This window comes from Balaenoptera physalus (assembly GCF_965194825.1).
Source record: "Balaenoptera physalus genome assembly, chromosome: 16".
NCBI lineage: Eukaryota > Metazoa > Chordata > Mammalia > Artiodactyla > Balaenopteridae > Balaenoptera > Balaenoptera physalus.
This window is the reverse complement of record NC_138898.1, coordinates 71,740,039-71,861,008: the sequence shown is the minus strand read 5'-3', so window position 1 is coordinate 71,861,008 and position 120,970 is coordinate 71,740,039. Positions and strand designations below refer to the sequence as shown.

Here is a 120,970-nt window from a genome sequence, read left to right as displayed (position 1 = left end):
CATTCATCTTCTAGGACACTTTTTTCTCCAAGAGGCACACATGCTTCTAACAAAAGTTAGCATCATTATCTAGCGTAAGAAACATTCTTTTATTAATCAGATTTTTTAAGGCTCAAGAGACATGCACAGATTATCTATGATGATGGGGACTTATTGAAAGCACACAAGACAACTATCACAGGAGAGTTCTTGATGGAATCTCTTTCTCCTGCCTACATGGAATCCATTCCACTTTCTACTGGCAACAGAGCCTAGGTTTTCCTTTGGAAAATCCTCATCCCCTACCTTATGGCCATGTGATTCTGGTAGGAACCCCCCCTTGAACACCAATCATAACATATTCTCTCTGGCCATCATTGGTTCAGGAAGGGCACGCTTCCCAGGCCAGCTGATAAAAACCTTCCCTTAAGGAGAATTTAACCAGCATTTTTGCCAACATGTGAAAAGTCTTCTCAACCTCCTAGCTATGTCAGAAGGGTTTTCACTGCCCTATATCCAACCCACTAGGCCTTTGTCAATTCCACATTTTATCATGCATCATCTAAAACACTCCACTTCTAGTACTTATTTGTAATCCAAGTAGAGCTCTGTATTTTGCAAGTATCTGAAACAAACAACTCTGAACTAGTTCAGGTTTTAAAATGGAACAAATTATCTCATGTACTGAGGAGTCTGGTTTCAGCTTAGCACAAACCTGGATTCAAAAGATGTCACCAGGACTTGTTTTCTCTGCCTTTAAGTCTTGACTCTACTTTCTCAGTGTTCATGCCATTCTCTGTCCAGTGCAATCATAAGATGGCTGCATTAGCTCCAGCCCCTAAATGTACAAAACTGAGTCCAGCAGGACTGGTGGCTCCAGCATAGATTGTACGATTAGTTCTGAATGATCCTAAGCAGGCTTTATTACCTTGCTTGAAGCATGTCCTAACCTCTAACTGAAAGCTGTGATTAAAATAAAGAATGTGCTGGTTGGCTTAGGTTTGGATCACAGGCTTAGGTTTGGAATCACCTTTACCCAAAACACATGATCTGAGAGTGAGAAAAGGGTCGTTTCCCCCAAAGCAAAATCCAAGTGAATTCTGGGTTGCAAAACAGCTAATCTTCCATAATTTCCCCAATTTTGCCTTCTTTGGCACTTGCAATTGATAGTTGTCTCAGTGAAACACTGTCTTCTCTTGGCTTCTATGTTGTATCAATTTATCTAAAATTTATTTCTGCTTTTTGAAACTTTTTATAATGTAGAGTCTGTAGAGACTCTGGGTTTTAGAGGATCAAGGTTCAGGGACTCAGGAAGCCAGTCATGAGAAATATCAATACCAGGAAATCTTAAATCTTCTGGAGAGTCAGAGGAGATCTAAAGGGGTTTAAAAGGTTTGGTTAAACTGACAATAGGGCTTAGGCCTCAGTGGCACAGGATTGGCTAAGTGTGGGAACCCAGTGGTAATAAGTAAGCTTGTTCCCAAGTATGGCTCTTTCCAGGATTCCTGTGGCTCTAGAATAATGTCCTTCTGTTCTTGTGGATGTTAACTTGATGTTACAAGGATGAGATCAAGACTCTCTCTTCATGCATGCTCACTAACCAGTTTTGGGAACCTACTGTCTTTGATCACTGAGGAACAGGGAACAGGATCCTTAGGTTCACTTGTGTGAATTTCATGATTTTTCTGATGCTTCTTCTCTTGCAGGAAGGTCGCTTTAGATGATCAGCACCGTGGACAGCAGCCATGGACGCCGTTGTGGGCTCTCCCATTTCGCGGGAGGTCTCTAATGGTATGTTCCTCTCCCACAAAATGCCACTTGCAGATTTGAGATGGATACTGCAAGAAGGATGAAATAGTGAAAGTGACCTCCCCCAGCCAGGTTGTTCAATCAGCACAGATGACAGATAAGAGATGTCACACTCAGATTGCCTTTAGAACTAAAAATGTACAGTCGATTCCTGATATTTACTCTTGCAGTAGTTATGTTCTATGAAGTCACACAAATACCGAATTAGCAAATACTGAACCATTTCTCTTAGGAGAAATAGAGAGGTAGTTTCCTGCGAGCCTCTGGTCACAACGTATTCATCAACTGATAAATACATAACTTTTAGAATGTGTGTTTTGGTTTAAAAATACCTTACTGTTGGTTCATCAGCATTGAATGACCAATGGCATTATGACTCATGCACTAACGAAGCTTATCTAATGCACATATTTTCTCTGAAAGGCACATCACAGCCTTCTTGTGCATGGGAACACTGGACAGCACATAAGCACTACAATTGAGGGCCATTTTAAACAGCAAAATCACCAACAAAAGGCAAAAAATGTGAGAGAATGGCACTAAATAGGCTGTAAAAATATAGCATGAGAGCTCAAACAAAAAGGCAGAGAAGACGGACATCCCAGCTCAAGAAGAGAGAGAGAAAATTTGCTCCTCCTCTTCCTTTTCCTTCTATTTGGAAAGATTAGATGATGCCTGCCTACACTAGTGAGGATGATCTTCTTTACTCAGTAGTGTTTCAAATGCTAATCTCTCAGAAACCTTCACAGAAGCACTCAGAAATAACGTTTTACCAGCTATGTGGGCATCCCTTAGCCCAGTCAACTTGACATGTAAAATTAACAGGATACAAAAGGTACTCAGAAGTTATAGAACCCAAATCCCATATGGCCCTCCATGACTTAATTTGCTCTTCGTTTTCTGTGTGTTAGGGTGGAAGGTTAGGTTATTGATTTGATATCTTTCTTCTTTTTTAATATAGGTATTTAAGGCTATAAATTTCCTTCTAAGAACTGCTTGAGCTACATCCCATAAATTTTGTGATGTTGTGTCTTCATTTTCACTCATGTCAAAGTATTTTCTAATTTCCCTGTGGTTTCTTGTTTGACCATTGGTTATTTAGAAGTATCTTGTTTCATTTCCACATATTTGTGAATTTCCCACATTTCTTTCTGTTACTGATTTCTAATTTCACTCAATTGTGGTCGGAGAACATATGATGTATGATTTCAATCCTTTTAAATTTATTGAGGCCTGCTTTATGGCCTACCATACAGTCGGTCCTGGAGCCCTACATGATTTAGTACCATTAAACCAGTTACCACACTAACCTCATATCCTACTACTTGCCCATCATTTACTCACCTCCACACTGGCCTCATCGCTGTTTCTCAAACAACCCAGGAATGTTTTTTGGTTTTTTAAAAAATATTTATTTATTTATTTGGCTGTGCTGATCTTCGTTGTGGCATGCGGGATCTAGTCCCCTGACCAGGGATCAAAATCGGTCTCCCTGCATTGGGAGCATGGAGTCTTAACCACTGGACCACCAGGGAAGTCCCAACCCAGGCTTTCGGGCTACCCTCTGCCTGGAACTCCCTTCTGCCTAATTTTGCCTAGCTCAAGATCTCCTCCAGATCCTTTCTCAAAAGTCACCTTTCCAACAAGTCTTTCATGACCACTCTATTTAAATTAGGTTTGTTCCCCCTAACTGAATTCAAGATACCTAATAGAAGCTTTCAAATTTTGTTTTACAAAACTCTAGACCATGATGTTAATGGTGGCCCCCTGGAGTTGTAAAGGACACAACTGATTAAGATTTCATTCTGCTCCAAGTATTAGAAGCCCTGATTAACAGTGGCTTAAACAATGAGTCTAGAGAACGCAACTAAAGCAGTGCTCAGATGGAAATTTATAACTCGAATGCACATATTTTAAAAGAATATTTCTTGGCAAGGATGCAGAGAAACTGGATCTCTCATACATTGCTGGTGGGAATGTAAACTGGTACTCTGGAAAACAGTTTGGCCGTTCCTTATAAGACCAAACCAGAAAAAAACCCAAACCGAACCAAAACAAAACAAAACAAAAAACGAAAGACGCACTTACTATAAAACTTAGCAATCATATCACATCCTTGGGTATTTTCCCCAGAGACATGAAAACTTATGTTCAGACGAATATCTTTATGTGAATGTTCATAACAGCTTTATTTGTAATAGTCAAAAACTGGGAATAACTCAGAAGTTCTTCAGTAACTGAATGGTTAAACAAACTGATACATTCATGCAGTGGAATACCACTCAGCAATGAAAAGAATGAATGTGGATAAATGTAACAACATGGATGGATCTCAAGGGCATTATGTAAAGTGCTAATAGCTAATTTCAAAAAGTCATACTCTAGAGGACTCCATTTATATAACTTCTCAAATTGACAAAACTATGGAGATGGAGAACAGATTGATGGTTGCTAAGGGACAGGGATGAGGATAAGAGAGGGTGAGTGGGAATATAGAGGGGCAGCAGGAGGGAGTTGCTTTGTGGTGATAGACCAATTCTGTGTCTTGACTGTAGTGTGGTCACATAAATCTATCCATGGGACTAAACTGCACAGAATTCCCTCCTCTCACATATACAAATGAGTACATTTGAAACTGGTGAAAACTAAATTATTGTAGTCATTCAACAATGTTGTACTAATGTCAGTTTCCTGGCTTTGATATTGCACATCAGTTATATAAGACATCATCGTAGGTAGAAGTTGGCTGAAGGGTTCAAGGAACTCTATGTACTAGTTTTGCAACTCCTGGTGAGTCTTGTATTATTATTTCAAAATAAAAAGTTAAACAAATTTTAAAGAATATTTGAAAATCGACCCTCTAAGCTGCCATCTCAAGAAGCTAGAACAAGAACAGCAAAATAAAACCCAAAGAAAGTAGAAGGAAGGAAATGATAAGAGCAGATAACAACAAAGTAATACAGATAAGTTAATTATATATTCTTGATCTCTGGTAGTGTAAGTCCTCATTCTTCAAGATTATGTTGGTTATTCTAGGTCTTTTGCATGTTCTTATAAAGTTTAGAATTAGCTTGTCAGATTCTACCAAAAAAGCTTGCTGTGATTTTGATAGGGAATGTATTGAATCTATAGGCCAATTTTATGAGAATTGGCATTACAATATTGTCTTGACAATACTGAGTCTTCTAACCATGAATATGGTATATCCTTTCACTTGTTTGGGTTTGCTTAATTTCTTTCAGCAATATTTCATAGTTTTTAGTGTAGAGGTCTTATGTTTCTTGTCAGATTTATTCCCAGATATTTGATGGGCTTTGGCATTGTCATAAATGATTTCATTTTTAATTTCATTTTCTGCTTGCGTTACCAGCTGCTAGAAGTTAATGCAGCTGCTCAAGGATGTCAAGGTCCAGTCTCCTGTTTTCTTTTGCTCCACTGTCCTTCGCATCTCAGGGTCACAAGCTGACCTCTTCATCCCTTGGTCTGGAATATCTTTCCAGGAGGAAGAAGCAAGTGACAAGAAGCAATTTCCTCCCTTCTACTTTCTTTGGGTTTTATTTTGCTGTTCTTGTTCTAGCTTCTTGAGATGGCAGCTAAGAGGGTCGATTTTCAAATATTCTTTAAAATTTGACAAGGTGGAAGGGTGGAAGGTGGAAGGGTTAGGACCTTGACTGAGAAAGAAAAACTTTCCAAGAAATCTCTACAGAGATGTCAGGCACTAGAACTCTGTCTAGCTACTCCTAGGTGCAGGGGAGGTAAAAATGGAATTTTTAAACTGGGTTCATTGCCGCCCCAAACAAAAATCAGAGTTCTATTGTTAAATCATAAGGGGAGAATAGATATTAGGTGGGCAACTAGCACTGACAGCCACAGTGCAGAAAAGGATTTAGCACCTTCATAGCACCATGTACCCTTACCAACCTCTCAATATGGCTAAGGGACAGTTTTTATTTAATTCAGTGTTTCGTGTTATTTGACTTATGTAAATATTACTCCATACTGATCTGTGTCATGTACTCTGACTAATTTCCTCCCTTGGCCATCTGTTGTGTTTTCCTTGGAGTTATGGCTTCTTGGTTTTGTTTGCTTAGTTTTCTATGTCACTGTCTCTAATTCTTTCTAAACTCTCCCACAGAATTGCAAAATTTCACTTGAAAAAATTTTTTTATGTAGTCAGACACATCAAGTTTCCCTTTTTTCCACATCTTTCCTGGAGTCTTCTGTAATCTTGCTCCTTCTGAACTGGTTGTTCACTAGCATTCTAGAATTTTCTTTAGCCTCTCCTTGTGTTGGGTTTTCTGTTGGTCTTAATGGTTTAACCCCTCATATTTGTTGACTATATTTTCCAATAGCCCTGACAAAAAAGTCATGGGAAGTATATTTTCTGAGGCATTACCTTTGTTCCATCATCACACTTGATTCAAGTATAGTTTGTCTGGGAATAGAATTATAGATTAGAAATAATCCCTTATTATTTTGAAGGCATTACTTCATTGTGTTTAGCTTCTCATTTTGCTTTTGAAAGTCTGATGAGATTCTGATTTCCACTTTTTTCCCTTTTTCTTTTTTTTTTCTTTTTGTGACTGTGTCCTACTTTTTCACTATGAAAGTTTTTATGGTATTTTTGCTCTTGGGATTCTAAATTTCCCAATTACATGCCTTGGTGGGGATCTTTTTCAAATACAATGTGCTGTATACTTTTAATCCAGACGCTCATGTTCTTCAGTCCTGGACATTTTCTTCTATTATTGCCTGCTGGAAATTACTGCTCTCTTTGTAGAATTACTGTCAGTTGAGTATTGAACTTCAATGAATTAATTCTCATTATCTTTTCTTTACTCTTTCCCATCTGTTTTCTTTTTAATTCTGTTACCGAATGCAAGTTTGTGTGCCCAACTCACAGTGAGGCCAAACAATACCGAAACGTCAGAGTTTGGAGCAGAGAAAGGTTTATTGCAGGGCCATGCAAGGAGAATGGGTGGCTCGTGCCCCCCAAAACACCCAACTCCCCAAAGGGTTTCAGCAAGCATTTTAAAGGACAGGTGAAGGAGGCGCATCCCAGGGTCTGTGATCAGCTCATGCACAATTCTCTGATGGTGAGATAACAGGGTGGTGTCACAGGGGTTAACATTATCAGTCCTTAGACTCCAGGAGGCTATGTGTTCATGGTCATCAAGCAGTTAACATCTTCCATTTAGTGGGGGTTTTAGGATCTGTAAAACGACTCTGGAAATGTGCATCAGATACTATTATCTAGGTACTTCAGAGAGGAGCTAAAGTAGAGGATATGAGGAGGGGTCTGTCCCAGGAAGGCCCCATAGGGTCTTGCTTGGTTACAATTCTACTTTCTAGGAGATTTCTGCAACTTTATCTTCCAACTCGTTTGTTCAATTTTAAATTTCTTCTATCAAAACTTTAATTCCCAAAAGTCATTTATATTTTTATTTTTTAAAAATCATATTATTGTTTTACAGATGCAATATCTTTTCTTATCTCTTTGAACATGTTAAGTACAATTTTTAAAAGCTTTTCTTTAGCTCTCTGCTTTGTCTCAATTTCCTCCAAAGGAAGGAAAATGTCTTACTTAAATGTCTGATGATCCTGAGCTATTTATCTTTAACAGTGAGTATTAAAAAGCTGTGGATATGAGGTGTGACTTTTCTTTTTTTTTTTAATTAGGGTAGAGTTGCTTTACAATGTTGTGTTAGTTTCTGCTGTACAGCGAAGTGAATCAGCTATATGTATACATATATCCCCTTGTTTTTGGATTTCCTTCCCATTAGGTCACCACAGAGCACTGAGTAGAGTTCCCTGTGCTATACAGCAGGTTCTCATTAGTTATCAATTTTATACGTAGTATTGTATATATGTCAATCCCAATCTCCCAATTCATCCCACCCCCCCTTTCCCCCCTTGGTGTCCATACGTTTGTTCTCTACACTGTGTCTCTATTTCTGCTTTGCAAATAGGTTCATCTGTACCATTTTTCTAGATTCCACATATATGCGTTAATATACGATATTTGTTTTTCTCTTTCTGACTTACTTCACTAGGTGTGACTTTTCAACTCAGAGGGCTTCAATGTTCAGAAGGAATCCAGCCATTTGTGTCAGACTCCCAAATGTCACTGTGTGCAGACCTTTTTCAGAGCCCCTTTTCTCTAGAAAAGAATGCCAATTTCCTGCCGATGGTCCTCTGTACCAGTCTGGGACCAAATGGCAAAAGTGGTTTGGGTCAGGGATGGTTTCGTGATCTTTAGGTGGTAGTCTCTTACTTGGTTCCCTACTTTTCAGAATAGTTCCTCTTGCCTGTCCTTTACTAGGCCTTTAAATTTGGAAACTCTCCGAAGTTGGAAACTCTCTAGTTTAATGTGTTTGTCGAATATACTTCATGTTGGATGTTGGAGCTAGAAGCATCTTTGCCTTGGATGTGTGTGATAAGTGAGGGTACCTAAGTGTCTAAATATATAGACTTTCAACCAGGCTCCCTATTTGAAGCCCCATGCTTTACCCCATCTTTTACTGTATCTGATGCTTCTAATTCCTGACTGTATTAGTTTGCTAGGGCTGGGATAAAAAACTACCACAGATTGGAGGGCTTGAACAACAGACTTTTATTTTCTCACATTTCTGGATGCTGGAAGTCTGAGATCAAGGTGTTGGCAGTGTTGTTTTCTTCTGAGGCCTCTCTCCTTGGCTTGTAGATGGCTGTTTTCTCTCTGTGTCTTCACATGGTCTTCCCTTTGTGTGTGTCTCTGTCCTAATCTCCTCTTCTTACAAGGATATCAGCTGTATTGGACTAGGGCCCACCCTAATGACCTCATTTTAACTTAATTACCTTTTTAAAGATCCTATCTCCAAATACAGTCACATTCTGAAGTACTGGGGTTAGGACTTCACCATAGGAATTTGAGGGGAGGGGCAGGATACAACTCAACCCATAACACTGAGCTTTTAGAGATTCAACAACTTAGTTTGCTTGTTGTTTTCTTCCTCTCTGCGACTATTTGATATTCATATTTCTCAGTTCTGGTAATATCTTTACGTAATTTCCAGCTTTTGAAACAGTCTTGACATCTCTCTGTTGGATTACCTGTTATTAACTTGACAGCCTTACCTCTCTTTTATAGTTCCCTCTGTGTCACAGGGAAGAAGCCTAGAAGTACATTTCCAAGAATCTCTTTCTTAGTGTTTGCTAATGAGAGGTACCCACAAAGAATTCAGAAGATAAAAGAGAAATTGTTATTCTCTGGCAGCTATTGTGGGCAGATGGGTGAGCAGACAGTAAACTTGAAGTTCTCAGTATCTTCCAGTCAACGACTATAAATCACTCCTTTTAATTCTACCGTTAGCTGGGAAGACCATAGGTTCTCCCAGAGCTACTGAGCAGGGCTGGGATTAGGGTGAGGTGAGCAGGGTAGGGTCGTGCAAATGCACGATCAGACTGTTTTCTGTTTAAAAATTTTAAATTAAAATTTTTTTTAATTAAAAAATTCTGTTTTAAAATTCTGACATTTTTTTCACCATGGGGTTTTTTTTTTGCATTGTTTGCTTTTTAAAAAATATTGTATTAAAATATTCTTTATTTTGATAAGTGAGTTGTGATGGTTAATTTTAAGTGTCAACTTGACTGGGCTAAGAGATGCCCAGATAGCTGGTAAAACATGGTTTCTAGGTGCGTCTGTGAGGGTGTTTCTGGAGGAGATTGGCATTTGAGTGAGTAGACTGAGTACAGAAGATCGCCCTCACAAGTGCAGCTGGGCATCACCCACTCCACTGCGGACCCGAATAGAACAAAAAGGCGGAGGAAGGGTAAATTTGATTTTTTTGCTTGAGCTGGGCCATTCATCTTCTCCTGCCCTTGGACATCATCACCCTGCTTCTTGGGCCTTCAGACTCAGACTGGGAGTTACCCCATTGGCCCCATTCTCAGGTCTTCGGAGTCAGAATGAACTATACCACCAGCCTTCCTGGTTCTCTGGCTCACAGACAGCAGATTGCAGGACTTCTCAGCCTTCACAACCATGTGAGGCAAGTCCTGTAATACGTATATACATATCTACTCTGTTAGTTCTGTTTCTCTGGAGACCCCCTAGCACATGAGTGTTTTGGTATCCTCTTAAAGTCTGTATCGAAGGTGACTGCCTCACTAGTCTCACCCTATACCTGGCCCTGCCCTTGGTATGCACAGAGCTGCCAGATTGCTCCTGATATTCGCTCGCTTTGGTGCTGCAGGGTGAGACTGGTGAAAGTGGCTTGCCTGCCCTGCGTTCCCCAGCTTTACATTGGTGGGCTAAGCCCTACATTTCCCCTTCCTAATCAAAACACACAGAGTGGCTTCTGTTCTGATAGAACTTTGGTTTACACAATCTTTCATTGACTGTATTCTCCTTTCTTAATCTCTCTTTTGTAGATTTATATCTTTTTTATTCTTTTATTCTCTCTCTCTCTCTCTCTCTCTCACACACACACACACACACCCTACCTATTGGATCTGTTTCTCTGTAGAACCCTGACTAACACGAAGCGTAAGTGTTAGTTGATATCACTTGATATCAACATGACTTATCTCGAGTGATGTCAGCCTTCATCATCACTTGGTTTAGGTAGTCTCTGCTCCATCACAAATTTACTACTTCCCCCTTCCCACACTTTGTTCTTTGGAAGCAAGTCATGAAGTCTAGCCCACACTCAAGGGGTAAATGTATTTAAAAATAAAACCTCTTATCATTGCAGCAAGTAGAAAATCAGTGTTGCTATAAATAGAGGGTGAATGTAAAAATGAATAGAGGAAAACAAAACAATGTAATTAAAATCTATCTAGATACTTGTTCAGTTATCCAATCATAACAAATTACCCCACAACTTAATGGGTTAAAACTACACAACAATTTATTTTGCCTGTGAATCTGCAGTCTGGGCAGGGCTTGTCAGGGAAGGCTTGTCCTTGCTCCATGGGCATCATTGGGGTGGATTGACTGAAGACTGGGGGACCCTCTTCCAAGACTACTCACTTGCATGGCTGGCAAGTTGGTGCTGGTTGTCAACTGGAGCTCAGTCAGGGCCCAGGGCCCAGAGCTTCAGGCTTGATCCCTTTCCATGTGACCCTCTCAGTGTGGCTTGGGCTTCCTCACAGCATGGTGGCTGGGTTCCCAGGGTGAACATTCTGAGAGAGAGACAAATGGAAGGTATATACCTTTTATGATATGGCCTCAGAAGTCACATAGTTTCACTTTTGCTGAATTCTATTAGTCAAGGCAGTCACAGAAGCTCACCAGGTTTCAAAAGGGAGGGGATATAGATTCTACTCTTGATGGGGAGTAGCAAGGTCCTCAAAGAGCATGTGGAATAAGAACTACAAACTACGCCATTACTGCTGCCTGCTGAAGGTTCTGAACTTGTTTTAAAAAGGAGAGAAAGAAAGAGATTAGCAAGTGGTGGAGAGGTTTACAAAACATACTAGCACCACACTGAGACTTTTCCTTTCAAAAGGAAATGAATGACAGGAACATACTTTGCTTATAATGTATGTATGAGTCTATATAGCTACCCTCAACTTGCGCTTCCTTGACATATGAAGCCTTTTCATGTCCTGTGTCATTACATATGTGATTTTCTCTTCTTAAATTTCCTTTACTCCTTTCTTTGCCTAGAAAACTTATTTTCTTTCTTCCAAACCCAGCTTCACTCTGTGAGGCAAGAACAGCATCTTGTTTATTCTAGCCCTTATTTAACCCTTGCATTATAATTTCTCTGAGAGCCATTCGGCTTCCCAACTTCACTCACTACATTTTGAATTCCTAAAACATAGGAACCACATGTTATTTGTAATTGTAAGTTTTTGGCCATTTTATCTCTGCCTATAACACCTCATCTCCATACTATATTTCCTATCCGGTCAACTCCTATTCATCCTTAAAAACCCAGATTGACTAACACTTTCTAAATGCAGTGTTCACTATCTCCTCCCAATTGAGTTATTAACTTCCTCTCTGTACTGTCACAGGATTTCATTTGTATTTCTATGGCAATGTCCAGGTGTTACAGTGTAATTCATTGGATGGTATGTCAGTCTTTGAGGGCAGGGACTAGGTTAAATCATCTTTGCTTTAGACCAATTCCCCAGAACCAGACCCCAAGATGAGAACTCATGTGTAAGTGGTTTTTAAGGAAGAGCTCTTACAAGAAACTCATAAGGGGTGAGGGGAGCAGATAATGGAAAAGGAAGCTGTCAAGCAAAGATGGAATTTGGAGCAGGGTCTTGGAAAGGGAACTTTCATCCTAATCCTGCAGGGAGCTCTTGACTGTAAGTTATGCCTCAAAATTTGTGATGATGAAGGCGGAGAAGCTGGCTTCCATACTCTCGCACGCAACTGTCGCTGGCCAAGGGCCACCCCAGGAGACACAAGCCCCCAGCACTTCCACTCTCTGCGTGTGCAGATGAGGCAGTGCCAGTAGCCCAAAGACAGCTGTCAGAAGAGAGTCACAGGTGCAGCGATTCAAAGCAAAGCACACAGCTGGAGGACTGGCACACAGAAAGGGTAAAGGATCCCATGCGTCTGGGTAGGGCACCAACAGTGTTGGCCACAATCCTGGAGCTTAGTGAATGTCCTTGCAAAGAAGAAAGGACTGGGGGTGAGGGGAGGCCGTTGCCATATCTTGCCGAAGATATCATTATATCTTCCTAATGATAAGAGAGTCACAAATGGAAGAATATATTTAACTCACTTCCATGGTTCTCAGCCAAAAAAAGGAAATAGAATCTTAAGGTAATCCTTGTAAGACTGTGCTAGCAAATTGGAAAACATGTGTGATTTTCTAGCAAAATAACATGACTGAAATTAATTCAAGAGAAGAAAGTTTAGACAGACCAATATTAAAAAAATTTTTTATTGAAGTATATTTGATTTACTATGTTGTGTTAATTACCACTGTACAGCAAAGTCATTCAGATATATATATATATATATATATATATATATTCTTTTTTAAAATATTCTTTTACGTAATGGTTTATCATAGGACATGGAAAATAGTTCCCTGTGCTATACAGCAGGACCTTGTTGTTTATCCATTCTGTATATAAAGCTTACATCTGCTAATCCCAACCTCCACTCCATCCCTCTCCCAACCCCCTCCCCCTTGGCAACCACAAGTCTGTTCTCTATGTCCGTGATTCTGTTTCTGTTCCATAGATAGGTTCATTTGTGTCATATTTTAGATTCCACATGTAAGTGATATCATATGGTACTTGTCTTTCTCTTTCTGACTTACTTCACTTAGTATGATAATCTCTAGTTGTACCCATGTTGCTGCAAATGGCATTATTTCATTCTTTTTAATGGCTGAATAGTACCCCACTATATATATGTACCATATTTTCTTTATCCATTCATCTAGACAGACCAATATTAATGGATGGAAATTACAAACTATTTCAAAGAACTCCCTGCCCTACCAGATCCAGAGAGTAAATGGGAGAATTCTTACAACCTTTGAAAACACATTATTTAAATTGTTCCAGAGCCTGAGGAAAATAGGGACGCTTTTAAAAAGCATAATGTCCCTTATGTCTCCTGGGGTGGCCCTTGCTTTTAAAAATCTGGTAAAGCTGAAATCTGACGAGGATAGCGTGCACACACACAAAGACTGCAAGCTGGCTTTCTTATGAAAATAGATTTAAAATTCTATGTGAAATGGTAGCAAGTAGATAAAGCAATACATTTAACGCTATCAACAAGACACATCACATGAGTAGGCTGCAGTGGACATTTGTCATTTTTGGCTGCCCAGCTTTGAGTAGTCTTCCTTTTGGAAGGAATCTCAAGATGAATGGGAGGCAGCTCTTTCTCCCACTATGTGGTCTTCTTCCTAATTCCCAGCAGCTAGTAATCAGATCTAGGATTTAGCCCAACCAAATGGATGCTTTCACTTTGGGCTTAGAATTTTGAAGGTATGATAGCAAAAGTTCAAGACAACCAGAAATTATTCAAGATTATTCACATCTGGTATAGCAGAACCAAGGGTCCAGAAGTATGGCTGCCAGTGTTCAATGGTGGTGCCAGCTTTGGTGGCAGCAGTGTGTCTAGCTTCACCAGTGGTGCCAACAATGACATGTAAGATGTTTAAGGCAGCATTTTCTGGTGCAGGGTCCTGACTATGTACTGTCTTCCTTGGTTTCCCAAGTCTGATTCGGAAGCTCTTCTGACAGTTCTGTGAGCTGTTTGATATCCATCCTTCTAAAAAACTCCCTTTCTGTTTAAGTTAGCCGAAAGTAGTTTATATTGTTTGCTACCAAGAACTTGTGATGGGTATACAGGTCAAAGGATATAAAAGCATATGCTCATTTCTGTTGGTGCCCAGAGGCATTTGATAAGATTCAAGATCCATTTCTGATAATAACACTTTCTGAAGTAGAAATAAATGGATACTACTTTAATGCAATAAATAATATATATCTCAAACCAAAAGTAAGCACCATGCTTAATGGTGAAGCATAATGTCAGGAACAATGCAGGCTTTCCCACTCTCACTGCTATTACTTAACAGAGTTCTAGAAGGGTAATTAGACAAGAGAAAGGAAAAAATGAGGTACAAATATTTTAAAGGAAGAGGCCAGGTTACTATTTCATGCATTGATACTAATTCCTGAAAAACCCAAGAGAATTAACAGAAAATTATGAGAAACAACTAAAGTACATCAAGGTGGTTGGTTACAAAAATAATTTTGTCCTAGAGATAAACAACAGAAAATATAATGGCACAAAAATATCCCATTCATAATAGCAAAAAACAGTAACAAACTTATTAATGTTACACAAACCTATGGAAGGAAACTGTAGTACTCTGAGGGACATGGAGAGCCGTTGTCTAATTTTTAAAAGATATACTTTATTCTCAGGTAAGAAGATAAATATTATGATCATGTCAATTTTTCTTAAAGTAATCTATATAAGTAATCCCCCCAATAATTAAATTCATCTGAGAGAATAAGTGAACAGCCAATAAAATACTAGGAGGTATTGCCCTACCAAACATTTCAATATATTCTATATCTATATTATCATGGAATATAAAGACACATCAATAAGAAGAGAATTTTTAAAAACCCTAAATGTATGTGGAGTTTAATATGTGATAAAAAGTGGTATTTTGAAGCAGTGGAAAAAGGTTAGGTTAGAAAAAAAAAAGGTGTTGGGACAATTGGCTAGCCATGTGAGTGGGGAAAAAGGCAAGATCCTTACCTCATTTCCTTCACAAAAATAAATTCCAGATGGAACCAACATTAACAGTAAGAAAAAGAAAAAAAATAGAAACCATAACAGCACTAAATGAAAACACAGATGAGTATTCTTTTTTTTAATATATATAAATATACTTATTTAATTTTTGGCTGAGTTGGGTCTTCGTTGCTGCGCGTGGGCTTTCTCTATTTGCGGCGAGCGGGGGCTACTCTTTGCTGCGGTGCACGGGCTTCTCATTGTGGTGGCTTCTCTTGTTGCAGAGCACAGGCTCTAGGTGCGCAGGCTTCAGTAGTTGTGGCACGTGGGCTCAGTAGTTGTGGCTCACAGGCTTAGTTGCTCTGCGGTGTGTGGGATCTTCCTGGACCAGGGCTCGAACCCGTGTCCCCTGCATTGGCAGGCAGATTCTTAACCACTGCGCCACCAGGGAAGCCCAGATGAGTATTCTTATGATCTTGGAGTTCCTAAGCATGTTAAAGAAAAAAAAAATTTTTATAGAAAAAAATGATCAATCTGACTATATAAAATAATTTAAATTCTCTATTTGATATAAAAACACTGCAAATATGGTGAAAGGCAAATAACCAAATGAAATTGCATAGACCAAGGAATAACTCATATACAAAGTACTTTTATTGATCAATATTTATGAAAGGAACACACCAAAGAAAAAATAGGCAAATGATGTGTACAGGTAAATCACAGCAGCAAAAATACGAACTGCTAACTAAAAGGCATTACTAGTCATTTTCTTGATTGCAAACAACGGAAACTGACACTGGTTAGTTTCAGCAATAAAGAAATGTATAGGAAGCCTATTAGGTTAGCTCGCAGAATAAACAGAGCTGGAGAAACAGGCTTGGACAGAAACGCAGGTAGGCAGACACCAGTAAGAACTTGGCACTAGAGCAGCCAGCTGGACACTCACTGCCACCATCACTGGCACCGCCACCACTGGACCTTCTGCTGAATATAGAGCCACTAGATTCACTAATTATCTCCAACTAAGCTTGTATCTATACATCCAGAGCCAAGGTCCAGGTGGGAGCATCTGACTGGTCTTTCTTAGGTGATCTTCCTGGGCTCTAGCTTCCAGGGGTGGGAAGGCAAATACTTTCTCCCAATCCCCTGCTCAGTTTTCATAATGGAGTTTGAGTTGTCCTGCCTAATTTGGTATCCTCTTCAAAAAGGAAGTCTGTTTAGATGTTGGGTGGTAGAAGACCAGAACACGTTGTCCAACTTCACTCCTACAGATAAAAGTACATTAATACGCCATCTTTTTTTAATTGAATTTGCCAATGTGAAAAAGACTGAAAAACTCAGTACTGTCTAGGGTTTGGGTAATGTGCACACCCCATTCATTGTTGACAGGATAAAACCTTTCTGGAGGTGAGCTTGACACAATAGGTGTCAAAATATGAAATCTGCATACCCTTTGGCCCAAGGTGTCAGCTTAAGGAGATAGTTGCAGGGATGGACCAAATTTAGATCACGATACTACTCACTGCACTGTTGTTTCTAATTTGTGTTTCCCTAGTTTGGGGGTAAGGGGTGGGTATAGAGAGTGGAAGATTTACTATAGAATGTTGTTTGGGTGGGTCTTAAAGAATGACCATCTGAGTGCTCCAACTAGGAATTCTTTTCCAAGCCTGTTCTGGTCAAGTTGGGATAGGATGGCTTTGGGCCCCTATGGGGACCAATAAGCCTGGACTGGAATGGTAAAAGGGGCCAGATTTGGAAGGGGGTTCATATGTCTCATTAAGGAGTTCAGATGTTGTTTAGATATACTGCTGCCAAATAATCAATATGCTATACAATGGCTACCTTACTAATTATCCAATAATGGGTAAGAGGAGCCTCTGTTGGGTTGAAGTCTATACCTTAGGGCAAGTGACAGATTGTAAGCTGACTTCCAATATGGTAAAATTAGTGTCATGACTGAGAGGTGGCAAGAGAGCCTGCAGAAGGGACACCTCCTGGAGCAGGTGACACCTCAGGTAAGACTCTAAGGATGGGGAGCGCTTGGGTAAATGAAGAGGCCCAGGGAAAGGTGTTTGGGATAGAGAATACATCTTGAGCAAAGGCCCATGGGTCTGGATCAAATTGCCTGAGGGTGTGGGGGAAGAACAAGACATTCCATAATGCTGGCCTAGAAGCAGTGATTGGAGGACACTCCCACGTGAGTAACGTCAGAGAGAACCGTATTTTACTGGACTCTGGTGACCAAGGAAACCAGCCTCCAATTACTGCTGAACTATAGCAACTACATTTTGGATTTCAGATACATACTGGTGGGAAAAGGTGGGAGTGACAACTAGGTGGTACTGGGCTAGGGGAGGGGGCAATGTTCCAAGGGGTGTGGTGAACCATAGCTTGCCCCCCCTGTGTGGTGGTGCTAAGGAGGTGCTAAGGTGCCCTAATTTCTTCAAAGCACATGGTAGCCACGGGATTCTGAGTGGCTGGCTCAGACAAGCAAGGAAAATGGAAAGGAGGGCCCAGGCAATGTGGTCATATTTTGCCTAAGGCTCCAGTATAAAGAAGAGGAGCAGGGTGGTAAATTTCCACTGGTCTTTGACCACTCTCAGTTTTATAAATTAAAAAAAAAGAACTCTTGTAAGTACCTACTGCCTGCCAGGCATGCATGTAAAGAAGGAATGATGTTCTGGAAAGCAGCTGTCAGGACAGTCACGTGGACAAGGTGCATTGGTGGAGAAGGCCAAGGATTGTTTGCAGCAGCTAAAAGAAAACCCCATCTCAACCAATTCCAGATCGGTCTTGGGTTTGAATTCCCCAGTTCTAATTAAAGTGACTCAATGTCTCAGTTTGGGTTCCCCTTAGATCAGAGCCTGAGACAAAGACCTGGGTGCAGATAGTCTGTTTGGGAGGTGATCCCGGAAGCAGGACTGAGGGAGTAGGAAGAGTGAGACAGGGAAGTAAAGAAATCCAGAAAAGTGTGCATTATTGAACTGGTTACTATGGAGGGCAACTGGGGCTCAATCTTGCTGGAGACTCTGTGAAGAACTCTGTTGGATGCACCCCACGGCTGTCCATCCAAAGGATGGGAGGCTGGGACGTTTTTCCACCGGCTGATATTTCCCACTGGTTGAAGGTTGCCCCTGCTTCGGGGAGGGGGCTTATTAATTCCACACCACCTAGTGAGTTCCCTGGCGTTAGGGAGAACCCTCAAGCAGAAAAGCAAAGACACAGCAGGCTTTTGAAGTGGCGGGGGTGTGGGGGTGTGGTGGGTGGCCGTCACACGGCAATGACTTACACAGTTTATAGCTGAGGCTGAAATTGGAGATAGGCTCAGGGCATAAGACGTGAGGGATGAAAAGCTGTTGCTATGCTCAGTTTCCTTCTAAAACAGTTTATTCATTCAACCGAACATTTATTAGAACCATGGTCAGTGCTGGGCATCTATGGTCAGCAAAAGAGAGCTAGTCTCTGCCTTAAGAGCTGACAGTCTTTTGCGGATTTTGAGCAAGTGTGATTGGTGCTATGGACATGAGTCCAAAATGGAGAAGTGCGAAAATAAATAAATAAATAAATAAAGGCAGCATAGGGAAGCAAAGCTTGGGGGCTAACTCCCTAGTTAGACTGAAATCTACAGAGAGAGACCACAGCCCCAAGACCCTTCCCATATACTAGAAACAAGCAAGCAAGCAAACAAACAAACTTTCAGCATAATGGCTGAATATTGTGATAAAATGTTGTCACACTGCTTGAAATTTCACCAAAAGCTCTTCCTTTTTTTGTCCCTTCCTCCGCCACAATTTCATATTTGAAAAAATTTAAACACGTCTGCAAGGTGATTTGCGGACTAGTGCAAAGAATCCACTGGGTGTCAGCATAAGAGTCCTGCCTACTACGGGGTCGGAGGTCAGAGGCAAAAGCCATTTACTTTGAAATACGGTGTAAGGTGGGATTTATGTTTTGAAAAGAGGAAAGGCTCTCCTTTCCCTGATTTCTCCGTTCTGCAGTAACCAGGACTCAGGCGAAGGGTTAGCAAAGAAGAGAATCTACAGAGAGGAGGTCATAAACCAGTGGATTTGGCAGCACAAAGATGTACTTTTTTGGGGTTTTTTGCACTATTTTTTTTCTTTTTTAATTGAACCAACATTTAAAAATAGGATTTCTACCTTCTCTTAAAGAATCAGATGATCTGAGCCCTCATTTCTTTCTTTCTTTTTTTTTTTTAAAACCACTGGTATTTCTTCACAACTTTTTTTTTTTTTTTAAACTTTGGGTTTATTTATTTATTTATTTATGGCTGCGTTGGGTCTTCGTTTCTGTGCGAGGGCTTTCTCTAGTTGCGGCAAGTGGGGGCCACTCTTCATTGCGGTGCGCGGGCCTCTCACTATCGCGGCCTCTCTTGTTGCGGAGCACAGGCTCCAGACGCGCAGGCTCAGTAGTTGTGGCTCACGGGCCCGGTTGCTCCGCGGCATGTGGGATCTTCCCAGACCAGGGCTCGAGCCCGTGTCCCCTGCATTGGCAGGCAGATTCTCAACCACTGCGCCACCAGGGAAGCCCTGAGCCCTCATTTCTGCATGGGAACAATTGGCTGGAGCTGAGTGGCAGCCACCCCCTTTAGAAGGATGTTGATTTGCAATTTGCCAGAGTCCCTGCCATTCCTTATATCCTCCGCAACACTAAGTCAAGTCACTTAAAGTAATAATAGTATGATTGAAACACCAGAATTCTTCATGCGCTGATAGGACCACCTGATATTTGTGGGTCTGTGACCTTTTGTTTAGAAGGCAAGTCTAGGGGCTTTGAAACATACTTGGGTTTGAAATGGGTAAGAGTCTACCAATCTCAAAGGAATTGAATGGAAGACTGAAGGAGAGATTGCATGCTTAGCACAATGCTTGTAACGGCAGCTATTATCAGCATCCACTAACAAGAGAGCACGCAATAACCCTGTTAGTTTCACACTTCGTCGTATTCCCAGCGTCTAGGACCGTGCTTGGCACTAACAGTAACTGTTGAATGAATGAGTGAATGATGGTAGAGCTCAGGGGGGTCTGAAAAGAAAGGTATTCTGATAATATAGTTTCACCGCGACCCCAAAGTGCCGCCTGGAAGACAAGCCTGGCCAAAACGTGCCAGGCTCTGCGATGGCGTTCGAGTGGGCAAGCCGACCGTCGGGGTCCCTCGGGAGCCTGGCGGGGCTGGCTTGCCTAGGATCGGTCAGGGCCATGTCCATCACCTCTTCCAGAGTATGGTAAGGGGGCGTCCTGATTCCTGCACTTTCCCAAGGCCTCCACCATCAGATCAGTCAAGACGGAGTCCCACCCCGGGGCGTCCACCACCCAGCGCTAGCCCAGCGCTAGCCCAGTACTAGCCCAGTACTAGCCCAGCGCTAGCCCAGCGCTACCCCGCGGCGCCTGGACCTTGCCCACACTAGACATGGCCTCCCTCGGGCTTCATAGAGCAGTACCGCGCCCGGAGCCGCCAGTCACTGCGTCTGGCTGGGGAGGCGGCTCCGTTCCCGGAGTCAAAATGGCGGCCGCGGCGGCTTCAGCGCGGGGCGGGGGCGCTGGGAGGCGAGTCACGTGAGCGGCCCAGCTGGGCGGATCTCGCGCGCTCCCGCCCGCCCCGCCGGCCGCGGCTCGCCTGCTAGGTCCGCCGCGCTCTGAGGTGTGTGGGGCGTCGAGCCCCCAATCCCGGTGAGGCGCGGCGCGGCGGGATGCGGCGGCGGCCGTGGCGGGGACGCGGGCCGGGCGGGCGGACGCGGTGATGAGCGTCGGCGGCCACCGCCATGTCCAAGGTAACGGCGCCCGGGCCCGGGCCGCCGGCGGCGGCAGCGGGCGGGAAGGAGAAGCGCTCCTTCAGCAAGCGGCTGTTCCGGAGCGGCCGCGCGGGCGGCGGCGGCGGCGCTGGGGGCCCCGGGCCGGCCGCGCCCTCCTCGCCCTCGTCGGCGCGCTCGGTGGGTAGCTTCATGAGCCGCGTCCTCAAGACGCTGTCCACGCTCTCGCACCTTAGCTCCGAGGGCGCCGCCCCGGACCGCGGCGGCCTCCGCAGCTGCTTCCCGCCCGGGCCCACGGCCGCGCCCACGCCGCCGCCGTGCCCGCCGCCGCCCGCCTCGCCCGCCTCGCCCGCGCCGCCCGCCTGCGCCGCGGAGCCGGTGCCCGGGGTGGCGGGGCTCCGAAACCACGGCAACACGTGCTTCATGAACGCCACGCTTCAGTGCCTCAGCAACACCGAGCTCTTCGCCGAGTACCTGGCGCTCGGCCAGTACCGGGCGGGGCGGCCCGAGCCCTCGCCTGACCCCGAGCAGCCCGCGGGGCGCGGCGCGCAGGGCCAGGGTGAGGTCACCGAGCAGCTGGCGCACCTGGTGCGGGCCCTCTGGACCCTGGAGTACACCCCGCAGCACAGCCGCGACTTCAAGGTGAGCCCCTGGGGCACCCGCCTGCCCAGAGCTTCCTTCCCCGCTTCCGTCGCGGCCGGAGGACTGATGCTCTGGTTGCCTCAGGAAAGAGGAGCGGGCCGCGAGTCCGGGCAGATGGCGCTGATGGCGAGGGACAGTCATTCACTCATTCATGCATCGCGTATTTGTAAGGGCTTGCTACGTGGCGGGCTCTTTGATGGGCACAGGGGAGGGATGGGACAATGGGCAAGACCGTCTGCCATCCTGGAACTTATATTCTTCGGGTGGGAGTGTTGAGCTTGGGTTCAAATCCTTGTTCTGCCACTTACTAGCGGTGTGACCTCGGGCAGGTTACTCTACCTCTCTGTGCTACAATTTCCTCATCTGGTACCTACCTCATAGGTGGTTGTGAGCTGCTAACAAGTTGATATGTTGGGTTGAGCCCAATGAAGTTACTCACTGCTGACCGTTCTGACTTACAGATTGGCACATTTATAGGGTTCAACCTGGTATGAAAAATGCTTCCATTGTGTGCAGTGCTATGAGTATTTGCTGCCATTATTATTTTTAGTATTAAAAACTTTAACAAGTTAAAGAGGTAGTACCAGACAGTGGTTTGAAGGAAGTAAAACCTGGTGATATGACCGATGTGCTGGCAGGGTACGTTACATGGGTTAGGGTGACTTCTCGGAGGAGGTGATATTCTGAGACTTGAATAACCACGGGGAGGGCCAGCCTTGAGGAGCTCAGGGGAAAGCGGTTCCCAGGTGTAAGCGAAGTGTGGACACCTGGAGACGGGAAAGAGCCTGGTGTACTTGACCCGCAACGTAGCTCCGGGTTGGGCAAACTCTTTCTGTAAAGGGCTGCATAGCAAATGTTTTAGGCTCTGCTGGTCAAGAGGCAAACTCGAGGATATTATGTAGATACTTATATAACAAGAGAAGACACATTTCTACACATTTTTTTATTGCCTAAAATAAAAATGTTATAATAATTGAGTACAATATTTTGTAATACAGGTCTACTAATGAGAAGCGTGGGACTTTTTTTGGAGAGTACAACGTTTAACTTAATTGGAGTTCAAAATTAATGTTCCCTTTTGTCAAACTGATTACAAGTATTCATCTCTCCAAATCGTTCTTAGCTCACAGGCCGTACAGAAACAGGCAGTGGGCTAGCTGTGGCCTTGGGTCCTTGTTGTGAGTACGTGAGAGCTGAGAGCGGAGTGTGAGTGGTGGGCTGGGGCCAGGTGGTGTAGGATCATTTAGGCTGTAGTACTAAGGAAATGAGCTCTTACTCTAAGCAAAAGGGGAAGATGATTTGGGATTGTATAAGGGATACTTCTGGGTGGGAAATGGATATAAATAGAACTAAATAGAATGAAGTCACACAATAAGAAAGTTAATTCCTTTTCTGTTCTCTCTCTGTCCTGATCATGCCCAAGAGAAAGACTTGGAAGAGAAAAGCTGAGACTTCAGCTTGGTGGTTAGCTTGTCTTTAACACCTCTTGCTCACTCCCCCACCTTTTTTTTTTTTTAATAGAGAATAAGCTTCAAGTTTAGAGATCTGAATAGGCAACAGTAGCTAGAATTTAATAAGGTCATGTCTTCATTGGATTTGTCTTTACATTTGTCTTCTTTTTTTAAATAAATTTATTTACTTATTTTTGGCTGCGTTGGGTCTTCGTTGCTGCGTGCGGGCTTTCTCTAGTTGCGGCGAGCGGGGGCTACTCTTCGTTGCGGTGCGCGGGCTTCTCTTGTGGAGCACAGGCTCTAGTTGCACGGGCTTCAGTAGTTGTGGCACGCAGGCTCAGTAGTTATGGCTCGCGGGTTCTAGAACGCAGGCTCAGTAGTTGTGGCGCATGGGCTTAGTTGCCCCGCAGCATGTGGGATCTTCCCGGACCAGGGCTCGAACCCTTTGCATTGGCAGGCAGATTCTTAACCACTGTGCCACCAGGGAAGCCCTGTCTTCTATTTATGGCAAATGGTACTGGCATTCCATTGGTGCTATGAAGTTTCTTTCTAACATACACTTATTTAAGTATGAGTAAATGATTTGATTAAAATATAAATTGGTCAGCTATCTGCGGGCATCAGCTTGGTTGAGGACCTACTGTCTTGCTGAGGAACAACACTGCCAAGGTCTACTCCTCCCATTTTAATACATTTTACTTACATGTTTTTTATATTTATTTATGTTCTACCTTGTTTTACTCAAAAAGAAAAAAATGGTTGTTGTTTGATCTTGGAAATTTGAATGGAAATACTTGACTGGGATAGGGACTGGAAAAAAAGAGATTCATGTCAGAGATCTCAAAATAAGAAAGTAGGAGGGAATGGCAGCCAACCAGCTACTATCGGTCTTTTTCTTTTTGCCTATACATGCCTGCAAGTAGCCACAGCAGTTGCAGACTTTTCAAGGTCACAGCCTAGTGTTTTAAGTTTGGTTTTCCATTCTTTTCCAAAATGTGAAAATCAATTTCTACAGCATTTTTGTATGTGAACATTTCCATTGCTTTTTAAGAGATTGTGTTTACTTTTTTATCCATTAAAAAGCTGTAACAGAATTGGGTCAATAATTCTAGAAAAACATGCTTTGGCAAAGTTGAACAGATTCTTAGAGGCCTTGTTTTTTTCTTCTGAATTTTATTTTATTTATTTTTTTATACAGCAGGTTCTTATTAGTTATCCATTTTATACATATTAGTGTATACATGTCAATCCCAATCTCCCAGTTCATCACACCACCACCCCTACCCTGAGGCCTTGTTTTTAAAAAATGTAATCTTCTGAACGGTTAGTAGATTTCACTTTGCATTCATTCATTCACCTCCCTCTGTTGAAGGTTTATTCAGTCAGTTAGGAATGCATTCAGCACCAGAAAGAAGAAGCCCTAATGATGGTGCCTTAAGCAATAAAGATGTTGAATTAGCTCACCTGTAAGAAGTCTGGAGGTAGGTGGTTCTAGGGTGGTGCAGTGGCTTTATGGGCCCAACTAGGACCCAGACCATTTCTGTGTTTCCATTCTGTTGTCCTTAGCTATCAGTGGCCTTTTGTCCTTAATGTTTGTCACCTCAGGGTTTTCTACCCAGTCAAGGCAGGAAGTCATTAGGGAAATAAAAATTCTTCCAGAAGCCCCCTCAACAGGCTTCTGCTGACATCTCATTAACTATAATCATGTCGCTTGACCACCCTGGCTGCCATGGAGGCAGAAAGGTGTGGTATTTGGGTTTTCCTGCCTTCATAGAAAAGATGAGTAAAGGAGGGGATTGCCTTGTAGGCAGCCCACCAAAGTGCTTCGCCTACCATGTGCCAGGCACTCTCACGTGGGGAAGACACTGCACCTGCCTGTGAAGCATAAAGGAAGTTGAAGCACCAAGCAAGAGGATGCTGGCACACCAGTCACCACGCCCCCCTCACCTGTTGGTGGCACACATTGATATTTGAGGCAGATACTCTTCTCTTGAGCTCACATTCAGCCTCAGAATCCTGTTGAATTCTGGGCTCCGGGCAGCCTCTACCAGTTGGCAGAGGAGATAAAACCAATTTGCCATCTTGAGATGATTTGCCTTGAGGTCTCGAAAAGCACTTAGTATGTCTTTGCATGTACTTTTAGCGTCCTAAAACTTCTTTAAGTTACTAACAATTTTGTTTGTAAGATTTTCAATTAGGATTCTAACCACATTGATTTCAGCTTTAGGAGCTTGCCAGGTAAATGGATTTTTGGTTTTGGATGAGCTAGATGGTTGTTATGGTTGGATTTTCATTTTCCAGAATGAAAGAAGTTGACTGGTCCAATCTTGGTAAGCTTTAAGAAACGTCTCTAGCTGCCGCTTATATCTTTTTCTCTTTTTGTGCAGTCATTTTTCTCCTGCTGTTAGAGTAGTTGTCAACCAGGGCACTTTTGCCTCGCCTACTCCCTCACTTCTGGGGACATTTGGTGATGTCTGGAGACACATACTTGGGTGTCACACCTGGGGTGGGGTGCTACTGGCGACTAGTGGGGAGACTCCAGGTTTGGGGCTAAGTGTCATACAACATGCGGGACAGTATCCCTCAAAAAGGATTATCCAGCCCCAAATGTCAGTAGTGCTGAGGTTAAGAAACTGTTGGAGGAATGTTTTGAACTTCCTTAGTGCAAGTTTTCCTTACTTTCCCAGCCTTTAATGGTTATCTTGTTACTTTTTCTTCTCTGGGTTTGCTGCAGCACTAGAGTAAAGGTTGGACTTTACTGGCAGGATCCTGGGATCACTGTCTTAGTAAAACTATGACAGTAAGTAAATCATTTTGAAACCTGAATGCTCAGTATGCTGTTTTCAGAGGAAATAAGCTTATTGTCCGAACTTTAATAGGATGCTAGCTTGGGTGCTCCAGGTTCGTACAGATGCTTTCGGATTTCTGGTGCTCAGTGCCCTTTTGCAGTAAGTGAAAGAAGGAAGGTCATCTTTCAAGTAACAAAGATAGGTTTTATAGCAGCAGTTTTCAAACTGTGCTTCCAAAGAACAACTAGAACAGAGTGATCTACTGATAAAAGAAATGTGGGGACTCCTTTCAAATTTGCAGGAAAACAAAAATTAATTGATGAATCAAATTTTCTCTCCCACATTTTTTTCCTTGAACTTTGGTGCCTGGTGGTGCTTATTTATTAGTGAGAGTTCTTGGGTTACAAAGGGAGTATATGTGTGTAAATGAGTAGTGGCAGACAAGCTAGCAGTCAGGGGCTTCCACTGGCTCAGTTTCACACCTGACTTTGTCATGGACTCATGCTGGGGAGCTCTGATTGTATGCTGCAGACCTATGATAAAAGTTTTCCTCGTTTGTATGAAGCTGATAAGTACGTTGATATTTCACAGTGGTTCCCAAGAAGTGATCTGATTTTAGGGTGTCCCTCAAATTAATTTGAAAAATAGGAAAAAAAAATGAAATTGTGTCGGTCACATTCAGATTTGTGATGGTATTAGATAGAAAGTATGTCTCCTCCTGGTCTGTTCTCTTGTCTGTCAAATGCTGTCACTTCTGTTTTAGTGAAGTTCCACATCTTTGAAGGAGAAGGGCGGTGAGAGAATCATCAAATTTTAGACTTGGAAGGAGACTTGGGTGAGATGTGAGTGGTCCTCAGCCTTTCTGGATGAGGAAACTGAGGTTCACCTGCTGGCTAGAGGCTGAGGGAGCAGAACCAGCGTTCTGACCATCCCCCGAGATGCCGATGCACACACTGAGCCCTGGTTCTGAGGTCGTCTTATCAGCACAACCACTGAAGCGGCAGGTCTCAACATAAAACATAAACAGCGACGGTGGATGTGCTGAAACATGTAGCATTTTTTTCCTCTAAGTTTGCGGTGCTAAATCGTAGTGAAAATAAGGGTCAGCTGCAGCTAGCTTTATATATGTGCTATTGCTCCTGAGACTTAGGCACTTTTGGAAGACTTCCTTAAAAAATTATCCTTTCAGACCATTTAAATGCATACATAAACACATCTTTTACATTGATGGCCTTATACTCTCCATAGAGTTCTGTAACTTGCTTTCCCTTATGCCCCTATACTGGACTTGAGAATATATCACGGGTAGCCATAGCTTTCATTGTTTTTTGTTAATACATCCAAGTCCACCTCATTCTTTTAAACAGTTGTGTAGAAGCCCACTGATGGGTGTTTTGGTTGTATAAAATTTTTAACCATTATAGCCAATCCTTCAACATATATCAAGTCTCCTTTTCTAAGGAGTGGGTCTTAGCTGTGGCGTTGCTGAGTCAGAGGGAACGTGCATTTACACTGTTGATGCCAGACTGCCCAGCAAAAGCCTGTGTTAGGACAAGACTCTGACCCTTCCATGCTGCATGCTAGGGCCTCGCCGCTGACATGTGCTTCCTCTTTCAAGTGACTGCCCTATTCTTCAGTTTTCAAACTTATTTTCTTTCACGTAGGTCAGTTTTGTTCCTCTAGGTATGCCTATTCTCCACTCTTCTTAAATGTGTATGTTTCTCTTTCCAGACATGTCCGCCTGATATGTGCAGCTTCTTATCAGGTGGTAAAGGGGACTCATGAGAAAGTGCAAGAAAAGCATTGAAGAGGACTAGTTGGGGAATAAAAATACACAGGACAATTATGGACTCTCATGTTTGCTGACTTAAACCACATTTACTGAGCAATTATTGTGTATAAAGGGACTAGTTTAGGGGAGGGGGTTGGGAATAGAGGATTAAGTATGACGATTATAGGACAAAGTTCTTGCCCTCAAGAGAACTTACCAGTTTTATAGGGAAATTAAAAAAAAATTGTATTGACTGGGAAAGTTCAGTGGGAGTTCAGAGAAGGGTGAAATCGTTGTGAGCTGAAGTGTAAGTAGAAGATTCATTCATTCATTGTTGGCAGTTAAGCTTCTACAAATTTATGAATTTATGGAGCTCCTAACTCCATGCCACGTGCTGTGCTAGTCATTGGGTATATGGGGGTAAACCAAACGGTATGGTAATGTAAAAAAATGGTGCCAGGTCCCGTGATCAGTTCCTTCTTGGAACTTTTATTGTTACAGGGGAGGCAGATGTTAACAAACACACACTGGTAAATGTGAAATTTAAAATTATTAGAGCTAAGAAGGAAAAGATAAGGTGTATGAGAGAGAATGATGGGTGTGGCCAGGCAGGAGTGATAAAATGTATTCAAAAAGCTCTGCAGGGGGCAGGACTGGGGGTCCATTTGAAAGTCTGACAGGCCTTTTTCATGGCTTAGAGAGCTAGGAGGGGTGTGGGATAGATCAGGCTGGAAAAGGAGGTCAGGTAGGCAGAGGTGGGTCCTGTAGGACCCCCTTGTAGACCAAGATTAGGGGTTTAGATTTGATTCTGAGAGCAGTGGGGAGCTGTTGCAGGTTTTAAGCAGAGCTCTGGCATGATCTCCTTGAAATGTGAAGTGACCATTCTGAGTCTGAATAGTGACTATAGACTGGAAGCAGGGAGGCCAGTTCGGAGGTTTTGCGAAGGTGGTGGATGGTATGGAGAAGCGGATAGATTTGATATACATCTGGAGGTAGACTCGACAGGACTGGCTAAAGGATTGATTCTGGGGAAGGCACTGAGGCAGAGGGGAGCAGCCAGAATAACGCCCTGGTGTTTGTTTTGAGCAAGAGAGCGATTACTGGTGCTGTGCACTTACTTGAGGAGCAGCAGTTCTGGGGGATGGGGAGTTCAGTTTCACATGTATTAAATAGGACACTCAGGAGATATCTGGTTGGCAGCTGGATAAGGGAATCTGGAGTTCAGAAGATTGGGACTGGCTAGAGATAAAGATATGGGACTCCTTGGTCTATAGGTGGTATTTAAAACTGTGACATATTGCTTGGAATGGGATTTGAAGATAACTAAGGCTTGGATAGTTACGGGAAAGAGAGATGCCATTCCATATTGTTGGGGAAATATTCTGAGCAAAGGCACAGCCATGGCACATTGTCTAGGGTCAGAGAGGCCACTGGGCTGTCTGCTGTGTGGAATTGATTTGCAGAAGTTTTTTTCAGCCTTGGCACTGTTGACATACCTGGCATTATTGGCTAGATGCGTCTTTGCTGTGGGGGGCTGACCTGGTGTATTAGGGTATCGAGCAGGGTCCCTGTCCTCTGCCCACTGGGTGCTGGTAGTGCTCCCCTGCACCCACCCCAGTCATGATAATCAAAACTGTCTCCAGACGTTGCCACACGTCCCCTGGGGGGCAAAATTGCCCCTGGTTGAGAACCACTGATTTGGAGAGAAGGGCAAATAAATGTAGATGGCTGAGGAGATGAGAGGGGACAGATTATGGGTGCCCTTGAAAGTCTGTCATAACAATTTAGCCTTGAGGCTGCAATCAGTAGTGATTCAATTGAGGCTTCTTGAGCTGTGCAGACTCTGATTTGATGAAAAAAGATGTTTTAGAAAAATGGTTCTGATGGTGAGCAAAAATGAATCAGATGGAGGAGAAAGTAAGTGCGTGGAAAGGGCAATCACAGGTGTGACATGAGGAAAATGGGGAGGAAAGGGTGAATCCAAGAGACATTTTGGAGGACATCGTGACATCATTAAAGAGACTTCAAGAGATGGAGAGGTAAAGGAAACACCGAGGTTTCAGACCTGGGTGATGGAGAAAATAAGGGGATATCTGACAGAGGTGGAGCAGTCCAAAAAGGGCACTAAGGGCAGAGAAAATCATGAATATAATTTGAACATGTGGGGTTGGGGGTCATAGGATATCTAAGGAGAGTCTTAATAGTTGGAAATCTGGTGCGATTTAGAACTAGCTGTGTAGACTTGGATTCAGCTGCATAGAGGTGATAATTGAAGCCAGGAGCATTGGGTGTGTAGTCAGAAGCCCAAGGCCAAGCCCTTGGGGGAAACTAAAAATAAGAGGATAGGAGGAGGGAGGGACTTGTTGGACTTGTTAAAGGGGCAGAGAGATAGGCGGAAAACCAGGAAAGCAGAGTCAGGAAACCTGGCTCTTTTAGGTTGACTTCCTGCTCTTAGCCCTGAGTACAGTGTAGAGCTTCAGAAACGTCAGTTTATACCCAGTAAGAGGGGCTTCTGTGGTGGTGCAGTGGTTAAGAATCTGCCTGCCAATGCAGGGGACACGGGTTCGAGCCCTGGTCTGGGAAGATCCCACATGCTGTGGAGCAACTAAGCCCGTTCGCCACAACTACTGAGCCTGCGCTCTAGAGCCCGCGAGCCACAACTACTGAAGCCCTCGCGCCTAGAGCCCATGCTCCGCGACAAGAGAAGCCACTGCAATGAGAAGCCCGCGCACCGCAACGAAGAGTGGCCCCCTCGCTGCAACTAGAGAAGGCCCGCTCACAGCAACGAAGACCCAACGCAGTCAAAAATAAAATAAATAAATAGATAAATAAATTTTAAAAGAATGCTATATACCCATTAAGAATCAAATTCAGGTTGATATATTGTAGTCATGATTCGTTAAGTCTACAGATTTATCGAGCACATTTTTGTGCTGGTCCTGTATTGGGAGGCACTGAGCTGTGCCAGGATGAGTGAGATGGTCCGTGCCCTTAAGGAATGCAGGGTCTAGAAGGGAAGTCAGGGGTTAAGAAACAATTGCAGAAGGGTAGGATGAGTGCTGTGACAGAGGTATGTATAGAAGTGCCGTGTAGACCCAAGGGAGGGAAGGGAGGGTTGGGGGGGACTGGAGAGATGATACCTTGGCTGTGTCTGGAAGGATTTGGTCGGAATCCTCTAGGTGGATAAGGGGAGAGGTGGGAAAGGCCTTTCCAGGGCAGAAAACCCATCAAGTGCAAAGGCTTAGAACCTCAAACAACTTGGCTTATTCAGAAAATTTCAAGGTCTGGTGGGGTTGGAGCAGAAGGGTAGGGTGGTGGATGGATTGGGGAGGAGGTCAGTGGTGATGCTTTGGGCAAGGTTAGATCTCTGCCTTTGTTCTTTGTGCCATGTCAGAGAATAGCATCTTGTGAGGGCAGCCACCAAGGAATTTCAGACAGGCTTGTGGTATCATTGTCTTTTTCTTTTATTACTTTTCAAAGAATGATCACTCAGAGGCCAGGGACATTGAGGATGGGGAGGTGATGATGAGGGAGGGCAGGGGCAGAACTGGGGGGTTCAGGGAGAGCAGAATATATCTTAGCCTCTTTGAGCCTGGTTACATTTGGGAAACTGAGGCAGCATAAAACTTTTCAGAGGTGCTAAATTCCACTTTAGGCATGTTGTATTTGAGGTCCCATGATAACTCATGGAGGAAAATATTCAGTAGTGTAGGCTAGAGTTTTGGCTAGAGATTTTTATTTGTCATTAAACTCCCCTTCTGAGTTTTTAAAAATATCTTTCAAACCAGCAACATAAACTAGCACTAAATCTGTTATTTTGATTTGATCTAGTTTGGTTCTTTACACATTTGCAGGGGCAGAGCTTCAACTTGAACTCAGGGCAGTGTGATGATAACATTTATGCTCTCACTGTACTGAACACATTGCCTTGAAGTGCCATCAGTTTACATTTTTGTACTTGTCCACATACATATATATTTAACATAGTTGCTATTATCCTGGCCAGGCCATTTTGTATTATAATTTTTTTTCATGCAACTTATAAAACATTTTTCCATGTTTCTAAATAGTACTCATAATACTGTTTAATGTTTAATGATACATATGGTATCATATTGCTAAGTGATAATTTAATCATCCACTCCTCTTTTATTGGGCAGTTTCCGCCATACTCTTTTTTATTATAATGAACATGAATCATGTGTATAGCTTTTTGTTTTGTCATGTTATTTATTTAGGATAAATTTCCAAACATGTTCTCAGAGCATCAGAAGCTTATGGACATCTTTTTGACTTCTTATTACAGAAATTACAATGCTGCTAGTTTGATCATAAACTTCACCCAGCCCAATGAATGGTGCATGTTGGATGCTCACAAACCATTTTTGGAATGAGTTGGATTTTTATAATTTAAATTTGTTATTGTCAGTTTATATTCATTCTTTTCTCATTTGTCTATTGTCATTTTTTCCAGTTTTTTGTTGTGGTAAAATACACATAACATAAAATTTACCCTTTTAGTTACTTTTAAGTACAGCTCAGTGGCATTAAGTACATTCACTGTTGTGCAACCATCAAGCACTGTCCATTTCCAGAACTTTTTCATCATCCCAAACAGGAACTCTGTATGCATTAAGCAATCACTCCCATCTAGTCCCTGGTAACCTGTGTTCTATTTTCTGTCTCTATGAATTTGCCTATTCTAGGTATCCCATATAAGTAGAATTACACAGTACAGTACACAAAATCCTTTTGTGTCTGGTTTATGTCATTTAGAATAATGTTTTCAGTATTCATCTGTGTTGTAGTATGTTGCAGAATTTCATTTCTTTTTATGGCGGAATAATATTCCTTTATACTTATGTACTACATTCTGTTTATCCATTCATCTGTTGATGGACAACTGTGTTGTTTCTGCTTTTTGGCTATTGTGAATAATGATGCTATGAACATAGGCATTCAAGTATCTATGTGTGTCCCTGTTTTTAATTCTTTAGGGTCATGTAGTAATTCTGTGTTTAACTTTTTGAGAAACTGTCAAACTTTTCCACAGTGGCTGCACCATTGTACATTCCCACCAGCAATGCATGAGGGTTCCAATTTCTCCACATCCTTGCCAGCACTTGTTATTTTCCATTTTTGTTTTCAAATAATAGCCATCCTAGCGTGTGTGAAGTGTTATCTCATTGTGGTTTTGATTTGCATTTCTCTAATGACTAATGATCATTAGTCATTAATGACTTAACTGATGACTTGGACTATCTTTTCAAGTGCTTATTGCCTATTTGTATATCTTCTTTGGAGAAATGTCTATCCAAATACTTTCCTCATTTTTGAATTGGATTTTTTTGTTGTTGTTGATGCTGAGTTGTAGAAGTTCTTTATATATTCTGGATATTAATCCTTTATCAGATATATGATTAGCAAGTATTTTCTCCCATTCCGTGGGTTGTTGTTTCACTCTCTTGATAACTGTGATGAAGTCCGATTTGTCTATTTTTCTTCTTCTGCTGTCTGTGCTTTTGGTAACATATCCAAGAAATCATTGCCAAATTTAATGTCATGAAGTTTTCCGTCTTTGTTTTTTACTAAAAATTTTATAGTTTTAGCTCTTATATATAGGTCTTTAATCCATTTTGAGTTAACTTTTGTATTGATATATGGTGTAAGGTAAGGTTACAACTTCATTCTTTTGCATGTGGATATTTAGTTTTCTCAGCACTGTTGTTGAAAAGACTACTGTTCTTTCTTTGTTGAATGGTTTTGGTGCCCCTGTCAAAAATCAATTGACTGTATATGTGAGGGTTTATTTCTGGGTTCTTTATTCTATTCCATTGATCTATATGCCTGTCTTTGTTTCAGCACCACACTGTTTTGATTACTGTAGCTGTGTAGTAAGTTTTGAAATCAGAAGTTTGAGTCCTTCAAATTTGTTCTTCTTTTTCAAGATTGTTTTGTCTTTAGAGTCCCTGGAGATTCGATATGAATTTCAGAATAGGCTTTTCTTTCTGCAGAAAATGGGATTTTTATAGGGATTGCACTGAAATCTGTAGATTGTTTTGGGTAGAATTGTCATTGTAACAATATTGTCTTCCAGTCCATGAACATGGAATATCTTTTTTAATATTTATGTTGTCTTTAATTTCCTTCACTTAAGTTTTGTAGTTTTCAATGTACAGGTTTTTCACCTCCTTTGTTAAATGATTATTCCTAAGTATTTTATTCTTTTTGGTGTTGTTATACATGGAACTGTTTTCTTAATTTCCTTTTTGGATTGTTCATTGCTAGTGTATAGAAATGGAACTGGTTTTTGTGTGTTGATATTGTATCCTGCACTTTGCTGAATTCATCTATTAGCTCTAACAGTTTTTTTTTTTTGGTGAGTCCTCAGAGTTTTCTACATATAAGATCATATTATCTGCAAACAGAGATAATTTTACATCTTCCTTTCCAGTTAGGATACCTTTTTTTTTTTTTAGATAAAGCATAGTCAGTAACAATGTTGTGTTAGTTTCTGGTGTACAGCAAAGTGATTCAGTTATATATATTCATATATATATTCTTTTCCATTATAGTTTATTAAAAGATACTGAATATAATTCTCTGTGCTATACAGAAGGACCTTGTTGTTTATCTATTTTATATATAGTAGTTTGTATTTGCTAACCCCAAACTCTTAATTTATTCCCCCCACCCTTCCCCTTTCTTGCCTAGTTCTGGCTAGAAATTCCAATACTCTGTTGAATAGAAGTGGTGAAAATGGGCATCCTTGTCTTGTTTCTTCATCTTAGGGGAAAAGCTTTCAGTGTTTCACCATTGAGTATGACGTTAGCTGTGGGCTTTTCAGATATGGCCTTTATCATATTGAGGAAGTTTTCTTCTTTTCCTAGTTTGTTGAGTGTCTTTATCATGAAAGAATGATGAATTTTGTCACGTGCTTTTTCTGAATTAATTGAGATGATCGTGTGGTAGTTTTCTTTCATTCTATTAATGTAGCATATTACATTGATTGATTTTCATATGTTGAACCCCTTTTCATTCCAGAAGTAAATCCTACTTGGTCATGGTGTCTCTTGGGATTTTGAGGGTTCTTTTATTTTTAAAAAAACTTTATAATAGCTCTTTATAGAGTGTAGATGTAAGGTAACACCTTCATTAAGCCTTGATGCATTTGATATAGATACTTCTCTCAGTCTCTTGCTCTTTTAGTTTTGTTAACTTTTATGTATTACAGAAGGTTTTAATGTTTTTGAACCTGTACCTTTCCCATATTTTTTTTGTTACGTATAGCTGAAAAGTTAGGCTTTCATATAGGATAATTTTTCTCTTTTATTTTTTGTTAGTTTTTTCTTTTATGTTCTAAAATATTTCTCTTTCCAATAGTTTGGAGTTTGGTTTAGTATAGTGCAAGTGTAAAGTGGGGATTTATTTTAAGGTTTGAGATTTCCCATCTTGTATAGTACACTGAGTGGTTGAGAACCTGGACTGGGGAGCCAGACAGCCTGTGTTCCAATCCTAGCTGCAGCACTTATTAGCTATGGGTCCTTGGGCACGTAATTCTCTGGGCTTAGTTTCCTCATTTGTAAAATGGGGATAAGACTATATCTACCTCATTTGGTTGTTTTAAAAAGAAGAGAAAAACTTGGCTAAGGGCCTGGCATACCATCAGTGCTAAGTGAGTGTTAACTGGTATTGTTACCCCAGCCTTGTTATCACCCTGCTTATTTGTAAAAGTCTTCTCCATATTTAGAATTTTATGTTCTATTTCTGAATTTTGTGTTCTGTTTCATCAGTACTTTTATTGGTACCACATGGCATTGTTGTTTCCTGTTCTTTTCATGCTATTCTTTTTTCCCCCCCACTGTGAAACATTTATTTTTCTTCTGCAATATTAGGCATGATTAAAACCAGTGCAGAAAAGTACTCAGTACATTGGGTAAGAGATGAGCTATCTTGTTGTTCTTTTAAAGTTCTCCAGACAAATTTTAAAATCATTTTGTCAGGTTTCAAAAACCAATCCTATGTGAATTTTAGTGTTAAATATCTACATTAGTTTGGGACAGATAACCATCTTTGCTGAATGTCTGCCTGTCACTGATAAAATTCATAACTTTAAACAAACCATAAACTAATCATAATGTTACAGTAAGAAAACCTGGTTGACTGATAAGTGAGGAAGAAAATTGAAAGAGTTATTAAAAGAACTGCCTGTTTCCCCAAAAGATTACAGAATTGGATGGATTTATTCGTACATTCTTTCAAGGATCAGATAATCCCCACGTTGTATGACTGTCAAAAGTGTAGAAAAATTTCCTCTCCGAGGCAAAAGGATTCTGTTTCCTAAACCTGTTCATGTCTGTCTCCTCCACTCCACTGTGAGGCCCTCGAGGGCAGTGAGTCTCTTATTCAGCATTGTTTTGTTGGAGGTGCACAATGTATTGGTCCATCTGAACTGAAGATGCCACAAGCAAGGAAGGACAGCTTGCAGCCCAGCCTCAGTTGTAAATGTAGCTGTGCTGATGATGGGCCGCTTCTCTTGTACACATGGGTCAGACCTCACCTGAGGACTGTGATCACGCTTAGGCTTTAAGCCTCGCAGGAGGAGGAGGGAAACTGGACACGGGGGTGGCGTGCCTCAGTAACAGAAGTGTTTGAGCAAGTTGTCTGAAAATGGAATGAGATGCCTCACCTGAGTATTTTTATCATTGGACAAGTTTACGCAGAGCCCTGGGTAGTATTGTAAAGGAGAGTTACACACCTCATAATAGATCGGACTGGATTCAGTTTATTTCTTTCCCTGTCCTTGTCTCCTGCTCCTTTCCTCTGACTTTTGAACATGTAAAAAATGTATATTCGAAGCAGAGTTGACAGTGTTTGGCAGCTTTACGTGAAGGGTGGATAAGATGAGGAGGTGAAAATAACTTCGATGTTTTGAAACAGGGTGTCTTGGGATGATGTTCTTCAAGACTGGAAGCACAGAATGGAAAACGATTCTGGAGGTGAGTGGATAAGTTCAGTTTTAGAGAGGTCACATAGTATTTGAACATAAGAGCCCTAGGAAAACTTGTTTGTTGTTATTATATTTGTTGAGTGTCTCTCATATGTCAGGCAGGCGCTGTGTAAAGTGAATCGTTTTAAGTTTTTGGCGAGCCATGTAGAAATGTGCCGATCTGGTCAAAATGTGGAAATCTCTCTTAAATTGATACAGATGTAGTAATAAAGATGCTTGTGCTGAGTTACAGATGCTTATCCTGAATTAGTTGTTTTACCTCTTCCTTTGTGTGGCTTGAAGTTTTTAGTTTGACTCTGCCACTTTTGTTTTGTTATTAGTGTGTGGTTTGGTGGATTTTTCCTGTCCCCATCTATACACTTGTCACAGTGAGGGGCTGCTAAATAGGGCAGTGTTCTCTGTTTGTGTAGTTCCCCACAGCTGTTTCCTATAGTGAAGACTCAGGAAAACAATGACCTCATGGTTTCCACAAAAAAAGCCTTTTATATATAGTCATGGAAAAGAAATCATTCAAAACTGAGTAATTTAAAATTCTGTCCTCTGCAGCTTTTTCCTTCAAAAATACTCTTGTTTGCTCTGTTAATTGGCTGTTCCTCAAATGACCTTTTGTGTTTAACAAACAACATTTTTGCAGTGGAGCACGTCGGGATATCTTGTCTTTCATTTGATTGTGATCTTTCTCTATTTAGAAATCATTGTTTTCTGCCACGGAGTGTGGCAGTTCCTAGAGGAATTGGCCAGTCACCCAACATCTGTTGCTTCTTCCCTCCAGTTGTTGAGCGTGGATGGTAGCAAACAGTGTGTCCACAAACAAACAGTTCACGCTTTAGAAGATTGCATAGGACTGGTCAGGAAATGCCTTTGTTGCGTCTACTGTCAGGAACCTTTGTAAGCTCATCACCAGCTTAGTAAATTCTTTTTCTTTTCTTTTTTTTTTTTTAATTCTTTTTTTTTTTTTTAAATTCTTTGACTTTAACTCTTGGTCTTCTCATCTTTAAGAGCAAGGCAGAGCTGTCTGATTCTCAACGAGATTTAAGAAATAATAATAATCATAATGAAAATACCATTTATTTGTGTGGAGCCAGATCATTTATTTATTTTTAACCTTCTTTTTAAAAAATTTATTTATTTGGCTGCGTCGGGTCTTAGTTGTGGCATGTGGGATCTTTTGTTGCGGTGAGCGGGATTCTCTCTAGTTGGGGCATACAGGCTCTAGAGTGTGCAGGCTTAGTTGCCCCGTGGCATGTGGGATCTTAGTTCCCTGACCAGGGGTTGAACCTGCGTCCCCTGCATTGAAAGGTGGATTCCTAACCATTGGACCACCAGGGAAGTCCCTGGAGCCAGATCATTGACACTGTACATTCGTATACAACTTTTTCATTTAGTCTTCACAACAGCCCGTGAAAGAAGCATTGCTATTCCATTTAAACAATTAGGATATAGGGCTTCAGTGCTAGTACTTGATAAGTAGCAGAGCCAGAACTCCAACCTTGTATGGTTTTTATGAGGTTAAAGGAGAAGATATAATTAAGGGTTTAGTACAGAAACTTGCACATGGTAAGTATTCCAGAAATGGAAGGTGGTGATGAGGAAGGTGCTTGTTCCAGGTCTGTGGCCACCCGAGTACCCTTCCCCATTTCTAAACTCTGTCCTCTTGGCAGTTTTTCTTGCTGCCAGAGTAATCTTAAAGCTTATCTGTAACTACATTATTTCTCTTCTCAAAAATTGCCTTTACTTCTTTTATATACAAAATGTGGTATAAATTTCTTAGCTTGGCATTTAAACTTATCCGGAAAAATAAAATAAAAATGGCATGCATAAAACCAGCCCCATTAAAAAAAATGGTTAGATTCAGTAGACACACAATTACTGTTAATTTGCTCTAAATGTTTCTGATGCTTACTCTGATTTCTGTACTTACCTCATCATGGATTGGTGAAAAAAGTTCACAGACAGGCACCCATCTGTGCCTCATACTTTGAAGAGCACTGCTGTGCAGCTTCCCATGGTCTGATTTTGGCTGTTTATTCCCATAGTTTCAATGAAAATGTTTTGCTGTCTTTGCTTTTCCCGTAAAATGGTAGTTAGATCTAGAGGCTTAATGAGATTCAGGTTTGAGGGTTTTTTTTTTAAGCCCTCTTCTTCTTTTTTTTTTTTTTTTTTTGGTAAAACTAGTTTGTGGGAAGTGTTATAAACTTCCATCAGGAAGCCTGTCATGTCTGGTCGTGTCTCTTGCATTGTTAGCAGTCGTCAATGGTTAGTCCTTGATCCATTAGTTCAATAAGGGTTGAAAAATGGTGATGTTTTAATTTTAACATTCCTTTTCACTTATTAGCTGGAGAACTTCTATAGAGACTCTCGCCCTTGTCAGTTGTTTGGTTATCCCAAAGTAAATTTGGAGAAGAAAGGCAAAATAAATACGTGGTGTTTTTTTCCCTTTATTTTCTGGATTTCAAAATAATTACTTGATTTCCAAATGTAGTTAGTGAATTTTTTTTGTTGTAACTGTATGAATTCATGGATTTAAATGCATATTTGATGTGTTTCAGTCAATTACAGTTATTAACCTTATTATGCCCAACTTGTCCCTCTTTTGGCCATTGGGACAAGTCGGCTACCAAGTCCTTTTGACACAATACTGCTAGTAGTCTGTGATGTTAAACCAATGTGGTATACAGTTAAATTGATTTGTTTCTTTTTGCTTTTGGTTTTGAAGAGTCGTTTTTTAAAATTTAGTTTTGTTGCATAATTATGTAAAAAATAAAATTCATTTGCCTGAAGTCAAATCTACAAAACAAGATCTGTTCAAAGAAGTCTAGTTACTCTCTGATTCCTATATGCTATTCCCTTTCTTGTTAAATTTTATGATTTATTCTTTCATTGTTTTAATATAAGCAAATACGTGTATTCATAATCTTCCTCTTATTCACATAAATAGTAGCACACCATACGTACATGATTTTCTTCTTCTTGCTTTTTTCTTATAGATAATATATGAGTGCTTACCATATGCCCTGCACAGTGGATTACTTTATGTATTCCTTATAACATTGTAAGGTAGATATACATATTATTATTTCTGTTTTACAGATGAAGAAACAGAGGCATTTCTACAGACCTTTAATTCTCTGATTCTCATTATTCCCCATAGTATCTGGTCCTGTCCTTTGTGTGCTTGTTCATGAGTGAATGAATGAGCAGCACCTCACTTTTGTAACTGCTTTACTTTGAGCAACGATGGGAGCAGAGGAAGGCTGTTTTTAAACTGTAGGAAAGGAAATTCAACCTTTTCTTTGAGGTCCATAGCTCTCTATAGCTGGAGAAGAACGCATAGTAGAAAGAACCTTTTTCCTGACCAGAGGTGGTCCCAGCAATTACAAAGATACATTAACTTGGAACATTCTTTAATGTTACCCTAAAATAAGAGTCCCTTTTTGACAGTGCAGTGACAGCTTGGTAAATCTCCCTCATTTTAGAGTCTTTATTCCACTGAAGTTATAATAAAGTAGGATAGCTAAAGAAAAGACAAACTCCTTTAAAAGCAGTAGCTCATGGGAAATAGCTACTAGTTAATGATTTCAGGATTTTAATAGTGACAGGAAGGAAGGAGGGTAGCCTCATTTCCCTGCAGGCAGGAGAGAAAGAGGAGCATTGGCAGCTTTTTATCTTATATCCAGCAGGAGGAAGGGTTAGCTAGGTTGGAGACCTGTTGGTCGTTACCCTTTGAGGCTCTCTTGTGACTTCAGGCAGCTGGTTAGGCTGTAGTGACTGCCCCACCCACTTCCTGGTGGTACCCAGTTCTCTCTCAGACTTCAGGCTGTCAGCATCAGAGGATAGTGCTGGGAGGAGGATGCGCACAGCCAGGGTGCCGGTCTGCTCCTTTCCTTTTGAAAATCTGTGAACCCATGAATTCTGAATTTAGTTAGAATCCTGGTATGGCTGAGATCTTGGGGTGGTCACTGAGCCTCAGTTTCCTTATTTTCCTTTGCATTGCCATGTGGTAATGTCAGCCTCACAGACTGTGGTGTTGAATAACCACTGGTTCCTTTACACCTAAGTAATGGAAACACTTTAGCAGGAAAAACCCACCAACCCAGCCTGTGAAAGCAAGCCTAGAACATAGGAAAGGGACCCTGGTAGGAAGAAGATGTGGAGGATCCTACACCACAGCTAAGTGCTGAAGAGAGATAAATGTGTTCCACCCCAGATTTTCTCTGGGTCTGGCCTTGTGACTGTAATTGTTTTGAGCTCGCCTTTGATGCATGTGTGCTGACCTCTTGAATTGCAGACTGTTTTTGAAAGGGTGGTATTTAAATCTGCAGTGTCACAGTGCTAGAGGACTCACTGAGGCATCTGTCCCCCAAGAGGGTATCTCTCACTATGATATATTCTGTGCCATTTAGTTGTCATTGTATGATCTTTCTTTTTGTTAATATTTATTTGTTTGTTTATTTATTTATGGCTGCTTTTGGAAGCCCCTGTATGATCTTTCTTGAGTAACACAGTAATAACCCATTCATCTGGCTTTTCGAGGGAATAAGTCTTTCATATAAGTTATATCCTCGATAATTATTTATTTAAATATCAAGTCTTTAAAAGTTTAACTTTTTTTTTTTTTTTGATAGATGGCTTGATATAGCATATTTTACACACTCACTTTCTCAGGGAGGGAATCCTGGGCATACTTTACGCTCTTTGGTGATTTAGAGTCTTTATTATGAGCATGATCTATTGCACTCTTCTTCTGTAATATGGAGGTTTCTTTGGGGCTAGTGGGACTATGTAGGACTTAATGAATGGTCCTGGCTTGCTATATTGTTTGAATTCTTATATCTGCTTTTTGTAATACTCCTTCTTGCTCCCTACCATCGTCCCTCAAGGTCCTTCCTTAGTTTTCTCTTGCTTTATCCTGTTTTACTTTATCCTGGGAGCCTATACCTCCTACTTCCTCATTCCTGCATTTTGCAGTTTCTAATCTGCTTCTAGTTAAGTAACCAGATAAATAGAATTGGCTCAAATAAGACTAAATATGCTGAGTTAGGGCCTGAGAATCTGGCTAAATTAAGAAACTTTAGGGTTTTCCTTTTTGAACTCAATTTTTAAGAACTTCAAAATAAAGTATGGCCTACATACAGAAAAATGCATAACATCATTAGTGTACAGCTCAATGAATAGTAAATCCTAATGTGATATTATATCACCCAGATCAAGAAATGGGTTGTCATTAGCACTTCAGAAGCTTCCTCTTTTGCCCCCTCCCAAACCTTACCGTCTCCCTCCTCCCCAAAGGTAACCACTTTCCTGGCTTCTAACACCATTGATTCGTTTTGCTTGGTTTTGAATTTTATTATGAGCGAAGTAAAAGTATATGTTCTTTTTAAAGAGAGCTTTATTGAGATACAATTTACATACCATATACTTCACCCATTTAAAGTGTATAATTCAGTGGTTTTTAGTATATTCACAGAGTTGTGCCTCCATCATCACAATTTTAGGCATTTTTATTATCCCCAAAGAAGCCCCATATCCATTAGCAGTCATTGTTCATTGCCCCCAACCTCCCAGTGCTAGATGTCCATTAATTTACTTCCTGTTTCTGTAGATTTTCCTATTCTGAACATTTCATATAAATGGAATCATACAACACATGGCCTTTTGCGTTTGGCTTCTTTCACTTAGCATGATGTTTTTCAAGGTTCATCATGTCATACCACGTATCATTCCCTTTTATGGCTGAAAAATATTCCATTATGTGAATATACCATATTTTGTTTATCCATTCATTTGTTGATTGACATTTGGATTGTCTCTGCTTTTTGCCTATTATGAGTAATGCTGCTATAAACATTCAGCTACAAATTTTTGTGTGGAAATATGTTTTTATTTCTCTTGGGTGTATACCTAGGAGTAAAATTGCAGGGTCATACGGTGACTCCATGTTTAACTTTGAGCAACTGCCCAACAGTTTTCCACAGCGGCTGCACCATTTTACTTTTCCACCAGCCATGTGTGAGGGTTCCAGTTTCTCTACATCCTTGTCAACAGTTGTTATTGTCTGTCTTCTGTTATAGCCATCTTAGTGGGTGTGGAGTGGCATCTCATTGTGTTTTTTATTTGCAGTAAGGAATCTTTTGTGTCTGGTTTCTTTTGTCAAAATTCATTATGAGTAACATCTATTTTGATAAGAGTAATATCTAAAATATTGTAGAAAACTTGGAAAATATGTAAAAGTTGAAAGAGGAAATTGAAAATGTAGAGAAGTTGTTTGGCATACTATTTTTTTTTCCTTTTGTGTATGCTTTAACATAACTGGGATCAAACTGTGTATATAGTTTTGCATTATGTGATTGTCTTTTCATATTGTATTAGTCATTTTTTCCACAAAAACTCTTTAGATCACTGTATGAAGGTACTGTAACCTTTTTTTGGATGGTTTCTGGTTGCAGTGAACATATTTTTTACATAAATCTTTCATTTTGACTATTTCTTTTGGATATTTAGAAGTGAAATTCCTTGGTCATTGTTCATCTATTTTGAAGGTTCTTAAATCATATTGTTACTTTATTTTACAGAAGGGTTGTGCCATTAGCAGTGTAAGAATGTCTATCATACCCCACTGTTGCAAAAAAGAAACCCTTAAGTTGATAAATGGAAAAGAGCATTTTATTGTTTTAATTTGCATTTTTTTGTTGATAGTGAGGTAGGACAGCTCCATTTGTTCTTTAAAGTGGGAGGATATCTATATGAGAGTAACATTTTGATAATTTAGGGAATTACCCTGTTTTGATTTCACAGATTTCTCTTGTTTGCTCTCTGTGTTTTCACACACACCCTTCCAGTTAGCTTTCACATTCTACAGGCAGATGAACAAGACCTGTACCAACCAACACTGGCCGAGATTGGGGCAGTCAGACCAGGTCTAGACTGGGAAGGTTCTAAGTTGCACTTTGCTAGGAAAAGCCTGGAGCCAGGATAAGCTGGAGGCTTGCACCTGTGCTAGTTGTCTGCTACCTGATTCTTTTTTTTTTTCAATTAAAAAAAATTAATTAATTTTTTTTGGCTGCATTGGGTCTTCGTTGCTGGGCACAGGCTTTCTCTAGTTGCGGTGAATGGGGGCTGCTCTCTTCGTTGTGGTGTACAGGCTTCTCATAGCGGTGGCTTTTCTTGTGGAGTACAGGCTCTAGGCGCGCAGGCTTCAGTAGTTGTGGCACGCGGGCTCAGTAGTTGTGGCTTGTGGGCTCTAGAGTGCAGGCTCAGTAGTTGTGGCACATGGGCTTAGTTGCTCTGTGGCATGTGGGATTTTCTCAGGCCGGGGGTCGAACCCATGTCCCCTGCGTTGATAGGCGGATTCCTAACCACTGCGCCACCAGGGAAGTCCCTGCTGCCTGATTCTTGTGGTGAGGGTTGGAAGAACTGGTGGAGGCCAGGACTGGTTTGGAGACTACACCTGTGTGCAGTTTACTAGTCAGCTTGGCTTAACTATCAAGCATGCACAGTGCTAGGTATGGAGAAGAGTGATATAGCAGGCCCATGACTTGAATGCTTCTTTAGCCAGTTAAAATTTATTTGGAGTGCTCTGGGTTTATGGCAATATGAATGCATATAATTTATAGAGAAACCTGCTGGATCTCTATCTGCTTATGAATAACATCTCTTGATTACTACTAATTGATGCTTTAGTTATCAAAATGCAATAACAGAATATTGATTCAAAGCAAGATAATTTCCAGAATACTTTGAATCCCTTTATAAAATTGTCAATTTGGTCAAAAACATTTTAGATCTGTTTATCATCAAATTCCAATATATTCAAAATCAAGAGGATGTATACTTTGCCAGTGAACGTACACACACTGATTATAGAAGAAGTAAATGCACGTTTGGCCTTGGAGTAGTTCAAGGCTTCACGCCTACCCCACTCCTTGTCTTTCCCACCCTATTTCACCTCCGATGACGTGTAGGTCCCTTTACTTCCACCCCAAAGAGGAGTGACACTCAGCCAAGAACATCATTGGCCCCTGTGCTGGTGAGCAGGGCCATGTGCTGAGTTCATAAGCCAAGCCCACGTTCCCCCTCTTCTTCCCTCCACTTGATCAAGAAGCTGATCCTGCTATTCTTTTTTTCTCTTACTAGGTTTAAGCTTTCACCTCCCACCTGGCAAGCCAGGGAGGCCTAAAAAGGCCCCTGATGGGTGGCTATAGGCATAAATTCTTTTTTTCTTTCTCTTTGCCTAATTTTTCTTTGATGCTGGCTGCTTTTTCCCCCAGTGGTAAGATCCAAAGGTTGATTTGGGCTTCAGGTTTGGGATTAATATAGGCAGAAAACTTTGATTTAAGGCTCCCTAGGTCTGTCTAGCAGAGAAAAAAATTCTTAGCATAGTGCATCCTGACTCTCAGGGATTTGAGGCCAAAACTTCAGCTAGAAATAAGGTCTGTTTTTGTTTGTTTTTTTGTCAGCCCTGTTTTCTTTGCATAAGATTTGGGTTCCTTGGTCAGAAATACTAGGGTATGCTATCATAAGATCACCCTTACGTACCACTTGGTTATCATTATCAATAAATTCATTTTAGAAAACATGGAAAATACTGAAATGTGTAAACAAGAAAAAGAAAACTCACCCAAAATATGCCACTTTAAGATAATGACTGTTAATGTTTTGGTGTATATTTACAAGGATAAAAAACAAAAAGGTCTTTAAAAATGTTTTTTAAAAGTTTGAAATCAAGTTCATACGTAGTTTTGTATCTTCTTTCCACTTTATTTTATTACGTATTTATTTCTTTGAATTTTCTAAAACTCTCAAACATTTGTAATGTTCCATGGTAGGAATATATAATAATTTCTTAGATATTTAGATGGCTTTTCCAGTTTTTCTGTTTTGAGTTTTAACTGCTGAAGATTATTACACTTCCCGTATGATGACCTTTTAGTCACATCAGGGCTGGGTGTTTGCTTTTTTGATTGTGTTGGTAGTTAGCCAAAATTCCCCGTCTTAAAAAAAAAAAAAGCTTTTAAAAAGCACTATTTTACTGTAGTTGGGAAGAATCTTAGATTGTGTAGGAAGATGTCAAGGAGACTAAAAAGAAGACACTCTTGAGTTACTTGATTGTATACATAAACATATTTTGGTGACCCAAGCTGACTTTGGAGTTGGCTAGGCTTGGCCAGTTAGAGTGTTCTGGGAGGGATGGACGGCATCAGAATCATCTCCACCAGCAGAACAGCTTGAGCATTATAAGGTGAACACTCCCCTTTACATTTGTTGATGAGAGACAGATGCAGCTCTCCAAGGGATGGTGGTCGACTCTCTCTGGTTTCCTTTCTCTAGCATCCTGGGACACTCAGACAGGGTATAGTTCTTCACGTGCTGCACCTTGATTTTCTGACATAGTCCGAATTCCTCCTTATTTCTCGAATAATAACATTTCACTTAGATAAACTGCATTTTTGTTTCTGGGCCATGTTTCAGTCATAGGAAAAAATGCAAATTATAACAAAACAAACACTGATTAACAAGGATTTATTTAAAAGCAAATGAACTCCCAGAAGCCTCAGGCTTGGTGCAGCTGTAGTTCAGTCTCCAACACATGTTTTGTGTCTGCATTGAGAATGGCGTTCAGAATGAAGAACCTCAAGCCCTACGTGATCCTGAGTTGTAGAAGGGAAAAAATCATCTATTGAACAAAATGATTATGGGCAAAAATATTTTAAGGCCGTTTTAATCAGATGAGGTTGAAGAATAGAGGTAACTATGGACAAGTTACTTCACTTTACTGAGCCCAAGGTTTTTTTATCTGTAAATAGTGATGTTAATACTTAACAGCCTAGGGAATTTCTGGGGATTCATTTTATAGGAAATGACACCTATAAACAATTAGTATAAAGCCTGATACATTACAGGCACTCAAATATTAACTTATTGTTATTCTTTGTGTCAAGTATTTTATTCACTAGGCTTGGGGGAAATAACATTGAATAAGACATTCCTGATCACTGTCTAGTGGTGGAGACAGATACAAGATTATATATTCTGGTGATTTGAATAAAATGTAATAACTGATATAATACAGTTATGACAGAAGAGCCTCCCATAAGTTTGAATGCTTTTGGAACTGAAACTTAAGAGTTTTTCCGATGTAGCATGCTCTTTCTCAGTCGCAGCTTCACATTAGAAATAGAATTGTGAAAAAAGAAAATCACATTTGACAAAAAACTAGTGATGATCAGGTCCCACCATAGACCTAATTAAATCAGCATCTCTGGGCTGCTGCCGTGCATGGTTTTTATTTAAAAAAAAAAAATTTCCCCAGGTGATTCTAATGTGCAGCCAAGGGTCAAGAGCCAATGCTTTAGATACTTTCTTCTCTTTTTCTTTGGTGTTTTCCAGGATTATACTATACCATAGGATAATTCCTTGCTTTTTACTTGACTTTTGAAACTTACATAATGGCAGGTGTTGAGAGTTTAAAATGCTTTTGTGATCTCATTAAAGCCTCACTATGATAAATTTAGAAAAGTATTATCATCCCTATTTTGCAGAAAAGGTAGCCGAGGCTCAGAAAAACTACACCTTAAGTAAAGGGTAGACTTAAGCCAGGGTATTCAGAATCCAGTCTTTCTGTTTCTATTGCATTTCTAGCAGAAACTTCCAACCACTGTTTAAATACTTAAAGGTCTCCTCTTGCTGCTATGTTTTCCACTGATACAGCTTTATGATCTGTTGAGAAATCTTTGCTCATTGTTCATCTGGCTGAACCACTTGTGTATTTCTTTTTATATTTCTTCCTTTTATTCTGGCTCTAACGCTCTTGACCATACTTCCACCCTTAGCTATAATTTCTTGAAATGCAGTAGCCATTTTTCAATCCTTTTTTTAGTTTTTTTCTTTTATAAAAGAATATACCCTTTCCTATTTTTTATTTCAGCGGTGAGTCCCTGCCACCAAGTCTTTGTGGTATATATGAATTTGTTTAATACTGAAAACTAATCTTATAACTGCAAATATCCGTTGTTGTCCAAATCTGTTTTAGTTCCTGAGTTTGGATCTTGAGAACTTGGATATAAGGGACACCTGTACTTGAGGTAACCTTTGTTCAGTTCTCTGTCTGGAAGGATCAAGGAGCTCTGTATCAGAATAACTCACTTTTCCCTGTGGCCAGACATGAACACACGAACAGGTTGTGTGTGGTGTTCTCTACTCTTCTTCCCGAGTTGTGTTTCCATCCTGGAAGGAAACTTCTTTCCCATTGCTTCCTTCCTTTTCTGTCTTTCTCCTCTCCCACCAGGGTCCCAGCTCCATCTTGCTGAGGAAGGAGGCGGGGGCAGTGCATTTGGGAGATGGGAGTGGAGGGCATTCTAGGCATAGGGAAAGTGTGTGAAAGTCTGGAGGCCTTACTGTCTCTTTCAAGGGCCCATAGTTGCCACGGCTGGCTAGTACTGAGGGCCTCTCTGCCTCATATGTACTGTTATGTGAACAGACCTCCCCACCAGAGGTGACAATAAAAGGAGGAAAGGCTGAATGAAAGTCACAGAGAGCCCCGTTGAGTGTGGCTGTGTTCTGTACCCTGGCATGGAATTCTGTTGTATAGACACCTTATCACTGTTTTTTATGGGTCATATCTGATTTTACAGTATTCATCCATTTGTACCAATTTCATCCACTATGTTTTTACATAATTATTCTTCATCAACTTAGGTGTCCAGAAAGTCAAATACAAGAGATGAAGCTTTTCTCAAGACAAGTGCTTATCATTCTGTTCTTTCCAGCACAGTCCAGGAACCAAGTTTCACTTTTAGATACCATCTATGAACCCAGCTGTTTTTTTTTTTTTTTTTTTTACACTTCATCTTTCTCTTAAGATGTAAATATATTGTCCTCCCAAGTCCTTCTGTTCTTTCCCAGAATCACTGAAAATAAATTCTACATTCCTTCTGGCATAGAATCAAGGAAAGTGAGTGATGATTTGGTTTGATGCGTTTTGGCAAGCCACCCTTTCCCCAAAAGAGTAAGCCAACTCCTGATCAGTGATGTCAGACCGATACTGCCGTGTCCATTCCCCATGGAAGGAAATCACCAATAGCCATCACTTTGTCATCTTCTTGGAGTCAGGTAAAGGATATCTTGAACCAGTTACTGTCTTTTTGCTGGAGCCCAGGATTCTGCTGCTTCTGTACTAGGGCTCTGTGGAAAGAAAGAACCTCATGTCTAGTTTTATAGCTCCAGTTGGATAGATTTCATTCTTTTCCTTTTCTGGACCATGCTTCCAACTCATTTTTTTTCCCCTTTAAGGGGAAAAAAAAAGTTCTCTGTTGTTCTAGTCCTTAAGGTTTTATTTGAAGGGTAAAAAGAAATTTTATGAGGCTTGAAGGCCCTACAGATGTGTTTGATTTTTTCTTTATAGTAACTAGATGTTAGGGATCATCCTGAATGGAAAATTAGAATGATGGTTACACTTATTTGTAATAGGATGTAAAGGATTTAAAGCAACAGATTCAGTTTAATGTTTTTACAAACCAGAATCATACCCAAATTCTATAAAATAGACACAGATGTGTAAGGTTAATTTTAAGAAGGTTCTTCTCTATTTTTCATAGAAGTGACAAATTTAATTTTAAATGATTTCTCAGATTGTAGCAATGCTTATATTTACAGATGACATATTCTAGTGATAATCAACTTTTAAAAAAACTGCAAAAATACGGAAGTATTCATTTTAGGACATCAAATAAGCCAAGATTTATTAGGAAGAAAAAATCATAAAAGACAAACCAAAGCAGTGTCAGATGCGGCCCAAAAGAAAAACCAAATCACTTGCTGGGACTCTAGGGGCAGAGCTTGGGTGAAGATATGGGATGCCAGGGTCTCTGTGGTGGTCCAGCTCAACTGCTTCATTGTATGACCAGGAGTCAGGTTTGGTGAGTTACCTAAGATAACCATCTGTGTGTGGCAGAGCCATGCTTGAGCCCAGGTTTCTTGACTCCTACTGTGTTTCTTCCTTCTGTAACACACGCTAAAGGATGGTTACTAGGTTATTCTGTGTTATGGTTTGTCTGGGGAAGAAGTAAAATAAATAGTCCCTTGGGTCTCTGCAGTGGGAAGAAGTCACCATTGTGAAGGGAAAAAGGAGCCTTTGTGTTGTGTATGTTCAGTGAGGTTTCCTTTAAAATTTCATTTAGTTTGAGATATAGTGATTTAGGGTGGGGTTGACCCAGAGCAGTTTTGGCCCTAGTTACAGAGGGTTGTGGAAGTCCTGTTGCTTGTTTAGTCGTGCCCAGCAAGAATCTTGTTGAGCAGCTTCAGCACAGCACCTTTTACAGAGTGATTGGAGGATAAATGCTGGATGAGTTGAAGTGATAGTGGCAGGAAGCATAAATCAGATTTAATGCAATCCTGATAAAGAACTGAATGTTGTCTCCACCCTGAATTTGGTGGCCACCGTGCATAAAATATCTGCTTTGACACGAAAAGAAGCATTTGATTTCAGCTAATTTGTTTCTTAGGATACATATACTGAGAACTACCTCTCCCTCCCCTTTGGGAGTAAATAAGGGAGAGGGTCCTGAACAGAAGCTTGTTATGCTTCTAGCATTTTGTATGCCCCAACTATATGCCATGAGATTTGTCTTTACCCTTGCTGTACCTAAAACTTCCTCTTGGCAATTGGCCTCTGCTTCCTCCGCAAAACAAACAAAGGTTCCCTGCCTTCCTGTCTATAACTTCTCTGAATCCATAACTATCCTTACCTCCTTCTCTTCTGTCTCTCTTACCTCCTGTTTAAGATAGTTCCTCTACCTCTTTTCTGAATCCTTCCTTCTCCCGTTACTGAAGAATCCTCTTTCTTCAAATATCTCCTTTCTGTTAGCTTCTGCCCTCAGCACTTAAATTCCTCTGTCCTGTAGGTGCCCCCTCCAGAGAGTTACAGCATCTTTTCTTCCTGCCTTTTATAACCAAGCTTCCTGTATATGAAGAGTGGTCTAATTGTAACCATTCAATTTCCTTACCTTTTCTTCTCCTTTAGCCTCTTTGATCAGTGTCACTGAAATTGCACAGGCAATCAATCTCTTAATTTGCAATTCCAAAGGACCCATCTCTGTGCTTGTCTTACTTGACTTTTCTGTGGTGGTTTACATCCTTGTTTCCATCTCCTTGGAGGTTTCTTCTCCGTCAGCTTGTGTGATGCCACTCTCTTCTGGCTGCTACCTCTTATCTTCTTCTTGGGCTTCTTTTCTGTGACTTGTCCCTTCTATAATATTCTGCCCCAGCTGCCTCCTTTTCTCATTAAATGTTCCCCATTTCCTCTGTGCTCATATGATAGGTGTATGTGCTCTGATTTAACTTTCCAGCTCAGATCTCTTTCCTGAGCACCAGACCTAACCTCACTTGAGATCCTGTAGGTACCTCAAACTCAACATGTTCAAAGCTCTGCAGTCCCCAGTCTCTTCCTCAGTTCCTGATTTTATTATGCACCAAAGTCTGAAACTAAAAACCTTGGTGTCATCCCCGATTTCTTCTTTATATCACTCAATATAGTGTCACCAGTCATCTCTTTCTCTTCCATCCTGAATCAGCCAGAGGTTTACCTGCTAGTGCTGATGATGTTTTTTTTTTACTGATCCATTTTTCTTTGCTAGGAGGTCTCTTTCTTCTGTAGCTCACTTTCTTCCGCTCTTCATGCCAATGGCTTTAGTTTTGATTCTCCTAAATGAGAACATAATCATGGCCGCAAGCCAAACCATTTCAAGATGGAGTAAGATGTCAAGTATATAAAGTGCTACAGGGAGAATGAGAAAGGTGAAGACTGAGAAAGAAGAAATTAGATTTGGTGATGAGGGTGGCGTCTGACCTCTGGGGTAAGTTTTGTAGTGTAGTGAAGACTTTTGCCCACACCCACTCTGCCTTTTGTGTACCTGTTTCTGAGGTGGCACCCAAGTGGTATCCTTCAAGTCACTTGAAATCTTGTTTGTTACCAGGGTCCTTTCTCTCCCTTGTTCACTTCGTTCAGTTAGTGAGTTTTGCCAATGACACTTGTATATTCTCATTTGCGTTGCTTTGATTTTTTCCTCCTTAAATTCAAATTTTGTAGATCATCTTTTTGTTATTCACATCTAATTGATCATCATGTTGTGATGGTTCTTCATAATTAAAAATGTATCCCTTCTTTTCATCTCTGTTATCATTAATTGGAAAATACAATGGACAGTTACTGGTTCTTTGGCTTACTTTGTCATTCTTCAACTTTTAATACTATTGATCACTCTCTCCTTCGTAGCTCTCTTCTCTTGACTCTTGGGACTCCATTCTCTTGATTTTCTTGCCACATCTTTGATGGCCTTTTCTTAGGCTTCTTTTAGGGCCCCCTAAATATAGAAGTTCTCTGGATTCTGTCCTCTGGCTTAATCTCTCATGATCTTGTCTGGGCAGTCTTAGCCGTACTCATGATTTCAAGTACCACCCATCTGTTGACTCCCAAATCTTTGTCCTGAGCGCAGACTCTTCCACTGAGTGCCAGATCTGTTTTTTTTTAGTTGTTTGCCAGGTACTTCCATTTGGAGGTTCCACAGAACTTCAGATATAGTGGATTCTAGTGGGAACTCATCATCCTCTTTTCCAGACTTGTTCCTTTTTTATTTTGTCTTGATGAAGGGAACCACCAGTGGCCCATCATCCAGATAAGACACCTGAATGACATTAATGCCTCCGTCCTCACTTTCCACATTCATTAGGTCACAAATCCTATTGATTCTACTGCCCAATTTTGAAATCTCTCTCAAATTTGCTCTCACAGACTTAGTTTAGACCCTTATTGTTTCTTGCCTGATCGTTTCATTTGTCTCCTAACTGCTCTCTCTTTGTGCAGTTGTCTCCCCTCCTTTCTCCCTACTTCCGAATCCAATACTCATAGCTAAAATTTGAGTGCTTATTATATATCATTTACATGTGAAATGTTTTATATGCATTCTCACTTAACCATCACACTAAATCATTATATCCTTTTTACTTTGGAGCAGAGTAGGCCAGGCCTCACAAATAGTGGTAGGACAGAGAGATGTGAATTCAGGCTATATGCTCCAGAGCCCATAATCTTAATGTTAATTAACCAGTTCACCTACAGCCTTTCGTGGCCACCCCTCTTTGCATACTCTAGTTTGGAAGCAAGTCACTGCCACAGTCCATATTCAAGGTTGTGGGGCGGGGTGGGGGGGTTAAGGTCCAACTCCTGGAGGGGGGATTATTGACATAAATTATTCAGAATTCTTCTTTAAGGAAGATTTGTCTCTTCCCACTTATTTATTCACTCAGTCATTTACCTTACGTAGACTTGGTTATTTTATACTTTGGTTTATAATCTAATACTATGATACTTATTTAACCAATTCTCATTTTTTTTCTTTTACTTTTTAAAAAGTTGAGGTATAATTGACATATAACATTAGTTTCAGGTTAACAACATAATGATTTGATATTTATAACAATTCTCATTTTTAAGATGTTCAAGTTATTACCAGTTTTTTGCTGTTAGTGAATGAATATCTTAGAAGTCTTGGCATGCTGTTTTGATGGTTTCCTTTACATATATTCCTAAAAGTAGGATTGTTGGGTAGGTGCATTTAAAAGTTTTTGGTACATGAATGAGGTTTTTACATTGAGCATCTGTTTTCATATTTGCTGTCTTTCCAGGAAGTACTCTCTAACACCCTTGAGATCTTGTGTTCCTCTTTGGGATTATGAATAGTTTATCTTTAAAGCCAGGAACTCACAACTATTCATGCTGATTTATTTACCTGTGTAGAGTATTGTGTCAAAGAATGCACTGCAATATCGGGGAAATTCCCAGCATGACGCCCAGGAGTTTCTGCTGTGGCTTTTGGACCGAGTTCATGAAGACCTCAATCATGCTGTGAAGCAGAGTGGCCAGCCTCCTCTGAAGGTAAGGGCGCTCCCTCAGGGCAGTCAGGGAGCAGTGAGTGGCTGCGGCACAGGCCACCGGTGAACGAGTGAACCTAGTGAGGAGTGAGTGTAGATTCTTCCTCCAAACCTCCTCTGAGGAGTTGTTGCAGTTTGCAGTTAGTTAATATAGTGAAATTGACTAAGCTCTGGGTGAGTATAAAATTCATGGATACTTAGAGACTATTTCCCCTGTTTACCACTGTGCTGGCAGTGTCAGATAGGAGCTTACACTCTCATGAGAGGGGACACATTTGCATGTATGACTAGCTTTAGACTGACATTAAGGGATTCCATCTCACTGAACTGTTTTTAAAGCAGAAATTTGCTTTCTATTCCAATGAGACATAGTCTATAGATCATTGGAATGTGAATACACAATCAAAAAGGAAATGTATTGATGTCTCTGCTGTTAGGATTAGATTTGAGTGTAGCAACTGAACCCTTAGAATATACTTACTGAGAAACAGTGATTCATTCTCAGTTTTTATTTATGGAATCTTAGTATGATGGGTAAAGTGATTTATATAATGGAAATACAGTGTTCTCCTCTCACAGCTTTAAAAATTTTTGATAATTCTTTTCTGTACCTCAAATTTTATTTTATTTTACTTTTTTATTATTTTTTTAATATCTTTATTGGAGTATAATTGCTTTACAGTGTTGTGTTAGTTTCTGCTGTACAACAAAGTGAATCAGCTATATGTATACATATATCCGCATATCCCCTCCTTCTTGAGCCTCCCTCCCACCCTCCCAATCCCACCCCTCTAGGACGTCACAAAACATCGAGTTGATCTCCCTGTGCTATGCAGCAGCTTCCCACTAGCCATCCATTTTACATTTGGTAGTGTATATATGTCAGTGCTACTCTCTCACTTCGTCCCAGCTTCCCCTTCCCCCCCGTGTCCGCAAGTCCATTCTCTGTGTCTGCGTCTTTATTCCTGCCCTGCCACTAGGTTCATCAGTACCGCTTTTTTAGATTCCATATATATGCGTTAGCATACGGTATTTGTTTTTCTCTTTCTGACTTACTTCACTCTGTATGACAGACTCTAGGTCCATCCACCTCCTTACAAATAACTCAATTTTGTTCCTTTTTGTGGCTGAGTAATATTCCATTGTATGCATGTGTCACATCTTCTGTATCCATTCATCTGTCGATGGACATTTAGGTTGCTTCCATGTCCTGGCGATTGTAAATAGTGCTGCAGTGAACATTGTGTATACCTCAAGTTTTAAATTTCTAGTTTTGGTAAGTTGTTAAAAGTATTCTGATTCAAGGTCCTTTGTGCCTGAACATTCTGTACTATCATATGACTATATGCTTGCTGCTGACTTTCCCACCAGATTGAGACGTACTCAAGGTCAGGCACTGTGTCTTATTATCTTTGTATCTTAATGCCCTTTGCATTGCTCTCTGCACGTGGTAGCTGATGCCCAATAACTGTGAGGGGGAGGGACATGAAAAGGTTAAGTAAAATGTGAAGTAGAATGATTAGGCCCAAATAAGCAGCAGAGGTAATAGGTGCCAGACAAAAAATTCTCTTTAGGCAGGGGAGGAATTGGTACTTTTGAATAGTTGGGATTATTTCCTGGAAGAGGTTGGAGGGGGCCCTTTGAGAGTTGGAGGGGGATTGGAGCACTCTGGGAAGGACTTCCCGACTGCCTGGATGGGGTGGAGAGACGGATAAGCACTGTGTCTGGGAGAGCCTGTGAGGCGATGAGTCCATGTGACCCACACCCTGGCATCTGTGTTCTGGTTCCTTTAGCAGATGTCTTTCCCTGAAACATCTGGATCTGATGCAGATCTTGTAAAGGAGGTCAAGGACATCTGTGACATTTTTAGGCTCATCTTTAATCAAGAACTGGCACTTTTAATCTGTGAAATTGTACTTTATTTTTTTTTAGCCACCGTCGGAGACTGATATGATGCCCGAGGGACCATCTTTTCCTGTCTGTAGCACTTTCGTACAAGAACTTTTTCAAGCCCAGTACAGGTACGAGCAAATTAAAATTTCCCTTATGTTGTGTGCTTATGTAGTTCTAGGTGATCTTAATGTGAGTGTCTTACATTTTTATTTCTGCAGATCTTCTTTGACGTGTCCTCATTGCCAGAAGCAGAGCAACACTTTTGATCCTTTCCTCTGCATTTCTTTGCCAATTCCACTACCCCACACAAGGTAAGAACAGAGTTAATAAAATTAAGACTATATTCCTATATGTTCCTTTTCCTCTGTAGGCTCCTGTTGGGGCTTCTTGCATATTTAAACAAGTAATAGGATTAGTGATAAATTGAATACAGGCATTGTTAAGGCCTTATAGAAATTTATAAATGCCTGTCTGAGTTTGCAGGGTGAGCAGGTGCACAGGGCAAGCAAGTCTTTTTGGTTGGTCTGGTTGTAGTCTGTTCCGCCTATAGGTCATCCACCTATAGTATGGGGGCCGGAGAAGGTTGTTGAATGCCTTCTAGAGCCTCTAGAGACCTTATGTTCCACTTTTAATTAGCTGCTTTATTTGAACTGTTCCTCGAAATTTCTAGGAGTTAACGCTGCTGTTATAAAGAAAATACAAAGCACAGAGCCAAGTATTGATATGCTGTATTTTTGTTGTGTTGCCTTTATTATTATGCTGTATTGCCTTTTCCAAAGAGTTCTTGATTGTTGTTTGATAGTTCTACTTAGGTCCAACTAAAGGTGTGGATTAGCTTTAGTTTTGTTGATTCCAGATCAGGGTTGTTCTGCTTCTATATTTTAGTTGAAGTAAGTGACTAATAGGAATATCTGACTTTGATCTGTACAGGCCTCTGTATGTCACTGTAGTGTATCAAGGGAAATGTTCTCACTGCATGCGGATTGGTGTGGCCGTGCCTCTGTCTGGGACTGTCGCCAGACTTCGGGAAGCAGTGTCTATGGAAACAAAGATCCCCACTGATCAGGTAATAAGCTTGCTAAGACCGATTACACACGAGCCACAAAAGTGTTGCTTTTTCTTCTGGAGTTTTTTTAACAGTTCTCAGCCAAACATGGTTGGAGAGAAATTTAAAACCAGTTGTTTCTAGTGTTGAGGGAAAAATAAAAAATCAGGATCCAAAGGAGAAAAATATACACAAAACTTCTCATGTTTCATTTAATTGTATATATATATATTTAAAAGGAAAAGCTATGACTTTACACCAAGACCTTCTTTCAGCTTTGTTTATAAAGTATAATTAGTTAACCCCTCTTAAATCATTCTGTGGATGCTCATGTGGGCAATAGGAAGAGCATCCTGTGGTATTTGAAGGTCAGAGAGGCTTAGAAAACTCAACCAGTGGCTCTTGAAAATCCCTTCCCATTATGGTGATAAGAATGGGCCTATTTCTAGTACAGTACATATAGGTGCTCAGTTTGGTTTACTTTCTGATTAAAGCTAGGCTAGAGTCTCTTACCTTGTTTAGATAAGAGAAAAGAAAGTTGTACCTCCTCCCTTTCTTTTTTGGGTAAATTTTTGGTAAGTACTTATATTGACCGAAAATAATTTTGGCCTGCTTGTGACTTGACATACTTTTGCATACTCTTTTACTCAATTCACTGTTGGGGTTTTATTTGGAAAAAAATTCCCTATTTAAAATTTACCAAGGAAAGATGATTCAGTGGCTGAATAGCTTTCCCTAGATAACTTCTGGAAGCTGCTATGTAATCATGTGACTAATAAAGGTGTTTTGTACTTCGGCCTCCTGGGACCTCATTTGAAAAGTTACCACAGTAAAACAAAACCAGCAGTGTTGCCCTGATATAGCAAATATCTCATATTTTCATAGGCCAGGTACTGGCAGATTGATAAAATGTTCACATTTTTCCTTACTTTGAGGTGCTCGTTGATTTATTTATTTATTTATTTATTTTAAATTCAAGATGAGGGAAAAGACAGAAAGAGGGAGGCTTAGATGTGTGTCCGAGGCAGATCTGTCTGTATCTTTAAATCTTCCAGTGCTGTCTGGCTCTTTTTGCATTGTTTAAATGAGTGATGTAATTACAAGTTTGTTTTTGACTTCAGCTTGCTGGAGAAAGTGAATTATACTTGCATGTTCACCTTCAGGAAAACAGTACGGTCATTAAAATCATTAGAAGAAAAAAGAGCCAGGAATATTTTTCTTGGACTGTTTGTGGAATATGCCACCAAGCTCCTTTCACCTCATCAACTCATAGTATGTTTGTGATAGTAGAGGGGACCTTAGGGGTCCAGTCCAACCCCTTCATTTGAAGGAGGTCCAGAGAAACCATGTGACTTGTTCAAGATCACAGGGCTGTTGGTGGCAGACCAGAATTGGAACTTCTTCAAGCTCAGTCCAGTGCTTTTTCACTAGAGGGTGCTGCTGAGCACGTAATGAGGTCTCTAAATGTCTCCATTGTCTTTTTCCCCATCTTTTGTTTTTCTTTCATTATAAAATACTCAACCATTTCAGAAACTTAACTTAGAAGTGAAAGTATCTTGTACTAAGTATCTTAAGAACTAAGGGTTACTAACTTTAATACTGTGTTGTATATTCATTCATATTTTTTCCTGTGCATGTACTATATTAATATTTTATGAAAATGGAACCGTGTACTCACATTTTTCTTTCCCTACTTTTAATATTTACTTAGGAGATCTTTCCACGTTAGTGCAAATATATGCAGCTCATTCTTTGGAAGCGCTTTATAATTCCAGTAGAACTATAGTATAGTTAACTAGTTCCTATTGTTGGACATTTGAGTTGATTTCATTTTTTTTCCAATACAAATGTCCATGATTATTTGACATTTTTTAATCTGAAAAGAAGAAAATTTAATGGTAAGAGAAAGTCTCGGAGTCAGATGTGGACTCTCTCCTCGCTACGAGGCTGAGTAGTTGTATAACCTTAGGCAAGTCACTCCATCTCTTTTTAGTTTCTTCCCCCTGTGAAAGAAGGGCCTTAGACTTTGTATCTGCTGAGTCTCTTCACCGAAACTTAGAGGAAACTCTGGATTTAGAGCCACAGCACTCTGAAATCAGTATGTTGTTATACAATCATAGAAGATACTGTGCTTCCAAGACTCTCTTATTAAAGGCAGATCACATCGGCTTGATGAGGTGTCTCCAAGCCCTCGGATCACTGCGGTCCTGCTGGTCTGGAGACGTTCACAGCTGGATTGGGAGATCAATTCATATTGACTTTCCAGTTATCCAACTATTTACATTTTTCCCATTTTTAGATTGTGTTAACAGAAATGTACTATGATGGGTTCCATCGTTCCTTTTGTGACACAGACGACCTGGAAACAGTCCATGAAAGCGACTGCATTTTTGCCTTTGAGACTCCAGAAATATTTAGGCCTGAAGGAATTCTCAGTCAAAGAGGTAAATGAGTATCTGTTTCCATAATACCACCTGGGTTTGCAGGTCTAACAAATGTCTACCCTTTTAGATTATTATATGATGGTATAATTTTTTTAAATTGTGGTAAAATACACATAACACATCTTTTTATGATGGTATAAATTTTAGGTAACGTATTTCCCTGGCAGAAGGCAGTTCTTGGGAAAAACTTTATTCCTGGCCTTGTTCTTCAAGATCCTAGGGCTTCTCTTCTTTTTGCTCTACTCCAGTGGTTGTCAGAACATCAATGTCTCCTGGGAACTGATTAGAAATGCAAATTCTTAGGTGCCACTCTAGACCTACTGAACAGAAACGCTGGGGGCAGAGCCCAGCAATCTGTTTTTAACAGGTAATTCTGATGCACATGAAAGTTTGAGAACCGTTGCTATACCCAGTCTTACCAGTATTTTCTACTGGTGATTTTTAGAGCTAAACTCTCCATTAGCCCCCCTTTTTCTTCTGGTTCCATTCCCTGACTTCCAGCTGTCCACTGGAATCTCTGTTTATAGTCCTACAGGTATCTTACACTGAGCGTTTCTTTCTTAGTTCCTCTTGCGTTTCTTCTGTGAAATACGGCATTACCATCCTTCTCTTCGCCCAAGCTGAACCCAAACACTTCTCCCTCAGATTTTGACTTAATTCACAACTGATCAAACATTGAAGTTTTCCTGTGCATTCTACTGCGACTGACACAGTGCAGACCAGTCTCAACTGGGCTTTTCTAGTAACTTCTTTACCCCTGGGCTTTCTCTCGTTCAGTTATTTCTTCACAGCACCACCAGACTTATTCTGACATACAGTTCTGACCACGTTATGTGCTTGTTGATTTACCAGTGCTTCCCTTTTGTCTGCGATTAAATCTGAATACCTGGGAAGAATGCATGGCCCCTCATGATTTGGTCCTTGCCTTTTTTCCAGCCTCTCTACTATATTCCATTTTCTTCCCCATGTACCCTATCCAAGTTACTCTTTATTTCTGGAACATGCCACATGCTTTTATACTTTCCCTACTGTTTGCTTTGCTAAAAATTCATCTCTCCAGCTCCTGTCTCATTAGCTCCTACTTTGTCTCCCCTAAGGACACCTCCCAATCTCCCCATCCCACCCAGTCCTAAGCAGTCATTATTCTACTTTCTGTCTCTATAGATTTCCCTAGTCTAGACTTTCATATGAATGGAATCATATAATATGTGGCCTTTTGTGACTTGTTTCTTTGACTTAGCATAGTGTTTCAAGGTTCATCCACACTAGCATGTATCAGTCCTTCATTCCTTTTTATGGCTGAGTATTATTCCATTATATGTATATACCACATTTTGTTTATCCATTCATCTGTTGATGGACATTTGAGTTATTTCCACCTTTTGGCTATTATGAAATACTGCTGCTATGACCATTTATGTACAAGTATTTGTTTGAATACCTATTTTCAATTCCTTTGTGGGTATGTACCTAGGAGTGGAAGTGCTGGGTCATATGGTAATTCTATGTTTAACTTTCTGAGGAGTTGCCAGACTGTTTTCTATAGCAACTGCATCATTTTTCATTCCTACCAACAATATATGGGGGTTACAATTTCTCCACATTCTTGCCAGTGTTTGTTATTTTCTGTCTTTTTGATTATAGCCATCCTAGTGGGTGCGAAGTGGTATGTCATTGTGATTTTTATTTGCATTTTCCTCATGACAGATGATGTTGATCATCTTTTCATGTGATTTTTGGCCATTTGTATATCTTCTTTAGAGAAATGTCTATTCAAGTCCTTTCCCTACTTTAAAATTGTGTTGCTTGTCTTTTTGTTTTTGAGTTGTAAGAGTTCTTTATATCTGCTGGATACTAGACCTGTATCAGATATATGACTTGCAAATATTTCCTCTCATTCTGTGGGCTATCTTTTTACTTCCTTGGTAGTGTTTTTTGATGCACAAAAGTTCTTAATTTTGATGAAGTCATATCCAAGAATCCATCACCAAATCCAAGGCCATGAGGTTTACCTGTGTTTTCTTCTAAGAGTTTTATAGTTTTAGCTCTTACATTTGGGTCTTTGATTCATTTTGAGTTAATCTTTGTATGTGGTGTGAAGTAGGAGTTCAACTCCATTCCTTCGCATGTGAATATTCAGTAGTCCCAGCACCATTGTTGAAGAGATTATTCTTTCTTCATTGAATGGCCTTGGTACCCCTGTTGAAAGTTCTTGTTTTAGTTCCTCTTTTCCTTCACCTCTACTTCTAGAGGTCTCTGGTGCCTCTAGTCTCTGAACCTTCGGTAATTCTGTATTTTGGGTTGGTCGGCTTTCTGCACTGCCAGCTTAGGATTCAGATTTCTCTGGTCTACTCATATTTACATTATTATTTTTTTGAGTCTTATTTCAGTTGTCATTCTTTGACTTGGGAGATTTTTTTGTTTATTTTCTAGTTGTTGTGTTTTCAGGCATGTGCTTTTGTTTGTTTAAATTGTTTTCTTATTTTAGTTGCATTATAGTAAAAAATAGCCAATCATCACCTTGTCCAGAAAACCTTTCCTCACTTCCCCCACCCCAGACTGGCTGACTGACTTCTGCTCTCCTGTGTTCCACTGTAGCTTCTGCTAATCTCTGACACTAGCATGCTGTATGGAAATGCTCTGTATTCTTCTCTATCCTTCCTACCAAACTGTGAAATTCTCTGCAGTTGGGACTACACTTTGCTTTATCTTTCTGTGCCTAGCAGTTTAGTGTACTTCGTAATACACAGCGAGAGTATACCTTTCATATACCCCAATTACTTATGGTTAATGCTAAGTTTAACCGTACCCCAATTGCTTATGGTTAACACTAAATTAACCTTTCATACCCCAGTTGCTTATGGTTAGCACTAAGTTTCTATTTATAAATGAATTTGGTGAGGTCCAAGGTTATATAGTCTAGCCAGGGAGTGCCTTTGTTGGAAGAATATACCACTTAGTGAATATGCGTAAGCCTCTGTTCTTTACAAAGGCCTCATCAATATTTTGTTCGTGCATGTGAGGCTACTGTCTTCCCCAGTTCACTGGTGAGGGAGCTGAAACTTAGGTTAGGTCACAGGCCCAGTTCGCACAGTTGGTAGTGATGGGCCTGGACTATGAATGCGGAGCTTGATTTCTGAGCAGTTGAGTGGTATCCTCTCATCTCCTTGGGAATCCTGATCACTTTTAGCAGAACTGGTCTTCCCAGCCTTACTTCTGCCAAGAACCTGGGAAATGAGCCTGTTAATTGTCTCAAATTCAGACTTCTATTTATTTTTCTCATACCAAAGTTTAAAATGGTTGTGAAGTGAAATCTGCTGCTCTTTTGTGATTTCTCTGTGGTATTTAAGCGTAAAAAGTTTTCTTCCCTCTAATAGCTTGGTGAAGATTCAGTTCTTCCTTATTTCTAGTTTCTGTGTTCTCGTTTCTAAACTCTAATTAATTGGGAATTTATTTTAGTATTAACTCTGTATGTTAATAGGTTCAACAAATCTCCTATTGCTGTATATTTAGGTTATTGCTGGAGTTTTGCTATGGATGCTTTTGTGTAAACCACCTTTTATTTTATTCTCCTGCTGGTGATATTGTTATTATTTCTTTGGTGTGGTAGTGGTGGAGGGCTTCTTCTGTTCTCCAGTTTGGGGTGTCATTTCCTTAGGCTATACTTCCAAAGGATTAAAGAAATGAGCAATTATTTAGTCAAGCATTTATTGAGTTCCTACTAAGTGCAGGACCTTGTGCTAGGTGCTGAATTGCTAAGTACCTCTGATGGACAGATAGCTCTGCTTTGGGGCATGTCTGAAGACCTGGTTTTTAGCAACCAGCACTGTGCCTGTCAAACATATATTTTTGTTCACTTTATTGTAGGTCGATCCAGGCTAGTTGATTGTATTAAAGTTCCGTAATGGCTGTGAGTTTCTTATAAGTCTGGGTCTAAAGCGGGGAAAAGCAGCTGCTGTTGGAATATTGAAGATCATTCTACATGTACTAGTCTTTATTTTTTATTAAAATTTTTTTATTTGGTTGCTGGTTGTATGGTCTCACTTTAAGTTTGTCTTGGTGGGTCATCTCTGCAAACTTGCCATTCTAAAACTAATATTCATTGAAGTGAAGAGTTTTAATTTTCAGTTTTAAGGTAGTAGGTAAGGCGAGTTTAAATGAAATAATGGACGCAAAAAATTTTCTTATGACTAGACGAGTAATCTCAAAGTAGGTCATTTGTTCCTTTTTTCAATTGCAGCGTAAATAACATAATGACAACTTCTTAATTTCTCTAACGGGTAAATTTTTTGTAATGAAAGAATAAAAATTTTGAAGAGATAAAGTAAGTTTTCATTTTGTTTTAGGAATCCACTTAAACAACAACCTAAACCACTTGAAATTTGGCTTGGATCATTATAGACTGTCTTCTTCTACACAAGCAGCAGCAAAGCAAGGGAGAGCGGACTTAACCCCCGCGAGAGCAGGAAGCGACAAGATTGTTCTGTTAGTGTGTAACCGAGCCTGCACTGGGCAGCAAGGGAAAAGGTGAAGACCAACTTATTTTCCAATAAATATTGAGACTTTAAAAGTCTAATATTTTCAAACGTTTTAAAAAGTAGGGATAAAAAAAATCCTTACTTTTAGTAGTTAATTGTTGATTCTGATATTTAGAAAGAGCATGTGTGTAAATTGACCTGATTTGAGGGGTTGGGAGGGGGAGAATATAAAATTAGGATGATAAGATCTGAGTTAGAATGGCTCCCAAGCTCATGTAGTTTTTAAAGGCACATTTCTCTTGTATATTTTCAGCTCAAGATCCTCCTGGGTCTCTAGACCTATAGACCTATATCCAGCTACTTTCTTTACAGCATTTTTTCTTCTATTAATTCTTAACAAATCTACTTGGATGGCACGTGCACCTCAGTCTTGTGTTCCAAACTGAACTCATTGTGTTCCCCTATAAACCTGACCCTCCAGTATTTCCTGGCTTGGCAAATGGCACCAGTATTCATTCAGCTGCATGTAGTCAGACATTTTGGGAGTTAGAAATCTCTCTCAAATCTGTTTCCCTCTGTAAGAATTTATGGGAGTTACTTTTCTTTTTTTTTTAAACATCTTTATTGGAGTATACTTGCTTTACAATGTTATGTTAGTTTCTGTATGGGAGTTACTTTTAAAGTAACTTTATCACAATAGTAATGTAACTAGAGTAATAACAAGATATGGATGTGTTTCAGAGAGGAAAGATACTGTGTTTCTAGTATTTGTCAGAGTAGCATTTATATTAACTTTTTAAAATGTTGCTTTGAAATAAGTTTCTTATTTAAGAATGGTAAATAACATAAAAGCAAAATGTGTTGATTTGTATATTTATGATGTTCATTAGCAAGTACTTTAGTGTTTACAGTGTGTTGGCCACTATTCTGAACACTAGGGATACAGCAGGATCTGTGTGTTCTCATGGAGCTTGCATCCTAGTTAGGACAGAGCCACTAAAGACAAGTAAACACATTTAACTTCAGACAGTCGTTGTCACTTTGAAGATGTTAAAACATGCGGGTGTGATAGAACATGCTGGTGGGGGCTCTAGCAAAACTGTATTAGAGAGGGAGGCGAGGGGGGCCTCCCTGAGGACGCGGCAGCTGGGCTGAGCCGAGTGGGAAGGTGCGAACTGTGTGAGCCTCTTGGGAAGGGATCCCGTGAAGAGGGGACGTCGAGTACAAAGATGCTGAGATTATGGCTGAGTAATATTCCATTGTATATATGTACCACATCTTTATCCAGTCCTCTGCTGATGGACGTTTAGGGTGCTTCCACGTCTTGATTCCTGTAAATAGTGCTGCTGTGAACATTGGGGTGCAGGTATCTTTTCGGATTATGGTTTTCTCTGGATATTACCGGGGGAAAGGGGGCAAGGGATAAATTGGGAGATTGGGATTGACATATACATACTACTTTATATAAAATAGATAACTAATGAGGACCTACTTGTATAGCACAGGGAATTCTACTCAGTACTCTGTAATCCCCTATGTGGGAAAAAAATCTAAAAAAGAGTGGATATATGTATATGTATAACTGATTCACTTTGCTGTACACCTGAAGCTAACACAACATTGTAAATCAACTATACTCCAATGAAAATTAAAAAGAAAAAAAAGTTGCTGAGATTAGAAGAAGGAGCTTGGCATGTTTAAGGGACAGAAGAAAAGGCAGCTCATCGTATTTGTATAAAATAAAGAACTTATGGAATCCCTTTCACGATGCTGGTCTCTTAAAAGTGAGGTCATTGTCATGTGAAAAACATGGCTACTGATTTACACATCGTGCTTGTAACTTATTTCGCATCACAGTTGTCTTTAGGAAGGTAGGCTCACTCTTGAGTACTGCTGTGAGTAAACTGGTACTTGTTAGGAGCGGGTTTCTTGGTGACCTTAGCACCCCTCCTTTGGCCTGAGTCAGGGTTTATCTGTTTGTTTATTCACTTGTGCATTCATTCATTCAGCATCTACTATTGTCTAGGTATTGGCGGTTTGGGCTAGGAAGATAAGTCGGTCACAGTTCCTGCTGTCAGGTAACACAGTCTGTTGGTGGAGGCAGCAGAATAAGCAGGCAGTATTTGTAGTGCAGCAGAGCTCAGGGAACAGATCAACAGGGTGCCAGTGGCTCCTTCTGCGGATGAGTAGGAAATAGCTTAAAAGAAGAGTGAGAAGGGTAGTCCAGACTGAGGGAATTGGCTGTACATTGGGGGTGTGAGTCGGCTGCATTCAGAGCACAGCAAGTAGGTCTGAACGGCTGGGGCTTGGGTGAGAGTTAAGGCTAGGCCAGTGCTCCTCCACGCTGGCTGCATATTAGAATCACCTAGGGAGCTCCTCAAACAGCCTCAGTGCTCGAGCCACAGACCAGAGGGATTACAGCAGAATCTCGGGGGAATCATTGTGTTTTAAAGTTCCCTCGCTGATTTCAGCCTGCGGCCACTGCTGAGAACCATGGCTCCGCCTCTGATTCTCTAACACCTGTGAGCTCAGCACTGGATAGGAAACCAGGCAGGGGCCACGTGACTTCTGCCCTAGGCTAGGAGCTGACTTTTAGTGTCACTTGCTTGCCAGTGCCTTCCTTGTCGCCAGGCCACCAGCATGTGGCTGCCTCCCTGCTGGACCTTCCAGCCCTATCTTTTCCTCTGGCACCGAACCCCTTATATGTTTGACCCATGCTGCTTGCTGGACTCGTGTCCACTCCCACCTGCTTTCCTCCCCATCTCCACTAATCCTGTCATCTTATTACCTGGCACCATACTCTATTAGAAGCCATTTTGGTGTATGAGTTGTTAAATTTCATTTAGAAATCTCACTTTCCCTTCTGACTGTTTCATCCACTTATGAGAGTATTAAATTTCCTGTTTGTTTTATTTTGAGAACTGTCCTAAAACTAATTGTATTGTGATTCCATTTAAAAAGATCATGAATAAAGAGTTACAGTATTAAAGGAATTGTCATACTTTTTAAGGTGATTATAATATTTATGTGTGTTAGATTTGGACTACCTTTTGTGCTGCACTTAGAGAAGACAATAGCATGGGACCTTCTGCAGAGGGAAATCTTGGAGAAGATGAAGTATTTCTTGAGGCCCACAGTTGGCATTCAGGTGTGTAAGCCTTTTGGTACTCCAGCATAGCATGTGTGTACAGTCATGAAGAAACAGTCATTACAGTGAGATTGGAAGTTCAGACCTTTGCCCTTAGGGAAGACCAGACACTGAGCTGGAATGCTGGGGAGCCCTGGAGAAAAGCTGCATAGTAAAATCTGCTGTGTTCAGGTTTTCCAGAATGAGGACTGTCCCTCATTTTACGAAGGGAGCTGGCCACGGCACGGTTTTCCATGCACTGCCAGGTGTTCCTTTATAATGTTTGTCTAATAAAGTTTAGCACGTGATCAGCTTGGAGAGATTTTGTAGACTATCTGTATATTTTCAAAATTATGATTTCTTTGTTAAGGTATCCGTGGAAAACTTATATTAATGTTCAGCTAAAGTAACATATTACTTGTCTTGCATAACATATTTGATATGTAAATTGCATTTGGGGCAATCATATTTAAAGTGTATTAGAGTGGCTCAACAGCCTCACAGAATGTTGTAGAGAAGCATTTTGCAAAACAGTTTGCTCTCCCTCTAATCTGTTTTGGAAATGCCCCAGTGAACCACATGCCCTCGAAGAGAAACTCAGCCTGATTTGCCTTTGCCATTTGTTGCAGGTGTGTCCATTCAGTTTGCGAGTGGTCAGTGTTGTGGGAATAACATACTTGCTGCCCCAGGAGGAGCAGCCCCTGTGCCACCCAACAGTAGAACGGTAAAAAAAAAAAAGAAATCACCTTCTAGACTTTCATATATGTTTGTGTGTAATTTGTAGTGATGTCTGATGTAATTTCCTACGAAGTGTGGTAGGTCCTTCAGGCTCACTTAGAAAGTAAACACTTATTTTACTTTTGATTCATATTTGAGTTGGATATGTTTTATGATCTTTTTTGGAATCAGGAAAGCCTAGAGTACTGATGTTAGGAAAGTAAATTGATCGGTCTCAGGACCACAGATGAATTGCACTTTCATATTCACCAAGATCAAAGTTTTCCAAAGTAGAATTCTAATCATAACACTTTCCTCCTTGAAATCCTTAAATGGTAACCCGTGGCCTCAAAGATAAAGCCCAATTTCCACAGTATGTGAAGTTCTCCACAGTTTGAACCCTGACTACTTCCCTTCTGTCAGGCCTCTTTCTTCTCCCCACTATCTTAAACATTCAGCAGCATCAAAGTACTGAGGGTTGTTTGAACGCACAATATGGTTTTATGTGTGCCTTTGCACGTGTAGTTTCCTCTGTTGATAATTCATTCCCTTTGAGCCTCTCTTCACACTGTCCCTCCTCTCCCCCTCAGAATTGTCTTCTCCCCTCTGCTATCTCTGTGCTTTAACAGACTTCTGTTATTAATAAAGTAATAGAGATAAGTGTATATAGACACACGATACATATATGGATACATATAAATATAAAAACACATTATTGTTTTCATTATAATGACTTTTTCAACAAATATCGTAGTGCCTGCATTTCAGGATTCCAAAAAAGTATACAACATGGTTCTGTTTGAAAGCAACTCACTGTTTGGTTTTAGAGATTAGAGTTAATAGATTAGATAATGATCCAAAACATTGCAAAACTTAAAAACTATTTGATGAGTAATACTGACTGTTAATGCTGTATCTCAGGAGATGGCGAAGGAGCCAAGGAGCTCAGGGGAAATAAGTGAGGTGAAACTTGAGGGGTGCCTTGTAGGAAGGCACAGTTTACATTGGTGTGGGCACAGTCCAGGGACCAAGCATGGCATATGGGGGCAGGTGGAGAGATGCAGGAGCAGACTTTGTTCCCAGAGAGACTATCATCCCGTCCAATCTCTATTGATTTGGTGAGATATTGGACAAAAATTGGAAAGATCGTAACAGCTAAGAGTTATTGTGGATAACCTTATAGTGTGGTACTAAATTTCTTCCAATATCTTTATTTCCATATTGAATATTTTAATTTAAGGATTTTTCAGTCCAGTTGTAATCAAGTTATTAAATAAGAGTTTATAATGGTCAGAAACCTTTTCTGATGGGGAACGATGATGAAGATTTTCAGCAATCACACTATGATTTCAGATTTCAGATAGGATGTATATTTAATTAAAATCATTTATTTAGAAAGTAATACGTGACTTCCTTCCCCATCCTATAGGGCACTAAAATCTTGTGGACCAGGTGGCACTGCTCACGTGAAATTAGTGGTAGAATGGGACAAGGAGACAAAAGATTTGTAAGTATTTTTTTTTACTTAGTGTTTGTAGAGTCATTGTCTTAATTATCACTATGATAGCATACCTTTGATCTTTCAAATTAGCTGAAACACAAACCTCTGTTTTCTTCAGCTAAGTATCCAAGTGTGTTGCTGATCCTTTATTTAAGTAATTTATTATTTCTCTCCTATACATTCTGTCGTCTGGATCCCAAAACCTTAGAACATTTGTCTGCTGCTAATGAGACAGAAGCTATATACTCATTAACTACTGTGTAGGTCAAATTACTTTGATTTTTATTACAGACCCATTAACCCTAGCAAGTTCTGCCAAATGCATGCCCTTTGATACAAAGGACAAGAATATATGAATTAATCAGTACAGTTTGTGCCCAATCCCAGAAAAAACAATTTCAAGTTATTTCTTGAAAATAACGTTATAGATAGAGAACGTCTCACGACATTTTGGAACATAGAAAAGTTGCCTTGCCACTTTTGCTTTCCTACATATTGACCTTTTTGGTTATGAATTTACAGCCACGTTGTGAAGCTGTTAATTGTATTTTGTGTCACTTTTCCAAGACATTCTCTAATACATGCTTTTTCTCCTCTGATCGCAGCTTGTTTGTAAATACCGAAGATGAGTATATCCCTGATGCAGAAAGTGTCCGGCTGCAAAGGGAGCGTCACCATCAGCCTCAAACTTGCACTTTATCCCAGTGTTTCCAACTCTACACCAAAGAGGAGCGGGTAAGTGTTGGGCAGCATTTGTTGGGTGGTGAGGATAGTAGGGAGGGCCCAGGGCAAGATGACAGTGGAGAAACAAATTATGCCCCAGAAAACTCCCCAAGGATTTTTGCATTTACATAGGTTCTGCACATGTGATGTGCATCTTAGTGTTATTCCTCTTAGGATTTTAACAAAAAGTAGTTTAAATTTCTGGAAAACCTTGATTAAATGAAATGCTCTAGACATGAACCTTTGTATAGTTCCTTTTTTTTTTTTACTTTTTAATGGTTAATGATAAAGTTATATTTTTGTTTCAATTTAGAGATTTTTAAATTATTTTCCTTAGTAGCTAGAGCAATGGTTCTCAACTTTTTGGAACTAAGAACATAGGTACTATTTTAATTAAAATTAATTAAAATTAAAAATTCAGTTCCTTAGTTGCATTAGCCACATTTCAAGGGATCAGGAGACACACGTGGCTAGTGACTCGTATTGGACAGTGTAGATATAGACATAAAATTCTGTTGGACAACATGCTTTAGACCACTTAGCATAGTGTTTGCAGATCGTAGGTACTCAGTAAATATTTGAATGAATGGATGGACAAATAGTGGATAGGACCCTTGCCTACGTGTTTTTGTTTTTTCTTTTTTCCAACAGGAATATTTAATAACAAGGTAGATAACATGTTTATCTAACATATATTTTTATATAACTGAAGCTAAAGCAAAACATCCTGTTATTGGATAAATATGGCCTGCTGTATGTGTGTACACTGCAGTGCAATTAAAAAAATACTGTAATTATAATTTCAGAACTTCAGAATTTGAATAGGTGCCAGTATTCTGTCCTTTTTTCATGTGGGAAAAGAAAATTCCTTTGAAAATCATTTGAAGCTTGGAGCAAAATTCCATAGCTGTATTCTTAGGATCACTCTGTAGAGTCTTCATGACTCAGATGATACAAGGGAAGCTTCAATTCAGCCTTCCTTTTAGAGAAGACATTTCAGCTTTCATGATCTCATCAACCAGAAGAATGTTGGTGACAATTACAGTGCAGGAGTGAAGAAGCTGTTTCTTTACATAGTAGTGTTCCCATGTTCCTCCCATTGGCTTACTTGGGTTCAGGTCCACACCCACAAGCTGACCTGATTCTGAATGTTCTGCTTGAACTCAAACTAGTGTTTCCTGAAGGTCCAAACCAGAGTTCTGAGCAAGAGCCTCGTGAATAATGAGCCCTGCATTAGCAAATACTTGAACTCCCAAGTTGGGCCCTGCCCTTTACACTGACTGGGCTTTTATTTAATCAGGGCTTCTGCCATTGCCACTTGCACTGCACCAGTACCTGGAATGACACAGCCATCATCAATGACATTTTTAACAGCTCTCAAGCCACCTTTGATTGCATCTTTGATTTGCGTGAGTGTGTACTTATTTGGTCCTTTGACCAGTAATGTGACGGATGTTACGTTTCTCAGTAAAGTCAAACTTCTCTTCTCCCAGTGTGTAGTCATAGACAAGTCCTGCATTTCCCAAACAATCAGGATTTAGGTCATCAATAGAATTTAGAGCTACCCCACCACGAGCAAGCGTCAGCCTTTCCACATTTCTCTTAGGTCTGTGCAGAGCTACTATGCCTTCTTTTGCGAGAGCATCTAAGGCAAAGGGGTCAATTTCCTTTTGATTAATAACAACAAATCCTTTATCTGAATCATCACCACACTTTCTTTCAAAGTTCTATTATTTTTTTAACTCCATCTTTAGCAAATTTTCTTTCAGTCTTTACTAATTTCTCTCTCTCTTCTGCATGCTTATTAAAAAAAAAGCCAGAATTCACTTCTGTTTTTTCATATTCTAATGGCACATTGCATATGAAGATGTATGCATCTTCTACTTTTTTTTTTTCATATCAGGATGCCATGTCCCGTGATCCAAAACAAGACCTCTGATTAAGCTTGTATAGGTTTCAGATTTATGTTTCATCCCTGTGATCTCAACCATGAAGGGGTCACTACGTTCATCTTGTTTTTTAATGGCCAAAATGGAGTCCACGACAGCATCTGTTAAAACACCAGCAAGTTTAGCATGAATTTTAGTATGTAGAGATGTTCTGGCCATGTCTGTAAGTGTTTCACTGTTCATCTCTTTGCATATTTTGACTAGTTGCCAAAACTGAAGTGCCTTTTTCTTTGCAGCTTCAAATCCTTCTGTTATTATTTTGAGATGAAGATCCTATAATAAACACATAGTTACAAAACCACCACTAATACTAGAGATCTTCAGTTAGATGCAACTGTAGTTCGTGATAAACTACACGAACTACATTTATGGAAGGATATTCTGGATCATTCATACCCTTTAATACAACTAATATGTGCTGACTTTCTGAATACTTTAAAAAGGATAAATAAGCTTTCAGTGTAGAGGAAAAGAACAGACATTGCTCTAGCACAGAGTTGAAACCAAGGAACTAAGGCACTCTTGGTGTTCACTGTGCAACAGGCCTTTGTGGTTTTTAAACCTCTCCAGGTTCAGGCACCTTGAGAAACCTTGACGAGAGCACTTTGAGTTCATCTAATTTTGAGTTGATGTTTAGGATCATAATTCTGGCTACTGATTCTTACTGCTCACTCTTGCAAATAGGGAATCATGCAATTTCAGGGTCAGAGGGGGCTTTAAAATTTCTTTTTTCTAATGGTTGGGTTCTGCCTAATTTCAAATAGGTTATTATCCAGCCGCTGTTTTACAGAGACACCATTTTCTCTTTGGGTATCTCTGATGGTGACTGACGTTAACCTGAAATATGTCCCTGGTTGCTACAGCCAGCAGGCGAACTCTCAGGTCGTTAAGAACAGAGGACAGGGCTTCATTTTCTTCTACTTGTTTGTCCTTCAAATATTTGAAAATAGTTTTCATCTTCTCACGAAGTCTTTTCTCCCCCAAGCAGTTAACCGCTAATTCCTTTAATAGTTTTTCATTAGGCATATTTTTCCAATCTTGGGCTTGTATAAATAATTGGCTTTGAAACTGGTTGATCATATGCTGTATGTAGCACCTTATCCTATTTAGCTTTTTTTTTTTTTTTTAATTGATTTGGGAGATGTCTGAGAATGTCACAAAGCTTAAAGGTGAGCAGATCTACTAGATGACAGCATTGGTATTCTACAAAACATCTCACTGATCTTTCAAGCTAGCCAGATACATTTTAATAGGGCTTTGTTCATTCAGTACACGTCTGTTGAGTACATACTGTGTGCCAGGTACTGTGCTAGGAACTGGGAATACAGCAGGGACCAAGGCAGACAACAGTCTTGCCCTCAGCTTGTTTACAGTGTAGTGGGGATAAACAAGTAAGTAAAGGAAGCAAAGGTCTTGGGGTCGGAGGAAGGTTGAGAAAAGAAATGAGGCCACTGTGGCTGGGGCACAGCAGGTGAGAGAATCCATCCTGGTTGTAAAATGACCCCAGCATGTCTAGCAGTATCCGGCCCATGGAAGGCATTCAGCAAATCTATGCTACAGTGAATGAATGAGTGAGTGTTCCTTGGGGAGCTCAGTCACTGGGTCCAAAAATAACAGTCCAGATATGGAAGAGGAGGAGGTCAGACTTAGCAGTAGGCTGTGTGACAATAACTTTGGGGTCGCGTTGTCTGCAAGCTCAGTGTGATCAGCAGTGTCATGTGGGTGTCAGCCGCTGTTGGCTCCCTAAGGATGCTTTAGAAACAGTGTCCAGAACTCAGATGGTGATAGCACTGCTCTTCTCATTACCTTAAATGCTCACTGTTAAGAGACTGACATCCCGGGGCACACGCAGAGAGTGTGGATAGGGGATGGCGCGGCTCAGTATATCTTGATGAAGGAGACCTTAAGTGAGGATCTGATAGTTATTTTCACATACTTCGAGGGCCATCCTGTGGATAAGGGATTGGGCTTAATTTTATCTAAAAAGCAGAATTAGAGATTGGAAATTACAGGGAGCGTGATTTTGTCTTAATATGAGGAAGAACTTTGTAACAGACTGCCTGAGAGTGAACAGCTGCCTCTGGGGCTAGTCGCCCTCCTTGTTGGGCCATTAGCGAGGCTGGCCACGCTCCAAGGGCGCTCTGCAGGCCCAGCAGCTCTTTGTGGTAGTTTACAACGAGACAAGTACAGAAGTCGAGCAGTGTTGTAGAAACTGTCACAAGGCTGCTAGACGTTACCTTGACATTCTTATTGTATCTTATAAAAGAGTATCTGTTTATGAGGTATTGGAAATTAAAAAACAAATAAACAACAACCTGTTCCTTTACCACGAGCACTGGGCTGATGGCCACGTCTGTAGACAGTTAGCATGTTAGCACAGATGTGGACTTGCCAGATGACACTTAGGTTCCTCCTGCCTAATTTTCTTTTTTTTTTTTAAACATCTTTATTGGAGTATAATTGCTTTACAATGGTATGTTAGTTTCTGCTTTATAACAAAGTGAATCAGTTATACATATACATATATCCCCATATCTCTTCCCTCTTGCGAGCTGATCTCCCTGTGCTATGCCTGCCTGACTTTCTGATTCACTTCTATCCACCCAGACTTCTGTCTCTCCCCATCTTTCCTACACACATGACAGGATCTCCCTCTCAGGAAAAATAACTCCCTCACTTCTGCTTCCCTTTCAAACTGCTGTGCCGGTCTTTCTCTTCTTTTCTGTGTAACTTTACCATTTAGTGATTTCAGGTCTTTCCCTTTCCTGCCTTCCAAACCTCTTGTCGTCTGTCTGGCTTGTGTTTCTGACACTGCTCTCCGAAGTTCTCGGGGCCCATAGTTTGCTCAGTTCAGTGGCCTCTGCTCAGTCTGCATTTGACCTCTCCGTGGGATATGGTACTGATAAGCACCCTGTTCTTGCCACTCTCTTTTCTTGGCGTGCATAAAAGGAATGCTTCTGATTTGCCTATTTTTCTGACTATGCAGCCTCAGGTTCTGGTGGTTTCTCGACCTTTGTGCTTCCCTTAAAAATCGGCCTTCTGCAAGATTCTGTCCTTGGCTTCTTTCTCTTCCATCTGAGTGGGCATTGCCATCTGTTCCCGTGGCTTCCCTTACCTCATTGTGTTGATGGTCCCAGATCTGATGCATCTTCTGAAATCCAGAGGAGATTTTAAAAATCTCTCTTGGGGCTTCCCTGGTGGCGCAGTGGTTGAGAATCTGCCTGCCAATGCAGGGGACACGGGTTCGAGTCCTGGTCTGGGAAGATCCCACATGCCATGGAGCAACTAGGCCCGTGAGCCACAATTACTGAGCCTGCGCGTCTGGAGCCTGTGCTCTGCAACGAGAGGCCGCGATAGTGAGAGGCCCGCGCACCGTGATGAAGAGTGACCCCCGCTTGCCACAACTAGAGAAAGCCCTCGCACAGAAACGAAAACCCAACACAGCCATAAATAAATAAATAAATTAATTAATTAATTAAAAAAAAAATCTCTCTTACCAGACATGCCCTGTTAGTACCTCTGTGTTGTCATCCTGAAACCCTTGCCTGCAGAGGTGACATGTGGATTCGAGGTCTCAGATTGCTGTTGAGAAGGATCTTGTTGGTAGCAGGATGGGGAGGATTGTTTGGAGCAGTTTGATGCTTGGGGGAGAGAGAACAATTAAGAGACTTGAGGAAGTCCGGGTAAGAGTGAATGAGGACTTTGAATTAAGGTGGATGGAGAGGAGGAGACAGGTGTGAGGAGTGGCAGAGAGTGTTACCTCGGATGGGCGTGGAGCAGAGGAAGAGGGAAGGGTTTGAGGCTCTGGATTAACCCCCGTCTTCTGCTCTTGACGGGCGGTTGTGGGATTTGCTGGGGTAGGACACACAGGAGGAGGAGGAAAGGGAACTATGTTGGTAGAAAGGCGGCGAGTTGAGTTTGGGAGTGTGCTGAGCGTGAGGTGCTTCTGTGACATCTGACATCTCTGTGCAGTAGTCACCTAGGTGGCCATTCCTTTTTGAGAGAGAATCTGTTCAGCAAATGTTTGGGTGCCCGCTCTAGCCAGGCGCCACTTTTAATTGTGTTTTTCTGTTGACTCCCATCATACATAGTTTGGGGAGGTTCAGAGTTGTGCCGTGCCCTGGCCAGGAAGTGAGCCTGGCTGTCTCCTGTAACAGAGTCTTGCCTTAACTGGCTCTTAACAGAAGCCGTGCTCCTTGTTTTCAGCTTGCCCCAGATGACGCCTGGCGGTGCCCGCACTGCAAGCAGCTGCAGCAGGGGAGCATTACGTTAAGCCTCTGGACTCTGCCTGACGTGCTTATCATACACCTAAAGCGATTCCGACAGGTAAGGAAACCCTCTGTCACAGGGAGAAGAGCTGTGACCAAGGTTCTATGCCCCTGACTGGTGGGCTGTTGGGTGGGGAGTGCTTTGGTGTCCCTGTTTGATCCCGTGATCCTGTGCTGTTGCAGACACACATCTGCCCCTATGTTTGGAGCCATGTTTTGTTCTTTCCCAGAGCAAAGTTTGTGCCTCCTGTGACCCTTTAAATCCTAACCATTTTAGTTCATACTGCAGATATTTTACTTTGTTCCTGAGGATTTGCTTTAGATTTGTAAATGTGCTCAAGTAAGTGTACTTCGGGATTTAAAAAAAAAAATTGAGCGCCTTTCTTGGGGGTGGGTAGAATTCTATTTCTGCCTAAAGTAATAACGGTTGTTGTCCTGCTTCCAAGGAGTACAGTTGGGGAGATGAGTCATAAATACATACAAAGAAAATCTGCTTTGAATTGTGTTGCTTTGTGAGTCAATTTTCCCACAGAGGCTCTCCATTCCTAAGGTTAGAGTTGTCCTGGGCAGCCCCCTTGTAAGAGAGGTAAATGAGAGGTAGACGCTGGAGGAGTCTGAGCCTGGCGTAAGAAAGTTTGGATCGGGAAGATTAGGAGGAGGCCTGTACCAGGTGAGGTGGGAGCAGGGCTGCACATGTATAGTGGCTGAGGGAGCAGCGGGTGCAGAGCATGTGCAAGAGGCTGAAAGCTGAGGCCAGTGTGGCTGCGGCTCCGGGGGGTCGGGGGGAGAAAGGCGTGCGTTGAGGTAGAAGAGCAGGCAGGGGCTGGTCGTCCAAGCAGTCCTTGTAGGCAGAGTGGGATTCTGAAGCAGAGAAGCAACGTGACCAAATTTGTGCTTGGAAGAGACCATTCAGGCTGCTGTGTGGAGAATTAGAGGCTACAAAGGATGAAGACAGAGAGACCTGAAGGAGGCCTTTGCAGTCACCGGGGCAGGGGGCCGGCCGATGGCTCGCAGTGGAGTTGGGCAGTGGAGATGAAGAGACCTGGATAGACTTGAGAGATGTCTAGGGCTGGCCGATGAAGTGAATGTGTCGGGGGCGCGCACATGGTCCCCAGGGTGGCCTTTCACACACAGGTTTGGGGTCCAGCTCCTGTAGTAGTGAGGAGCGGGCACTTGCCCTGAGTGTCCCAGCTGTACGCTTCCATTGGGACCTGCAGTGGGACGGCCGGTTGAGGGTTTGGACCCAGCTTCTCTGTCTCCTTCCATACACACAGACTGGCTTCCTTTGCTTTCTGTTTCTTTTGAAGACATATCATCACCCTTCCAGTGCCCCAACTCAAAACTGCAGTGTCATCTTTGACTCTTCTTTCTTGTCCCTGTCACCTAGGCAGTCACCTCTTCGGCCTGGTTGTGCCTCTCCACTGCCTCCTGTACGTGTCCCCTTCTCCCCATTCTTGCTGTCATCCTGCCAGTTCCAACTTCTGATACTTCCGAACTGGTTGCAGTTGCAGTTGCAGTGTCTTTTCATTGGTTTCGTAACCTACACTGCTCTTCTCTTTCTACCATGTTTTGGGCACTACTTAATGACAGCTCTGATGGCATCCCCTCCTCCCTCAAAGCCTCAGTGCTTCTCCCTTGACTGCAGAACAAGGTCCAGGTTCTTTAGCCTGACCGTCCTGACCATGCAAGACCCCTCCTACCTTTCTCTTAGGAACATTTTTCTTCCCTTAGTAGATCCATAGTTCCTTGGGATGGGCATTATCTGTGCCTGATTAATTTTTTAAAGCTCCCATAGACGCAGGAAACATTTGGTAAATATCTACTCAACCGATGGTTGGATTTCCCAGTGGGCTTAATGGGAAATACAGATTGCCCAAGATTGTCAACTAAATGACTATATTAAGTTAAGTCACTGTTAACTGTTAACGTATTTGTCGGAGGAGTTGGGAAGGAAAGAGGCCCTGTTCCGTGAATGGCTGTTCTGTGCCAGCACTGTGCTTTCCCTTCACATATGTTGTTATTCCATTACTTTCCATGCCTCTTTCGTGACAGAGGTTTCAGGATGAACCCTTTATCAGGTAAGGCAATGAAGGCTCATTATCATTGCTGGTTCCATTTTTGGTGATATTAAAACCTGTTCCTCCAGGTAGATAAAACTGTTAATCTGTTTCCCTGTGTTGTATGTGTCTTTGGAAACATCAGATAGGTAACTCAACCCTACTTCAGTTGATAGGGTCTGCCTTTCATGCTAAACTGATCTACCATCTGCTTGCCTGAAAATATCATCAGAACTTGTTTTTCTTCTTGCCACAGGAAGGAGACAAGCGTATGAAACTTCAGAACATGGTCAAGTTCCCTCTGACTGGCCTGGACATGACACCTCACGTGGTTAAGAGAAGCCAGAGCAGCTGGAGTTTGCCATCCCATTGGTCTCCATGGAGACGGCCCTACGGACTCGGGCGGGACCCTGAGGACTACATCTATGACCTGTATGCTGTGTGCAATCATCACGGCACCATGCAAGGGGGGCACTACACAGGTCTGCAGTGCGAGAGGCCGGGCGCCTGTGCTGACGATTCCTCCCGACGTGTTTTGCTTGTGACAGGGTCGCTTTGCTTTAGAACCCCGCTTTCTCTTCCAGCAGGCAGAGTGCCAACCGTGAGGGCAGTTTTCGTCCTCTGGTTCTCTGCCCTGAGTTGGATCGTCTGGTCGGGCTCTGACCCAAGCAGGGAATGGTGTGTGCAGATGGGTGGCATCGTCTGGCTCACCCAGGACTTGCTTTCTTGACCTCACCTGCATGACCCGTTTAAGGTTTCGCTCTGCTTCCTTGAGGGCCTAGCATCTCCCTTATTTGGAGTGGTTGTGAACCACTTTTATAGTGTCTTTAACGTGACTTGGAAGGGTTTTTCTTTTTGCTGTATGGTTAAATTTACTTTTTCATTTGTCAAAGCAATAGTGCTCATCGTATGAAATTTAGAGACTAGAGAGAGGCAGACGTAACAGGGCCATCAACCCACGAGATTATCACTCAGAAATAACCCATGAGATTAGTGCTCAAAAAATGGTAACATTTTTAGAAACTGTGATAAAATATACACAACAAAATTTACCATTTTAACCATTTTTAAGCATACGGTTCAGTGTCATTAAGTACGTTCATATCTTTTTGCAACCATCACCACTGTCCATCTCCAGAGTTTCTTTCATCTTCCCAAATTGAAACTCTGCATCCATTAAACAGTGACTCCCTGTTTACTCCTCCCCCATCCCCTGGCAGCCACTATTCTTTCTATGAATCTGCCTACTCTAGGTACCACATGTAAGTGGAATCATACAGTATTTGTCCTTTTGTGTCTGGCTTATTTCACTTAGCATAATGCATTCAAGATTCACCCACTTTGTATCGTCTGTCAGAATCTCCTTTCTTATTAAGGCTGAATAATATCCCATTGTATGTAGGTAACATTTTGATATATGGTGTTTCCTTCCAGTGTTTTTCTGTAAGTCTTGGCCATTATTTTATACTGTTGTGATTGGCCTGGTGTGCTCTGTTCAGGTGAACCTTTATGGAGCACCTCCTCTGTCTTGCTTGCACTGGGCTGTGTCACATCAGAGACACACTGGAAATGACAAGATCTTGACCTCTGTCTTCCAAGAGTGTAATCAGGTGGTTGGGGCGGTGTAGGTACTACACTTAAAACGAAAGAGCAGGATGTGTGTTAGGTTCTGTGGTTGAAGTGTGAACAGAGCAGGGGCTGGAGGAGAGTGGTCAGAGCACCCCTCCTGGAGGGTCAGGAGAAGCTATTGGGATTAGTAACCTGCGGCCTACACGTGAGGCCCTTATGGGCTAATGGGGCAGACGCTTATTTTTTTTTTAAATAAATTTATTTATTTATTTATTTTATTTTTGGCTGCGTTGGGTCTTCGTTGCTGCACGCAGGCTTTCTCTAGTTGCGGCGAGCGGGGGCTACTCTTCGTTGCAGTGCACGAGCTTCTCATTGCAGTGGCTTGTCTTGTTGCGGAGCACGGACTCTAGGCACGCGGGCTTCAGTAGTGTGGCATGTGGGCTCAGTAGTTGTGGCTCACGGGCTCTAGCGCACAGGCTCAGTAGTTGTGGCGCACGGGCTTAGCTGTTCCGTGGCATGTGGGATCTTCCCGGGCTAGGGCTTGAACCTGTGTCCCCTGCATTGGCAGGCGGATTCTTAACTACTGTGCCACCAGGGAAGTCCCAACAGATGCTTAATTTTTGTAAATATTATTTTTAATGACCACAGAATATTCAGTTGATGGAACTCTAATGTGATATAACCATTCCCCATTGTTGAACACATATATTGTTTCTGGTTTTTAACTTTGAAGATAACTGATGGACATCTTTGTGTGTAGTCACCTTTTCTGTATTTTAATTCTGTATTTCCTTGAGATTGAGTCTCAGAAATGGAATTATTGGGTTAAGGGCATGCATGCGTGCTGGGGAGGCAGGTAGATTTGGGGGCTTCTTGCTTGGACATCTGTGTGTCGGGGGACTTGATGTGAGGGTCCTCTTGCTGTATAGGTGGCCAGGACTCGGATTTCTGCGTCCTTCTCACTCAGCCTGTTTGGCATGAACACTTCTCTGGGACTTTTTGTTTCTGCAGTTCAGTGGTTTCTACAGCAAGACCCCAGGGTGCTAGTGATTCATAAAGGTAGGGGGAGGTAGAGGAGGGTAGGCTCTGCCAGTTGGTGTTTCAGTCTCTCTGAGGCTCTTCCCCAGCAGTTAGCCCTGAGAGCCCTGCAACACGGTGAAGGAGCCTGTCGGGCCCAGACCCCCTCCTTGGCCCAGCGCAGTCACTCTCTGAACCTGCTCTTCCTCGGGAGACAGGGGCCGTGGAGCGTGACAGGACACAGCAGTCTCGTGTTCTCGAAACCCGCTGAGTCTAGTTCTCTCAGCACGCTGCCGGCAGCAGCCACTTGTGAGAGGAACGGTCCCGACCTGGAGTGCGTCTCGTGGTGGAGCCGTTCGGACGGCCTCTACTTGCCCTCGGAAGTACTTGCAAGGAGAAAAAGGAGACAGAGGATCTATTGAAAAGTCCGTAGAAGACAAAGTTAATGTTAATTAAATGCCTAAGTATGTTTTACCTCGTGTTTTGGTTTAAGCCAAATTTTAATACTGTATTTTGTGTCTTACATATGTTATATTTATATTTTGGGGGGCCACTTGTATAGTAAGTGTGTGTGTCTAGTTGGATTTTTGCTTTTGTGGCATTCCCGGTCATATGTGCGTTCTTTGATACTGAGTCACAGAGTTATATACTCAGGGACTCTGAGAATTGAAAGGGACTTAGAGGGAATTTAATTTCACTAATTAGCTGGTGAAGTAATACCTTTGCCAGCATCACTGGTTGGTGTTCATGTAGCTTCAGCTTTGGTAAAGAACCTCCTGTGTATAACAGTGTTTCTCAGGAAAATATGCGTGAGTGTGTTGTGTGGTTTCTAGCAAGAAATTGTTGCGGGAAATCGGACAGTGCCAGATTTTCGCCTGTCATGTTGCTCTTTGTATAGCATAGACTCTGGAAAGTGCCCGGAAACCCGTAACTACCTTGGAGGCAGTACAAATTAGTGAGAGGAGTATGGGGTAGAAGCTAGACACGTATTCCTAGCTCTGTGACCTTAGGTGAGTAACCTTATTCAAACCTGGCGACCATGTGAGGGAGCCAGAAGTGCCCGTGCCTGCCTCCTGGGGCCTGTTGCCGACAAGGGGCTCGGGTATCTTCTGCGTTGTTATCCCTTTCCCGTGCCTAGGCCATACCACTGCTTTTCTGATAAGAACATTTTAAGTACCTCTGCATTGTTGAGTTAAAGATACCTTGTTTTTAAGCTTTCATTTGGAGTGTTTATTTTAATGTGTTCTTTTATTTTGCACTGGTTCTAACTATAATTACATGGTACATGTATGGCTGACTTGTGTAAGGAGGCTAGAACAGTGCTTCTCAAACCATCTGTGATGAGGAACCTTTTAAAAAATTTCTTAAACCTTTTTTAAAAATGTCCAATCCTTCATGAACCATGAACCAACCAGTACTTTTGCAAAAACACAATAAAAATATCATACATTATCAGATTGCTATGTTTTTAAATGCTTACCTCGTTTTGGTGCTTATCTCACGGACTGGCACCCATCTGTGAGCCACAATTTGAGTAGCACTGGTCTAGGAAATACTCCAGAAAGTAGCGCTGGGAAGAAAAGCACATAGAATTATTTTATAAATACATCATTGACCCATTCATGAGTCCCTGTGCTGCCTTAGTTTCCACACCGTGATGGAGGACAGACCATCCTGAGGAGAAACAGACTGAAGCTAGCACAGGCTGCTCCATCACCTTCTCTTGGGCGCGTCCCCCCTACAGATCTCCTCCCACTCCCACTGCCACTGCCACTCCCGAGTAGCAGCCCCTCACCAGCTGGCTCATTCATCCATCAAGCCTGATGACACCATTGACCAAACAGCTGCAGTTTTACCAGCTCCATTTGCTGCTTGTGTCTCCCTTTCTCTGCCGTCTGGTTCCAGTGAGTCCGCAGCTGCAGACGACTTTCCTCCCTACACTCATAGGTTCTTCTTCTGCTCTTCTTTTTCGGGACCTGTGTGGTATATCCCTTCCTCTTCCGGGTCCCTTTCGTCTCCTAGGAGTCCATACTTAGCAAAGTGGTGGTGGCCTGTCGAGGGAGTCACTCCTGGTGCCACTCGGGACCTTACGTGTCCTGCCCCCGGGGCCCTACTGAGCCTGTTCCAGCGTTCAGCTGAATATTCTAGCACTCGTTTATTTTCACCCCAATAAATGGGTCTTTTTAGAAAGCGTTGTAAGAGTGTACCTTTCTGGACCAAGCTTATCACGCTCCTTGATAGAGTCACAGGATGGTGTGGCTCCATGAACACTGAGCTGTGTCCTTGCTGGTACTTCAGTGCTCTTTATTTTTATCTCAGCTTAGAGTTTGGACTGGAGGGAAGGCCGCACGCATTCATGAGCTCCAGTGTTCTCAGTTTGCCAGGGGCCTTCCGTCAGCCATCGTTCGTGCTACCTCTGAGGGAGGCAGGGTAGGATAAGGCTTTAAGCTCAGGGACTAGATAATCCTGTAATGAGCTGGCCCCTGCCCTTCACCAGCTGCATGACCTTGGGCAAGCTGGTTAATCTTTCTGAGCCTCTGTAAAATGGCAGTGATAATAGAACCAAATTTCATAGGATCAAATGAGATGCACATAAGTGCTAAACAAATGTTAGCTACTGCTCTCATTAATATTATTTCTAGTTCTATTGTTTTCTGTCTCTAAGAAACACTACAATGTTACAGCATCCTTAAAACAGGGTTTCTCCATACTGGTACAGTAACATTTTTGCTGGGTAATTCTCTATTGTGGGGACTGTCCCGCGCATGGTAGGATGTGTAGTGGTGCCCCTGGTCTCTACCCACTAGATTGCACCAGCATCCTGCCCTCCCCACGCCCCCACGCCCCCACCCCCAGTTGTGACAGTCAAAAATGTGACAGGCAAAATCATCTCTGGTTGAAATCCACTGGTTTAAAGAAGTATATTGTGTTTTCTAAAATTAAAATTAAATAGAATTTCATCCATTTGGAATAGTTTGGAATTTCTTGAAACGTTTTGCCTGAGTGTGATTTGGAATTTGGATTTCTTACCTCTTTCTGTATTACTATCTGCAGCCTTAAAAAGTTCTTGAATTAATTATATGAGCGAAAGACATGGTGTCTGTGGGTCAAGTGGAGTGGCCAGTGCGGCCACCCCGGTGCTGATCGCTGGTGGGCTCTTTTTGGCAGCATACTGCAAGAACTCCGTGGACGGCCTCTGGTACTGCTTCGACGACAGTGACGTGCAGCAGCTGTCGGAAGACGAGGTCTGCACGCAGATGGCGTACATCCTCTTCTACCAGAGGCGGACAGCTATACCGTCATGGTCGGCCAACAGCTCGGTGGCAGGTAAGGCCCCTCTACTCTTGGGTGGTTGTTTTTGAGAGCAGAAGATTGTAGTTGATGGTCCAGAGAACTTCTCCAGGAGGTCTCATGATTCTGTTGGTTGGATCAGATTAATTCTCACGTTTGCATTTAATCTGGAAGCCAGAATGGTTGCAGTTAAAGGAAATGGGGGTGGAATGTGCCAGCAGCTGTGAACCAGGAGTTCACCTGGAGGAGGCGTGGAGGCTGGCTCAAAGCACGCTCGTGGTGTTTACTTAGGGAGTAAATAAATGAGCGAGGGAGCTAAGAAGCAGCACGGCACACTGCTCTCAGAGTCGGGGGACTGGAAATAGAACTGAGACGTGGCTTTGCCACATTTTGGTCGGGTTTTATCTTTGAGCATGTCCCACCCAAGCCACGTATTTGTCATCTGTAATATGGGTGTACTGATCCTACCTGCCTCATGGGGTAGTTGTGTGAAACAGATTAGGTAAATGTGCATTAAAGCCTTTTGTAAAGGGTAAAGCACCATTGGAAATCGTTCTTTTTTCCACTAAGATTGGCCTATTCTGGGCTTCCCTGGTGGCGCAGTGGTTGAGAATCTGCCTGCCAATGCAGGGGACACGGGTTCGAGCCCTGGTCTGGGAAGATCCCACATGCCGCGGAGCAACTAGGCCCGTGAGCCACAACTACTGAGCCTGCGCGTCTGGAGCCTGTGCTCCGCAACGAGAGAGGCCACGATAGTGAGAGGCCCGCGCACAGCGATGAAGAGTGGCCCCCGCTTGCCGCAACTAGAGAAAGCCCTCGCACAGAAACGAAGACCCAGCATAGCAATCAATCAATCAATCAATAAAAAAAAAAAAAAAAAAAAGATTGGCCTATTCTGTTAGGGGAGGGATTGAAGGCTATAAAAATATTAGATGGCTTGGATTTAGTTCGATGGGATCTAGCCTGTTGTGTTTAATAAATGCAGGAACCAGTACCCACGTGTGATTTTGATGCAGCCACACACAATCCAAGCAGGGGGACGAATGCTTCCTAATGCAGAGTTGGAGTTTAGAGAATAGGACAGAGGATTGGGACATGGCAGTGTGTGGTCAGTTATTAATCCCTGCTCCCCTTGAAGCGTGCGAGGGGTAAGTTGGAAGCCGCTGAAAGGAAGCGTCACTGAAGTAGAGTGAGCCCTGCTGGAGTCAAACCCCAGCCAGTACAGCCGTCTGTCCGTAGCTGCTCTTAGTTCCCAGAAAGTGGGAACTCCAGGGCTCTAGTGCCGTCCCTCAGTGCTTTCCAGAGTCTGAGATATGCGCAGAAATGACACCCTCTTGAGGTCTCCTCTAGATAGTCATGTGGCTTCATGTTCTCCATTTCAAGAGCAGTTTCTGTTGCTCCAATATATATTTAAGGGCCTCCCTGGAACACACAGGACAGAATGGCATGTGGCCTTGTGTGTGCATGTATGTGTGTGTGTTTATATTAATATTGTGAAAATGATTTTAAAATTCCACCACACAGGCCAAGAAGATAACAGAACACTGCTGCTTGCTTTTTTTCCTCTGTGTCAGTATTCCTGCAAGTGCTTAGAACAGTGCCTGGCGTGTAGTGCTTAATAAATGTTTGTAGAATAGATGAATATATGAACGATTGTATCTGTTCCATTCTGTTGCCAGCACTAAGACTTGGACTTGGCCATCCCTGTACTTGGATTTTATTACTGCAAACGTGTGTGAGCGTCTGTCCTTTTCATCCCAACAGGCGATGTTCGAGCGGGCACAGCGTGGGGCTGGGAGTTAGTGCTGACCTGGCGGTGAGGTCACCCGCCGCCTGGGCAGCAGCCCTTGGTGAGGGCGTGTGTGGCACAGGCAGGATTCTGGCCTGACCTCGGCACCCCCTTCCTTTCCTGCAGGCTCCACAAGTTCCTCCTTGTGTGAACACTGGGTGAGCCGGCTCCCGGGGAGCAAGCAAGCCAGCGTGACCTCTGCAGCTTCCTCCAGACGCACCTCCCTGGCCTCGCTGTCTGAGTCTGTGGAGCTGACTGGGGAAAGGAGTGAAGATGATGGTGGGTCTGGGTTTCGGTGACAGATTTCCAAAATGGCAACTCACGGACACAGCACGGGCTCCCTCATGTCGAGGAGCCAAGTCCCAGGAAAATGGTGGGAGAACACGCAGGGGGTTTTAGCGAGTGGGCCGCATGGCTGTGGGTCACCATCGTTAAGTAGCATTTTATGTAACAGGGTCATTTGCTCTTCCTCTGTGACCTAGCACTTCTTCCTTCCACTTCGTTGTTTTCCACTTTTTTTTTTTACTCTGTACAGTGATGTATGCTTTTTTTCAAAGTGCTTTTTGAAATCTTCAGAGTAGCTGTGAGGGGACTCAGCGAGGTTGTGGTTTGCTGAGGGCCGCCTGGTGTGTGGGGCCCGGCGTGGAGGCTCCCGACTCGCTCAGCTTCTCGCCTTCCCACCACGCTCTCTCCCCTGGAGGGATCTGTGTGTGCCTTTGTGAGTGCACAAGCATCTAGAACAAAAGCTGTTGCCTTTGCATAAAGGTAGTTTTTAGGAATTTTGAAGATAGTCACAGTATAAAAGCTTTGAAAATCTTATAAAAATTGAGCTCCGGTTTTTTGTCTTCAGCTGCCGTTTGAGTAATGGCGGAACAGCCCTCGGTTCTCCCTGGGACCCCAGGTGGTGTGGGGCGGGTCAGGCAGCAGGGGCCCTGAGAGCTGGGAGGGGCAGGAGAGAGTGAGCTCAGCTTCTATAATGAGGACGGTGACTCATCTCCCAGCAAGTCTCATTCTGTGGTCAGCAGTTCCACCGCGTCTAGTAAACCGCTCCTAGGGGCGATCAGGAGGCTGGAAGAAGAAGGCCAGACGAGAACTCCGTCGCAGCTCCAGCTCTACCCCTGCTTCTGGCTGTTGCTTCTTTTTTTGCAGCAAAAGAGTCTTGGGTTATAACTGTGAAGCTCCTATCTGTAGCTCCTGACATTTTATGAAAAACTGACCAGTGAACCTTGGCTTGTTTATTATTTAGAGGTTATTTTCAACACAGCCTTTAAACCTAGAATTCACTGTTGTTTTAACAGTAAGCCTAGATATGGTTTGGCCCCAGTCTATTTTTAAACAGTGTAGTTGGTGAAATCGATATCAGCACCATCATCATGCAGTGGTGCTGGGTGATGCCCACAGAACAGGGCCTATCTCTTAGGATCTCATCCAGACAGAGTTTTATTAATACCACAGCTACAGTATCAAGTGTGTGGAGAATTTAATTTAGAATATTTTCTGTGGAAGTTTTACGTCACTTAAAATTGGAGTATAGTGTTCTAATTATGAATATTTTCCTTGGAGGCTTTCCACTGATTGCTTTCACAGTCAGCGATTACAGGCCCGCCTACCTGTGGCATTGAGTTGGGGGGAAGGCGTTGCGGTTCTGGTGTTAGCTCTGCCTCTGTTTGTGTGATCTTGGGCAAGGACTGCACTGCTGTGGGCCCCAGTGTTCTTAATAAGATGAAGAAGCTGTAAATGAAGTAGCTCACATTTATTGAGCAGCTGTGCAGTGCCAGGTGCCTTGCTGGGCACAGGACTTTTAAGATTTTATATAATTCTCATAGTAGCTCTGTAAGGGTCAGCAAACTATAGCCCACAGGCCAAATATGGCCCCTGCCTTTATTTGTGTAAAAAAAAATTGTTTTATTGGAACACAGCCACGCCCATTTGTTTGTGTTGCCTGTGGCTGCTTTCACACTAGGGTGGCAGAGTTGAGCAGCTGGCCCACAAAGCCTAAAATATTTACTGTCTGGGCCTTTAGAGGAAAAGTCTGCTGACCCCTGATGTCGAGCAAGAAGGTGGTTTGCTGATCTCCAAGTTAGAATGCCCATATTTTATAGGTAAAGGAACTGGGCTCAGAAGAGTTAAAATCACACGACTACTCCTTGACCCCAGACCCCGTCCTTGATTTCCTACCATCTTAGATGGATATCCTAGTAAGGACATTTTGTAGGTTTAGCTTAACGACACTCTCTTTGCTGCATTCAGGAGGTTTCTCAACTCGACCGTTCGTGAGAAGCGTCCAGCGCCAGAGCTTGTCATCCAGATCTTCTGTCACCAGCCCCTTGGCCGTCAATGAAAATTGCATTAGACCTTCCTGGTCCCTGTCTGCTAAGCTGCAGATGCGCTCCAGTTCCCCTTCCCGCTTCTCAGGGGACTCTCCGATTCACACCTCCGCCTCCACCTTGGAGAAGATCGGGGAAGCAGTGGACGACAAGGTTTCCATCTCTTGCTTTGGTAGCTTGAGGAACCTGTCCAGCAGTTACCAGGACTCAAGCGATGGTCACAGTCGACGGGAGCACAAGGCTGTGGGCCGGGCCCCTCTGGCTGTCATGGAAGGTGTGTTCAAAGACGAGTCAGACACCCGCAAGTTGAACTCCAGTGTTGTAGACACACAGAGCAAAAGCTCAGCACAAGGGGATCAGTTGCCCCCCATATCTGGTCCATTTGATAACAATAACCAGATTGCTTATGTGGATCAGAGCGATTCTGTAGACAGCTCTCCAGTCAAAGAGGTGAAACCTCCAAGCCACCCAGGCTCCCTCGCAAAGAAATCGGAGAGCGCAGCCAGGAGATCCCCCAGCTCCAGGGGCGCTCCTGAGCCAGACAGAAGCTTGCGGAAGGGGAGACCAGTTTTGGCCAGCCAGGAATCATCTCTTTCCAGTACATCCCCTTCTTCTCCTGTTCCTGTAAAAGTTTCTGTAAAGCCCTCCCGCTCCCGAAGCAAAGCCGATTCTTCTTCCAGGGCCAGTGGACGGCGTTCCTCCCCTGCCCCCCAAAAGGAGTCCTCCCCCAAATCCCAGGACTCCGTGTCATCTCCTTCGCTCCAGAAGCAGAAGTCAGCTTCTTCCCTCACCGACAGTGCTTCCTCCACATCCACCAAAAAAGCCTCAGGCCCTGCCCTGAGGGGCCCCTTCCCTCCTGGGAAGAGCAGGACTTCAGACAGGAGCTTAAGCAGAGAGGGCTCCAGACAAAGCCTGGCTTCCGACAGAGCCAGCGTCACCTCCAGCCCCAAACCCAGTTCCCCTCGCGTGAGCCAGGCCAGAGCCGGCGACGGCAGGGGAGATGGAAAGCACGTCCGCAGCTCCTCCATGGCCAGCCTGCGCTCCCCCAGCATGAACATGAAGGCTGGTCTGAAGAGGGACAGCAAGTCGGAGGACAAGGGGCTGTCCTTCTTCAAGTCAGCCTTGAGACAGAAGGAAACCCGGCGGTCGACGGATCTTGGCAAGACAACCTTGCTGTCCAAGAAGGTGGGCGGGAGCTCAGTCAAGTCCGTCTCTAAGAGTGCAGCGGGTGACAAGGCAGAGAAAGGCTCCCAGGCGCTAGGCTCCCAGCAGCCAAATGTTAATGCAGTTGGAAAAGAGCAGCTTGCCTCCAAGGACCCTGCTTCTGCTAAACATTCCCTGCTGTCCGCCCGCAAATCCAAGTCTTCCCAGCTAGATTCTGGAGTGCCCTCGTCTCCTGGTTGCAGGCAGTCTGCTGAGAAATCCTCAAAAAAGTTACCTTCTAGCATGCAAACCAATGCACGGCCTTCTCAAAAACCTCAGTGATATTTCTGCAATCCAAGTGTTTTATCTGTAAAGATGTTAATTTATTTAGAACCCCTTCCCTCCCACCAAAGCCCTCTATGCTTTTGTTTTGTATTTTTTGGGTCACGTGCCTGACGTACGTGTGTGTGTGTGTGTGTGTGTGTGTGTGTGTGTGTAGAATTCAATTGCAAATTGTTAAAAGCATCGCCTTATTCTGCCATTGAACCAAATAACAGCCATAGGCAAAGCATTGATACCAAGTTAACTGGAATAATTGCAGACGATACCCTGGACGGTCCCTTTAGCAATTGTACATATTTCTTTCTAGAGAACTCTAATGACTTTCGTTGGACACTAGGGATTTGAAACCTGTGAACCAGTTAAGCTGTCATTAGTGTGCTCTGTAGAAGGATGAATTATTTGACTTGGGTTTCATCTGAGCGGAATTTGTCCTCACTGCGTGTGGATTGTCATGTGGCACCAGAAGCTCTAAAAACTGTGACACTAACAGTGAAACAAACGGAGGGAAGACTGTCGCTTTCTGCACTTTGGCCCCATCTACCAGTCTTTGTAAAGGGCAATATTTTAACACTAATGTTTCTCAGGTATATACTCAGCTAGTCTAGGATGGGTGCACATCAGTGAGAGGATCGAAGAAGAAGGTGGCCTGTGGGTGGCTGTCATTTCTCCTACTGCCACAGATAGAAGTTTTTAGAGGTAGAAATGAAGTCTTTCACCACCTTCATGTCTGCAAAGATGTCTGTACCATAAGCTGTCTTGACCCTTGGGATATGTCCTAAGAGGTGGCAAATTGGATAGCTGGAAAGCCAGTCACTAGTAGTTAATTTTTTTTTTTCCTTGTAAATTTGCTAGCTAAGGTCATTGGGATTTTGAAATGTAGTAGAGCAGTTAATACCTTTGAAAGATTCCTGGGGAAAAAAAATGGATTCTAAACTGGATGCATAAATCTACCATTTTCCTTCTCTGGTGTTGGTTTTTTCCACGTTAGAAGTTGAAAGCTCCATGCTGCCCCATGTGTGCTTGCCTTTGTTTCCTCATCTTGTAACATGGAGAGGAAAGAAGTTGCCTAATGCCAGCAGTTAGTGATGGTATGTTAGAACGATGTGTGACAAAGTGTTATATGCACACTTCTGGTCCTGCCTGTCAGTCTGAGTTGTGACTGTTTTTCAGGAACTCATTAATTTCTTCTTTGTGCTGAAGATTTCATCTCTTACCCAGAAACTCACAAGCAGGGCGGAGCATGTTCCATCTGGCACTGTCAGTGCAAGTTGATTTCTTGTTTAGGAAAAAAGGGAACCTCACAGAAATCCAAAGATAAGCAAGATTTTATATATATATATATATATATATAATGTCAGGCTTTTAGGAGGTATTCTGGAATTTTTTGCTTTTTTTTTTTTCTTCTTTTTCACTTTTTTTTTAAATGTCAAGAGAGTCATAGTTCTGATTCTCTTTGAATAGCATTTGTCACTTTGCCGTGAAATATAGCATGCTAAGTTTATATGCTTTTACATAGTAACTTTTTTTTTTTTTTTAAATCATGGACTCTTCAGGTTCTTCCTGAACTCTTTGTGCACAGAGCCGTTTATAATCTCCCTTTTCAGTATTGCTCTGTGTGAAGTAACTAGAACACATATTACACGCATAGCTATGAATTCTGCACTGCCCTGGTTTTTTTTTTTTCTTTCTTTTCTATGAATGCCTCTTGGGAAATGTTTCCAGTAGGTTACTTAACTTTATTTTGCTGCTAATCCGAGCATTAGCAGGTAACCTGCAGGTCTGGAGGCCATTTATGTTGAGGGTAGCTGGAACTTTAGACCCTTGAAGTGCTTAAGACTTACACGTTCAGCCTGTGAGAGTTACACTCGTGCTCCATGCAATTTACTAACTGTGAGCCTGTTGCCCATGGCACTCGACCCTGACTCACCACTTTGCTTGGTGTCCCCGTTTCACCGTACAGACGTCTGGTTTCCCAAAGCAGCCTTACTCTCCCCTGCTGGGCTGTGACTGCCTTCGATCTTGTTGTTGCGTCCAACGGCACACTGACAGCCTGATCCGTGTATAGCCACTTTGAGTTTTCCTGTATCACTTTTATTTCCTAAAAAGATGCACCAAATGTGGGGTTGTCAATATCCGGAATTGAGTGTTTGTCTGACTCTCTTATCTTTCTTTAATAGGTAAATCTCGTTTGAAATCTCCTATCTGAAGCTCTGAAACAGTCTTAGAATCATAGTTTGACTACACAGAGTGTTTTAATAACACTTTTTGGGGGGCTGTAAACAGTTAAGCATTAATTAGAATCTAGTTTAATTTTCACAGTGGTAAGTATTTTTACTCTTTGAGTCCTCCAGGAATAGATTTTCTGTTATGTCTAGTGTCTTTAAAAACACAACAACTCTACGAACTCCATTAAATTTCCATGGGATCTAGAAATAAATTTTCCGTATCTATAAACTGTATGTCTATGGAGTTTAGTTCTTGTTTCAGATTTAAATGGAAAAAAAATCAGGAAGTATTATGGCATTGTTTAGGCATCTTTAGGCTATATTATATTTCTGTGCTTGGTAAACAATGAAAACTTCATTCTTAATTATTAGGTTACAACCTTTAAGCCACAGAAAAGGATATTTTGCCCAAAAGTTTGGAGGTGCTCTTTGTGGTGTGAAGTACCCTATGGGAAAATTATTACTTGGTTCAGTTCAGTTCTTTGGTAGAGTTAGTGACTTGGTGTTTTGTTTTTTCTTTTCCCAGTGATGTTTGGTACAGTGAGGTTGTATGTGTTTTGGGGTTAAAAATCACCTGCTGAGGATGGTAGACCTGGGTTCCTGGTTGACAACCAGGTGGGCCTGATGAGAGTAGTCATTTCCTGGTAGGCACAAAATAATCACCAACAGTAGCGTTGCATCTGTAATGTTTGTTTGCTTTTTAAAAACTTTATTCTTGATTTCTTTTCTTGTAAACATCGAGTGCACTGAGTCTGTATCATTCCGTAGGACAGCCCTACACCTTGCCTTTGTAATCCCTTATATAATGTGGAAGCACAAAGAAACTGTTAAGCTCATATCATCTCAAGACCGACTCCCACCTTTTTTGTATTTTCTTATCGTAAAAGCAGCCTAACTGAAAGTAAGTAATGCTCCTCTGGACCAATAGAAATGTGGGAGTATTTGTGGCATGGTAAAATGTTGTTATTGTCTGTGAGGCTGCCCTGACCTCTTCTGTAATCATTCTTTCATCATTCATTCATTCATTCATTTATTCATTCTGCAAACATTCGTTGAGGGCCTGCTTTGCTTGTAAAGGCAAGCTGAGAGCTTCGAGAGTTTGCTGTAGCTGAGGAGCCCTGGGGGCACAGCTGATGAACCAGGGGATGCCAGTGATGTCCTAGATGGAGCGACAGTCCTCCCGAGCAGAAAGATCAAGTGGATCCTGGTGATCGGCTGAGCCTTGTGGGCCTCTTGAACAAGTCTGTTCTGTTCTGGAAACCAAAAGTGGCCTTCTTCATCTTTGGAGACATTTTATTGTCACATCCTCTTTTTCAGACTGTGCTGTCTCTACTACTTAGGGATTGGAAATCCATTACGAAGTCACTTTTCATTAGAGTTTGGTCATCCGCATTTGTATGAGATGGATGTGGGGATTTTGGAGGGTGGGTGGGGAGAGAAATTGTCATCCCTCTAAAGTACCTGTCATGAAGAAACAGGAGCAGAATGTGAAGGAAACAGGTGGCAGCCTTTAGGAAAAAAGGAGCAGAGAAGAGCTGTGAACAAAGCTCATTTTTTTTTCAAATAAACATGCTTTAAAAAGTAGATTGACATCTGATGTTAAATTTCATTCTGACAAATTACCGAACAGCTGAAGATACTGTTTCCTGTGTAGGTTATAATAATTATTGGATGCAAAGATAATTAGTGTTTCCGGGTTGGATTTTTGAGATAGTATGCAAACCATAAGCACAGTTTCAATAAAACGTCTTCTGTGAGGCGCGTTGAACTTTGTATTATTTGGAATTGAGAGGAGCAAAACTTGCTGACAAACCAGTGCCTATATCATAAACATAAACACAAAAAATAGCTGTTACTGTACAGGCTGTCTGTCTGCAATTTCACAAAGGGTATGTTGTTGCTAAACCTGACTACATATTTTGGGGGGAAATCCCATGCTTTTATTTAAATGAACACTCAGTCTCATACTGCCTTTTGATCAACCCCCAAAGTGTTTTTGCAGCTGCATTTTGAGCATGACCAATCATTTTTCCCCCAAGTAATGAAAATAATTTTGCATGGCCTCCATCTAACCCAGAAAGCATGCTCTTACTACCTATGCAAGCAACTAATAAAAAAATACAGACTACTTACACTCAACGTAAGTTTAAAAAAAAAAAAAACAACACAACTCTTAGATTATGGAGCTCTATTTTTAAATTTGTAATTTTTAAAATGTGGCTTAATCAGTATCAAAGAACATGAATGATTTCTTGCTTTGCACTTGCCGATTTTTTTTTTTTTGATCATTGGCAAAATTGTATGTAAAATAAGTATTTTGCAAGCAGGAGTAGAAATGGGTATGTTGAACACACACTGGTTTATATACTGTATTTAGCCTGAAGATTTTCCTAAAGTATTTTGTTCTAAAAATAACCTGCCATTTTCTATAGATCTTAATTTTTTATATCTTCTAGGGTTCCATTGTGGTCACAAGGGAAGAATGTGGCTTCTAAAACTGCTAACAATTTTAAAACACTTTTGTAGAGACTTGAGCTGTTCTGGAAAGCTTTGGAGCTTCCCAACCGCTGGTCACAATGAGACTAAGCTGTGGAGTTTACAGTAGCGTTGACAGTGGGGTAGGTTCTAGAGCCCTCTTACATTCGTCTAAGACCCGTGTTTCCCAGTTTGGGGGAGAAGGGAGATCCACAGCAGACTGGGGAGGCTTTTTCAAATCTCCCACGTGTACTCTCCCCAGGATTCTGTCAAGCCTCTTCTGAATGACTCGTCTGAGATTCTGATAGCCAGTGTTCACTAGACTCTTCTAAGGAACTTTTAAAAATGCCTGGGTCCCACTCCCAAGCTTTTGATATACTTAGTATAGGGGCAGGTCCCAGGAATTACCATATTTATATTGAAAGCTCCGAGATGTTTCTAATTTGCAGTCAGAATTGAGAACCACTGTGATACACCCTCCCTTTGCTGAGAACTGGCGAGAATCACTGCCGTATGAAGTACTCGGGAGTGACTCAGATTTCTCTGTTGCTTTGGAGAGAAAAGAAAAAAGAGATTGAGAGCTACTGATCAACCTCCCGTTTGAAATAAGGGGGGCCTTTCTGATTCGAGGAGCTTGGAGCTTTGTGTGTGCCTCAGCACTGTCCGTCTGGTGGGAACCGGTGGTCCTTAGTTTGCTGGAGCAGGCAGAGTGCCCCATGGGTTTGCCTCCTTCCCAGAGCCCTTCCCCTGGATGCCACAGCAGGGCCAGACCCTTGCGGGAGTAGGGCGGTCACTCTGAGTTAGAAAATGCTGAAGTAAAGCCTTCAATGGCTTTGAAAATCCTGTCCCTGATTTTGATAGACCGATTGTCACCTTGTAGTAATTATAGTAGCAAACCCTAGGCTGCCGCCCAATTTCCTATTTAGCTCACTCTCTACTATCCAGAATGTAGTTTCAGGATTTTTTTTTTTTTTTTTTAGTTTAAAAATGAATGTGAAGCATTTTATTTGGGGTCTTTTTTTCGGGTAACCCTTGGTATTTTTTCATGTAATTTAAAAAATCAAATAATATTCATCCAAAAATTTGGCAGTACATGTTACCTGTGGAGGCAAATGAAATTTAGTTTTAATCTGTGGTGAGCTGAATGCACTACAACATCTTCAAAATAAGCTGCTGTGCTTCTCAGGTGGTTTCTTCCTGTTGAGCATGATGCTGCCTACAAAAAAAAGAATTTACCTGGTGTTTTCAACATTTCAAGGAATAATATATAAGTAAAAATTCAAGTTGGAAATGCTCCTTTAGAAGGGCCGCCCGGAGCAGTGATACCTGTTGTAATGGTGAAAACGCAATATGAAATTTCCTAGGTGCTATTCTCAACGGTGAGGTGTCATTATACTAAATGGGGAAGGCAGTGTTTCTGCAGCTGAAGTTCTCTTTGTAGGCCTTTTAAATATGCATTTATGTTCCCTATAGTTTTGCTCACCAACTGTGCCTCTCACCACTGGTTAAAATTGAATTCAAGCCCCATTACAAAAATAGTTTCTTGATTGAACTCTTAAGTTTTTACACTGGAATTTCTATAGTTGTCTTAAAAGCTGCATGTCATATCACTGTGTACAAAATGCTTTGGTGGTGTTCATGCACCATTCATAGTGATTTGTGTATAATTTTCTTCTTTAGTTGTACAGTAATATGGAAGGCAGGATGTCTTTCCTTGAGGCTGGAAACAAAGTGTATCATACATTTTAAATTATTTTAGAACAAGTGCATGAGATGTGTCACTGACTTCTGTTATTTATTTGTATGTTTTATTATTCAAAGTGTACGCACTTTTAAGAAGCAGAATTTATATTTTTATGTTTAAAACGTTTTATTTCTGGAACAGCAGTTGATTATATAGTATACAGTTGGAATTAAGAGAAAAGTGGAAAATGTAACAAAATATAATAAATTTATTACATGATGCCCTCTTCAAGCCATATTCCTCTTTCTCCCCCTTGCCAACCTCTGTATTTTTGGTGTTAATTAACCTTGGAAATTAAGCAGGTACTTGTACTACACTGATGGATACAAAATGCTTTAAAATTGTAGTGTTAAGTGAAAAGTTACAGAAGGATACATACAGATACTCTATAAGTAAAATTTTAAAGCAAAAAAATCACATCCGTGCTTATTTAATTTTCACAACCAAGGATTAATATAGCCATTTCCTCCAAGATGCAGTTTGTCCTGGGCCATGGAACTGGACAAGAACTCACATTCTAACTCAATTCCAATGGGATTTGTATTATTTCCCTCTTCTATCAAACTTTTAGGATGGGAGGAAATAACACTATAAAAGGAACCATTCTTTTCTGGGCCCTCTGTTGCCCCTGATATCTTCGTTTTCAACCATCCTGTTCTGATAAAAATTTCCAGGTGGCAAAAATTTACCACCTCTCAGGACGGGACTCCCTGTTGAGGATGTCACATCACTTATGACCACTTGGGGGCACTAGAGGTCACCATTATCAAAGGTATTTTAGAAGTCCAGCCTCCAAGTTCTTAGCCTCTGTGGAAATGCTTATTCAATACGAGTTGAGGAGCATTAAAAGTGAGCAAGGGTTTCAGTTGTGATAAGCCTCCCTGGCGCTGGCAGGCTCTCCTTCTGTACCTTTCCTTTGTTCAGGAAGATTTCATAGAGGCCCACAGTGTACAGATCCAGTTCCCAAGACATAGGGACGCAGGGTCAGATTCCTTCGGAGAGCCGGGAAGGGAAGACACAGGGTGGAGGATGGCGCAGTGTGGCCCAAGGATGGTCAGCGCCAGCCTCAGGGTTCCAAATCCATAAAAGGTTGTGTTGGGGAAGGTGCCCCTTTAACTGTCTTATTCAGAATTAAAGTCCAAGTTTCTTCGTTTAGCAACGCCTCCTGTCTGGAGATAGGACCATACTCCGCGGGGCTTGCTGTCTAGTCAGGGGTCAGGTTGGTTGGTAGATAACGAAGATTTCAGTGTGTGCTGCCATGCCTTTCACTCACTGTTCCTCCCTCTAGGCATCTCCCACCCCACCGGCAGCCACTTCCAGCTGTTCTGCTCAGAAACCTTGTCTCTGAGATGCCCCAGGGCTCATTCCCTTATCTCCTATGTCTTTGCTCAGATGTTAGCGTCTCAGGCCTCCCCTGTCCACCTTTTAAAACACTGCAGCCAGCTTCACATTCTCTCCCTCCTCCTTACTTTATTTTCTTCATATCACTTAGTACCAACAACCACAGTATCTATACAATATATATGCAATGTATACTACATACCTGTGGTATATATGCTCACAGGAGGGCAGGGCTGTTTGTTCAGCTTGCTGCTCTTTTCCCACCACCTAGGAGAGTGCCAGGCCCACGATAGTTACTAAGTAAATATTTACTAACTGGATTAATGGATTTGCTTGGGTAATCCACTTAGCCTTTCTGCCTTCCTATCTAGAAGATGAAGAATGATGGTACTTGCATCATGGAGTTGTGAGGGTTAAATGGGAACGATGCCTGTAAAGCATTCAGCACAGTGTGTGGCGCAGAGAAAGGGCTTAGGGGATGGGGAGGGGGGGCTGACCCTGACCTTCCTGGGAGCTCTACAGAGGAGGGGACATTGGAGCATGACTCATACATTCCAGGCTGGGGAAACTGCTTGTACTTTCTGGAAACCCCAGGAGTCCAGTCTTCCTGGAATGTAGGGCAGGAAGGCAGGACGTAGTGGATGAAGGGAGAGGGAGGTTGGCAGAGGCTTCATCTAGCAGGACCTTTTTTGACCTTACACATTTGTCCTGAAGTAAATGAGAATCCAGGAAGAGATTTTAATTTAAGAGAGAGATGAGATCCAGTTTGTGACGTAGCATGGTCACCATGGCAACGATGTGGCACCAGCGAGCCCTGGTTAGGAACTTGTTGCAGGAATCTGAGTAGAGCCCGGTGGAAGGGCTGACCTAAAGCAGTGTTAGCTGGACAGAGACCCCGAGGACAGGCTGCTAGGTTCGAATCCTGGTACCATGACTTCCTAGCTGGACAACCTTGGACAGGTTACTTAACTTCCCTGGGCCTCAAATTCTTCACCTGTTCCGTGTGTCTAATTGTATCTATATGATCATTGGGAGGCTTAATTGGGGTGCTTGGTTTATTTACATTTTATATAATCACTAATGTATTTAGTTTCATCTATAATACTATCTCACTGTTTCTTTAATATTTATCCCACCTGTTTTGTATTTCTTTTTCTCCTTCTTTTAGATCAATCGTTTTTTAAATTCCAGTTTTACACCTCTGTTTGTTATTCATTCTTCTCTTCTTTCAGTGGTTATCCTTGTGATTTCAACATGCATTCTTGATTTATAAGAGTCTAGGAAAAACTAGTGATTTTTACCCCTTCAGAGTCTTAGAACACTTTAATTCCATTTTACCCTTTCTGCCATTTGCTATTTGTTGTGTATTCGAATTCTATGTGTATTTAACATACATATACAGTCGGCCCTCCCTACCTGCAGGTTCCGTATCACAGTTGGTTGAATCCACGTATGCAGAACCCATGGATATGGAGGGCCGACTGTACTATGCCATCCTTGGACTTGAGCATCCTTGGATTTTGGTATTGACGGGGTGCGGGGAGTCCTGGAACCAATCTCCCGTGATACTGAGGGATGACTGTATATATAACTCATGTAACTAAGATTATTATTATTAATGTTAGATGTCATAACTAACATTATTATTATTAATGTTAAAAGTCAGTATTCACATGGATTTACCAAGATATTTACTTTCCATTGCTCTGCATTCCTTCCTGCATTTCAGTATTTATTCTGTGATCATTTTCCTTCTTCCTGAAGAATTCCCTTTAGTGTTTCTTTTTCAAGCCTGTGCTAATGATGCATTCTCTTAGTTTTTATGTGATTGGAAATGTCTTTATTTTGCCTTTGAAGGGTATTTTCATTGGGAATAGAATTCTAGGTTGCAAGTTATTTTCTTTCATTTTCATTCCATGGTCTTTTGCTTTTTATTATTTCTGTTGATAAGTCAGTTCCTTTGAAGGTATTTTATTATTTTTTTCTAAATGCTTTGAAGATGCCTCTCTTTGGTTTTCATCAGTTTCATTATGATGGGCCTAGTGTGGGGTTATTGTTTTGTTTGTTTCTATCCTGCACTTCATGAATCAGACTTGGGAAAGTTTTCAGCCATTAACTCTTTAAATATTGCTTCTGATCCATTTTCCCATCCCCTTCTAGGGCTCAGTAAATGCCATCACCATCCACTCTAGTCACTCAGTCCAGAAGCCAGGGATCCATCCTTGACTCTGCTTTTCCTCTCAGCCCCCATCCTTACATCTAATCCATTTGCAAGCCCTGTCCAAGCCTACTTCCACAATTAATGTCCTGCCCACTTTTCTTTCTTTCCACTGATGACACCCGAGTCGAGTCCAAGGCACTGTAGTACCTTGACTGGGCTTCTGCATCAGCCTCTTAAATAAATCTGCCCACTTCTCCAACCCCATCTTATGTCGCTCTCCTTCACTGCAGGCACAGAAGCCACCTGAGTGTCTTGACCACAGGGCCTTGCGCTTGCTGTTTCCTCTGCCCGGAATGCTCGTCCCCTGCATGTTCATGTGGCAAGTCCTTTCTCATCTCAAATGGAACCCCAGGACGTCCTCTCTGGACCCCCGTATCCAGAGTCGTTGTTGCCCGGCTCTGCAGTCATTCTTTCTTTTTAACATCTTTATTGGAGTATAATTGCTTTACAATGGTGTGTCAGTTTCTGCTTTATAACAAAGTGAATCAGCTATACCTATACATATATCCCCATACCCCCTCCCTCTTGCGTCTCCCTCCCACCCTCCCTGTCCCACCCCTCTAGGTGGTCACGAAGCACTGAGCTGATCTCCCTGTGCTATGCGGCTGCTTCCCACTAGCTATCTATTTTACATTTGGTAGTGTATATATGTCCATGCCACTCTCTCACTTCGTCCCGGCTTACCCTTCCCCCTCCCCGTGTCCTCAAGTCCATTCTCTACGTTTGCATCTTTTTTTTCAAAGATTTTTTTTTTTTTTTTTTTTTTTTTGGCTACATTGGGTCCTCTTTGCTGTGGTGGGCTTTCTCCAGTTGCAGTGATCGGGGGCTACTCCTCGTTGCGGTGCGTGGGCTTCTCATTGCAGTGGCCTCCCCCATTGCAGAGCATGGGCTCTAGGCACATGGGCTTCAGTAGTTGTGGCATGCAGGCTTCAGTAGTTGTGGCTCGCGGGCTCTAGAGCGCAGGCCCAGTAGTTGTGGCACACGGGCTTAGTTGCTCTGCGACATGTGGGATCTTCCTGGACCCGGGCTCGAACCCGTGTCCCCTGCACTGGCAGGCGGACTCTTAAACCACTGCGCCACCAGGGAAGCCCTCTACGTCTGCATCTTTATTCCTGTCCTGCCCCTAGGTTCTTCAGAACCATTTTTTTTTTATATTCCATATATATGTGTTAACACACGGTATTTGTTTTTCTCTTTCTGACTTACTTCACTCTGTATGACAGTCTTTAGGTCCATCCACCTCACTACAAATAACTCAATTTCATTTCTTTTTATGGTGAGTAATATTCCATTGTATATATGTGCCACATCTTCTTTACCCATTCATCTGTTGATGGACACTTAGGTTGCTTCCATGTCCTGGCTATTGTAAATAGAGCTCTGCAGTCATTCTTTATTTCATTTCCCTGTTGTATTTTCATAACACTCCTCGGTCTCTGAAATTCTTTTTTTTTTAAATTTTTATTGGAGTATAGTTGACTTACAATGTTGTGTTAGTTTCAGGTGTACAGCAAAGTGATTCAGTTATACATGTACATATATCCACTCTTTTTTAGATTCTTTTCCCATATAGGCCATTACAGAGTGTTGAGTGGAATTCCCTGTGCTATATAGTAGGTCCTTATTAGTTATCTATTTTATATATAGTAGTGTGTATGTGTCAATCCCCATCTCCCAGTTTATCCCTCCCCCTCCTTACCCCCCAAAAAGAACGAAATAATGTCACTTGCAGCAACAGGGATGGACCTAGATATTGTCATACTGAGTGAAGTAAGTCAGAGAAAGATAAATATCATAGGATATTGCTTATATGTGGAATCTAAAAAAATGGTACAAATGAACTTATTCACAAAACAGAAATAGTCACAGATATAGAAAACAAACCTATGAAACTCTTATTTATTTATTCACTAGCACCAGTTTATCATGAGTCTGCCCCACCAAAACATAGTTACCATGAGATCAGAGTCTTTGTCTGTCTTTGCTCTGTTACTTATGTCATTTTGGGTGTTCTCAGCTCTAAGGAACAAAATGTCCAAACAAAGTAGACTCCACTATTTCAGTGTTATACATATGTATACTGAGGTGCAGAGAGAGAAAATAACTTACCTAAAAATCACACTAGTCATTAGTGGTACATCTTGGATATGAACCTAGGTCTGCTACTTCAAAACTTGTGTTTTTTTACATTATTACTCCAATACCCTACACTATATTAAATAAGGGAATTTAATAATTAACATATTCAACTGCATTTAATAATGTAGTTACTAGAAGGGGAATCCTTCTACACTGTATAAAGTCCTCTTTTGTGTGTAATCTCTGAGTAATTTTTTACTACAGCAAATTCAGGAAGTAAGGAAATTGCTACTTTTTGGAAACAGAATTTAGGAGTGTCCATGGCTTAATTTTTTGAAACTTAAAAAAATAATTTTATACTTATAGAAAAGTTACAAAAATAGTTCGGAGGATTACCATGTCCTCTGCTCAGCTTCCCCTAATGTCAGCATACTGCAGGACCATAATGCTTATTAAAACTCAAAATTAACATTGGTATAATACTATTAACTAAACTACAGACTTTATCTGGATTTTACCAGTTTGTCCACTAATGTCTTTTTTTCTGTTCCAGAAACCAACCCCAGATCTCACGTTACATTTAAGTGACATGTCTCCTTAGGTCCTCCAAATTGACAGCCCTCACTCTTTTATGAACTTGACAATTTTGAAGAGTATGAGCCAGTTATTGTATAGAATGTGTCTCAGTTTGGATTTAGTTCATGCTTTGTCATGGTTAGATTGAGGTTTTGCATTTTTTGGCAAGAATATCCCCAAAGCAGTGCATCAGAGGGAGAATGTGACATTGATATGTCTTATTACTGGTGATGTTAAAACCTTGGCCATTTGGTTAAGGTGGCGTCTTCTGGGTTTCTCCACTGTAAAGTTACTATTTTTCCTTATGAACTTAATAAATGTCTTGGGGAGGTGATGTTAAATCATGCAAATATTCTGTCTCTCCTCCTTTGGCCAACTAATTTTAGCATCCAGTAGTGGATTTGGCCTGCAACAATTTTTTTATTACTGGGGTATTCCAGTGGTGAAAGAAAGACATCTTAAAAACCTCACTTAACAGGAAGTCCAGAAACAGGGCAGGTGCAGGGTTCTCAGTGCCTCAACAGAGTCAGCCAGGACCGAGGCTCTTCCCTCTGCCGTTCTCAGCAGGTTAGCGTGTGTCCTCAGATTTGGCCTTCAGTGACGACATCCAGTTGAAAAAGATGGGGCCTTTCTCTGCCCAGGTGGGGAATGTTTCTCAGATCTACCCCCCTGCTCTCTGAAAACCTCCCCTCAGATCCCGTTGACCAGGAGCTTGGTTACCTGCCTGTAACCAAGTTGCAAGGAAAGCAAAGGAAGTGAGTAACTGGCATTTCCAGCCAGTGTTGGGGGTTGGAAGGATGGGCTCCGGCAGAGAAGAAACTTGAGGGGGATGAGTACTGGGGAGATAGCCCCACGTCTGCCACATTGCGTTGTCCCCAGCACCCAAGGCAGCGCCCTACACCTGCAGGTGCTCAGTTAATCTCTGTGGAGCCAATGAGTTCTTGGTCTCTTGCCTGGAGACATAATCTGCCATTACCTGGAAGCATTAGAGCTCTGAACTGTGGCCTCAGACAGAGAGAGTGACATGGGGAGCAGATCAGGGGAAAGGTGAGGTCAGCGTGGCAAGGATGGCGGAATGGCAAGGGGGCCCCCGGTGGGAGTCCCCACTCACGACACCTTAGCTTCCTCATGCTTTGGTCTCCAGCAGGGTGATGCACCTCCGGCCCCGCAGTTCCCTCTACCAAAGCCTGGGGAGAACCTACAGAGGCGTTTGTGCAGGAAGGCAGAGAAATCTGTCTGCCAGACCCAATGGCCTCTACTAAGAAGGTTCTCCAGAGGAAGAAGGGAGCCAGAGGGAGGTCCCTGCTCTGTACACAAAGGAGTCTGGCTCTGGGGGCCTTGGACACAGCCTGGTAGCTTGTTTGGTAAATAGTGACATTGTTATAAATATTTAATAAGTCAAGGGACTGCAGCACATGAAAAATTGATGAGATCCCTATGTGGGAAATGCAGGCTTTCTCTCCACGTCTGCTCTGCGGGAGACACTTAGAGGCTGACGTCTGTTCGTGCTGACACCTGTATTTGTGGTGGGGCTGATGAATGGCCAGAGAAATATTCTCCATGTTTAGGAAGCATCAATCCATCAAGCTGGAGTTTAGGCTGAGGGAAGAATTCACAGCCATCAATATTCTCTTGTTTATTAAGCAGCGCGGGTTTTGTGAGACAGCGAGCCTCGTGTCAGTCCTGGGAGCAGCGCCTCCAGAAAGGGCACAGTGGCTCCTTGATGAATGACTTTAATAAGAAGCAGCTTAGAAGTACCTTCCAGTAAGAAACTAATAACAATAATTAGATGTTCCTTAATCATTTATTTATTTTATAATTTATGCCCTGCCTGCTTCTGGAAAAAGAATGGAAGTGGCTTGCAATTAAAACACATCTACCCAGGATGGTTCAAATGAAGATAAACATGAGATCAGAAATCGCACTGAGGGAGTGAATTTTTCTTAATCAACTTTCCTGCTACCCACTGAGAATATCGTATTCCCTCTCCTCGCCAGTCACCTTTGGCTCCTCGGCGCCACGGGGTGTGGCAGATGTAAAGCGGCGGCTGCAGGTGTCACAGGACAGGTGGGTGAGGCGGGGACAGGATGTGTGACCTGTGGTCTCAGCATCTCAGCCCTGGGCTTCCAGCCACATTTGGATTTCGTTATGTCGTCGCTCCAAACAAATCTGTGTGTCTGCGGCAGGGTGGCATGAAAAATTAATGCCCCTGTGTCAGAGCTTGTCAGAGTGACAGTGCAGAAAGGGGATAACAGGGGCGACACGCGTGGTGCTTTCTACTTAACAACCACTCTTGTGTTCCCTGACTGCCGTCTCCCAAGCCTGCGTGTCTGGGCTAATGGGGCTTCAGCAGCCAGACCCTCCCTTCAGGCTGAGGGCAGAGAGCCTGCCTCTGCGCAGTAGCTCAGACCGTGTGTCTGGAGCGTACTGACCCTCCTCCCCACCCCAGTGGGAGCGGGAGAAGGGGCTGTGGTCAGAGCTGGGTGACCAGATGACCAGTCTTGGCTGAATCATCCTGGGCTTAGAGAATGAGGAGGAAGGCAGCCCCCCAGAGGGTTGTCAGAGAGCAGGCTGGGGCAGAGATGCTCCAGAGATGCTCCAGGGTGGGAGAACCTGGGGAACAGGCGGGCGAGGGGGCAAGGACAGGAAGAGGGGAAGGCTTAAGGTTCTGTTGCTGCAGAACCTCCACAAGCGGTGGAGTGGAAGTTTCCCCGCACATTTAAATACTCAACAAAGATTTGTTCACTCTGAATCTCAAGCTGGCTTCTTTCTGACCTGTGGTCATAAGGGTGGGAGTTGCCACCTCCTTCCTGCAGCAGGGTTGGTCTAATGTAGCAGTTTAATATCATGGATTCTGGAGCCAGACCACCTGGGTTCAAATCTCAGCTTTTCCACTTCCTAACTTTCTGGCCTTAGGCAAATTGTTTAACATTTTTATGCCTCAATGTCACATATGTAAAGTACTTAGAAAAATGTCTGGTGCTTGGTGTTAATTGGATTAACGATTGGATTTCTCTGATCTTCATCCAGGGGGGTGGATGAGGAAAGGCCTTGGAGCTCAGTGACCTAGGCTTGGGCCATGTTGAAAGGTCGTGTGGCTGGAGCTTTGGGGAGGGAGTTAGGAGCTTGTTGACCTGCTGAATGGCCATGGGAAAATATACATCCTCTTCTGTCTGCCTGAGCCACTGAAAAAAAAAAATCCCCCTTGGCTCCCTTATCCCCCTAGGATGAGCCTAAATGTGATGTTAGGTTTGTAAGATGAACCACCCTCATCCAAGCCAGGGCTGAGCAAGGCACTCTCTTTTTTTTGGGGGGGGCGGTATACCATAATTTTAATTTTTTTTAAACATCTTTATTGGAGTATAATTGCTTTACAATGGTGTGTTAGTTTCTGCTGTATAACAAAGTGAATCAGCTATATGTATACATATATCCCCATATCCCCTCCCTCTTGTGTCTCCCTCCCACCCTCCCTTTCCCACCACTCTAGGTGGTCACAAAGCCCCGAGCTGATCTCCCTGTGCTATGCAGCTGCTTCCCACTAGCTATCTATTTTACATTTGGTAGTGTATATATGTCAATGCCACTCTCTCACTTCATCCCAGCTTACCCTTCCCCCTCCCCGTGTCCTCAAGTCCATTCTCTATGTCTGCGTCTTTATTCCTGTCCTGCCCCTAGGTTCATCAGAACCTTTAAAAAAATTTTTTTTTAGATTCCATAAATATGTGTTAGCATATGGTATTTGTTTTTCTCTTTCTGACTTACTTCACTCTGTATGACAGACTCTAGGTCCATCCACCTCACTACAAATAACTCAATTTCGTTTCTTTTTATGGCTGAGTAATATTCCATTGTATATAGGAAGGCTCTCTCTTCTTTTTTTTTTTTTAAATCTACTCTTTTTTTAAAAATTTTTATTTATTTATTTATGGCTGTGTTGGGTCTTCGTTTCTGTGCGAGGGCTTTCTCTAGTTGCTGCAAGTGGGGGCCACTCTTCATCACGGTGTGCGGGCCTCTCACTATCGCGGCCTCTCTTGTTGCGGAGCACAGGCTCCAGACGCGCAGGCTCAGTAATTGTGGCTCACGGGCCTAGTTGCTCTGCGGCATGTGGTATCTTCCCAGACCAGGGCTCGAACCCATGTCCCCTGCATTGGCAGGCAGATTCTCAACCACTGCGCCACCAGGGAAGCCCTCTCTCTTCTTAAGAAATAAAAAGGAAGAAAGCTTTCCTGCTCTTTGTGGAAATTTAGGATTATTCCTAAATGTTAAGGCAGTGGATCTCTTCCCTCATTGCACATAAGAATCCCCCGGGGAGTTTTAAAATTTGTCTGAAGTCTAGAACCCTCACCTAATATTCTGATCTGATGGGTCTAAGGTGAGGCCTGGATGACAGGGTATTTTTGTGGTTCCCAGATGCAGTACATTCCTTGTTAACCAGGGGAGGACATGATGAAGGAGTCGGGAGCATCTGCAGGAGTGATGATGACAGATCGGGAAGCTGCATGCACCTCAGGTATAAAGGCTACAACATGATTTTGCATGGGACACAGATGATAAATGTGGCAAAAATTGTGAAGTTGGCTCTAAAATGGCTGGCGTTCAGAAAAACTCTGGGGTAGATCATTCACTACGGTTTGGGGCTGGGGGTGCCATCCGGTTTCCTGCTCTGGCCCATGAAATTCTGTTGACACTTAAGCAAGTGCTAAGAGGCGTTGAGAAGTGAATTTATTTCTCTGGGTTGATGACCTTGTTCTCTGCAGTAGACACTGATAACTGTCCTGCATTATCACGTCTTCTCTATGCTGCCAGAGGCTGCATTTCCCAGCCTCCTAAGGGTAGGTATGGCCATGTGACTAATTTCTGGCTGGGAGAGTGTAAGAGGAAGTGGTATGTACAATGTCCAGATCACATCTTTTAAAAGGAAGCAGGTTTCCCTCCACTTCCTGTCTTTCCCCCTTCTTGCTGGCCAGAAAATGATAACACCTGGAGCAGAAATGGAAGCCACGTGTCAGGAGGGCAGTGCAATCCGGCAGCTCTGGACTATTGTGTGAGAGAAAATAAAAGCCTTTTATTTAAGGTATCGCATTGTTAGGTCTTTGTTTCAGCAGCATAGCCTGTACCCTAAATAATATATGCTTCCTTTGGCACTAACTTTGGCACACTCAGAATTCTAGGATGAGGGGAATAACTATATAAATGCATAAATAAAATAAGGGAAGAAGGATTTTCACAGCCTGAAGATGGTCATATGCCATAAACAGAGGGGTATGTTTATCTCAACTTTCTGCAAATGAGGCCAATTAGATAAACAGACATTCTAATGTAGAATTTCCTTCTCCTTTGGCCTCACAATTCATCAACGTGAGGAATTATTAATGAAGCTCACTCAGCTACTGACATTGAACTATCTTCACCTCATTTCCGAGAAAACTCTCTAAACACATGAAGAAATTCATCAGAGCGAGTCTCTGAGGACTCAAAACAAGTGATATGTTGCGAAGCCATATTACTGCAGTGAGACTTGGGAGGATACGGCAATGATACAAGTAAAAGCAGGATACTATGAAAAGGTATTAGAGAAGCAAAAGGAATTTTTGGAGCTACAAAGCATGATTGAAAAAAATGGAATAGCACAATCAAATAAATTAATTAAAAGGCTTTATTAAGAAACCCCTCTAGAACTTGGTTAAAAAAGACAAAGAAACAAAAATCCTGAACGACAAAATACGATGTCAAACTAGATCAAATGATTCGATATTTATGTAAAAGAAATTCCAGAAATACAAAGTGAAGTAGATGGAGGAGAAGAAATAATTGAAGAAAAGAAGAAAATGTACTTGACCTGAATATTTAAATCTTTATGTCAAAAGGGTTTCCTGATTTATCCTCAGGATTAACTGGAAAAAAGAGCCTGCACATGGATATATTTTGTGGATTTTTATAAATTCTAGGTATAAAAAAATATTAAGGTCAGTTAGGTAGGTTAAAATGTGATGATTAAAAAGGACAGGAGGGCTTCCCTGGTGGCACAGTGGTTAAGAATCTGCCTGCCAGTGCAGGGCACACGGGTTAGAGCCCTGGTCCGGGAGGATCCCGCATGCCGCAGAGCAACTAAGCCCATGGGCCACAACTGCTGAAGCCTGCACTCTAGAGCCCATGCTCCACAACAAAGAGAAGCCACTGCAGTGAGGGGCCCTCACGCCACAAAGAGGAGTGGCCTCTGCTCACTGCAACTAAAAAAGAAAGCCTGCACACAGCAATGAGGACCCAACACAGCCCAAAATACAATAAATTAAAAAAAAAAAAAAGGGCAGGAAAAAAAATGATGCATCAGATTGTTCCCCTGCAAAAGTGAGTATTAGAAGGCAGTGGCAAAAATGTTTACAGAGTTCTGAGAAAAAATGATTGTGACCCCATAATTCTATACCTTTTCAAACTATTGTTTTTGCATAAGAATAAAAGACAAATATTTTTAGGTGTTCAAAAACTCAGAAAAGATACCATCAACATATAGCCATAAGAAATTTACTGGAAACAGCTCTCCAGCAAAATGGAAAAATTCAAAATAAGGTACTGAACAAAAGGAAGACTTGGTATTCAAAAAACAGTGGTTCCAACTATATACATAATAACATTAAATGTGAATGAATTAAACAATCTAATCAAAAGGCAGAGATTGTCAGACTGGATTTAAAAACAAGATCTAACTATTTGCTATTTATAGAAGATACACTTTAGACTCAAAGATAGAAGTAGTTTGGAAGTAAATAGATGTAAAAGAAATAGTATGCAACTAACAACCATAAGAAAGCTGAATGGTTATACTAATACCAGACAAAATAGACTTTCAAACAAAAAACAGATAAGAGAGGGGCATTTTGTAATGATAAAAGGATTGATACATCAAGAAGATATGACAATTATATATATTCACCTAACAACAGTGCCCCCAAAATACATAAAAGAGAAATAGACAAAATTGAGGGAAAAATAGATAATTCAACAGTAATAGTTGGAGACTTTAATAACCCATTTTCAATGATGGATAGAACTAAGCAGAAGATCAGCAAGGAGACTTCAACACTATAAATGAAATAGACTTAACAAACACCTATAGAACACTCTACCCAGCACCAGCAGAATACTCATTCTTCTCAAGTTCACACATGGGACATTCTCCAAGATAGGTCATATGATATGCCACAGAACAAGCCACAATAAATTTAATAGGCTTGAAATCATACAAAGAATGTTCTCTGACTACAATGGAGTAAAAACAACAGAAAGAAATTTGGAGAATTCACAAATCTGTGGAAATTAAACAACACACTCCTAAACAGCCAATAGGTAAAAGAAAAAATCACGGGGAGTTAGAAAACACTTTGAAATGAATTAAAAGGGAGATACAACATACGAAAACTTATGGGAAGCAGCTAAAACAGTGAAAAATATATAGCTGTAAACACATACATTAAAAAAAAAAGAGAGAGAGAAATATCTCAAATCAATAACATGACCTTCCACGCTAAGAAATGGGAAAAAGATGGAACTTCCCTGGCGGTCCTGTGGTTAAGTCTTTGCCCTTCCAATGGAGGGGGCGTGAGTTTGATCCCTGGTCAGGGAGCTAAAATCCCACATGCTGTGCAGCCAAAAAACAACAACAACAAAAAACGAAATGGGAAAAAGAACAAACTAAGCCCAAAGCAAGCAGAAGGAAACAAAAAAGTTTAGAGTAGAAATTAATAAAATAGAGCATAGAAAAATAGGGAAAAATCAACAAAACAAAAAGTTGGTGCTTTGAATAGGTCAATAAAATTGACAAATCTTTAGTTAAGAAAAGATCAAGAAAAAAGGAGACTCAAATTACTAAAATCAAGAATGAAAAAGAGGACATTTGTGATTTATAATAAGAAATATGGATTTGGTCATCATCAGGTTCTTGGCACAGAGTTCCTAAAACCTTTGGAATTTCCTAAGTGATAAGAGTGATAAAGATGAAAGGAGTGTCTTTTCTTAGTCCTAACACTCCCCTTTCAATCACACCTGAGTTTATGTTGATGAGGTGACTTTGGGAAAGCTCTTAAGGGTTGGGGGAGAGGGGAATTGGTTGCCAGGGGAACCAACCACCTGATTAGAGGGTTGAAACTTTCAGTTCCACCCCCAACTTCCAGGGAGGAAGGGGGACAGGCTGGAGGTTGAGTTAATCACCAATGGCCAATGATTTAATCAATCATGCCTGCATAAAAATCCTTAAAGTACAGAGTTTGGAGAGATTTCCAGTTGGTGAACACAGAGGTTCTGGGAGGGTGGCTTGCTTGGAGAGGGCATGGAAGCTCCTTGCCCCTTCCCACATAGCTTTCCATATGCATCTCTTCCATATAGCTGTCCTGAGTTGTATCCTTTAATAATAAACTGGTAATCTAGTAAATAAACTGTTTCCTGAGTTCTATGAGCCATTCTAGCAAATTATCAGACCAGAAGAGGAGGTCATGGGAACCTATGATTTATAGCCAGTCGGCCAGAAGCACAGGTAACAACCTGGACTTGCAGTTGGTGTTTGAAGTGGGGGAGTGTGTGCAGTCTTGTGGGACTGAGTCCTTTGCCTGTGGGGTCTGTGCTAACCCCAGTAGACAGTGTCAGAGCTATTGAATTGTAGGGCATCTAGTTGGTGTCTGCAGAAAATTGGAGAATTGCTTGGTGTGGGGAAAACCCTCTCACATTTGGTGTCAGCCATGAAATAATGAGAATAGTAGTAGAGATCTGAGAGAAGAAGCAGTTTTTTTTTTCTCCTTACAACATAACTATTGACCTCACAGAAATAAAAAGGATTATAAGAGAATACTATGAACACTGTAGCCAACAAATTAGATGACTTAGACAAAATGGACAAATTCTTAGGAAGATGTAAACTACCAAAACTGACTCAGGAAGTAGTAGAACATCTGAATAGACTTTTAACAAGTAAAGACATTGAGTTAGTAAAACAAAACAAAATTACCCACCAAGAAAAGCCTAGGCCCAGAAGTTTTCATTGGTGAATTCTACCAAATATTTAAAGAAGAATTGATACTAAACTCTTCCAAAAAACTGAAGAAAAGGGAACACTTTGCAATTCATTCTATGAGACTAGTATTACCCTGATACCCAAACAAGATAAGGACTTCACAAGAAAAGGAAAGTACAGACCAATATCTCATGAATATGAATGCAAAAAGCCTCAACAAAAACTAGACCAAGTCTAGCAATATATAAAAAGGATTACACACCATGACCAAATGGGATTTATCCCAGCAATGCAAGGTTGGTTTAACATCCCAAAGTCAATTAATTTAATAGACAATATGAATAGAATAAAGGACAAAAGCCACATGATCATCTCAATAGCTAAAGAAAGGAATTTGACACTATTCAACACCCCTTCATTATAAAAAAAATACTCAACAACCTAGGAATGGAAGCAAACTTCCTCAACCTGATAAAGAACATCTATGAAAAACCCACAGCTAACATCATACTTAGTGGTAAAAGACTGAGTATTTCTCCCTAAGATCAGGAATAAGAAGGATGTCTGTTCTCATCACTCCTATTCAACATCATACTGGAGGTTCTAGTCAGGGCAATTAGACTAGAAAATGAAATAAAGGCATCCAGATTGGAAAGGAAGAACTCAGATTATCTCTATTTGCAGATGACACGGTCTTGTATGTAGAAAATTCTAAAGGAATCCACTAAAAAACAATTAGAACTAATAAGTTGAGTAAGTGTACAGGATGAGAGATCAATCCACAAAAATTAATTCTTGTTCTATACACTAGTAATGAACAATCTGGAAGTGAAATTAAGAAAACAATTCCATTTACAATAGCATCAAAAAATAAAATACTCAGGAATAAACTTAACAAAGAAGATACAAGGCTTGTACACTAAAACTACAAAACATTATTGAAAGAAATTAAAGAAGATTTAAATAAATAGAAAGACATTCCATACTCATGGATTGGAAGACAATATTGTCAAGATGACAATACTTCCCAAATTGACCTACAGATACAATGAAATCCCTATCAAAACCACAGCTGGCTTTGTTGTAGAAATTGACAAGCTGATGTTAAAATTCATATGGAAATTTAAGGGACCCAGAATAGCCAAAAATAAATCTTGAAAAAGTTGGAAGATTCTTACTTCCTGATTTCAAAACTTACTATTAGAAAGCTGTAGTAGTCAAGAGAGTGTGGTACTGCAATAGGGATAGACATATAGGTCAACAGAATAGAATTGAAAATCCAGAAATAGACCCTCATATTTACAGTCAATTGATTTTTAACAAGGGTGTCAAGACAACCCAATGGGAGAAAGAATAGTCTTCTCAACAAATAGTGATGGGACACCTGGATATTACATGCAAAAGAATGAAGTTGAACTTCTATCTCACACCATGTATAAAAATTGATTCAAAATGGATCAAAGACTAAAATTAAATGATAAAACTATTAAATTCTTGAAGAAAATGTTGATGTAAATCTTTGTGACCTTGACACCAAAAGCACAAACAGAAGGGGAAAAAATAGATAATCGACATCACCAGAATTAAGAACTTTTGTACTTTGAAGGACACTATCAAAAAGACAACCTATAGAATGGGAGATAATTTTTGCAAATCATATTTCCGATAAGAAATTTGTACTAATATATATAAAGAACTCTTAAAACTCAACAGTACAAAGACTATCCAATTTAAAAGTGGGCAGAGAATTTATTTATTTATTGGCCACACCACGTGGCATGCGGGATCTTAGTTCCCCAGCCAGGGATCGAACCCATGCTCCCTGCAGTGGAAGCACAGAGTCTTAACCACTGGACCACCAGGGAAGTCCTGGGCAAAGAATTTAAATAGTTCCCGAAAGAAGATACACATGTGACCAATAAATATATGAAAAGATGTCAATATCATTAGCTGCCAAATAGATGCAAATCAAGCCCACAATGAGATTTTACTTTATACTCCCTACAAGGGCTAAAATAAAAAAGACAGGTAATAACAGGGTTGGAGAGGATGTGGAGAAATTGGAACCCTCATACACTGTTGGTAGGAATGCAAAACAGTGCAGCCACTTTGGGGAACAGCTTGGAAGTTTCTCAGAAAGTTAAACATTGAATTAACACACAACCTGGCAATTCCACTCCCAGGTATACATCCAGAATAATCAAAAACAGGTCTTCAAGCAAAAACTTGTATAGGAATATTCATCACAACATTATTCATAATAGCAAAAAAAAAATGGAAACAATTCAAATGTCCATCTACCAATGAATGAATAAAAACATGGTATATTCATACAATGAAATAAGATTCAGGATACATGCTACAACATGAATGAACTGTGAAAACATGGTAAGTGGAAGAAGCTAGTCATAAAAGACCACATAATGTATCATTCCATTTATATGAAATGTCTAGAACAGTCAAATCCATAGAGACAGAAAATAGATTAGTAATTGCCTACGGCTGGGGATGGGAGTGGAGTGAAGGAGGGGTGAGAGGAGTGGGGCATGTTGGGGTGAAATAGGGAGCACTTCCAATGGGTACAGTGTTTCTTGTTAGGGTGCTGAAAATATTCTAAAATAGACTGTGGTGATGGTTGCCCAATTCTGTGAACATACTATTGACAAAATCTATTGAATTGTACAGTTTAAATAGGTGAATTATGTGATATGTAAATTATATCTCAATAAAGCTGTTATTGCAAATAAGAACAGTGAAAGCTGGGACTTCCCTGGTGGCACAGTGGTTGAGAATCTGCCTGACAATGCAGGGGACACAGGTTTGATCCCTGGTCTGGGAAGATCCCACATGCCACGGAGCAACTAAGCCCATGTGCCACAAATACTAAGCCTGCATGCCACAACTACTGAGACCAGATGCCACAACTACTGAAGCCCGCGCTCCTAGAGCCCGTGCTCCACAACAAGAGAAGCCACCGCAATGAGAAGCCCGCACACTGCAACGAAGAGTAGCCCCAGCTCGCCGCAACTAGAGAAAGCCCGTGCACAGCAATGAAGACCCAACACAGCCATAAATAAATAAATAAATAAATAATAAAATAAAAATAAAAAAAGAACAGTGAAAGCTGAAGTTGTGTAAGTAATTGTTAGTATGGTTGTTAAGCCTATTATAATTGATTAAAAATGTTTTAATGTGAAAAAATAGTTTCTTTGTACAACAACCATCAACGTTTTACAAATCTTATTTCACGGCTTTTTTTTTTTTGGTTCTCCTCTTATTTTTTTTTTTTCATACATCTTTATTGGAGTATAATTGCTTTACATTGTTGTGTTAGTTTCTGCTGTTCAAAATGAATCAGCTATATGATATCCCCATATCCCCTCCCTCTTGAGCCTCCCTCCCACCCTCCCTATCTCACCCCTCTAGGTGGTCACAAAGCACAAGCTGATCTCCCTGTGCCATACAGCAGCTTCCTGCTATTTTACATTTGGTAGTGTATATATGTCAATGCTACTCTCTCACTACATCCCAGCCTCCCCTTCATCCCCTGTGTCCTCAAGTCCGTTCTCAACGTCTGCATCTTTATTCCTGCCCTACCACTAGGTTCATCAGTACCATTTTTCTAGATTCCATATATATGCGTTAGCATACGGTATTTGTTTTTCTCTTTCTGACTTACTTCACTCTGTATGACAGACTCTAGGTCCATCCACCTCACTACAAATAACTCAATTTCGTTCCTTTTTATGGCTGAGTAATATTCCATTGTATATATGTGCCACATTTTCTTTATCCATTCACCTGTCAATGGACATTTAGGTTGTTTCTATGTCCTGGCTATTGTAAATAGTGCTGCAACAAACATTGTGGTACATGTATCTTTTTGAATTATGTTTTTCTCAGGGTATAATGCCCAGTAGTGGGATTGCTGGGTCATATGGTAGTTCTAATTTTAGTTTTTTAAGGAACCTCCATACTGTTCTCCACAGTAGCTGTATCAATTTACATTCCCACCAACAGTGCAGGAGGCTTCCCTCTTCTCCGCATCTTGTTCAACATTTATTGCTTTTAGATTTTTTGATGTTGGTCATTCTGACTGGTGTGAGGTGATACCTCATTGTGGTTTTGATTTGCATTTCTCTAATGATTAGTGACGTTGAGTATCTTTTCATGTGCCTCTTGGCCATCTGTACGTCTTCTTTGGAGAAATGTCTGTTTAGGTCTTCCACCCATTTTTGTATTGGGTTGTTTGTTTTTTTGAGATTGAGCTGCATGAGCTGCTTGTATATTTTGGAGATTAATCCTTTGTCAGTTGCTTCGTTTTCAAATATTTTCTCCCATTCTGAGGGTTGTCTTTTCATCTTGTTTATGGTTTCCTTTGCTGTGCAAAAGCTTTTAAGTTTCATTAGGTCCCATTTGTTTATTTTTGTTTTTATTTCCATTTCTCTAGGAGGTGGGTCAAAAAGGATCTTGCTGTGATTTATGTCATAGAGTGTTCTGCCTATGTTTTCCTCTAAGAGTTTTATAGTGTCTGGCCTTACATTTAGGTCTTTAATCCATTTTGAGTTTATTTTTGTGTATGGTGTTAGGGAGTGTTCTAATTTCATTCTTTTACAAGTAGCTATCCAGTTTTCCCAGCACCACTTATTGAAGAGGCTGTCTTTTCTCCATTGTATATCCTTGCCTCCTTTGTCAAAGATAAGGTGACCATATGCGCATGGGTTTATTTCTGGGCTTTCTATCCTGTTGCATTAATCTAGATTTCTGTTTTTGTGTCAGTACCATATGGTCTTGATTACTGTAGCTTTGTAGTATAGTCTAAAGTCAGGGAGCCTGGTTCCTCCAGCTCCGTTTTTCTTTCTCAAGATTGCTTTGGCTATTTGGGGTCTTTTGTGTTTCCATACAAATTGTGAAATTTTTTTGTTCTAATTCTGTGAAGAATGCCATTCGCAATTTGATAGGGATTGCACTGAATCTGTAGATTGCTTTGGGTAGTATAGTCATTTTCACAATATTGATTCTTCCAATCCAAGAACATGGTATATCTCTCATTTGTTTGTATCATCTTTGATTTCCTTCATCAGTGTCTTATAGTTTTCTGCATACAGATCTTTTGCCTCCTTAGGTAGGTTTATTCCTAGGTATTTTATTCTTTTTGTTGCAATGGTAAATGGGAGTGTTTCCTTAATTTCTCATTCTGATTTTTCATTGTTAGTATATAGGAATGCAAGAGATATCTGTGCATTCATCTTGTATCCTGCTACTTTACCAAATTCATTGATTAGCTCTAATAGTTTTCTGGTGGCATCTTTAGGATTTTCTACATATAGCATCATATCATTTGCAAACAGTGACAGTTTTACTTCTTCTTTTCCAATTTGCATTCCTTTTATTTCTTTTTCTTCTCTGATTGCCATGGCTAAAACTTCCAAAACTATGTTGAATAATAGTGGTGAGAGTGGGCAACCTTGTCTTGTTCCTGATCTTAGAGGAAATGCTTTCAGTTTTTCACCATTGAGAATGATGTTGGCTGTGGGTGTCATATATGGCCTTTATTATGTTTAGGTAGGTTCCCTCTATGCCCACTTTCTGGAGAGCTTTTATCATAAATGGGTGTTGAATTTTGTTGAAAGCTTTTTCTGCATCTATTGAGATTACCATATGGTTTTTTCCTTCAGTTTTTTAATATGGTGTGTCACATTGATTGATTTGCGTATATTGAAGAATCCTTGCATTCCTGGGATAAAGCCCACTTGATCATGGTGTATGATCCTTTTAATGTGCTGTTGGATTCTGTTTACTAGTATTTTGTTGAGGATTTTTGCATCTATGTTCATCAGTGATGTTGGCCTGTAATTTTCTTTTTTTGTGACATCTTTGTCTGGTTTTGGTATCAGGGTGATGGTGGCCTCATAGAATGAGTTTGGGAGTGTTCCTCCCTCTGCTATATTTTGGAAGAGTTTGAGAAGGATAGGTGTTAGCTCTTCTCTAAATGTTTGGTAGAATTTACCTGTGAAGCCATCTGGCCCTGGGCTTTTGTTTGTTTTGTTTTTTAAACATCTGTATTGGAGTATAATTTGCTTTACAATGGTGTGTTAGTTTCTGCTTTATAACAAAGTGAATCCTCTATACCCATACACATATCCCCATATCTCCTCCCTCTTGTGTCTCCCTCCCACCCTCCCTTTCCCATGCCTGCTGGAAGATTTTTAATCACAGTTTCAGTTTCAGTGCTTGTGATTTGTCTGTTCATATTTTCTATTTCTTCCTGGTTCAGTCTTGGAAGGTTGTACTTTTCTAAGAATTTGTCCCTTTCTTCCAGGTTGTCCATTTTATTGGCATATAGTTGCTTGTGGTAGTCTCTCATGATCCTTTGTATGTCTGCAGTGTCAGTTGTTACTTCTCCTTTTTTGTTTCTAGTTCTGTTGATTTGAATCTTCTCCCTTTTTTTCCTGATGAGTCTGGCTAATGGCTTATCAATTTTGTTTATCTTCTCGAAGAATCAGATTTTAGTTTTATTGATCTTTGTTATTGTTTCCTTCATTTCTTTTTCATTTATTTCTGATCTGATCTTTATGATTTCTTTCCTTCTGCTAACTTTGGGGGTTTATGTTCTTCTTTCTCTAATTGCTTTAGGTGTAAGGTTAGGTTGTTTGAGATGTTTCTTGTTTCTTGAGGTAAGATTGTATTGCTATCAACTTCCCTCTTAGAACTGCTTTTACTGCATCCCATAGATTTTGGGTTGTCGTGTTTTCATTGTCATTTGTTTCTAGGTATTTTTTGATTTCCTCTTTGATTTCTTCAGTGATCTCTTGGTTATTTAGTAGTGTGTTGTTTAGTCTCCATGTGTTTGTATTTTTTACAGTTTTTTTCCCTGTAATTGATATCTAGTCTCATAGTGTTGTGGTTGGAAAAGATGCTTGATATGATTTCAGCTTTCTTAAATTTACCAAGGCTTAATCTGTGACCCAAGATGTGATCTATCCTGGAGAATGTTCCGTGTGCACTTGAGAAGAAAGTGTATTCTGCTGTTTTTGGATGGAATGTCTTATAAATACCAATTAAGTCCATCAGGTCTAATATGTCATTTAAAACTTGTGTTTCTTATTTATTTTCTGTTTGGATGATCTGTCCATTGGTGAAAGTGGGGTGTTAAAGTCCCCTACTATTATTGTGTTACTGTCGATTTCCTCTTTTATGGCTGTTAGCATTTGCCTTGTGTATTGTTGTGCTCCTCTGTTGGGTGCATAAATATTTACAATTGTTATATCTTCTAGGATTGATCCTTTGATCATTACGTAGTGTCCTTCCTTGTCTCTTGTAATAGTCTTTATTTTAAAGTCTATTTTGCCTGATATCAGTATTGCTACTCCAGCTTTCTTTTGATTTCCATTTTCATGGAATATCTTTTTACATCCCCTCACTTTCAGTCTGTATGTGTCCCTAGGTCTGAAGTGGGTCTTTTGGAGACATTATGTATACGGGTCTTGTTTTTGTATCCATTCAGCCAATCTGTGTCTTTTGGTTGGAACATTTAATCCATTCACATTTAAGGTAATTATTGATATGTATATTCCTATTACTATTTTCTTAATTATTTTGAGTTTGTTTTTTTAAAATAACTTTATTTATTTATTTATTTATTTATTTATTTATTTATTTATTTATGGCTGTATTGGGTCTTTGTTGCTGCTCACGGGTTTTCTCTAGTTGTGGTGAGCGGGGGCTACTCTTCATTGCGGTGCATGGGCTTCTCATTGTGGTGGCTTCTCTTGTTGCGGAGCACCAGCTCTAGGCACGTGGGCTTCAGTAGTTGTGGTGCACAGGCTCAGTAGTTGTCGCTTGCAGGCTCTAGAGTGCAGGCTCAGTGGTTGTGGCACACGGGCTTAGTTGCTCCACGGCATGTGGGATCTTCCCGGACCAGGGCTCGAACCCCTGTCCCCTGCATTGGCAGGTGGATTCTTAACCACTGTGCCACCAGGGAAGTCCTTTGGGTTTGTTTTTGTAGGCCATTTTCTTCTCTTGTGTTGCCCACTTAGAGAAATTCCTTTAGCATTTGTTGTAGAGCTGGTTTTGTGGTGCTGAATTCTCTTAGCTTTTGCTTGTCTGTAAAGCTTTTGAATTCTCCGTCAAATCTGAATGAGATCCTTGATGGGTAGAGTAATCTTGTTTGTAGGTTCTTCCCTTTCATCACTTTAAATATATCATGCCACTCCCTTCTGGCCTGCAGAGTTTCTGCTGAAAAATCAGCTGATAACCTTATGGGGATTCCCTTGTATATTATTTGTTGTTTTCCCTTGCTGCTTTTAATATTTTTTCTTCATATTTAATTTTTGATAGTTTGATTAATATGTGTCTCATTGTGTTTCTTCTTGGGTTTATCCTGTATTGGACTCTGTGCTTCTTGGACTTGATTGACTATTTCCTTTCCCATGTTTGGGAAGTTTTTGACTATAATCTCTTCAAATATTTTCTCAGACCCTTTCTTTTTCTCTTTTTTTTCTGGGACCCCTATAATTTGAATGTTGGTGTGTTTAATGTTGTCCCAGAGGTCCCTGAGACTGTCCTCAATTCTTTTCATTCTTTTTTCTTTATTCTGCTCCATGGCAGTTATTTCCACCATTGTATCTTCCAGCTCACTTATCCATTCTTCTGCCTCAGTTATTCTGCTATTGATTCCTTCTAGAGTATTTTTAATTTCAGTTATTTTGTTGTTCATCACTGTTTGTTTGTTCTTTAGTTCTTCTAGGTCCTTGTTAAATGTTTCTTGTATTTTCTCCATTCTATTTCTGAGATTTTGGATCATCTTTACTATCATTACTCTGAATTCTTTTTCATGTAGACTGCCCATCTCCTCTTCATTTGTCTGGTCTTTGGTTTTTACCTTGCTCCTTCATCTGCTGCATATTTCTCTATGTTCTCATTTTGTTTAACTTACTGTGTTTGGGGTCTCCTTTCTGCAGGCTGCAGGGTCATAGTTCCTCTTACTTCTGTTGTCTGTCCTCAGTGAGTGAGGTTGGTCCAGTGGCTTGTGTAGGCTTCCTGGTGGAGGGGACTGGTGCCTGTGTTCTGGAAGGTGGAGCTGGATCTTGTCCCTCTGATGGGCAAGGCCGCATCTGGTGGTGTGTTTTGGGCGTCTGTGAGCTTAGTATGTCTTTAGGCAGCCTCTCTGCTAATGGGTGGGTTGTGTTCCTGTCTTGCTAGTTGTTTGGCCTGAGGCATCCAGCACTGGAGCTTGCTGGCCGTTGGATGGAGCTGGGTGTTAGTGTTGAGATGGAAACCTCTGGGAGAGCTCTCACTGATTAATATTCCATGGGGCTGGGAGTCCTCTGGTGGTCCAGTGTCCTGGACTCGGCTCTCCCACCTCAGAGGCTCAGGCCCAAGCCCGGCCAGAGCAACAATACCCTGCAAACCACACAGCACTGAAGAAAAGGAAGAAGAAAAATAATAAAACAAAACCCCAAACTCCCCCAAAACAACAAACAAACAGACAGACAAACCCCCAAGATAAATGGTAAAATCACAACATATTTTTAAGGATAAAGATTTTGTGATGTTTTGAACCATATAAACTTTTTTGCATTTATTTTATTTTTTAATTTAAAAACTTTTTTTTATTTTTCTTTTTTATGTTTTTTGGCTGCATTGGGTGTTTGTTGCTGCACGTGGGCTTTCTCTAGTTGCAGCGAGCAGAGGCTACTCTTTGTTGTGGTGCACAGGCTCCTCATTGTGGTGGCTTCTGGCTTCTCTTATTGCAGAGCTCTAGGTGTGTGGGCTTCAGTAGTTGAGGGTGCGTGGGCTCAGTAGTTGTGGTGCATGGGCTTAGTTGCTCTGCTGCATATGGGATCTTCCCAGACCAGGGATCGAACCCATGTCTCCTGAATTGGCAGGCAGGTTCTTAACCACTGCACCACCAGGGAAGTCCCTTTTTTGCATTTAGAAAGCGTATTTAGCATTGTTTTCAGATGTCTACAGATGAATTGGAAAAACTCACCACTCTTGTGTCTTTTGCCCTTAACTCTCACTCTACTACCACTACCACACTTGCAACACTTCCCACACAGAAGCTTCTGTCCCTGTGGAGGTGGGGTGCATCACCCTCCTAGTACATGGATGTGTTCACCAACCTGGATGTTCTCCAAACCCTATACTATTGGATATTTTTAATGAAGGCTTTCTCACGTAGGCATGATCAATTATTAATTTCATATTCAGCCCCTCTCCCCTCTCTGGAGAATGGGGTGGGGGTGGGTGGGGCTGAA

At 41.5% G+C, this 120,970-nt stretch overlaps 1 protein-coding gene and 1 pseudogene across 4 annotated transcripts; one reads left to right on the top strand and one right to left on the bottom strand.

The window, feature by feature from the left end:
• Positions 1-10,256: 10,256 nt before the first annotated feature.
• Positions 10,257-106,220, top strand: USP31 (ubiquitin specific peptidase 31). Of its 3 annotated transcripts, XM_082430940.1 has the most exons (17): positions 10,258-21,419; positions 53,230-53,367; positions 55,296-55,384; positions 55,475-55,567; positions 56,187-56,322; positions 58,601-58,745; positions 63,092-63,272; positions 66,260-66,371; positions 66,980-67,074; positions 68,497-68,574; positions 69,174-69,303; positions 75,447-75,566; positions 77,822-78,047; positions 83,320-83,478; positions 85,358-85,510; positions 87,482-89,070; positions 106,118-106,220. In XM_082430940.1, the coding sequence occupies exons 1-16, from the start codon at positions 20,790-20,792 to the stop codon at positions 89,041-89,043; spliced, it is 4,047 nt and encodes a 1,348-aa protein (XP_082287066.1). In that variant the 5' UTR covers positions 10,258-20,789; the 3' UTR covers positions 89,044-89,070; positions 106,118-106,220. The 3 variants fall into 3 exon arrangements, with proteins under 3 accessions (XP_082287067.1, XP_082287066.1, XP_082287065.1); XM_082430939.1 differs by lacking the exon at positions 106,118-106,220 and having other exon boundaries at positions 87,482-95,706; XM_082430941.1 differs by lacking the exons at positions 53,230-53,367; positions 106,118-106,220 and having other exon boundaries at positions 10,257-21,419; positions 87,482-95,706.
• On the bottom strand, positions 69,583-74,721 carry LOC309645647 (T-complex protein 1 subunit zeta pseudogene; annotated as a pseudogene). The gene has a single exon. The product of its transcript is annotated as a T-complex protein 1 subunit zeta pseudogene (transcript).
• Positions 106,221-120,970: the final 14,750 nt, after the last annotated feature.

What these genes read in the sequence shown, in the direction of transcription:
- USP31 (XM_082430940.1), top strand. Translation starts at nt 20,790, where the DNA reads ATGTCCAAGGTAACGGCGCCCGGGCCCGGGCCGCCGGCGGCGGCAGCG. An exon ending in AGCACAGCCGCGACTTCAAG is followed by an intron (nt 21,420 to 53,229) that starts GTGAGCCCCTGG and finishes TTACCTGTGTAG; the next exon opens with AGTATTGTGTCAAAGAATGC. An exon ending in GGAAAGGAGTGAAGATGATG is followed by an intron (nt 85,511 to 87,481) that starts GTGGGTCTGGGT and finishes TGCTGCATTCAG; the next exon opens with GAGGTTTCTCAACTCGACCG.